At 41.4% G+C, this 124,955-nt stretch overlaps 1 protein-coding gene across 1 annotated transcript; it reads right to left on the reverse strand.

Annotated features, from left to right (window-relative positions):
• Nucleotides 1–13,233: 13,233 nt before the first annotated feature.
• On the reverse strand, nucleotides 13,234–118,332 carry CHN1 (chimerin 1). Its single transcript, XM_074144803.1, has 14 exons — nucleotides 118,298–118,332; nucleotides 117,953–118,077; nucleotides 95,391–95,429; nucleotides 91,261–91,316; nucleotides 84,321–84,352; nucleotides 83,335–83,448; nucleotides 65,982–66,270; nucleotides 45,069–45,146; nucleotides 31,901–31,985; nucleotides 20,094–20,267; nucleotides 19,306–19,383; nucleotides 18,090–18,227; nucleotides 16,952–17,057; nucleotides 13,234–14,157 (listed from the first exon to the last, which is right to left on the reverse strand). The coding sequence occupies exons 2-14, from the start codon at nucleotides 118,059–118,061 to the stop codon at nucleotides 13,986–13,988; spliced, it is 1,470 nt and encodes a 489-aa protein (XP_074000904.1). The 5' UTR covers nucleotides 118,062–118,077; nucleotides 118,298–118,332; the 3' UTR covers nucleotides 13,234–13,985.
• Nucleotides 118,333–124,955: the final 6,623 nt, after the last annotated feature.

The following is a 124,955-nucleotide window of genomic DNA, read 5'->3' on the forward strand; positions in this document are numbered from 1 at the left end:
GGCAGACCAGGTCTCAATCACCTCAACTGGAAAGAAACAGAACTCACCGCTAGCTGATTTTAGGGCATTGCTCCTTCCATTCATGTACCAGGAACAAATGCTGTGGGGGCTCCTGCCCACTCCGACCTGAAGGAAGTCAGCCATGAACAAATACTACGGCAGATAAAGTCTTTTTAGCAGGGTGATATCATACAGCCATGTTACAAGTGAGCAGAACACCTAATGCTTGCGACAGAGTGAGGAATACAAAATTTTCACCAAAATCTTTGTCACAGAACTGCAATGTGTAAATGCAATGCCCGACTAGAACGAGCAGACGCAGGAAACTCCAATGGCTGCAGGGCCTGGATGGGGGAAGCAGAAGTGAAATTAATAAAAAGAACAGAGAAAAGGTAGATATTACATCAGGGAAATTAAGGGCACAAAAGCTGAAAAATAATAGCAGTGTTCATTTGGTTTTTTTTTTTTTTTCGCTTCCAAATGCAGTACATGCCTTTTAAAATGCATTTTGGTATCAGAAAAATGGCATTGCTGGTGACAGTAGATTATGGCAGCACTGGGTAAGAGAAGGCAGATGGTTAGACAAGTAATTTGTGAATTTGCCATGTGTTTGTTACCAGATTGCCCCTAGTTATAGACAGTATGGCACACATTTCCCGCGGGAAGCCATCTCGCACGAGTCTGGCGGCTCAACACTATTGCCACCAGATGGCAACAGATGGCTAAAAAAGATGCAGCGGGCACACGACGGGCATTTCGGAGAGAACGATCGCAAACAATCCTTTGCAAGAGCAAAACAGAGGGAGTAAATATTTTCAAGAAGAAATGCATTCGAGGAATTAACGACAGTCTTGAGATGCTAATGGACCGGACTTCCCCTGCTTGTTCAAGTGCCCATAAGATGACGCCAAGCTAAGAACATTAACATACACATTAGTATGCATCAACAGATAGGATTTCATTCCACAAATCAAGAAATTCAAAGTTGCTGTTTTCAATACTGAGGCACACCTCAGCCATCCTGCAAATATATTTTACCCTCATGGATGTTTGTAGCAAATTTGTTTTCAGCATCTCTTTTCTTTGTTCACTGTTACACAGGCCAAAGGAATCAAAAACATCAAAACATCAAAAACTCACTCAAAAGTGGTGATCTTAACCTCTACAGTTACAGAGTTTACATATTATAGCATAGACACGGCACACATTTATCTAATTAGAAGGATGCTTCCGAAAAAAGGGCTTGAGTCTAGAAAGAAAGAGCAGGGGAAAGGTCTACAGTCAAATAGAGAAATCACAGTCACAAAATACGTAGTTAAATCAGTGGCACAAGTGTTAACCTATTGCAGGTGAGGAGAAATGCTGCTCCACTTTAAAGGGGGATCAATCCTCATAGTCAAGCTCCTCAGATAAAAGTGACATTGGCAACAGACACTCATTTACCCAGCTTGAGCAAGGCATGTGCAGCAGCAAGAACAGAGACCAGAAATACAATCAACCGAGATGACAGGCACAAGCTGACCAGCACAAAGTGTCAGAGGAATTGCTAAGAAGGCTGCAGCTTCACATTCCCTTTCTGTTACGGAAATTCCAGGCAACCAGCCCTGGAGCTGAATAAAGTTGCTGAATTAAGCAGTGGTAAATTCATTTCCAGCTATCATCCCTGACAAGACTGCTTCTAGGGCTTCTATCTGAGGACTATGGCTTATCGCTGGAACCTAGGCGAGTCATGCTGGAGAGCCAAACAAGACAGCGAAAGAGGACAAGTTCATTAGACATGATGTCTGCTCTGCTCTGCTCCGGTGGGCCACTCTGTCAGCACAGCAGCTTGCATGAGTCAAGCTGGAGCGGCAAGGACAGCAAAGGGACAGCTTAGCTGGTCCACCCCCTCATGAAGACTTTCCTGCACAGCAGGACTCCTCAGACACCCTGCTTCTGTGGCCAGGAAGATCTCACTTATACTTGGATGCAGTTAGATGACACCTGTATTAAAGTCATTGAAAACTCTGCCCTTTCCCAGCAGCACAAATCACAGACTGGAAAATGCACTCAGACTGGTACAGACCACTACTACTATCTGTTACTACAGAAAAAAAAAAAGAAAAAAAGCTATGTAAGAGATTTGTCCTAGAGATATTAAAAGAGGGGAAAAGAGCAATTTGATCTGAACTGTTATTCTCTAATTGAACCCCATCATTCCTGTGCCCAGCAGCGCTATTCCACCAATGCCCAGTCTAAGCAGTATATGACTGCACAGACTTGGTTGGTGAAGTAGAAAACACACCCAGGCTTCACTAGATTTAAATGTATTTGGACGACTGCCATAAATTGGTGCCAAGCCAAGCACAGGTTCAGCACCTGCAAAACCATTCTTGCAGTTTGCTCTGATTTTTATCTGCAGCCGCCAGGCAGAAATTTTCTCTCTGCAGATGCAGAAGAACTCTGTGAGGCACAAGTCTGATAGTAACTGATAGTAAAACTGGCCAGGGACAGTGACCTAGGCATCAAAGTGGGGACCCAGATGGACACTGCCAACTCTGGCACATACTGATAGTGGAGACATCCAAGGCAATGTTTAAGCAACTGTTGGGCTCACAAGGTCTCTCTTGGAAGCGTCTGCCTCTGTAGATGTCATTATATCATCATACTGTACTCCGTGTACATATTCTAGTGCTGATTTGCTTTTCTAAGTATATAGTTAAGTTACTACAAGTGCAGAAAGTAGACCCTAGCATTGCCTGACCTCTGGAAATGCATGTATATCGTATTACGCCCCTGCCCCATTTAATCCACTGGCTTTCATGAGTGGTGCCACAGACAGCATATAGCCTGAAGTATATCTCTGGATGCTCACATTTATATATTTAAATACACATATCTGTTTTTAAATGCAGATGGTTCTCCATTGGAGTAATTGCAGTGCAGACTGTTCCATTTCAGCTCTACATAAAAGCAAGTCGCTTGTTTAGCTCCTATGAGGTCTGACACATTTTGGCCAGTATTCTGTAATTCAAAGTTTTCCTGAAGACATTCTGGGGACAGCTCCATTACATGGTCAGTGGAAAGAAGAACTGGCAATGTGGGAAGTATGTTTTGATGCTTAAAAGCTGCTGCACTGGTTATCTGCTTCTCTTACCCAGCTCAAAAGGGGAAAAAAAAAAAAAGAAAAGAAAAGATAAAAATCACATAAATCACATCTTAGCTCTTCACAGACACAGGCTCTTCTCTGATTGCTGATTGCTGGCATAAGGATATAATTGACTACAACCCTTTTGTAATGTCATCACTCCCAAATACAAAAGCAATTAACTCCTGGAACACGAGCACCCCACGGCACATTCCCCACATATCCCCGGCTACAGGATGAGAGCACAAACGTCCATCTGGATGTCATCTGCTTCCCATGGAGTGCTCACACCATGGCGAGAGGCAGGCATGCTAAACCATCCCACATCACACCTGGTGTAAGTGCAACTAGAGTAAAGTTTTGTGACCCTGAGAACACCTCTGTAACACCATGAGAGCCCTGGGATAACTAGCTTTGAGGTACAGATTCTCTCATTGCTAGTATGAGCTGGATAAACATGTAGCAACAAGTTTATTTTATTTTTAATTCTGCAGCTAGGCCAAGCGGCAGAGCACTCTCTCCCTTTGCACACAGCACTTCCCCTCCCTAAGCCTTCACTGATCCCTGAAAACACTTAACAAGGATCTCTGCAAAGCATCCCTCTCACCTAGAGCTGCAGTGGTTGCCTTTAAAAAGTCAACATTTACCTCACTGTGCTAGCTGAGCCATCACAGCGTTTTAGAGCAGGAAACGCCGTCCTCTACCCATGCTGTCCATTAGCTCCCAGGGATGGATTTCTGCTCCTGCACATGACACGCTTGGATTTGTTGATGTGTGCTTTACCCGGGACTGACCTCATGCCAAAATACGCACTTTTATTGCTTATGTTGGGATCTTTGCCAGTACACGCACAGCATTTTGTTGGTAATTAATGGAAAATACTGACTTCTGTGGTTTCTGGTGTGTAGCTCTCACCTGTCACACAAAGTTTATTTTGCCTCCTTGGCAGGCTGCAAGATCTTTGCCACGTTTCTCTTGTGTTGGACAACAGGGAACTTACAAGCTCGTGTTTATAACTGACAAAACAGGAAAACAAAAACACACCCTCAACTCAAGAAACACCTTCAAAGTGCTAACTAAAGTATTAAAAAAACCCCACTTTCAGAGTATATTTTGCAGCACGTGGGGGCTCCGGATTCCCACAGGAGGGGTGGGGGCTTGCAGCGGCGAGGCACGTTTGGGTGGAACTGAAGACTGGGCAGAAGCCGGGAGGTGGTTCCCCCTCCTCTGACAGCCCACACTAACTTGGTACTGGGGATTGGAATTGGGAAGCCAAATTCCAGCTTCCCCTGCTCACCCATATTTGGGACTTGACGGGCGTTCAAAACACCCCACTCAAAACAGTTGGGGGAATATCTTGGTAACACACGACACAGCGTGGGGAGCAATGCAAGGATAACACAAGCAGGGCAGGAGCAAAAGCAGGACAAGTGACAGCCACAGAAGAGAAACTGGCCTTCAAACAGAGAGTGAGTTCCAGCTTAATGATTCTTAACAAAGTCTAGTTTTCAGATTAGCCTAATTGTGAAATTCATCCTCCTAGCAGACAAAGGCCACATCTACACCGACTTGTCACACAGCCCTTGAGTTTGCATTTTGTTTTCAAGCAAACAGTCTGCCTTCACCTATAAAAGCTTACAGGGCGTTGAAGTGCAGCACAGCTAGCGGCTTTCTGGTGTGAGCAGCCTTTTGTGTCCAGAGGATACGTGTCATTCTGTACAGCGTCCAGCCAGCCCATGCTGCCTTCACTAAGGAACAAGAGAATACTCCGCATGACCATTTTCCTTGGTCAGTTTTCCTGGCTACTTTGAAATAAATTCTGAAAACTTTATGATACCTTTCCTTTCTTCTCTTTCTACACTTGCAGGTCACTGGTGATGTACTGGGATGGATACTGGGAGGGGTGCTACACTGACCGCTGGCTTTCCATGACAGCAGCAAGAGCCTTATTTCTCTGACTGCTTCCATTGGATAATGAGGAGAAAAGAGAAAAAAAATAAAATCGACATGTCACTTTTTGCTACACAGACCATCAGTGCCATCCAAAAGAGATCATCTGTGAGAAGATAAAATTTGCACGCCTAGGTTCTTCCTAGTATCTCTAAGTAAATATAAGCAGACTAAAAAGAATCAAAGAAATGAAGAGGGAGATTTGAGCCATTTAAGCCTTTTTATGACATGGAGGATACAATTTCCATCTACACTGCAAAAATTCCCCAGCAGGATTAGCTACCTTCCATCCCATTACAAAATTAACACACCTACAAGAAGTGGATAGGTGTAGGGTGGGACTGGATGCCCCACTGACACTGTGCTGGCCTCTTTCACGTCACTAAGGGAGATAGCAATGAAAGGTGCCAGGATGCTCTCATTACTTCTGGTCCCTGCCCACCAGCAGTGACAATCACTTGGGAAGCTCTCAGCCGGTGCTGCGAGGTGAAGAAAAGGTTTGTTACCTTCACCTTCCAAAGCCTATTTGCCTCTTGGTTCGTGATACTGAAAGGAGTCTTTGACTGGATCCCGAGGCAGCTTTAGGAGGCAGGGTTAGCTAGGTGTTTATCTCGCTGTTCAAGTTACTCGTAACAGAAGGAGACTTGGGTGTAGGTGCACTGGCAGATTAGTTTTCTGTTCTTAATTAGCACTATTAGCAAACTGACACGATGGCTTAGGAGTGAGGCTAAACCCAGTATGAGAGCTGCAGATGGAAAAGGGAACATTAGTGGGGGTTTTCCTCCCACCAGCACAAGAGAAGGAGAATGTCAGATCCCTCCTAATGCTGGGAGAGATTTCCAACCCGAGGATGGACACAGAACAAGCCAGCCCACGCTTTCCATGGCAGTACCTCCAACTCCTCCTTCAGCCTCCTCCACTGCCAATACCCTCACCAGGCAATGCCCAGTCACCACTTTGCTGTAACTTCAGACCAACCCTTCTTGATTTACATTGCAGAGAGAGAACGTCAAAGTAAGCTGTGGGCGTGAAGGGGCATGAAGGAGCTGTAGAGACTCAGCATTGCACCATATTTGAAGTGATTAAGAAGGGTGAGCGTCTGGATTGCTGCACATGGACTATTGTGGGGGTTTTTTTTGTTTGTTTGTTTTTTTAACAAGATTGAAAACTAATTTATCCATTGTATTGTAACACATTTGGAAATGATACCTTGTCTCTGAAAGGCAAGATTATGTGTGGGTTGAGGAACTTCTTCCAGGAGTTCACAGTTTTCTGTGAGGAAGTGATTTGCAAGTGTCATTGCAACTCACCTAGGGAACAGCTTGCGACAGATGCTATGACTCCTCCACATGTATTTAATTATTGGCTTCTGCCTGCTTTCAATAAAGGTGCTCAGCTGGGCTGTGAACCTCTTTTTTGTGAGGTATCTTGTACTGCAACACGTCAGTGGTGCCTATCCCACCTTGCAGCAATCTCAGTGTACCTGAATTCCAGTAGTTTACTGGAAGATGTCATGTGAGAGTTATTGCATGGTACAAATAACATATGGTTGCATAGTACAGGCATCATGGTGCTGGAGAACATAAAAGGGGATAAAAGAACAACAAGCAGTTAAAGGAATCTCTCCGCTTTCCCTTTCCGAGAACAGAGTAGGTACTGGAGATGAGCAGTGAGCAACAACATTGTGCTGTGTTAAATCCTTCTGGGATTAGTGAGTGATCCTTCAAGTAAGCTTTACGACACACCACCTTATGAATATTAATCTACAAAAAGAGTATTTTAAATATTTCGGACAATCCTTTTTGCATTACTGACACAGTAATAAGTTATGGAAAAAAAAAATCAGGCAAACCAAAAATGCTTTGCTATCAAACCTCAAGTTTGAATGCAAGAAACAAAAATTACAGGCAACATAGTGCTTGAAAATGAATCCTGGTTGGCTGCCAAATGTATTTTTCAAAACAATGCCTAATTGCCTCAGGAAATACATTAATCAAAGGCTCCCAGAGGCCTAAGAACCATTTGTTCCAGTCCACTGAGGCAGAATAGTGATAAAGACCTGAGTAATACAAGGAGCTACGTATGTCCTTGAGACAAAATACTTACCCGAGAAATAGGAAAGGATACCTAACTAAAAGCTTTTAAACAAATTCCTTGAACAGCTTCTTGACATCACTCCTGGGAGAGATCAAATAAGAAAAGATGTATTCTGACCATGAAACCAGCAACAGACATTAGAGAAGTTCATGAATTGTGCTGTCCAAATTGAGATATAGAAGGTGGCATCAAGAAGATTATCTCTGTGGAGTGGCCCAGGTCATGTAGAGAGCAAATCAGGCCAGCATGAAGAAATGATCAGTCTAGGCAAGGACTCTGGGGAACAGTGTAACCTGAAATGCCTGTGACCAGAGGAAGAGTGTGCAGAAGCACTGAAGAAGAGTCGGATCCCTCAATGTAAGGCTTCCTCCTTTCAGCACATCAGCCCGGGGTCCTCGAGCTCCGTTGGAGACAGAGCCCACAGCACCAACCAGCCCGGTGCTGCAGAGAGGGGGCCCTGGGGAGGGTGGCTGGAGGTGCAATGACAAGCCCCGCACCCAGCTTCTCACACCCTGCTCTCAGACACATGTCCTCTGCTGGTGACTCACACTCCTGCCAGCACGTGACCGAAGCAGAAGGCACCTCTTCCCTTACATGGTGCTCAGCAATCGCTTTAATCCACACCGCGTTTCCTAACCCTCCTTCTCTCGCATTACATAAGCCTTCGAGGGCCGATGTGCAGTTGCTAAGCAGTAATTTTGCATGACTAAAAAAGAAATCCTTGATTGCTAGGTTCACTAAATGTTTTTTTTCCCTTATTGCAATATAATTATAGCTATAATAAAAACATTGCAGAACATTCATCAGCATGCAAAAATTAGGTCAGGAACAGAGCAAGGATATGATCTATGCCTTTTAGAAGCCTTTACTACTTCTTTTGCCATTGGAGGGGGAAGGGCAGGAAAAGTTTGGTATGGCATAAAATCATAAATAATAGGGTTTTCCACCTTGTCAGCTAATCTGGCATAAACAAAAGTTCACATTCTTGTGTCAGAAGGCAGCTTGCTCCCCTCATCACAGTCTGAACTGGGGACAGCGACGCATCCCTCCAGCAGGGAGTAGGGGGCCGACGTTGCCGCTGTCCAGGGAAGAAGCCTTGCCCCCAGGCCACAGATGGGGGTAGCACATGTGCTGCTTTCCCGGGTTGCACATGTCCCACACACCATGCACAGCGGGTCCATCCCATGCACCACGCACGCACCGGGCTGCTGTGCATAGCTGTGGGTCTGCTGGGACGGAGGCCTGGACCAAGGGGTGCCGTGCCCATCCTGCCTCCAGATGGGACAGCTTTCCCACTAAGTTGCAGAGTCCTGGCCTGCCTGGTAGGAGTCAAGTAACCCTGTGCTAAACCGCTGAGCTAATTCACTGCCGGGACATTTGCCTGAAATCAGTCATAGAGTCACAGAATTGTCTAGGTTGGAAGGGACCTTTAAGATCATTTAGTCCAACCATCAACCTAATGCTGATAAAAAACCATCACTAAACCATGTCAACCCGTCTTTTAAATACCTCCAGCGATGGTGCCTCAACCACTTCCCCGGGCAGCCCATTCCAATGCTTAATGACCCTTTCAGTGTAAAAATTTTTCCTAATATCCAATCTGAACCTCCCCTGGTGCAACTTGAGGCCATTTCTTCTTGTCCTATCACCTGTGACTTGGGAGAAGAGACCGACCCCCACCTCTCTACAACCTCCTTTCAGGTAGTTGTAGAGAGTGAGAAGGTCTTGCCACAAGATTTCTTTTTTTCCCCTTTTCCCTTTTCATCCTAAAGCTCCTAATTATGCCACCAAGCACTGTCCTAAATATCTTTTATCCCCCAATAGTTATGACATTTAACTTCCACTAGACATACATTTTAACAGTTATTCGCTACCTGCATAATTTTTAATAATTTTGCCTTCCTTTATCCACACTGAAGACTTGCTTTCCTTCATTCTCTGTGCAAATTCCTTGACTGCAACTTGTACTTCTTGCCGGTGCCCTTCATTTCAACCTTAGAAGTCTGAGGAAGAGTTTTCCTCCGTTTATTCTGTTCTTTCCAGTCTTTTTGACTGTGGCAAACTGTCTTTTGATAAGATGTTGCCAGTGAGGTGGCTCCAGTGTCTGCCCAGCCCCGTGCTGTGCTGTAGACGTGCAGCCTGCGGCACTGGACACAGTAAGGTCAACTCCTGAACTAGAGATAACATGCATTCATCATGGAAATCAGTTCGTTTAGAGAACAAATCAACTTAGATAACATAGGGCTCTAAAAACAAAAGGTTATTTATTGTATTGTCATTTAACTAACATAAATACTAAAAATATTAGTTTTCTGCATTTAACTAACAATTTGAATAAATATAACTTAATTTCTTAAATGTATAAGCAAAGTATCATCCTGGTTAGCAAAAAGAAGTATCAAATTTACTGCAAACACAACACTTATTTCTGTGCTACCTGCCTTAATGGTTAGCACTCAGGAAAGACCAGGGTTTTGTTAGCGTAGTAACAAAAACAAGATTAAAATGGAGGCTTTGCCTACACACTTAATGGAAATTCACAATTAAATTCAAGAGATTTAAAAAAATAGCCACTGCATACAGATTCCAGGAATTCAAAGTCAAGTAAGTCTTTCATTGACCATTGAGCTCCTCCATCCCACATTCCTGTCCCTAAGCAACACTCGACCTGGGAATTTGACTCGAAGAGATATGGATGTTAGGTGTGCAGCATCAGTATCACACACTGTCAGTCTTAATTACTTGAATATTGAGATTATTTGGCATTAAACATGCTCTGAAGTTTTATTATCACTTGGCACCCAGTTTTCTTCATATCTCATCAGAATTTGAGACTCGGGGACAATAAAGTGTGCTTATTAGGGCAGGGACTCGGCTGCCTGACCTTTAAGCTCCCGTGCCTGCCAGCTGCCATAACTCCTCATTAGGGAGCTCCCAGGGGAGGGGGTGTTCAGGCATTAAAGAAAAGCTATACTTCTTGAGCTGGGGGTTTTGAGGATTTTGGGGGGGTGGTGGGAAAAGGGGTATTGTTTGCTTTTTTTTTTTTTTCTTTTTTCCAGTTGGTCAGCAAACTGACTGCTCTTCTCTCAGTGGTGGGTCCCCATTTAGGCTTTCTCTTTTCCTGCAGGAACTTCCATGATCATAAGTCACTTGTTAAACTCTGCTGGAGAAAAGGCACCTCCAGCAGGAGACCAGAGCTTGGTAGTAGCTAACAAACCCTGTTTGTCCTCCGTGCATTGGAGAGGTTGACTATCCCCAGAGCGAATTTAGGCTTCCTCATTTCATTTTTTATTTTCTCTGACTCTGATCCAGCTTCGCACCTATCATCGTTGCTTCTAAAGGCAGTTGAAAGCATCTGTAAAGTGAGGGGAGCAGCCGTTACTGCCAGCAGCCCCCATCTGCGCTCCACTGAGACAGAGGAGCTGGATATTTCACACAAGGAGATAATTTAATTATCCTAATGACTCCTATTTACTACATGCTTCCTGCTATACACTTCAGAAGTGGGACTTAACTACCCGGTTCAGGTTTGCTTGTGCAGCAACGGGGAACAGCAGATGCCCTTTGCTCAGGTAAGCCGAGTGCTCCTCTGGCTCACCTGGGCTGCCAAAGGACAGCAGGTGCCACCACCACAGCCAGAGCTGCCCAGGCAGAGCCATGCCCTCCTCTGGCCATGCCTCCTATCAGCTACTGCCAGGTGCTTTGAGAAAAGGATGCTTTTGCCATGGCTGGCTGCGGTGGCATTAGGGGTCAAGGACAAGCATGTAGCAAGGAATGCAGACACCTTGCCAGTGTTATTTAGGAAAAAATCTGTATCTCCCGATGACAGACCTGATGATATTAGGAGTAGAAGAACCATGGGAGAGTGCCAGGCCAGGGCGCTGACTGCAGAGACAGGGCCAGCCAGAGCCACAGAGTGCCTGCGAGGTACCCTGGAAGGGAAGGCAGGAGCGATGGATGGTCTGAGGACTGGGATGCACAAGGCCATTAGGCAACACAGGAGCAAGGAAATGCATTGCATGCTGTTGAGGCAGTGTGGGGAAATGCAGTATGTTTAGGAGCTGGCTTGGAGGAAGGCAGTGGTGAACATATGTGGCTGCTGGAGAGTGCAAGGCAGATGTGACTGGGGAGCATATGGGGCATTGCTCTTGGGCTGGGCAGGGAAGGGGGCAGGGGCAAGACTGTGGTTGGAGACATACAGTTTTCCAACTGTATCAGTTCATTGGGATAAATAAAGTGATAACGTGTACTAATTAATACAGGTATTACAGAAGAAAGTAACTTTTAGTGCTACAGAAGATTTTAAAAACAGGGGAGGGGGAGAAGAGAAGGGTGATACTTTAGATTCTCTGAAATCCTTCCCCTACTCTGCCTCCCCAGCAGCCCCCCAGCCCAGAGCAGCACTCCCCATGCTTACCAGCATGCACCCTTTCCTTCCTGGGATCCTTCATTCCCCACTTCCAGGTGAGCTGTAGGAGAGAGCTGCCTTCTGCCTTCCTCTCCCCTTTCTTGGCTGGGCAGAAGGGAAGGGGTGGCACACAGGGAGGCACCACGTTGCTAACAGGAGGGGAGCACAGCTGGTTGCACTTGCCAGGGGATTATTCCTCCTCCTCCGATGGCGTTGGCTGCCTGAGGAGGGATAGGACCAAACCTCTCAGCTGCCCAAGCAGCCTCACCTGGCTGCTCTCCTTTGGCACTGGCATTAGGGAAGGTGCCCAGTGAAAGCATCTCCCTGATCCTAGCATCTCATTGTCTCTTTCTTCCCTGCAGGTCCCACACTCGCTCGCTCCTTTCTCCTGACTTTTATCACTAGCTCTTCAAGCTGAGCCTTTTGCCAGCCCTTGCCTCCCTGAGGGCAGCTATGCCACTTTTCTGGGACCTGCTGTTTCGTTCTCACACCTCTTTTCTATCCCCGTTTATCCCGGTTCCTCCACTCTGTCTTGTGCCAGGGCATTCTGCTTTCCTTGATAATTAGACTTTTCCACTCTTCATCAAAATAATTAGGCTCCAAAGCATTCCCCAAAATCCTTGAATTGAATCAGTGTGCCATTTGCTATTGATCTTCTCTGATGTTAATATTTTCCCATGCACAAGGCAATGAAGAACGAGAGCCAGGTGCGTGACACAGAGACAGTGTTTGGTCACAAGCAATGCCGCTGCCTCGTCTGCCGCTCCTGGCTGCAGCAGTGCTGCCAGGAACCCCACCAGGAGAGGGAGTGTTCAGAGTTAGGAGGGTTACAGCACAGAAAATTCTCATAATGCCAAACCAAACTCACTGGCAATACCTTGTTGTTTTTTTTTTTTTTTTTGGTCAGAACTTGTAGAAACAGAAATTAACACTTGAAAGGACTGCAAACCATCCCCGTGTGACGCTCCATGTGCGCCCACCCAGGGGTAGGCAGTCTGCTGGGATGGGTGTTTCTGCCACGCTAGGAAGCGCTCCTGGGGACAGAGCACCAATGGACGGAGTGTCTCCATTGGGGGGGCCACAGCGAGGCTGATGACAAGTGATTTTTTCCACATTACTTTATCAGAGTGAGCAGAGAAATTGTTTATGAGGTTTTTTTCACATGGTGTGATGGTTGAACACCATTAGGCAGCTAAGAAATGTTTGCAGGGCAGGCTGAAATGTTCTGTGATGTATGTGCATTCGAAATTCAGTGATGCATCCAGCTACTCTGGGCAGCTACAACTGTGCTACGGTAAACTGCAATTCCAGTGCGCATACAGGTAATTATAACTATATATATATAATACGAAATAGTAGCTGGCTTGACAATGCTTTTTTGGTTTGTTTAAGAGTTCTGAAGCATTCTTGAGAGGCATCTTGGACAATGAAGAAAGAAACTTTCAAACTAAAGAGGAATTTGTGGGAACCTCAGCAAAGTGTCAGGCTCCAAAGTATTTAGATCAGAATGGTCTTGTCGAAACCGGTAAAACTCTAACTCACTTCTTGGAAGTCAGAGGTTGTCCAGAGTTAAAGTGACAATGTAAAAAAAGAAAAAAACCCCAGTATTTCTGAAACATATTTGTTAAGTAAAAATAAATAGATTAATGTTAGAGTTCTAAAAGCAAAATTTAATAAATTAATATATGCATGCCAGATAAAAATACAAAATTACAATTGAAATAGCAATAATAATAAAGGAACACTGCTCAGCATTGCAGATTTCACTGCAACCACCATAAACATCATGGAGAATTACTTAAAGTAACATTTAAAGTACACATTTTGTTTCTGTTAAAAACAAATTACTATATGATGAAAAACCTGAAAGAAATCTAAGGAGAAATCAGCCCCCAAAGTGGCAGAGAATGATATGAAATGTCAATAAACTGCCAGAGGCTCCATTTCACATAAGTCGGCTTTCTTTTTAGTATCAGAAACCAATTACATAGAACATAAAAGCAAATTCACAACAGGTTTACACGGAGAAACATGCTGAATTACAATCACAAACTATCCAGAACAAAGATGCTGCACCAGTTCAGTTGTCTTCTTCATGGAATGAGTCTCACCAGAACAGGGAGAACAGGGAGCAAATCATGCAATAGCTTTAGCCTTTTTGTTTTTTATTTTAACATGATAAACACCCAGGATTACTAGTACTGGAAAGTATGTGTTAACCTTTTCAACATCAGCTGAATGGCACTACAGAAACGACAAAGAGTTCCTTCATTTTTATCCTGAATACATCGAAAGCTCTAGCAAATATGGAATTCAGCGACAAGAGCCATTAAATTACTTTAAAATATTCCTTCATCCATAGAACACTGTTGCTTCCTTTTTATTACAAAACCCCCAAAATATTCAAAATAAAATGTCTTCATTTTTTATAAGCATCTCCACCACAAGTCTCTGATAACGGATGTCATTCAATGCAGCCATTGCATCCAGTTCTGGCGCTCTCATAAGAGTTGGTCCAAAAACTATGCCCAGATTCTCTGCACTCATCAGATTTTCCTTTTCATGAAGCGTTACTCTGTAAAAAAAAAGGACAGTGTTTTTCACATTCCTGCAGTGCCAAACTATGCCTGCATATGCTTGAAAACAGGGGAAACTGAACAGGAAAATAAATGTTTGCCTCTCCCCAAAGCCTAAGAGAGGCGGCTGTTTCCAGCAGGATACGTTCGGAGGCATCAGGTGAACCCCTCAGAGGTCAGCGAGTGCAAATGCTGTGAGGGTTTGCGGTGAGTCAGATGTCTCTGTCCTCCCACCAGGCACAGGGACCATGTTTACTTGCAGGAGGGGTTGCTACTCCGCAGCGAGGGAAGGGGCTGAGGGGTGAATTCAAATAAGTCAGAACAATTTTGCTTTCGCTCCTTACAGCACCATTTGGAGGCCGCTCCTATGGGGAGCAGACCGTATTTGTTATTATGTTAGCAGTTTTATGGTCACTAGAGAGGTGCTATTGTGCCCACCCAGGTGGGATTCAGCCCAGGTTCCCCTGGTGGCATGGCTCCACACGGTCACACTGCTCCTCTCTCATGCATACGATGGCAATGGGGGGGAAGCACATCACGTGAATTCCCTGCCTTTAGGCACTACAGGCTAACCGTGCTGGGCTGGACCCCTGCTTCCTCTTCAAGACAAATTATGTCCTGTGGTGTGTATGAAAAAAAAAGTGAATCATCAGTTCGGGGCAGCTTTGAAACCACCAGGGTCTCACTGTAACCTCACTTGCACGGCAGTCTGAGCAGGTCATTAAACCTTCCACCCTTCCCTCTTCTGGGGACCTCAGCAGCTGCCGAGCAGCTGAGCCCCCAGCTCAGGGAAGCTTCCCGCCGCCTGGTTCCCATCTGCAGAGGAGGAGGAGGAGGTGGGGAGGCCACGTTTTGCTGCTCCACAGGAATCTGACCTGTTCAAAGCAGTTGGGCGGGTTTGCAGGCCACCTCCAGAAATGTAATTTGCCCAAGAATTACCCCTGCAGGAGAAGCATCCTCTGCAGAAACAAGTCTGCACAGCAAATGCCAGAAGGGTCACTGCTGCCCAACCATGATGGTCTCCAGGATCATGGGATGGGGTTTCTTAACTTGGGCTCAGAGGCAGCTTGTGGTGTCCTGCGCTGCTGTGCCTCAGCATGGAGAACATAGGGTACCTCATGGTGGGGACGGGAGGAGGACAGCCTGCCTGGGGGGTGGCCCATTGCTGCTGCCCACGGCCATGGATGAGACAGACACGAACCTCAAAGTGCCTCGAAGCCTGAGCTTCTGCCTTGGTTTATCCTGGTGAACTGCCTTGCTCAAGGAAACAGATTTAGATTATGCAGATTTAATACATACTATAGTTTAAAGAATCCATAAAGATTCTCAGAAACAACTAAGAATCCAGGGACAGCAACTGAAAGAATCTAGCTAAACTATTTCTCTTTTCACCACTGTGGCATCTTGCGTTGCATGAACAAATCCTTTGGTATATATAAAAAAATTTGAAGATTTTTCTGCCTTTTTTTTTTCCCTTTTGCATTAATTCTTATTTTGAAACAAGTCAGACTGATGTTTCCAAGCTGCTATGTCTTGTAATTATTTGTATTTGTAATTATTCCAGATAAGGGAGCTGTGTCTGATTACCTGATTTCAGCAGCAAGACAACAGCCTATCGAGCACCACAGCTCTTTTTAGCAAATGTATTAAAAGGAAGTTAAAAACGAGTAAATCTTATCACCCTTCTGCCTTATCATTCACCTATACAAGAATTCACCTATGTGCAAAAGCATCTTGCTAACTGGACCAGCAACAGCTACTCTTGAACAGGGTAAGAAAAAAATCAACTTCACACTTCACAGGCGCTAAGGCGAGGTTTTTTTTTGTTCCCAGGTCTCTCATCCCTGTCTCTGTTCTAAAACATCCATTAGAAAAGTCATTGAAATGAATGGACAAGTCAGGCAGAAACCCTGTAGCTGAATTTTGCCCGAGGCACTCAGCAGAGTCAACATATTCCTACTTGTAGAACTATAAGAGGAAAAAAGCAGAAGGAAGCTTAAAATAAAGTATTTTTCTAAGGAAAGGGAATGATTCTTATACATTGACAATAAGTTCATATTACTTGAGAAACTAAAATGGATACCCTAACACACCACATTGATTTTTTTCCCCGCTTTCCTGAAAGAAATAGAACCTGTGCTGTTGTACTGGATATTCATCCATCAGCCTCTCCCTAACAATTTTTCAGCCCAGTGACCAACTTCAATCATATCCCAGGGAGTAGGAGAAACTCCAGACAGAATTTATGCTCCTACAGTTTTGAGACGGTGGCAGGTGGAATGAGGGGCTCCACCCTGCTGAGGAATGGCAGACCTTACCGGATGCATGGGGGCCAATTAACACTGTGCCTAATTGGCATCAGCTGAAGCCTAGTGTGTGCTGTCTTTTCTAGGGTGTCAGGGATGACCAGGGTAGACAGGACTTAGCAGAAAAAGACACTGGTCTATAGCAGTATTAGTTCCTTGCCCAGGTGAGTGATCTATTACTCCCACGGGTACTAAAGGCTTTTTTACCATAAATATTCACTGTAACTTTAGATATAGTGCAAATTTGTTAGGCAGATGACTTTTGTGCTTCAAAACTGTGGATTTTTTAGTTATTTAAGTACTTAGTGAGTACTTTAAGTGGGATAAAAACCAGCATTTGGGTATTTGCTGTTGTGCAGACTATCGCTCCCTGCCACAGTCGGTTTCCAGGATTTGGTGGACCTTGCTCAGGCTTTTCTGGAGGTCCCAACACGGATTTTGCTAAAAATGAGTTTGGCTTAGAGTTTTCTCCAGCTAGTCCACCCACCTCTTCAGATGTGCCATGAGATACCGTAGTGTTTCACAGTGTGCAGGTGGCAGCAGTTTCAGCGCCTCATGGAGAATTTCCAGCTGTTCATCCGGATCGGTGGTTTCTGAAACACAGATGTTCAACTGTTACCACACATACAGACAGAATTCACACATGGGAAGACAACAATGGTGTCCTGCAGAGGAGATAGGGTCTCACAGCTCTGCTGGATTACTGATTTCCAGGACCTATCCAAGCCTCATAGCGGAAGATTTGCCTGTCGAGAGAGGTGCTCGGAGCACAGTCAGGATGTGATTGGTTTTGCACAAAGAAAACTCCCCAAAGCAAACTGCACTCCACCAAGAGATTCCCTGCAGCCTACTAAAAATAATTCCCCTGGCAATACTTGCTGACTGGGCTGGTTTTGCACAAATAATCTACAGGTGCAACCCTGGGACAGCAGAAGGTACTGGGAACTTTGCCATCAGCGTTTCTGGCTGTGTCCATACTACTTGGAAAAAGCCTTCTCCAGAGGAGTGGTAAGCCCAGCATCTGGCCTGTGTTTTCTACCCACGGCTACCTCACACCTTCCCAGGTGTGGCTGGTGTGACTGCTACATTGCAGAGATGCTTCAGGCAGCCAAGACGCTTGGGAGAAATGTTCCAGCTGGACTTACCGCTGTGCTTGCAGACTCACTGTCTGCAAGGTCAGCCTTGAAGGTGGCCTTAGGATGAGCGCTTATCAGCTTGTAAAAACACTCAAAATGGGCACCTCTAGAAACAAATGACTTCTTATCTTATTTCTAAACTTTTTCATAAATCACCTTCTTTCTGGCAACACAAACCCAACACACTTTAAATGTTACAATCAAGTACTAGGGATTCATGCAAGACATAAAAAGCAATGTAATCCATAATGTGTGGTGAAAAGGAAGCATTCCCGGTGACAGAGGCGAAGAAAAATGTAACCATGATCAAGAAGCACCACATGGTCATGTCGTAATGTGCAGTGCATATTTAGTCCTGCAATCCTTACTAAATAGGGCATGCAGGGTAAGAGCTGATGGCACAGCTATTGAAGCAATAGCCAAATACTGCACAAAAAGGAGAAGAAAAGGATGAGAATGAAAACTAGGAGGAACATGCGTTATACTTACTTGCAGACTCTATAAACTTTGGGTAGGCATCATACGTGATGAGTGGAATTGGCAAATCCCTGAAGTACAGTTTAAGTGCACCAGTGATAATATTGATATCTTCATACATATTCACAGAAATATCAGCTTTTTCCCCATCTGTGTGGAGAAGGCACTGACATTAAAGCCTTGGAAATGTAAACAGATGTGAAACAGTATTCAAAAGAAAAATAATAACTTGCTTAAGTTCATCGTTTCAGGGTGAAAACCTCAAGCATTTTATAAAGAAGCCTCTCCTTTCTTTGTTTCAAATGATTACAAAAAAATGCAGGGATTTTTTGGGGAAAAAGCTTGCCTGTCTGATCTAGCAGTATCTATCTTGTAGAAATGTGTGGAAGTTTAGCTATTTCTGAACACATTGCATCGCCAAACAACACATTTGTCAGCACTGAATGAGAAATCAGGGGAGTCTGGGAAAAAAAGTAAAAGAAAGAAAACCAACTTCATCCACAGCCTCCTCATTTCATAGGAAAAACATGTGTTCACCATTTAGCTACAGCATACTACCTACTCCTGACCGCAGCGGACACAGATCCAGAACTTGGCTTCTCCAGTCATCCCCGCCCTGCTAACGCTGCAGAGGCCGCAGATGTCTGAATAGGTCCAGTCCTCCAGAAAAACAGGAGCGACAGTTTCCAGCATGGATTTTGGCATTCATTTCTACTGGGATAGGGGGACTGCAGCTGGAAAGCCTTTAATTTTCCCACTGCCTTTTCTCGGAGAGAAGAGTTTGTTCTCACTGACCTTCTTTTAGACTGTAATAATTCAAACTTGGTTTGCACTATTGTATCCATCTTATTATTTTGGAGCTTTCATCCAGAAAGATGGATTTAAGTTGCACAGCTCTCTTAAGGCACTTCACCGCTTGCCCTCTATCCCTCCCCCACCCCTCTGAGCGTAGTTTTACTTGCAAACTAGGGCAGTAGTTCAGAAAGCTTTGTCCTTTCCTACGCACATCATTACTGAAGCACAGATACTGATGGAAGGAGAAAAGTAGATTTTGGTAATAAAGGCCAAAGTGAAGCTGATAACGCTTTTCTGATGGGGAGACTCCCCTTCTGCTGGCACAGCCGCCCGACTCCTTCAGCCCACTGCTGCAGTGGAGCATGAGACAGACAGGGGCTGCGCAGAAAAACTGTGTATATTTAATACATCCAGCATGCAGGAAAGGCTGTACCTCTGTCAAATGCCATTTTGACATCTTCAATAAGATCGCTAAATCCTGAGACTCTGTATAGTCCTTCAGAATTAAGACCTGCAATGAACAGTTTAACAAGATTAAAATTAGTCTAAATTTTACAGTTTCCTTCTACCCAGTTCTTCCTTTGTCAGGTTCTTCATCTAAGGCAGAAAACGCAGGCATGTTTTAAAAGCCTAATCAGGCTTTCCTTTGAGATTGAAATCTTATCCTGGCCTTTTAACCCTGACCCTTGGACTAGCTGCCTTGTTATATCAGCACTAAATTATGTTTATACAAATGATTTCAGAGCTGAAGAAACATATTAAACCAATTACAACCAATTTAAAAATAACTGAGATTAGCATACTTGATGTTCAGTCATTATTTCAGAATGAAAACAAATACTCTAATTCTAGAAAAGGATACTCAGTGTGGGCTAGGGAAACTAGCAAGAGGAAACTCATCAATACTAACTGCTTTTTTTTAGCACATTCACTTAGTTTTTTAAATGAAAATATTACTGGAAAGATAGGTGCCAATATATAACTATAAAGCAGTAATTGTCCATTGAGCAATTTCTAGCAGAATCTATAAAAATTATAAATGGGTATGAACCATGAAATAATGCAAAGTAGAATATTAGCTGTGCAGGGTAATTGGCAGTCGTAAAATGTCTTGTGCAAATCTGTTTTGAGCAATCACACATTCAGCAGAAACCCAGATGACCCAGATCAATCTAAACGGATTATCAGTAAAGCAACCAAAGTCCATTAACCATGCCTTACCTCTAGATTCAATTTCCCTAATGCACATGTCTACTACCATTGGTCTCTTAGTGAAGTGTGCTTTTACTAGCGTCGTAAGGTCACAGCTGTACACTTTTTTGACATGCTTCAGGTCTGGCTTGCAGTCATTTGGGACCATCTTGGAACACTGCTTATGCACATTTAAGCCACAATCTGAGAGAAAAATGAAAAGACAATTAGGCTGGTGTTTGGTGAAAACGCACATCCCAAGGTCAGTACTGCAGAATACGTGCGACTCATGCAGGATCTGACCTGATCTGGCAACTACTACTGCTGTTGAGACCTCTTAACCATCAAATGCACAAGGTGGGGACAGACCTGAAGTTAGGACAGATTTTCTACCCAAGATTCTATCCCTAGAAGATTTAACACAAAGTGACAAACTTTCCATATGGTTTTTAAAATCAGGATCTAAAGGTCAATAATGTTCCTCACCACTATTACATATTTTGCTATCGTGACCTAAAATTTCTTCCCAAGTTGCTGCAGATTTCCTAATACCTACAGTTCTAACGTAGTGCTGGACTGTGGCACTTAAGACACCTCCTAGGTGAGATGAAGGTGGATCTCAGAAGGCTATGACCCTTCTGCAGCGCACGTTGGCAAAGCAGCCCAGAGATCTGAACTTGAGGGACCCCTACGCTCTTGCCAGATGTGGCAGCCCATGCGTAGAGTCACTAGTGACAGGGCTCATTCCCCAGCTCTGAGGGGAGCTGAAAAGCAGACGCAGGGGTCACTGAGCTTCCTGGTGGCTTCTTGCTACTGCGCAGTTTACAAAGACTTTGCTAAGTCACAGCGGCTGCAATTCTGGTGTTTCAGGGTGTTTCTGAAACAAAGCATTGGCAGGCACCAAAACAATTCTGTTTACTTTAAAAATGACTTAAGAAAAATTTTTGGTTTTGTTTTTTTTTTTAAAAAAAAAAACATAAACAAACAACTCCACAGCTCTACTGTAAACATACTGAGAATAAGATTTAGTTTAAGTGAAACTAAATTGAAATCAGGTTATGGAAAAATGTTTGTTCTGCCCAAAACCATTCAAAACCATAATACTCAGGGTTTGGGGAAAAAAATATTGGAAAACACCACCAATTATGCAGTGAAGATGGGAAGAGCAATACAGCCCCCTTTAAGCAAAGCACATGCTGCAATTAACAACAGGCAGCCTCCCGCACTGCCTGGGGCTGGGGCAGTCCCCAGTGACTCCATTTTCACTGTCATTCCCCCTGTTTTGCAACGGAGACTCACAGGTGCTTGCAAAGAACCAGCAACCAGTAAGAAAGGTGGCACTTTGCAGTCAGGGCATTTGCCATGCTCTGACATGTGCTCGGTATACACCGAGGCTCCAGTTCTCCAGTGTTTCTCTACATCGCTGCATTACCATATGGAGCCCCCTGGATTTCTGCAGAATTAAGGGATGTAGGTGCTTGAAGGACCAGTGCCTTGATGAAAATCTGTACTTTCTTCTCCCACTGCAGTACTGAGTATCTGTATATCTGCCTTCGTATTTCATTCCTGCTGATTTTGCCAATACTTGTATTTTGATTTATGCTCCATAGATTATTTGACGTTTTCTTTCCAAAACAGTAAACCCCAGAATTCATTACTAAGTTTAATTTCCACTAAATCAGCTGCAGCCTGCTGCTAAAAGCACTTTGTTTACTTAACAAGCCTGTAGAGCAACCAGCTTTGTCACTTAGGATCCTCTATAAAAAGTCCAATCTCTGGTTGCAATTAAAGTTCGGCATGTCACCTTCAATCAGTCAAGAAAACATGCACAGATCCTGATCCAGATGAAATGGCTGATTAAAATTCTCTTTGCCTATTTCTGTGCAGGAGCAACTCCATTCCTCGTGAGGCGCGGTTAACGTGCAAGACAGGGAGCTGCAAATGCTGAATTTCCCACCTGGTTGTGACTTTGTGTGGCCAACCCCACCTTGGGCAAAGCCACCAGTGCAGCAGCTGCTCCCCTGCAAAGCAGCAACACTGCCGGGGGTACCACAGGCCCCCACCCTGCTCAGCCTTGGTCGCTTGCTTTAGCCCACAGCCCTCTCCTGGGCATGCTCCAGACATGGAGAAGTTCAGTTTGGCCACTTGGGTTCCTTCAGTGTTTGCTCAGTTGCCTCATTCGTGACAGAGAGGAAATAGTAACAGCCAAAGCATTTGCCTTTCCCTGACCATTTATTTAAACCCCACATTTAATCAAGTTCTCTAAGACTCCTAGTTGGGAGGTGCATGACCACACAGCCTCTTCAGGCACGGCACCTACCCTACCTATGGTTATGGGGTGTGGAATGAAGAAACTCGGAGCACGCCAGCCAGTGCTGGCAAGCTTCACCTATGCTTCAAATGTCTATCACCAGCACTACAGGTTGTCTGAACTTTGAGAAATCCGGTCCCTCCATGCTTTAAACAGGGAACTCAAATTCACTGGAAACACATGACCTGAATCCCTCAGTGTCTCAGTGCTTCAGCTGTAAGATGGGAAGGAGAAGCTGGTTTTGCTCCTCCGGGTCTTGTAGAAACAAAATCATTAAATGTTTGTGGAAATACAGAGGAGAAATTACCCACCTTTAGTGTAAGGTTTGAATACTGTGCCCTTAAGAAGACCAATGGCTACACTTTGAACAACAAGATGACAAAATACTGAACCGGTGCTATTAAGCAAGTACCATCCATTCTGCTTTCAGAATAAGGATGAAGTTGTGGAGTAAAAATAGTAAGTAGTCAAACAATTAGAGGCAACATCTTAATGCACTCACAGAAGGGAAGGAAATTAAGACCATATATGAAATCTTAATTCTTTATTTCAAAACACTAACTTTGCAATAATTTATGAATGCAAATATAATTACTATATATAGAATTATCATATTAGAATTGTTATATATAGAATTCCTACAATTGCTGTAAGAAGCACCTATTCCACCATGCATCAAATGTTCTAGTATGTCTGTCAAAAATGATGTCTGCAAGACTGGAATGGCAGCATCAAGCTCCTGAGGACTCGCTAGCGATTTTGTGAGTCCAAATTAGCTGCTTCACACAGACAGCAATATAGCTCAGAGTAATGTTTCTGGGAATCCAAGGATAATTAAGACTAAAATATACAAAAAGAGGAAAAACATGCTTCCAAGTATCTTATACTTGACTTAAAAAAATTATCACATTCACTGAGATCATCCTAATTGTACTTATATACAAGAAGTTTCATTTCATTAAAATAGCTAACTTAGAGAGATGTTTTCAATGTGAAAGCCTTGCTTCTGAAAATAACTGTTATTGCTAATCCCTTAGATTCAAACGGGCTTTGGATCTGACCTCATTAATACCAGAATAATAATTACAAATGCAAAAGTCAATTTTCCTCCTCTCTCGTTTGTTCTTCCTTTGCTTTTGATTAGACTTTATGCACCAGCCCACTGCTTAAGGGCTTACAAACACTCCTGAGAAACATTTAAAACATAGAAATATTTCAGATACTTAATGCTCAGAAAATGCATCAGCACTTCGTTCAATATTATTGGGCTGTGTGGTATCTCCCTAACAATCAAGGCTCTTTACCTCTTACGTAAACATAGGAGAGCACGTCACTTTAGCAATTCTGCATCAATATATATTTTTAGACGACTTCAGTGAATTTGCAGTAGAAAAATTGTATTTTTTCCAATAAAGAAACTGAAACTCACCAGCAGCGTGCTTCCTACCAGGTGGGGCCCTCTCCAGAGCTAACAATACTTCGTGAAAGGCTTATGTCAGTCACTAGTCTTTGGTTCAGTTGACAACCAGAGCCACGCATGGATGAAGGATAACCACCTATCTTGCTAACTCCAACAAGGTACAAGGCGCCCCGGCAGAGGACAGGCCTCCTCTCTGCTGAGCACTGGGAACGTGCCAACCTTCTATTCTATACTCAGCTTATTTGTTCATACTAAAAGACAGGAATTATGCTGCAAATTGCATATTATTAAATAAAAATGCCCTCTGTTCTCATTGCAGATGCTTCATGAAAGCTTCAAAACCCATTATTATGGAATAAACTAGGAAGGAACAAGAAAGTGGAGTCCTGAATCTCTCTGCGTGCTGCCACGTGGTGAAGCTTTAGGACTGCTTGCCTTGTTCACACACAAGCTTCATGATTTGGCTGGGTTCGTTAAGACCAAGAGGATTAATTTGATTTCAAATGTAGGGTCTATTTACTTTTGGTTATATCAAAATAAATCCAGAACAGCTAAGTTGGCGTTAGCAGCTTTACTCCGGATCTAAAGTAACCAGGAGCCTTATCCATTTCTTACAGAAGTTCATCAGAGCTTATCTGCTGGCTGGCTATACAAATTGGAAAGGAGCTAAAGAAAAATCCTCCTAAAGCATCATATCTGCTGATAAATCCTATAATAATACAGGACAGATTTAGAAGATGCAGTCATGAACCCTTGCAGGTCAATAAGAAAACTTCTGCTGACTACACTTAATCAGAATTTCACATTATACAGAGATGATTTGTCAGAACAGAATTGTAAGTCACGCATACTATTCCTTTTTACGTTGCTATCAAACTGTAGCCACCTTTCAAATATACCAAATGTGACCAAAAAAACCCATGCAGTCATAAATTCAAGAGTTTACAGGAAATGTGGAAATTTAGGGGGAAGAAAAAGAAAAAGAGTAATTTTAGATGGCAGGTTTAAAAATCTGTGATAAGCTGTCTTGACTTTAACAGCATATTGATCTAGGAGTTCAGGTGGGCTGTGACATCACTTCTATGAGAGGCATTAAATTTAAAACTAGCTTGACAATACCTTCCTATGATACCTAGAAAAAGGTTTGGTAATGTTTTAGAAACAGCTAATACTGACATTAGTCCATTGGGCTGAAAGAACAAATAACATGCTCATATTAATGCATGAGCAGGGCCAAAAGATATATGTACGTTAATACTGCCCCATGAGCATGCATTATAAATATTTGCGGAGACTAAAAAATACTTAGCTGTCACTTTTTGTTATACTGCTGATTTGATTTTAGTCAGTTTTAGATTTCTTTTGGTTTATGATTTACTGGCTAACATGGCTGCTGATCATGCTCCATTGGAATGATACCGTATGCTACATATATCACTCTAATTATATTCTTGAGTTATCCCCAAGAAAATTTATGCATTTTGTCATTCTGAGGAGCAGCTTTAAGAGCTAAAAGGTAGATTTACGTTATCTTCAAAAACTTCTGAAAGACTCTTCAGTAGTTTATGGTAAGGGTGGGAAGCGTGGAGCTGGGGCTCTGGCGTCGTGCGTTGCCTCGGGCAGGTCCACTGTGGTACCCGCCTGCCGGGATAACACCGCTGCCTTTGGAAAGCTGACACACAGAGACGATGGGTTCTAATCAAGCACAAAGTATTGGCATCATTACTTTTGCGAGGGTGAAAAGGTTATAAAGGAATTTGCTCTCATAAATCAATCATGAGCTAGTAGCTTTCCTTTAATAATTTAATGCTCTTTTCTGTAGCAGAGGGAGCACCACTTTCCGTTCCCTCGGATGCAGCATGTGTGAACAAGCACATGAACGTAGCAATCCCACTGGCCCCATGTGCTGCACTTTGTGCTTCCAAGCACAAGGCAGGGAGGGTGCTGTGAAGGTCTGCCCTCTTCCTCCTCCTCGGCAGAGCTGTTCCAGCCCAGGTGGCAACACTGGAGCTGCCACACTGCCTTACGCACATGCCATCTGCTAATGTGCAGTGCACATTTGGGAGCATCCTTGGTCCCACCAGAGACTTAAGCCCCTTTATTCAGCAGTGCCATGGCAAAAATTGCTTCCAAACATATGTGTATGCTCCCCCAAACCTGCTATCATCCATACTACTATATCATGCAATATGCGGTACATTATTCTTTAGGAAGGAATTTCTAGAGGGCAGGTAGTTACTTGGCAACAAAATTACCTAATACTACAGAAAAATCAGGGCTTATGAAATAAAAAGAAAAAAAGCCCATCCAACAAGCAAATTCCCCCTTATCCCAAATCAAAAGAACGCATATGTCAGTGCCTCCAAAAGCTGGTTGGAAAACACAGGTGAAATGTTCTTTCAGCAAAACAAGTTTGGTGGTGATGGTTTGATTTTATGGAAGTTTTGAAAGATCACAGACAGTTTGTTCAAAAACTCTCCAGGCTTCCTGCCACGACACCTACCTACCTCCTCGACAGCTCCCCTGATGGGCCTCTGGCTTGCTCAAGGCTTCCAGGTCTGTGTGGGCTTGGAGATAAAGCCGCTTTTAGGACTTACAGTTTCAAGAATATATAGCTCCAGAATAGCTTCCCCATGGGAACGGCTCTGAAGCAAGGCTCCACTGCCTGATTAGCATTTCAAAATTTTGGAGCTCATTCCTTGCAGGAACACCACCAGATCCTGAGCTGGTAGAAGAGCCTGTCAGGCAGCATGCATCTCCTCCAACAGCATGACCACCTGCCTGAGGTGGGCAGGGACTCTTCTCCAAACTCTCCTTCCTGCAGCCCTGACCTCTGTGGCTTTGCTCCTGTTCCGTTTCCGGGCTGACTGCCTGTGCCCTACACAGTCAGGAAAAGCAGCAGAACCTCAGCGCACACAGAAGAAGCCTGGATGTGTTTTTAAGGTGTGGGCAGAATGGGAGCTTATCATGACTGAGGCATGCAAAATACCTTGAGAGTGGGCAACATGATGAGCACATCTTGCCTTCCCCAAGAGCACCAGCCATTCTTCCAGGCACTAAAAGTGTGAGCACTGTGCCTGTACAACTAATGCCTGAGGATGGGCAGGCTCCTTTGCGGTCTCCTTCATCCTTACACACCAGCGCAGCAACCTAGGGCTGCCCAACACAAGGGATTCAATAGCAAGGCAAAACAAAACAGCAAAGGAAACGGGGCAGTTGTATGTTTTTTTCAATTGCTGGAGAAGGAAATGGATGAAAGGGAGAAATTAAACACTTAAGCAGTAATTCACAAAGCAAAACTTTTCTGAAAATGAACTCCTGGGGCTTACTGCGGTCAGGGCTGGCAGCAATATTGCTTGGGCTCAGCCAGTGGCAGCTGGTTGCCTCCACGCTGAGAGTTCAGCGGCAAGTTTATTTCTATCAGTTCTTCAGAAAGAAGTTACCTACTCCAAGGGAAACAAAAGATAGGCAACTGCTACATGGGTGGCAGGCTGAGAGAGCTCTGAGCCCATCTATCAAGGCAGCAAAAATGGTGCTTCAAGTACAGCCTCAGAGGGTGGTGCTGCCTGGTGTTGAAAGGAGCAGCCTGAAATAGTATCAAAAGCATCTAGTGAAATACAGTAAAAATGTTATCTTTCCTTAAGGTAAGCTAATTAATGCCTTAGATCAGCCTGTAAAAAAAAAAATAAAAAAAAAAATCTTCTGATTAAATCACTTATTCATTAAGAACAACAAGAAAAAGGGTACAGAGGAAGGAGCAGATTATACAGTAACTTAAACAGTTCTGATGAGCTGGGGAAGGGGACAGGACACACGCAGCAGCTTGACAAGTCTACTGGCCTGCTAGTCTACAAGTCTGCTGGGATAGTACACTAACAGCATCATTAATGCCATGCTCTAGTCTCTGAGAACACACACTATTCTCTGTTAATGCTACTGGGTGTTATGTGTTTGTATCATTCATAAAATGAACTCCCTGGTGCTTATCTGCAAATTTTCTTTGATATTATTATAGTTTCTCTCCTGAACACATTCTGGGCAATGGGATGAGCCCTGTGAGCACAGGGGAGCCTTACGTAGGAGGAATGTAATTAAGAATACATTTTTTTAAGTTCATGCCTTGGATTTTGAGCTGGGGTAAACTCTTATGTCTTCATTAGCTTCTGCTGAGCTGCAATGTTTACACAAACTGGTGGCATTATAATTTCAAACACTTCTTTAGTCATTTCTACTTATGGCAAAAGCCTGCAGGAAAGCGCGTTGGAGATGGAGCATGCCATCAGAAAAGGCAAATTCCTTGCATACAGATGAGCCTTCATTTCACAAAAATTTTAAAAGCCTGTGGCTAGGATGCAAAAATTGGAAGCACGTTCCTCCGAGGCAGTAGGGCAGATGTCTAACATAGGGATTCAATCTAAGGAAGCAGATTTGACTTTAAAGAAGTTGATGAAATAAAGATCAAATCTGAGAGAATAACATTTAAGGAAGAAATTATTCCTGTTCTGCTGGACATACCTCCAGCAGAAGCCAGACTAAGTCCTCCATTTCCTACAGGATCCAAATCCAGGACATCACCCTAAGTCTTAATTTTGGAAGACAATGAAGTCATCCCATGTTTGGTGGCTTGCATCAATCCCAAAACCTTTGTAGTCAAGATGACAGCCAACATCTTACTTCAACCAACAGCCACCCTTCAGGTGGCAAACACAGTGCATACATTCACCTCTTGTCTTTACGGAAGGAAAAGATGTACTCCTCCTCCTTTGTCTGCCATAAAACCTGAACAAGGATAAGCTAGGGAGAACCCATCTTCCAGGGGTTAATCATACAGGACTGTACCTGACAAGATACTGAACGCCCTCAAGGCTGTATTTTGGCAGAGGGACGCATTTAATCATGCCAGACTGCAACAAAGCATGAGTCAAAGCAGCTCAAGTTGCTAAGGCATCCTTGCTGGTTGCTATGGGATGTGTACTGTTATGAATGTTTGGTTCTGGTTTATTATTTTTCAAAGGATTGGCTTAGTTTGTGTAACAAAAACTAACCTATCAGCCATTAGAAATAAGCTGCATTTTTTCCTCCAGTTCCTCTTTTCTGAAATGGGTGACATTTATTTTGTTGTCCACTCTTGGACTGCCCCATACTTCTCCTCTTGCGTGTTTTTGTGCTTCTGCAGACTAGAGGATTTAAAATGGTTGAGAGTAGCCCAATACAAATCCATTTGTATTTTTTAAACCTAGCACTTCTGTACAGGAAAGAGAGTCCTCTTGAGATGTGCAACTGTTTGCTATAAAAAGCAAATGCTTTAAAAAGCATAAAATTACATATGATCAGTGCTGTTTTGCTCATAGGTATTTTCAATATAATGGTTATACAGGCCACCAAACAGATTTTGTGGATTTCACTGGAGTGGCATTGAACCCCATTTGAATGCAAGTGGGCTGCCTCCTGCTAAAAGCTGTAATTTTTTTGAAGCATGAGCCCACTCTGAAAAGCAATGGCCTCATGTGGCTCCTTGTTTACTGTGCCTCATTGTTTCCATATTAAAATGGTTCAGTTCAGAAGCAAAATGATTACTTTTTTTTTTTTTAAAAAAGACACCTTAAGACCCCTGTAAACTCAGCCAAACTCTTGGCACTCAAGCCTGAGCTCTTCCACACTAGTATGTTAACACTGGTTACACAGGTTCTCACTAGGTATCTGTGCACCTCTGACTTTCCTCTGATATGTCCAGATCTGTACACGTTCTCGCTCTGATGGCTTGTAGAGCCTCAGCTGATGGGAGCAGGTAGACACTGCTGAAGGTGAGGCACAGAACAGGGGAACTGCTGAGCCTTGTCCTGCCATCTCTACCTCCATGGGGCTCTGCCTGGAGCCCCTCTCCTCTATCCAGCGTCTCATTTCTATGAAATTTATGAGAATAAAATCATCTGGGAAGCCCCTAGTTGTCAGTCAGTGATGGCTGAGGTCGGCTCGTGACTAAAAGCTACCCTTGCGGTGAGGGGAGCACAAGCGAGATGGGTCGGCTGCAACCCATGCCCTCGGGAAAGCACAGCTCTCCTGCTCCTCAGCCCCAAGCAAGCCATGCAGACCACATGCAGCAACCAGACTTGCCAGGCTGAGGAAGCGCCACTTGGCAGCCTCGCCACCACACAGCTCCTCACCTGCTCCTCTGTAAACCTCGGCTGACGATGCTGCACACCAGCACCTCACCTGGTTGTGCCCAGTGACCTCGAGCATACCCCGAAAATCTTCAGCTTCACCCCATGCCTCACTGATGCTTCAGCAAGCAAGTGTGGTCGTACAACATGGGATTTTAAAATATAAGTAAGATCATCTAAATTACTGGAAGCTACCAACACCGATATGAAACCTTACACAAGATAGAAAGCCCTAATTATAGTTTCTGAACCTATGAAGTCATCTAATACACATATGTTCCTCTATACTGCAAGGAGGAAAAAAGGAGACATGCAGTACTTATTACCATCCTCATAAGAAGGAAAAAAACCCCAGACTTTAGAAGCTTTTGGAAACTTATCATTTAGAAAAATCTGCATAAAACCAGAAAATCAGCTCTACTTCAGTTAAATAAAAAAAAAAAAGGAAAGAAAAAAATAAGGCAGTATAAAATCATAAGCACTTAAGTTTTAATTCTAAAAGCAGTATTACTTGTTCATTCCACAGCACCATGCAGCACTGTGTGCCTTTACACTGTTCATTTTATTGATCTCCTGGATCAAAGTTACATAATATAAATCTGAAAAACACTTGATATTTCTCCTGAATTCCCAAACTCAGGAATCTACTTCAAGCAAGGAAGGAAGATGGCAGACTTACTGGCTCACGTGTCATCAAAAAATGACTACTTCAATCAGAAAACGATTCAAGAACAACATGAGGCTTCCACTTTCTCTTCTAGCACTGTACACCCTGTGCAAAACTGACAGCAGCAAAAAGTACTAACAGTCTTCACGCATAAGTGAAGGATGTGGCTGCAACCCTAAATACTTAGTAGGGGGAAAATACTGAGAAAGGAAATCCATTTTTACATAATCATCATCTAAAACAGAGCTGAGCTCTCTAACACATCCTGGACAGTGCATAGTCTATTGATAATGACAGAATTTTGCATTCAAATAATTATGGGCGAAGGACTTTAAAATATATTAATCACATCTGGATATAAATTATTTTAAGTTTTACATTATTTTGCAGTTCTGTGATAAAAAGCCCTCTTATTTGCTTGAGACAAGATTTCAGAAAGCTTTAGACAGAGCAGATTTTCTTAAATTAGCTTGAAAATTCAGTTTCCAGGGCAACATACGCCGGTCTTCATACATCAACATTTCTTTGCACCATTTTTTAAATGTGGTTGCTTGCTAAAATGTCATAAAATGCTTTTTAAATACAGTAAACTATTTTGATCACTTTGATCCTTTTGGTTTTGCCTTTGAAAAAAGCTGACTGTCCTTTCTTTTCAGAAGAATCATATCAATAAAACTGTCAAATTGTTTTACTTCAGAGAAGCTTTATCCCAGAAATGCTGGCAGTGACACCCATGCGTGTAATACATTTCTACCAGCACCTGAATGTTTATGTAACATTTCAGTAGGCATCCCTTATTCATCATCCCTTTCCTTACTTTCTTTTGAGTTTGCAAGTAGGAGACATGACTTAGGGTCTGTGGCACGCTGGGAATCTGCTGGCTTATAAAGAAAATTAACCTGAATGCCTGTTTCACAGTGGCGATGTGAAATTTGCCGATTGCCCACCTTGCACATTGAGACCCTCAGGGAGTTTCCCACACCTACCAATACATCCACCTACTGTCTCCTCCATTCTGAAAGGGGTGGGAGGAATGAATCCCTTAATGAGGATTATCATTTCCCCTCTGTGCTTGCTTGGGAGATGCTCGGCATCACTGCGGTGATGTTATGGAAACAGGTACCCGAAACCATCAGCAGTAGAGTGGACATCTTCCCTTCTTAGATTTTAACAGGGGTCAGATCAGACCCTTGCCACGCGGCGTGACGGTGGAGCAGTCAGTGCATTAAGAAGTTACATTAGGACTGTCTTAGGAAAAGAAAACTGAATGACTGTTACCTGCACATTTTACTCCCTGAGCAATGAGGCCCCACATAAAGTTGGCGCAGTATTCACACCAGTGTGGGCCCCTGAACGTGTGCACCTGCAAGACAGCAGCAGAAAGGAAAATTACAGAAAATGACCCAACTGTTTCACAGATATCAATATCAATATGTCTAAACAAGGCAGAATTCCTCTTCTTTGAAGGCACCACATGCAGTCGCTGGAAGTTTCCCTTTATCACTGCAGGAAAGAAACATAAGAAAGATTTAACTGCCAAGGCTCTTGCAGACCTATGGGAGACAGGAGCTCTCCATCCCGAGCTGTCCGGAGCAGCAGATCTAGGTCTGGGGGGGGATCTGCTCCCAGACCATGTGGGGCAGAGGAACAGTGGCAGGTCACGGCCCTCCTCCTGCTTCTCAGCATCCCTCTCTCTGAGGAGGATCTTAGCCACGAGGCGAGGCTTTTGCAGTGACCGTGCAAGAGTTTACCTCTTAATTCAAAATGCCTTCTGCTTTGCCCTCCCCTCCATAAGGTACTGTGTGGAACATGTAGGGGGCTGCAGGATTTTGCCTCGGGGGGAGGGAGTCCTGCCAGGCAAAAATACCAGTGCTACCCAGAAACACTGCAAACGCACTCAGGGGCTTTCCAGTTTAGAATAACTCTAAAAGGAAATTATTCTTTTCAGACTAATGCTACATATTGAAAATCCAAATGAATCTACTAAGTGGAAACAAGAATCCACTGAACCAGGAAAAAATTCAAAGCTAAGGAAGAAAAAAACGCAATGGTGCTTTCAATCCCAGCTCACATGCTTGTTACAAATCCTGCAGCCACCATTAGCTGCTTCTGATGTTATTCTGATAAAGTTCCTGCTGTAGGAAACCACAGGATTCTTTGCAGAGAAAATCATTACATCCTTAGCCAGCGTAAAAGCCTTCGAGCCTCTATTTAGAATCGACAGGCTGACAAAAAAAATCAGTAACCGCTGATCATAAAGAAATGAAATTTGCAGTGAAATGTAGTAAAAATGCTTCAGGCTTAAGTCACTCGGTTCTGCAGAGTTACAGAGCGGGTATGGGAGCAGGCGGTAACCCCACGCACGTGCACTGCCCGGTCGGATCCGTGTGGAGCAGAAGAGAGAAGGAGCTCGTTGAAACGCACGTGCCCGGCATCCACACGGGGCTCTGGTTATAAATAGCAAAATGTGAAGTGGCCTGACCAACGTGGTGAGCATCCCCTGCGCTGCTGATTTAACAAGTGGCTGGACCCCAGCTGACACTTACCTCAATCAAGTGACAACCCAGAGCAGCACCCAGCAATTCAGACCACGTTTCAGTTTTGGCTGGTGGAAGGTCTGCAGCCTCCTGGGCATTTGCTGCCCAGGAAGCAGCAGTAAGGTAGATCGCTGTGTTAGTTTGGAAAGTTACTCTTGAATTCACCAAGTAATTCACGTGCCTGTCTGTGCTAAGCTAGGCTTATAATTGCCTCTAGCCCTACGCTGCCGAGCATCTCTGGGGGAAGCGTAATGGTGTGAAGCGTCGTGTTCTGCCAGCGCTGGCAGAGGCTGCCTGCCTGCCCCCAGCCCCGCCAGCTGCCCTCCGCACCCGCTCACATGCACCGTTTGAAGGTGCGATGTGCCCCACGAGCCCCCTTCTCCCTGCAGCTCCAGCTGACTTCTACAACGCAAACGATGGCAAGACTGTCGGCAGCTGTAATCTCCATTTTCTTTTTTCCCCTCTCACCACAAAGAGATTTTTCACACCTTCCTCTCCGTTACCCACCTGCACTACCCACATCCTCTTGGCTTTCTTCCCCAGCCTTGTGGTTTTTTCCCAGGTCTTTGGCAGTGTTCCCTTCCCAGAATAAGCACATTCTAATATCCTCAAGCAAAACGCTGTGCTTTAATGCCTGCAGGACTAAAAACTTTTTCAGGGGGGAAAAGAAAGCTCCCTTTCAGTCACCATCTTTTTTTTTTTTTTGGTCAAAGGAACATTGCCCCAAAACACTTATTTAAAATATTTGTCAAAAATTCTGTTGAGGGAAATTGGGGGAAAAAAAAAAGACAGTGCAAAAGTTGGAGCAAAAAATAATCTTTTTTTCAGAAACCTTTTTGGTTTTATAAGAGAATATAGTATTTCTGATTGTAAAGGAGAGGGAATTTTGTCTTGTTCCTTGAAATGTTGACATTTTAACTTCTTTCTGTAGGCAGAACAAGAACAAATTCCAACACATTAATATTTCTTGCTCAATAAAAGGAATGACACTTTCCTGTGCCTCTCTGCTTGCTGATTTCAATTAATCAGATTCACTGAACGTGCCATTTGCTGAAGCATTTCTAATGCTTTCCCTGGGTGCTGGGGGACCTCTCCAGAGCCGTTTCCAGTGCCGATACTCACCAAACCTCAGATGCCCAATCTCTAACTGGCTGTTGTTTTAGTGGTGAACATCCCTCCTTCTTGGCATCTTGCTCCCCACTATGGTCTGCGCGTTTCTGCTTCTTCCTGACTCTCCCTAAGAACTCTTCTACAGGGTTTATCACATCCCAAATCTGCCACTCCAACCTTTTGCCTCCCTCCATTTTTTAAATTTATTTTATTATTATGAATTTTTTTTATCAGCTCAGTTTCTTTTATGTTTCTAATAACAATTATCCATCTAGATACAAAAAAATTTACCTTTCTACTACAGTAAGTTCCCCTGACATCATCCTGGCTCTCAGTTCACCCCTCAGAGAAGTTTACATGACTCATCAACTTAAAAATGACAAGGACAAAACAGACTTTCCTCTTCCCTACCACCACTCTATGCATTGGTCACGCTTTGCGAGACCAAGATTGACTTTCCCCTTCAGGATCATTGTCTCAGCATCATGAGCACCGTTCTCTTGTCCCATGCATCCAGGCTTCATCCAAATGCTCAAATGCCTTTCCATATCATCAGTTAAGAAATTAACTTCTCTGTTAGATTTATCCAGAGCCTGCTCGGCTTTACACCACCCCATCCAAATTACTCTTTCTTATCCATCATTCTGGTTGCAAACTCAAAACTAAAAGCTGAGAGTAGGTTTTTCTATGTTCCATAATGCTCTACCTTGCTTCATCCTTTATGTGACATGCAATAGGGAGGTTCTCTGGCAATACTAATTAGGAGGCCCAAAGGCCATAATGTCCTTCTGTCCCCTGTGTACACAGCCCCTCAGGATCCGATCTGAAGCTTATTTTGGGGTTTCTAAGCAGTGCTGTCCTTTCCCAGAGCTCAGTAGTGCCGGAGTGTTACTCTTCCCACCACCACGGAGCAGGACCGAACGTCTAACCCTACGCTGGTCTAATACACACACACCATCTCTGGAAATGAAATCAGACACAGTAAGCAATGCCAGAAAATAGAGAAAAATTGTTCTTCTGAGGTCAGAACAGCCTCTGATCCCATTTCATCCTGCAGAGTGGGACCTGGCAGCACGCTAAAAAGAAACACGTTTGCATCCCTTTGCTAGTTCCAAGAGCCAGCACCTGCAAACAATACTGCTTTATTACATGACACTGTTTAATATAGCATTCTGATTTTTATATTTAATTCCCCATTCTAAAAATCTGCCAAGCAACTTGCTTGTTTTCAAAACTAATACATACTTTCCAGAAAAATTTCTGAAAACAGAATCCCAGAGATCCTGACTTAAATTACAAGGGGTTTCTTTCCCCTTATAAAAAGAGCATCTGCCATATGCAGATTTTACTGTCTTATAAAATGTGAGAGAGCAGGATTGCCAACTGTGGCTTTATATCACCCAACCCCTCCATTCTCACTCCCGCCCCAAAATCTTTTTCTCTCTCTTTCCATAATGCTTCAACTGTGAGCGATTTTTTAAGAATGTGGAAAATGGGTGAGCGGGAGAGCAAGATAAATTGGTTCTAATCTTAATTTGTAAAATTGCAGGGGAAATATTCAATTTAAAAGAATAATCTAGACAATTTTAAAGCAAAATACCTGCTTCAAAAACTAGATAAAATCATACTACTGCAAGTCTGAGCGAAGAAGAGGGCCTCATGTTGAGCTTACACCTATGCATTTCTATTTTGAACTCTCAACACAACATCAGCAAGGTATAATAAGCATTTAACTACTGTGATTTTACATAGGAGGACAGTTTTCTGCTTAGGCTTGAAAGACTTTCGTATACACAGGGAAAAACAGCTTAACTCCTGTGATTAATAACTAAAAGTGTTACAGAATTTCATTTATTTTGTTTTGCATTTAATTAAAATATTTCTTAGAGAAAGAGACAAAGTTTTAGGAGAACCAAATAAAAACTGATCCAGTGGCTCTGACAACAGATTATACCACAAGCTGCGAACTCCTCAAGCAGATCTCCCACCATTATTTCTCAGGCTCTATAAAGGTCACTGTTTAAGTTAGTTACCCATGTATCTCGTAACTCCACTTATTTTTTACGCTTTTGGTTTTTACTAGGCAGTTGTTCAGCTAGCCTTGATTGCTATCTGAAAACCAAGAATGAGCCAGCAGATAATTAGTATTTGTAACTGGGAGACTTACATTATATCACTTGTCAAGGCAGGGAGGAAGAGAATGAGGAAATATCAGCAAAGTGCTGTGCAAACATGATGTGAAAGAACAGGATGCATCGGCAGAGCTTTAGCAAAGCCACTGCTGGGAAGAAAGCGAGGCTGGATCTGACAAACTACGAATATACGAAATCAACACCAAACACAGAAAACCAAAGTCTTTGTGACATACAAAAAAGCCTTCCCTGTTGAGCGGGTCCTGCCATGGTCTCCCTGAATGCCCACTCCACCAGGACCCCTGCTCCTACAGAGCAGAACAGTTTCCTCCATGACCCTCCACACTGAACTGCTGGTGACAATAACTCATTTTGGAAAACCCAGACATTACCATTTGTGTTGGGATGAAACACGTCAATGTGAAAAAGGATGGAAAAAAACATTGCTGATCTATCCTCGGGCTACCAGAATCTTACGCTCTGGGTAGAAGCTCTGTTGGTGCTCGGGGAGGAGACCAAGCTGACCGGGGACCGAAGAGATGGCACACATCCAGCATTTGCACTGCATGGTGCTCCAAAGGTACAGTTCTGCTGGCTATACCGTCTTTCAAACAAATTCCCATGGATGATAAGACACTGCTGATGAAGGCTGTCAGCTCAGTGGTCCTAGCTGATTTGCAATTCCATCAACTGAATTCCGTCTGTTGGGACTCTACCAAGCTTTTAATTGGATATGGGAGACACTGTAAGTCTCAATTAAAACGATGAACTCAGCCTGTATTATTAATGTCTGTCTTCCCTGTCACAGTTGATTTTATCAGGCACTGAGCGTACCCATGCTGGCACCCAACAGGCATGCCCTTTTCATCCATCCCTGGTCCAGGCAGAGATTGCCTGGATGGGAAGGGGACACAAGAGATATCAGTGAAAAAGTCAATCGACTCAACTATCAGTTTGGGCAACACTTCAATTTAATCATTGCATATATTACAATGATTAGATAGTGCCTCTAAAACAAGGGTCTCAAGCACTCCCAATATTCCAGTACACAATATTCCTCCTGTGAGGCAAATATTGCTACTGATGAGTAATCCGAGAAGTGAAAAGAATGCCATGACAACCCACACAGCAAAGCCATATCTGCATGATAATCGCTTCCATGCGAAGGCGACACAGAAATGTCAGGAAATGAGACCACTGGAACTTGCCTTCTCCAAAATGAGACCGGACCTTGCCTAGACCAGCTGGGGTCTTAACGTGGGCAAAGGGAGCCAGTCTAGGACCGCCCCAATGACTTTGTCCAGCAGCTCTTGAGAGCGGAGATGCTGGCTGAACGCTGCACGGTTCAGAGCGTGGAGTATAAATAGCATCATTATCGCCAGTGGGTACACTGACACGAATGCTGAGCAGGCAAACCTTCCTCCAGGTCCTCATCCACTTGGAGCCAGAAGCACTGTCATGTCTTGTTTACTTTCTGGCTTGTGCTGAACATGTCAGCAGAGAAGGGAACAACTGGAAATTACGGGTATGTCGTGCTCTACAAGAGCCAAAGCAAAAAACTGGAGAGTAGCAGGTTGTTGGCTTCTTTTACTTGTAAATTCAGCGAAAATTGCCACTTTTCATTCAGGATGGAATAGCAGATTTTCTTTAAATTGATATCTAGAAACTGGAACATTGCCCATTTTATTCCTGGCCCAAGTTACTTGAAACCTGTATCCATGCAAAAAATTTTGAGACTAGAGGTGAAAATTGAGTAAAATCCTTAGAATTAAAATTGTATATATATACATGCTATATACACTATATGTAATCATGTAAATATGATATACTTAATGATGCAAATAGACTATAAAATCCCATGAGATTGCTATAGAAATGCTTTTGCTATGATGTTAAGGCTAATTTGGAGCAAAAGCTGTTGATTATGAGAAAGCACAACATGCGCTACGTGCTCCTTGATGCAAACTCCCAGTCCTCCTCAGCAGAGTGCTTCCTAGCTTCACCCCAGACATGACCTGGTCCATTCTTGGGGCTGTGCACATGGAAGACTCACAGGATCCACATCTGGGGACTAATAAAACTACTGGTGTGGTAGGAAGGTAGGATTTTTTTAAATGGAGGTAAAGCTTGAATTCAGGGACCAGCACTAAGACACCAGAGGGGGTTAAATAACATTCTGCTGTTTGGAATCTGCTTTGGAAAAGCCCTGGCTTTTCCAAAAAAAGTAAAAAAGTCAAAGTAACATAAAATAAATACCTTAGGAGACTAAAATCCATCAATGGCTAAAAGCTTTTCTGGCTTGAACTATCTTATAATACGCTATGAGTTTCAGAAGCAACAACATAAAGCTGCTGAGACGTCAGAAGTTTTGTGGAAGTTTTTCCCCCAGTTTTGTTCTCCAGATATTTTCCCTGCCTTTGAACATCTTCTTCCCTCAAGTACTAGGAGACTAAAAGAAACATCAAGTTTCCCGAGGTTTTCTTATCTGTGAGAACGCGCAGAGACTCTCCCTGGGGACTGTGCTAGAGGCACCCAGCTCTCTTTCTGAATATTCGAGTGCCATGACTCAATTAAAGATGTTTTGAAAATACATTCAGTGCCAGGTCCATACCTAATAACAAGTCAGCATCCTCTTTTCAGCAGAGCTAGACCAATTTACCCCAAATCGGCATCTGCCCCAGTTTTCAGAAGATCAGAAATAGAAATGAGTTCATGTTACAAGTCGCAGAAAAATGGCTCTGCTTAATATAGTAAGTTTGTTACAGTTTCTGGTCTTTTTGCAGCATTTCTCCTGCACTTTCCATCTCCTTGTTCCCAGCATTTAGGCACGGCTTTGCTGAGCAGCTCGTCAGAAAAATAAGATTTGGCATGGAAGTGATTTGCTACGACTTTTCACACTAGCAAGACACCTAGCACAGATGCAATTACACCTGTAAAATCTGGGCAAGGGCCAGGTTAGCTTATTTGTTTCAGAGAAGCAGCACACATTTTACTGGCAGAGTAACTCCTGTTAAAATCAGCAGTCTCTCCATTAAAGTGATGCTTCAGCCTGTCTATATTGGCAAAGCATTTCCAGTAGAGCCTGGTCCTCACCCAACCCTTCACTTGTTGTGCACGTTTAAGGCTATACCCTACCCCCAGTTATTTCTGGAAAAGTACATTGTCTCTGCTCTGGAGCTCCCTGTTCAGCCTTTCAAACGGGTCCTCCTCAGAGAGAAAGGGAGGATGTTGCTTCAGTCGAGGAGGGAGACGAGGAATCTCAACAAACAAGACTCATCACCATCTCTGCTGACCTGGCTTAAGCAAGCGTGGAAAAACATCTTGCCCCTCTGGAAGAAGTGTTGGCTTGAAAGGGAATTATGTTCTGAATGTTCACCAATTCACCAAGCAGCCTTGCAACCGTTATTTATTACAATTAATTGACTGTGCCATCTCAGGCATTAGTAAGATAGTAACTTAGAAACAGCACGACAGTACCAAATACTGCACAGAAAGATAGTAAAAAATAGTCTTCTGAAGATGTATCTATTTTGTGAAGAGCAAGAGAGAAATGAGACAATATCCTAGGGAAAATGATGCATGGAAACACAGATTTCAGTCCAGCTCTGAGAGGCACGGCCACCTTCTTGCTTCAGTGAAGCGCCACAGCACTAATCCAGGCAGAAGGGTGGTTTTATGCCTTGGACTATTGGCAGTTACGAAACACCTGCAGAGTGCTCCGCTGGCTCAAGTCATCAGGAGCCAGAGGTGTCTGAAGGAATACTTATAACCAGCCAAGGGAGCTAAAAATTCCCCAGGGCCCATGAGTCACACAAGCTGGAGGGGAGTAAAGACCTTTAAGGTGTTTTGTCCAGGCTTATTTCAAATTTGCCAAGTGATGGCAAGGTTATTGCACTGACTAACAAGTTTCAATACCCAGGAGACTTCTTGCTGTTAATCTCAAATTTTCCCTTTCCTCTTAAGCCTTCCCCTAGCTCCCAGCTAATGCTCCTCTTCCATGACTGCCCTCCTTGCCATTTTTCAAGCACAGTTTTGCTGTTCTCTCCAATCCCACACAAACAGTGGGCAAAGAAGCCCAAGCCCAAAGCATGGTGGGGAGGAGGTGCAGATGTTGTTCGACATCAGGTAGGGATTGACTGAGGGCGGAAGGTAGCTCATTAGGCATATGTATTTTTTTTTTTAAAAGCAAAATACTATGGGATGTAAGGGGCAGATGGAGAGCTAAGGAGATGCATAGAGGGAAAGTCCAGGGCACTGAGCAAGGGGAATCCTGTGTGTTCAGTACCCTAATAAAAACTGCCTCACCAGAGACAGAAAATGGAGTAACCTTAAACTCAACTCAGATTCCCCTGCTGTTGAAGTCCTTTGGCCTAAAGCCCACCTCACACATCCCAAGCCAGAGCTCCCCCTAGTCCTCCTCTCAATAACCAACCCGGAACTTTTCAGTCCCCGTGGCACCTTGCCACAGGCCCCTTCTCCCCTCAAATTTGAGGTTCCTGCTGTTACTTGAAGCTCCTCCTTCACCTGCCTGCCCAGAAGGTGCCCAGCTGCTTACTCCCCTTAAAATTATTGAATAGATCATTACTTACCATGTAGGTAAGAAATTGTATTTTAATTTACAAGATATCACAGTTGCTACATTTTGGGGACAAGATAAGCAAATAGGAGATTTATAAAGGACAGAAAAAAGCATTGTTATTGGTAGGATCCAGCTGTGGAATAAATCTATGGGATCCATTAGGAATAAATCTACTCTCTCCACTTCTACAAAATGTTACAGAACTTCCTTCTATGATAAAGCTTCTTTTTGTAAGAAAGTAATGCCACTGGCTTCAGCTATGATCCTTGTCAGCACTTCAAAGAGTACCCCACAGATCTCTCAGAGCTTCCAAATAGAAGTTGCTATTGCTCATCTACTCTGGGGGGAAGAACAAACTTGATATCCATCACACACATGTGTATACATAGATATGTGTGTACCAGAGAGTGTGGGGAGATTTCTTCCCCATAATGGGTAAGAAACTGAACGAGATCAAAAGCCTTTCTGTGAAAGAAGGTGGGGCTGAAATTTTGAGGATGGGAAAGTGACTGTCCTGATTTGGTCTGATGATTCTTTTTACAAGAGATCTCATTCTATATGCTGTATTTCAGAAAAGCAGAGTATATGGAGGGAAAGTAAAAGAAATCAAATATGCAAATAGACAGACCCAAACAAGTTACATTCACAGTTCTAGCTTACCTTCAAATCCCATTATTTAATAAGAGCTAAATAAAATGCTGTGTCAAATAATATAGATCTCTTTCACCTGATATATTTGAATTAACAGAAAATGAATCTTTTATATTAAATTTATAGAGAACACAGAAATATTAATTGAAAACCTTTTATAAATTAGAAAAAGCCCAAATATGCTTAAAAAAATAAACTATTTTTAATATCTAGCTCTCACCCTGAGGAATGGACATTAAAAACTCAGCCAGATCTGACATTTATAAATCATCATCCTTTCTTTACTTATTAAGTAAAGTAAAGGAGATTAACTTAAGAGAATTCAGCCACTCCATATTTGCATTTAAGATGTGCTCATGAGAGACCAGACCTCCCCAGTCGGGAGAATATTACAGAGCTGGAGATCATCACCAGCCAGTTCTGCCCACAGAGCTCCCCACCACCCCAGCTGACCAGCCTGCTCACTTCAGGCAGGAGACGACTCACATTCTGGCAGATTTAAATAAGATTAAAACCTTTCAAAAACCCAGCCGTGTCAGCACTCCTAGCAGAGCTGTCTTCACATCCTTCTTTCAAACAAACCTCAGAGCAAAACCTAGCTTAACAGATTTATTCAGGAGACCTCTTAATGATTTAAGAGTTAAAAGCAGCTTTTGTGTTCACCCTTTCCCTAGGCATCTGCACTCCTGTGAGGACCATTGCTACACTGCTCCTCTGCCACCACACTCCTCCACTTGAGCTCTGCTGAAGGCAACAGAATCTGAAGGTCTAAACTCCACCTGCATCCCCACCTACCCACCCCACAGGGACAGGAGGTGCAGGGGCGGAGGGAGAACTGAGGTCTCCTACCCTGTGGCCAAGGCTCTCGGGCATTTGCTAACACCAGCCCGCCTCTGGAGCGGCTGCTGCTGTCTTCTTCCCTTCTCCAAGAAAACAGTGCTAGTTGTTGTGCATTAATGATTCTCCGCTTCTCCTTCCTCTGCTGAGATGTTACGGTATTTCCAGTATAAAGGGATTTCTGAGACCCCTTCATTTCTGTGAATAGCAATGTGCCCGATCAAAGAAGCAACCAGAAAAGGGTTATCGGTCCCTATCTGCTGCCTTGTGCCTGTATAAGGAAGAGAAGATTAGCTGCAGAGGTACAGAGCAGTGTGCATCCTCCTTTTTGCTGGTGGAGCCTCTGGGGACAGCAGTCATTGTTGATTAGCTGAACTATATACATTTATTTCATTTCTGGCCTTTTTTTCTTGTTTTGTTTCAAAAGTCTAGCTTGAAGACTCTGGGACTGACATTTCCTTCCTTCCCACATGGGTGGAACATTTGCTGCTTGGCAGGCAACCTAGGAGACTTCTGTAGACATTTTAAATGATGACGTCTGCACATGTGAGAAGAAAAATTTGACAGATGCAAGGGATGATAAAGGAGAGAAGTGCATGAGCCAAGGATGGCCATTCATTTCAGATCCATAATGCAATAATTATAAAGAGCTTATGGTTAATTTTTGGAAAATGGGACAGTGGCTGCATTTAGAGCTCATGAACACCAGCAGCATTCCTTCAACGGGTAGGTTGGTTGCCGTGCACCCTTCATGGGGTAAGGGTTTTTTTCTCTTCTACTTTTTCATAGCAACAGTTATCTGTGTAAGGTGACTCCATTTCACTGACTTCAGAAAAGAGTTACATCTCAAGGTACATTTTTCTAGCAACTCTATGTATAAAGGAACTACAGCGCAACTATTATAAAGAAAACAATCTGTGGGGGAAGTTTATGCTGTACCTATGACCTTGGATCAGACACACAGTTTGTTTTTGAAAAAAGACTGGAAAACTCACAGCTTTCAAACTTTCCAGAAACAGTTTCTGAAAGAAAAACAAATAAACAAACCCAAACGAATGAAAATCAGGTTACCAGATTATTTCAAAACAGATGTGTTTCAGGCTGTTAAAGGAAAGTAACAGAATAGGAAGCAACAGAAAAGGAATACAGATGTGCACAAAATTAAATACGTATTATCCTACATACACTGTAGTACATGCAAAATTGTTATCTGCAAGAATTGTCTTCAAACTCTAAGGAAAAAATAAAAGCTGCAAGACATTTCAGATCTGTAGGACACCTCAGGAGCCTGTGAAAAAATGCTCTGCATTTAAGTGACAGCCAGCAGGATTATTTTATACCATTATTTAATACCATTACACACTCTTTTATGTAACGTTTTGTATATGGTTTTCAAAATTGTGCCTTATTGAAGAACTCAAGTCAAACAAAACATACTGATCATACAAAGTTTCCAATTTTAGTGATTATCTGAACTCAAAAGCCAGAAGGCAGTTTAAATAAAATCTGATGGATGATAGGTAAATATACATATGTGCACGCATGTGTATGTTCACACACGCACATGCATGTGATGGAAATCAAAACTGAAAATAAGAGACAATTATCAGATGCTTATATTATTAGATGACAATCTTATATTACTGATTTCCCCTTCTCATAAAAGAAATAAAAGCAAAAGCTAAACGGGGGTAAAAACCCCTCACATTAAAGACAAAATCTGGACTTCAGGTACTATACATGAAGTTTGTACCATCATCTACAGGAATTCAGTATAACATCAATTCACTTAATCTTACAAATACAGACTGCCTACTATGCAATGCATTTGATCACCAAAAGGTTAATTTACTAAATCCTTACTGGACATCTATTACAGATACAGACACAAAACATGCATATGTTGTATTGACGTGTGTACCTCTTACCAAAAAGCACCATTTATTTAAAATAATTAAAACAATAATTAGAAGCTACATAAAAGACTAAGTAAATTTTATAAAAACACAAGGTAGTTGCTAATGCCAGCAGCTCAAATAGCCCCATGGTAAAAGCCATGCTGCTTTCAACACACTCACTTTATTAATACAGGAGAAAAGCCAGAAACTAAGGGAAATGCAGACCATCTGCTCAATCCAGATGCAGTAGAACATGCTTCTTACCTCCAAAGCTATTTACCAGCGACAAACTGAGATAAGATCAGTTTAATCCTCTAATCACAGATCTAGACGATTTTTCAGCATCATATTATTACAAGTAGAACTGAACAACATTCATTAGAATTGGAAGAAAACTTTGCCAGTTTTTCTCACCTCTTGGCATAAACCAATTCTAAATAAAAGAGTTAACCTCGATATGGCAAGTATTATTGAAGCAAATACATGCACACAAGCAGTAAACAACAAAATCCTTGTTCTTCTATTGATATGTTCTAAAGATGTCTAATTGATTTAACCAGCAATGAGATTTAATCGAAGCATTTAAGTTCCCAAAAAGTCATAGTCTGCATATATATTATTTCTTTGCAATAGCAGACCCATTTTAAAATAAAAACTATCACCCCTGCGCCTTAAAAAGAACTAAGTAGCATAATGTCTTACCTTGAAGTTATGAATCTTCTCGTATTTTGGAACGTGCTCATTTTCTTTCAGCGTTGCTCTTCTGACAAGCGATGTCAACTGTGAATAAGCAAAGAGTTTAAGAGGTTGCCAGATTGTCACAGATGACTTCTGAGAACCCAGTTTCATCCCCAAGGCTGCTATCAATAAATCTTGTTGACGGCTCTCCTGCTTCGAGTTGTGCACCGCAGACCTATTCGCTTTGTGCCCTGACCAGGACTCTTTGGATGGCATTTTGGAGCTGACGGGAAGGAGGAACAGCCGCCCCGCCGGACCGATCCGCGCCCTTGTGTGTATCAGACTCGGTTTGAAAAACCTAAAAGGACCATTTCGGGAACCTAAACTGCTCGGGAGGGCGGCGTGCCCATGGCAGGGCACTCGTTCACCGCGGGGCTAACTCAGCGAGGCGGGCTCCCCTTCCAGCCGGGCTGGGGGGCTCAGGCCTGCCGGCGGGCGACAACCGGGCCGGGCATGTGCGGCGAGCGGGGGAGCAGCCCGCAGCCTCTCCCTCCATCAGCGCCCGGCGGCGGGGCTGCGCGCCTCAGCGCCCTCCTCCCGCCCCGCTGCCCGGGGCGACGCCGCTCAGCGCCGAGCGGGAGCGGCACCGGCACCGCCCCCGGGGCGGGGGCCGGCCGGGGGCGGCTCCGCGGATCCCCCCCACCCCGGTGGCCGCAGCCAATGACGCCCCGTCGAGGCGGGCGGCGGCGCTCCCCCTCCCCGGCTGGCTCCCGGAGAGGTAGCAGCGGGAGGGCTGTCAGCCAGGGATGAGTCACGCACCGCTACAAAATGGCATCTCTTCGACCCTTCGGGGGGTGTCGGGGCATCCTCAGGTGCGCACAGCGAACAGCAGCCCCGGGGGACGCGACAGAAAGCGGCTGTTCCCGATCCCCCCTGTCTGACACGGGTTCGGTGCCGGGAGGTAAGGAGTTAACGCAACCGTTGATGCTCTTCCTTTAAAATTACATTTTTCAGTGCCTTTCATATAAAAAGAAGCTTGTCAAACTCGCATCATGTATCAGCCCCTTCTAGTAGTGATGTGAACGCAAGCGCTACCAAAAGTTCACCACGCCACCCCTTCCACCAAAGACCTAAACCCTGAATTGCTGTGGTGCCTCTCATTAGGGATTTATGAACATTAACAGAAGGTGAATGACACATAGTCTTAAATCAGACTGAAACCTCCTGCTTGGCCTGATGCGACTGACAACGAAACATGCTCAGGACAATGTTGTCCTCACTACCCCTCACACAAGCCAAAGGAAACAGTATTTCACACCAGCATCATTAACACGTTGCCACAGGATGCAGCAGAGACAAAGTGTGATGGGCTCCCAAAGGACCAGGGAAGACCATGCCTTATCCACCCAGAGCTGCTCACCTGGGCAGCCCAGCTCGGGGCGGCTCTCTTCAGCTGCATGCTAATGGCTGGGAGGGGACACCATGATGGCCACTCAACTCCTGCCCTTTTTCTCCTAGTGCTCTCCAAGCATTTGTGAACAGTCCTTGTCAGAGTCTGCAAAAATGGACCTTTATTCTGACTTACTATGGCAGTGATTTACACCGTGGGGCTGACCGCCATCCCGGCATTTAGGGCACAAGAGGACCTTTCCTTGTGCACGTCCTGCCTGCGCTGCCAGCCAGAGCACAGCCCTCCCTTCCCTCGCCACAGGCTGCAGAACCACAACCGCTCTCCCTTCTGCAGCAAAGGTATTTTTAACTCTCATGACTCAGTAACAACCAAAGACAAGCACAGTTTGTCGCAGTCTTCTGGGTGGAATTGGTGTGTGTTTTGCAGCTGGATCACAGCGTTACCACACAGCTCAATCCTGCCAACGCAGCCGAGAGTAATGCTCGCCCTGACCCCCTCCTGTGTTCCCTTGCATGGCCACCAGAACCCTCTCTACAGGTTTTAAAAATCAGCTGGGCTTCAGCATAGGGTCAGGTTGCAGAGATTAAGGATCAACATATGCACTTCACCAGCCACTAATCTGTAATGCAAGTTAATAGCTAATAATCGAAACACTGGCTATAGATTATACAGGATGAAGCTGTCAGGCATTAATGGCTCATACAGGGGCCTTAGGGGTATCTGGCTCAGTTCCCAGTTTCAATACAGACGGGAGGCTGGTGGATCCATCCTGTTGAGAAATACTTTTCCAACCTCCACCTCCATCTGCCTGTCTTGCTTTTAACTGCTCTTCTGCTGTAGGTGAATAAATGTCCTTCTCATGAAGTGTAACACTCCATGGCAATAGGAGACCAAGAAAAAGGAGGTGAGGAGTTAGAGCTGGCAAAACCTCATCTATGTGAAGTGAGCAAATAGCAGGGACTCAGGGGAGGAGGAAGCAGACAAGCTTTCAAGCTCATTCTTTTCTTCCTTTCTAGCTAAAGCCACTTTACGGTTTCATTCCCAAGGACTACATCAGATAAAAGTCCCCATGGAAAACAGTGGATCTAAACCCATCCCACAGGAGTCACCATCTCCAAACAGCTTCAAGTGACAACAGGCTCAAGAAACAAATTGTGGAATTTGGGAAACGTAGGTTTGTTACATGCTTCCCTGGAACCCAAAATTCCTCTTTCCAAGGGAGAAAACAAATCACCAAAACTTCATATTAGGAAATAAATTCTGAAAATTGAATTTGTTGGAAATAAATAACCCAGTGATTTTCAAGAGTACATTTACTATCTGAATCAACCCCTGTTATTTTGCATAATTCCACTTAAGAAGCAAGACAAAGCATCCTGAATTTTCCTTTCAATCATTGGTAGAACCCATATTTGGTTTTTGACATAGTTATTCCTTAATTGTCAGCTTCCTTTTTCCTAATTCTGAAGAACTGATTTATTTTCAATTGCACTTCAGAGTCACGTTAGTAGAAACCGATCTCTGGATTCTGGAAAATTAGATCTTAAGAATACCAATAAAAAGGTAAGCAAAACTACCCAACAGGGAAAGGTCCTATCTCATGGCTGTAATTATGAAAACCCATTATAATCTGGAAAGTAGTTAGAAGATTATGAATTTTAATTCTGACATTACTTGGTGTTACAGTAATCTAACTCAGACTGCTTATTGGTTTTACATAAATCAGCTTCCCATTGTTCAGTGCAAAGCATTTTCTGCTGTTTACAAATATAGGAATACTGTAGGTTCACCTACACTTACAGCCCGTCACATGTGCTATATGTGCACACCAGAAACCTTGACTGAAAGAAAGTTAAAGATATAAAGCTACCAACTGAAAAAATATGAACAATATATATTTGTTATCTATTTCTTACATTATTTCCCCAACATAAAGTAGTGTTGCAATTAAAACCCATACAACTGCTTTCAGATGACATAATACTGTAAGGCATAACACTCATTCATAGAATCACAGAATGGTTTGGGTTGGAAGTGACCTTAAAGATCATCTAGTTCCAACCCCCTGCCCTGGGCAGGAACACCTCCCACTAGACCAGGTTACTCAAAGCCCCATCCAACCTCGCCTTGAACACCTCCAGGTGTGAAGTCACAGACCTGGGGGTTCAACTTGAATCCTGCAGGAAGCTGTTCTCTCCCGACATGCTCTCCTGCTCCAGGCACTCTATGCTGCCTCTATTCCCAGCCTGCAGGTCCTGCTCTTTTTCTTATGCTCTTGGCCAGCTCTTGATTCAGTGTCTGCTCTCCACCCGTGGCTCCTGCACTTCCACCCACCAACAGTGTCTCCTCTCCATAGCCCTTTCATTTTCCAACAGTTATCTCTATCGCTTGCTCTGTCTGAAGTCATCCTTAGCAGGGACAATTATTAGATACTGTCTGCTACACACTAGATGAAAAAGAGGTAGAAATCCGATGAGGAAAATTTTCTCCCACCTTCTAAGTGGGATTTTACTTTTTATTAATTGTTTGTGACAGACATTTGCAATCATTGCATATGTAGGGAGCAATATTCTGTGCAGACTCCAGAAGGAAGTAAACTGCACGGCTGTCTTTTTAAAATTTAATTTAAGGACATGATTTCATAGGGTTGAGGTGAACAGAAAATGGTATGACTGGAAGTCATAGCTGAGCAACCTCTCAGCAAAGCACACAACCAGAGCAGCCTCTTGGCCCTGTACTATTTAGTGACTTAAATGAACAAAACCCAAACCCAGTAACGTGACAACCTTTAAACCAAGACATCTGTTTGGAGGTTGTACATTGTACTTATGGAGGAGAGGAAAGGAAAGGAAAGGAAAGGAAAGGAAAGGGAAGGGAAGGGAAGGGAAGGGAAGGGAAGGGAAGGGAAGGGAAGGGAAGGGAAGGGAAGGGAAGGGAAGGGAAGGGAAGGGAAGGGAAGGGAAGGGAAGGGAAGGGAAGGGAAGGGAAGGGAAGGGAAGGGAAGGGAAGGGAAGGGGAAAAGAAAAAGACTGTAATCTGCTATTTCAAGTGTTCTCATTTGTTCTAAAACCTCAACTATAAAAATGGTTCAGCCTAGGTCCTACTGGGATTCCTCTTTCCTTACTTCCCCCTGCAGCAGTCCTTCAAGGTGCAGGAGAAACAGCTGTTTTCTTGAGCACTGTTGCTCTTGGTGTTAGCTGGATAATGTATGCCTATTTTCTAGTACTAATCTCACAATCAGTAAGTCTTATTATAAGGACTCCACAGAATTGATTTTAAAGTCTTCCATGGCTTGCAGTAAATTCCAATTAGTCACTCTCTGAAAGATACATTATGTAAGTTTAATGCAGTCACACAATTCAGTCAACATCGGACAAATTATCTTTCTAAAAAGGCAAATCGATGCATTTCATGTTTGTCGAGTAATAAACCAAAATCACTTCAGAAAAAAACCCCAACAAGACAGAGAATTCAAGAGTTGGGTTAAACTCAACAAGTCCTAAAATGCCCAGATTAGACTTGATCAAACCTGCTGAAGCCCACGTGCATTTCCAAACGATGGAGTGTTTAGTTTCATGGCCACCTGGCTCCTCTTTCAAACACAGTATCATGTTTTCCTCAGTCTCAGGAATGCACTGCAGGCTTTTCATTCTCATATGGTATTTTCATGTTGTTATGACCAAATATGCCTTTATTGTTTCAGACTTATTATCCCTTCCCTCTAAGGAATGTATTTTAATAATAATAATAACCAGCAGTTATATTGCACGCATTTTTAAAAAAATCAGAGATGATGCCCTATTGTACATGTCTCAAGAAACAAGATATTTGGGTTGCTATGCGGTTAGCCACTGTATATTTTGTGGTGTTCTGTTTCACTGTATAGCTAACTTAGCCAAATGTATAGGCTCAGAAAAATCCTTCCTTGCCTGAACACTTTATGAGCGTATTTTATGGGCTCAGTACACGATTTTCAAAAGCTAATCAGTCAAATTGTGAAACTGAGCCCAGTTTCCTCAATGCAGTTCTTGGTGGAGGCTTGTTCCATGCTAAATATAATTTTCCCAGTCATATCTTTCACAGAATTGTTCCAAGGGGGGGGGAGGGGAGCCCAAAATTTTACTTTTTATATAAAATTGGTGATAAGCTGTTTTCATTTCATTTTCTTCACTTGTAGACGTGCTAATGCCAGGCAGAGACTCTGCCCACAGATAGACGATGTGAGCGGAGAGTAGGAATGCTGTTCAAAGAAAAGTTCAACCTGAAAGCTGACATTTCAGGAGCTGGATGAGAAGGACCATCACACAGTCTCAGCCACCAGGGTAAGACTCCTCTTGCTGCCATTCCAACACAGCCACATTTACCTGGCACATGGACAACATCGGGCTCACACAATGCTCAAAGTATACTGGGATGCTCAGGCAACACACAACTCCGCTTTGAGTCCGCAGTTACCCACAGGGGAGTTGGGGTTTAAGACATGGTTGAATGATGAAAACTTACTGCTGAGAAAAGTTCTATTTTTTATAACAAAATTTTCCAAATGCACTGGATTCTAATTAAATCAGACCTTTCAACCCCTCCCAGTGAAATACTTACTGCATTTATAGTTTTGAATTTTTATTTCTGATAAAAGTGTATGTGATTTCCACAACAGGCAGTGAATATTTTTGTATCTAGAATTTAAAAAGAAGGTTTTTTAAAATTTTTTTAGTTAAAACCTTAATTAAACAAATTCAGCCAAAGTGTTGGGTTAAGGTATGATTGTTAAATTAAAAAAAATACATAATCTAAACAAATGTTTAAATTATGGAAAAAATGTTGCCCAATATTGCTCCTACAAATTACTGCATAAAAAGTGAGTTCATTTGGTACTGTATTGTGCAATACAATTAGAGTGTACTATCATTATTTGGGAAGATTTTATGTTCGCACTGATGTACTTACCAGAAATACCCTGAAGTACCCTTGTTTTCATTAACAAGGGAGCATACACATAAAAAAGCAGAGAGATCTTCGGGAAGCCAACAGAAAAGTTGTTTTTCTGTAGCTTTACTTTTATAACCTACTGGTCACTGCAGCTGACTCGGATCTAGGTCAGCTGGCTTAGTTTGCTCCTAGTGGCATGACGGGTTGTAGATTTGCTCCTGGCAGTTACCAGTATGAGCCTTTGGAAATGACAAGTCGAAACTGCACACTGGCAAAAAGCATCCACTGTGACTATTCCTCTCTTTCAATAACTGACAAGACAAAAACAATTAACATTTGCAGTTCTGGATACAGGTACAAAAGCAAGGCACTTTTCAGTGGCAAACAACACATTTCTTTTCTGAGGGAGGGGGCTATTTTGGTATATAACCACAGACCTAGCCATAGCAAAATAAAACAAAAATTGTGCAGTACCTGCAGTAAGAAGCTCTGCCTTTTTTCTGGAGGACTTTGCTAACATCAAGTGACTTAGCTTTTAGCGAGGTCAGCAACTGGCCCGCTGTGTCCACTCAAGGAGGGAAGGTAATTCTGGGGACTTCCTTCACACTCCATAGGTACAGATACCACCACAGGGGTGTATCTGGGCACATAAGAACTCACACCAGCAGGGATGCAGATGTTGCAACCAGTAATGGTGCTAAGCTGGGTTTTACAAGTAATAGCTATGACTTCATTTATGCTGTATAAATAATAATACACCTCCTCACAGGGTCATGTTGTAGACAAGACAGCACAGTCCCGCCGCCCTCCCGGGGTTCCTGCCTTATCCTGGTTTGGTCCTGAGCCAGCCAAAGCCACAGGGCTCTTCCTTACAGACACCAACACAGGACATCCCTACGGCCCCAGGTAATAAAATAACCAACTGCTCCAGCCCTTCCCTTAAAGACAGGGACTACCAGCCTGCTCGCAAGGGCAAGCTATGACTGCTCAACAAAAGCAGAGCTGCTACCAAGCTGTGTGACACTGAGGCAGGATATGCCAATCAAATACCATGATAACGTCTATGCAGAAAGCTAAGAAACGACATCTTTTCACTCTTAACTCTGACTGCATTGAGGAAGGCAGTTCCCCATGACCATGAGTTCAGGCTGAGGTATCAGCCTCAGCAATTGTCTCCTTGCATTGCAGCAGCTTGTTACCACAACCCTGTTCTTTCCTTGGGAAAACATGCTGCATTAAAATGGGGCCAACCCAGCCAAAGTTAGTAAGTACAGAAGGGGACCAAGAGCTGGTAGAGCACAAAAGATACCACCTCCCTGCCTCAGGGGGCTGGCAGCATCACTGTTCCCCAGGCAAAAGGTGCAAGACAGTTCATGAGGAAGGAGAGCAGCATCACGGAACACCAGAATTTGTCTCCAGTAAATCCTCCAGACGAAGCCTGTCCTTTACAGCTTTGCTTTCAGTCCTTTCCATCCACCCTTCCATCCTTCATAGCTTTGGTTTTGATCCATCCTATCTTCCTCTCCTCCTGCCAGGAGCCTGGGCCACAGAGGTGGTAAGCTAAACAGTGAGTTAAAGCAGCCACCAGTGCCAGGTACTCCTCTTCCCGGGAAAGGCAGAAGCAGAGAGACTGGGAGGATTCCTCACATAGTTTGTTAACTATTACACCATTACGCGTTGCTAAACCAGGGCTAGAGAGGTCTGTCCTGCAGCTACGAAAAGTTGATGGAGCAAGGAGCTCTGCCTAAGGGAGCAACTCTCATGCTGGCCAGCAACATGCAGAGGCTGCTCCTCAGCAGCTTCTCCATCTCGCTCCCATTTAGTCAGCATTTTGTATCTCAGCTAACAGCATCGCCTTTTCTTCCCTTCCCTGGTCTGTGGCGTGTCTCCTCGCTGACGTTCTGACCTTCATTGCAGCGAGGAGCCATCCAGCAAAAGCCTCTTGACTTGTGACACATCAAGGCAGGCTGTATTCCAAAAAGACCTTAAAAATCATTTATAAATGTCACAAGACAATGTGCACTAAAGGAGTGATAACAGTCAAAATGTAATGCAAATTGGCAGCTGCACGAATGCTACTCTCTTGGCAAATGCTCTTTGTTACTAATATACTACATTTAAGTATCATATGAGAAAACAGGCTGTTAGACTAATCTTCTGAAACCACAAGAGACTGGTGATAGTCTATTTCTCATCTGACCCACAGTTATAAGAATTTTCCTCAAATAAAAGGAAAAATAAAAATAAAAAAAAGAGAGAAGGCACATCAAAAAGTTTACCTATACCCTTTGATGAGCAACCTTATCTGGATCCTAGCAAGGAAGTGGCCAAACTTTATGAAATAAATAAATTACACTTCTTTTATTCACTTAATCATATTGATAAAAGCAGTTTTTACAATGAGCCTCTCTATCTTTTTGTAGTTCAAAATGTATATGCTTAGGGATAGTGACAATCATGTAATCCACAAAGTCTTTCTATTATTATATTTATTAGGCTTTTTTGCATTTATTCCTCATGGAATAGGAGCTTTTGCTACTGCTAGAACATGGGCAAGCAGTGTGGAAATTTATTTTTATGTCTCATTAATATTTTCTTACCTGATGTATAATATTCATTTCACATTAGTCTTGTCTGGCAGTCAGATGCATCTAATATTAGCCTTTTTTGTTCTACACAGTAATTCAATTTAGAGTAATTCAATGTATGATATAATTGAAAACTGCAGCTCATTAATTTCTAAACACTCTTTGTATTTCAGACTACACCTGCTCCTTTGGCACATCCTCTATTTTGAATCCATCCACTTCTTCCTGAATAAGCTATGTTGCTATGATACATGTGCTGTCACAGTTTCTTTCTTCAACACACTTCCAGTCCATAATCATACTTATTTAGCGTAAATAAGACTAAGAGTGCAAAGTCTCCTAATTCTTCCTTAATTATCACTTAATTCAGCCCCATGAATCAAGGAGAAAACAATTTTTAACCTGAAGGAATACTAGAGTTGTGACATGGACATTCTTGCAAAATTTATAATGGTGAATACCTGCTTATGGAACACGTCTCTGCAGAAAAATTACAAAATGTGTGTAATCAGTCATCACGGTCCATCAGCACTCCTTGCAGACCCCGATTACCAGTCTTCTAGGTGCATGTGTGTCCATGGGCATAGGTGCACCGGCGCTGTGGGTCAAGGTCTATATTCATCTTATACAATGCAATTAGGTAGACTCAGAAAATGAAATAGGCTGATCATCCTTCAAATGAGTCTCTCATGTAGGCTCCCACTATCCTTGCATAAATCTCTATTTAAATCAGGACTGATTTGAAACCTACAATGAGTGAAAGCAGAGTGGCATTATACTCTGCTCCCAAAGTCAAATTATCAGTTATTATCAAATTATCAGTTTACTGCCACCCATAAAATCTTCTAATCCCCGATCACATTCTCAAAAAAGGCTCGTTTTACATTCTGTTGACCAGTGTTCCAATTTTCTCATTTCTCCTTTTCCATACATGGTTCATCTTCCCTATTTATTCCCTCTTAGTTTCCTAATTAACATTTTAAAATGCCTCTGCTATGAAAATTTTCATGTAAGGGTAGGAAGCAACCCATTTCCCTAGAGGAAGCTATAATTGTTAAAAATTCTTACTTGAGATGGGCACTCAAGAAACCACTGTCTCAAATGGTCAAACCCAGCATCTTTGAAACAAATTTAAATAACATCTTCATTTGAAAGCAGAATCATTTTGAATGATTCAAAATGGGGATGGCAGTGCAACTCCTCATCATAAATTTGGGCTACACAGATTTTTTTACCTTTTTGGGGAGAGGCAGGCATTGGCATGTGGACAGGTTATACAACTTCTGGTACACAGGAGGGAATTTGAGTTGTTTTTTCTTTTGTTTTGTTTTTGTTTTTCCCAGCAATTCTGTGGTTTCTTGCAATATAACATATAGTCGATGTCTATTTTCAGTTGAAATACACTAGTTCTGGGTCCCAATCAGTAACTGAAAGATCTGACATTCGGGATTTCAGAGGCGTATGATCTTTGGACAGAAGCTTTTATTTTGAATTTAGGGCACATTGAAGCTGAAAGACTAAGTCTGGGGTATGGTTCCATTTCTTAAAGTCATTGGCGATGAACAAATTGTTAATCCAGCACAACTGCTTTTTTCTTAGTCACGTTTTTCATCTCATCTTACAGAGCAATTCTGTACCATCATGAGCACCACCAACTAGCACTTTAAGTGACACTGCTCAAGATTTCTAACACTGAAGTTGTTTGGATTTTCAACAATAAAAATAGCCCAAGAGAATTAACCCATAAGGCCAATAAAAAAAACCAATATATTATCCTGTAAGCTCTCAGCATTATCAATTTGCTGAGCAGCGAGTCTGCCTTGCGAACTCCAGTGTGTGACAAAGGTGATTGGCAGCTTCCAGGCACCAGGCTGCAGCGCTGCGACAAATGCTAGCAAGGATTTGGAGACTGGAGTGAATGAGAAGCTGTCACTTAAGAGACTGAGCACTTCAAATTCTGTGAGAGGTAACAACACGCAATACTTTCTGCAATTTTTGTGCATTCGTATTAAACACATCGTTACTCTAATCATCAGCCAATTCACAGAAATGCCTGAATGCAAATTCACTATCATTAACTTTGGTAAATGCTTCAAGACATTTCCAGCAATGTAAAATCATCAGAAATCTTCAACCAATAAACTATTTGATACATGATATAAAGCATAGAGCTTTTAAAATATTTCACCATTACATGCAAAAATGGAAATTGTGAATACAGCCTTTCCTATTTTCACAGTATTCCTCCACTCTTCTTAGGAAGGGGGAAAGCTGGTTGCCTCTAAGTGCTACTAATCTAATACACAAATTGGAAATCATAAAAAAAAATTTACTAAATCAAATACATATATGAATAAGATTTAATAGAGGACATTATACTTTGTGATACTAGCTCTAATGTTCCTTAGGCAAACTGTTTCAAACTGCTTAAGCTCTAACCAAATGCAGTAATAATCCCCACTAAAAAGCAATACAGTCTAAGAGCATTATACTATGAACTTCACCATTAGAAACACATCATCCTGTAGTTACCTTAGAAGTTGTGTGGATGTGAGGAATATCAATACTAAGATGATGAGGATTAGAGCAACAACTGTTCATCAACTGAGAATCAGATTTTTCAACTTGATGATTCTTACCTTGCTTAAACATTAGGACTGTAAGAACAGTAAATGCCAGAAGCGACACTGTTTCTAACTGCTGATGCCATGCAGAAAAAAAGGTTAAATATGGAAAAGTTTAATGTTCTAAAAGTTAATGATCAAAGGAAGACTTTGCAAAACTGTCAAGAGTTGCTGTCTTTGCTGATGATGAATGTGACAGGTTTGAAGTAATAAGAGCAAGCAGTTTATTGAGCTTAGTAACAAAACTGCTCTCCTTACTTCGTTCAAATTCAGAAACAAAAAACATTCGGCTGGAGACTAAAACTAAACATGAGAAGTTTTATCTGAAAATATCTTTTTTCTTGTGAAAAAACAAGGGCTGGAACACATCCGCTTCTGCAGCAATAACCCCACGATAAATGGTTGTTCTTTTTTGCTTTCACAGTCTAATACTTCATTTAGGCACCTCTAACTACTTCTCTTTCTGCTACCACTTCTAAAACAAGCATTTCGCTCTTCATGGGTCTTAAGGGTTTGGTAACCACTTATGAATGGGCAATTATTAGTGGAGCAGATGTGCCTGCCTATCAAGGGATTCTCTAACTGAACAGGGGGCAACACACCAGATCGCAACAGCTCCATGTCCTTTTCATCTCTGTACAGAAGCCAAATGACATGTATTTGTACTTGTGAGCACGTAAACAGTGACCAATGGAAAATGCTCTTCTCCCCCCATCTAAATCTGCCCCCTCCCCGCAAACAGTAAGTAGAAGGAGGAGCTTGTCTGAATAATGATAGAGTAAGTGGAGAAAATTCCTGGTAGTCAGACTCTCTTAGCACAGATTTACACAGGCTACACAGAGCTGCAAAGGGTAAAGAACAAAAGACATCGGATATTAGTTCACAGCCAAAGGTGCTACCAGCTCTGCTTCCTGCAGCCCTGGTTTTTCCTTGGGCCTCTCATGTTCAACTACTGACCAGACCTGACCCTGCCTAGTTTATGAGATTAGACACAATCGTAGCCCAAGGTGATTATCACCAGCTATATAGTGTCACATTATAAAGTCTAAGTGAGGTAAGAAACTTGTAAATAACAAAATTATCCTTTTACAGGGCTCTTAATTCAACAGTCCAGCCTGTTTCCTGTAGAAGTGATTAGTAATAGAAAATAATTAGGAGATGCCAGATGGGAGGAGGAGTTAAAAAAAAAAAAAAAGAAAAAAGACCCAAAACTCACACAGCTAAGGAAAGAGAACAACAAGCGAGGGAGCTGCCAGCTAGCAACCCACCGCAGTCCCTCACCGTCCAGGAAGCTCTTTGCATAAGCAATAAATGACAATCACATACCTGCTTTAGAGGCTGCTCTGAAAAAGACCTACCTTTTCCTTTCTGTGGCCACTGCATGGATTATTCAGTTGTGAGAAGGCATAAAAAGTCAAGGGAAACCACAGTTTAAAAAAAAAAAAAATCAAAAGAAAAAAGTTTATTTTGTCCTTATATATGGCTATGATGCTTCCCCACTATACATCTAGGCAGCCTTTTTGGAAACCCCAAGTATAAAGCCCATAGGGAAGGTAAGGAGCAGACTCCTACAGCGTGTTAGGACTGAAGCCATGACAGCTCTCCATTGCTCATCAGGAGTTGAGCTGGACCTCTGTATTTCTGTCCCACCAACTAAGGTCCACCAGGATGGGAAAAAAATCTCTCTCCCTCTGAAGAGTGCCCAAAGAAAGCTATCCTCTTTGGGTCTTTGAGAGCTAAGGGAGATTCCTTCCTCCCTCCCTGCGATCCTTGCGCTAGCCTATCCCAGTCAAAAAGGAAGGAAACCTCTGCCAGCACACATAAGAGAAGATAACATTACATGGTATACTTTTTGAAGGGCGTTAAAAATATAACCAGATCCAAACCTCCAAGCATTAGAAACTCTGGAAAGAACTGCTGGTGAGGGCGTCACACTGACTTACCTCACAATACTAAGAAACACAGGGAAAGAATAATAGCTTATTCATTGCTAATGGTTTCATTTTATCAGTAACAACACAACCAGTATTCTTCAGATTTAATTGCACAGCAACTGTACTGCTTTACAGCCTTTTTAATAGTTATGTACACTATTGATTTCACAAAGGCTCGATCAGGCACAGGGCATACACTCAGGGTAATTACTCCCCACGCTTTTGCTGGTCTGTGAGTCCAATAGACCAGACTCCCCTGATTTCACACAGCAGCTGCCTGTCTCGGTATAATTAAACACCGGCCTTTCTGAAGACTCTATCTTTGGGTATACATCTCACATGCCAGATCATAGAAGAGCCACACTTACAGGAAAAAGCAGAAAGTAACGTGAAAAGTCATCTCAGCAAGCAGTCAGTGACTTGTATCAGTGTCAACAGGCTGAAGCAGGACGCTGATCCTCAACTGTGCTTACCTACAAAACGGGGGAAACCTGTCTACAGAAATAGCATCGTGATGGGAGGCACACCGTGCATCTGAAATGCAACCTGACCTAAGCCACCCCCCACCGTCTGAAGTTTGTGGAGACTTACTTGTTTTGAACCTTGTAATACCAGCAATATACAATCAGGCTACCAACACAAGCATGTGACTTTCATTTCACAGTAATCCCACACATTATTGTGTGAGCATTAAATTAATGTGCTTTGGAGGCGCGCGCGCACACACACACACGGAGGCAGGCAGATAAGGTCCTACTGGGCTAGCTGGGATGCCATTTGTAACCTGGAGGAACTAATATAGCACAGCTGAGAACCGACCAGAGCTGGCAAGGAAAGAAGAACAAATAATTTGGCCTGGGAAAAACAGGAGAGTTATGGGACCGTGTTTAGCACTGGAGCTGAGCTACATGTCCAGTGAGAAACCCTTAAATCTGGCTTGCTAGTGTATCCTTTATAAACACAAGATACCAACAAGAGAAAAAACTAGATATCCTGTGACCTGGGGATTAAATTAGCAAAGTTTATGCTTCATTTGGAAGCTCTGAATCTTAAAGCAAGATCAGTTTATATAATCTTTTTTGTGTATCAATTTTACTGCCACACTGAACATAAATAAGGGCTTAGGTTACTCTCAGTGATTATGAGCAGAAATAGCACCGCGCAGTTTGGAGAAAAGAATTTTCTTTGTGCTGAAGCCTGCACACTGGACAGCACGTGCTATTAGTTCACCTTTCTCAGGTCTTAATAAACATATAGTTAAAAACGTATGTGCTTATAAAAAGGCATCAGAACCATTTGCAGTCTTAGTTTGAACTGGATGTGCCATATATAATGACATATATGGCACTAGATCCCTACCACCATAAATGCTAATGGACAGAAAGGGAAGATGAAGAAGACTGAGGCTGGGACAACCTCTGCAGAGTATGATGTTGCTGATGCACCGGAGCAGCTACCTTGAAAGAAAAAGTACTTTACCTACAGAAAGCTTGTCTTTCATCCTGCTAGGAACTTTCTTGGTATTGACAAAATTGGTTGTGCTTTGAAGTCTGCTGAAAGATGGGCTAAACCCAGAAGAAATAAATAGAAGTTTTTGCCTTCCACAGAGTTATGTTTTATTTATAAATTACATTAAACATACAGAGTGATTGTCATGGACACCCGCGCAGGGACTGGAAAGGAACATTTGTGAGAAAAGAGTTGACAATCTCCTCAAGTTAACCCATAGGATTCTTCAGTGCTCACTCTCCCATGTCTTTAAATGTACTTTAAGGTAAACATCTTTTAGTTATACTTTTAAAAATATTATTGCTTTATTGCTGCCCTTGTTATAGGTACAGCTTGTTTAGAGTTTTATACATTAAACACCCATCTTTTCTAATAAAATTGAGTAAATGGAAATATACAACTTCCAGCATCAAGACTGCTTCACTCTCAAAGCACACTTTCCTTCCAATTATTAAGACCACGTCTTCATTTTCGTTCCTATCGGTCTCAGAATTGGCATTACAAGGCTCCAAACAGTGGTGTTCAAAGCTGTCTTCCTCCATCACAGACCTTGCTAAGGGGGCTTATGCTTCTTCAACAGCCTACTGTAACTCCCTCGGCTGCATTTTCTGATGTCCTTTCACTGAAGATAAAATAAGATTTGGTGAAAAAAGGTTTAAAGCAGATCTTACTAACAGATCTGACTGAGAGCAAAAGTAGAAAATCAGTAGTGTCATTAATGAAAATATCAGCGTCAACTCAAGGTTGGAAAGTGAGACTGGTCCCTCTGCAAACACCCGTAAGTATGACCCTTGGTTTTGTATGTGGAGGCTGTTATGAATACATTAGAAATGTACACAGAGATTGCAATTAACTTTGTGATCTGGATTATCTTCAGAGACAGGCTTAAAAGCCTGTTTCCTACTAAAATGACACAGATTTACATTTACAGATCTCCTTGCACAGGGTTGCAAGAAATCAGCCTTCATTACTATGGAGGAAAAAAAAGGTATCACCACTAAGGTCATTAAAAATAGAACAAAAGAGTGCTTTTGTTGGGTGACTGCTGCCACAAGCCTTCTCTCAATTCTTTCTGTCTGTAGGAATTGAACTGAATATAGTACAGTCTAGAAGGGGTCTTTAATTGATATGCAGCCACTGAAGTTTCTTGAAGAAATAGCACTTATCACCAAAGTAAACATTAATAAATGTGATTCAGTTGCTATCCTAACATTAACCTCAGCATTTCATTCTGAAAGATAGGATAACTCATAACCGATTATTTAATTTTCTCATAACAAATATTAAATCTTGACTAAATCAGTCATACAACTTCTTACATTCATATCTCAAAAGCACGTCAAAATGAAAATAAATTCATGCTTTGCAGGGCTTTCAAGAAAGACTGATATATGTATCTAGGTATTTATTAATTTCTGAGAGCTACCATTTTTATAAGGTATTTAACTCAATCAAGTCATCTGCTCCAAGGCCATAATTATCTTTAAGAGTGGAGAATATACAGAGATCCATCAGTATTCAAGGCACAGGAGGAATAGTAAATCTTGTGATACTGGGTATTATTTCCACTTCCACACTAGGCCATACAGACTGAATCCACATGGGAAGCCCTCTTTCAAATGAATCTTAGCCCTCTTTTTAACACACAGACCACGATGGCTGCAAAATTGAGTTCTGAACAATCTGCAGACTGTTTTGGGAACCAGCATTACCTTTTTAGCACAACAGCTAAAATATCTATTCAGGGCATTCGAGCATGACAAGCACTCTCCTGTTTTCAACTTGCACTCCTCCAGTTATCTCTGACTATTTGTTAATTCTTTCATAGGTTATGAAAATAATAAATCATTAACCAGGAATTTTAATTTTAATTTTTAATATATACTTGTATATGGTGAGCAGTCATATTCCTTCTCATAATCAGTGAAGCACATGCTGCGCAGTGGATTATATTCTCATGCTTTTCCTATTAAAAACTGCATCTTAAATCACACCACAATATGGTCTCTTGCAGGGCTCAGGAGTATTGTGATTTGTGTCCTACAATCCTCATCTAACGAATGCATAATTTTTATCTTTTCATCTTTTACAGTCTTTAAATCCTTCCCCTTTACTAAGGCTCATTTTTAAATGTATTGCATATGACAAGTCACCCAACACATGCTGAATTCTTCTACTATAAATTAATTGCTGGAAAGAGTGGGGAACAAATAAAGTATTACTAGTGCATGCTGGGAGGCATCTAACAAATCTGTTGCATTCTCTTCTACTGCCCCACACCAAATTCAAGGCTAGATGAATTAGTATTTCATTCTCAACTTTGAGGTGCGTTCTCTGGCTGCCCAATTTCCTCCACTTGACTTTATGGAAGAAAGGGAAACTACATTTCCACCAGCTGTTCCCAAGCCTGAGTCTGTGTGTCTCTCCTTTCCTTCTTCTGAAAGATTTATCTTTCATTCACCACCCACTCAGGATTCAGCAACAGTCGTAGGCACAAAGTTTAGATTCGGATCTGAACAGCATCAGAGCCTGCAAATCTGGGAATATGTTTTGGCTCGGGATGATCCATGTTCAAGATCCAGACTTCTTCCTCTCTTTATGGAACAGGAAGCATACAGTGTAGGGAGAAGCTGTGTGGCTACAGTATAAAACTGATAAAGATGTATTAATTGCCAAATACGGTACCCTGCAGAAATTTTCATCCTCACCATGGGGTTAACGGGCTAATGTTGTAGCACACAGATTTTGCTGTTTGGATCATAAGACAATGTTTTTTTTTCTTCTGGATTTTGGGCAATTTTCTTTGCGCTCTGTGTTAGAATTGCCATATCAATTCAGTGATATTCTCTCTGTATTGGACAACAGGAATCACTCTGCCATTCCTCCCACCAAAGAGAAAGAAAAACTACTTGATCTATTTATAACTGTCCAATAAGAAATCTTCCTTGTATCATGGTTAAATGGTTCATAATAAGGTAAATACTATGTTATCATTAATTGAAGTTTTCAAGTAAATTTCAATAAGAAGCAGGAGCCTACACAAAAAGGGTAAAATGACCTTCTGAGCAATTTGGTAGAGGATATGTATATTTTCCTTATTGTACTATTATTATTTTACCAAAGAAAGCTTATAACCTAGCAACAAGATTGGGTCTTCTGTTTAAGTGTTTGAGTGGAGATTTAACCGCTCCTCTGTTCCTTGTGCTAGCATGTTATCTTTTTATATTGGGTAGGTTTTTAAAAAAGCCAGAGAAATATTTCCTGTCGTCCAGTACTCATGCTTTAAATGCAAATTATTTGTCAAACAAGTATATATATATATATATATATATATATATATATATAATGATTTCAATGTGGTTTTTATATTAAATTAACACCAGATGTGATTCAGTCACCCGCCTGCAGAGTCCTCCAGCCAGTTGGTTACGTCCACCCCACTGAACCTGAAACAGTTCTCCCAGGCTGTCAAGGTGACAGCTTTAGTGAGTGTGCAAGTAGTCAAGTCCCACAGATGGTGGTGGGAGATGCTTGGGAAAGCCCTCTGAGGTCTCCTCTCCCCACCGCTCCTGCATTGCACATAGCCACCCCTCGCCACGAGACATTCAGCGAGGCCACCATGACATCTCTCCTCCTTCCCATGCTCCCCACATCCTGTGACTTACAGAGGAGGAAGAAAGGATTTGGCAAGCCCTTAGCTGGTCACTGGGGCTTGTTCCAAATGCTGAGGTTGCTACTGTGATCAGGTGTTGGTCATGGGGCTGAATGCTTTATTCCCCTTGGAGATTTGCTGGGTGAAGCGACACTCAGGACACCCTGTGTCATCTTGCAGCAAAGGCCCTAAGAGGTATAAAAGCAGCGAAGATGTCACCTCTGCACCACTCCACAGTAAAAAGGATCACACCGTGCCTTCCCAGCGCAGCCACTGGTAGTAATCCCAACTGGATAATGACTTGAAAATTAAATTGAAATCTCCACATTTACCTGTACTCTAATGTCTGTGTACCTCACTGTGTCCATGTCAACATGGTTCCAACACAAATAAAGAGAAAAGGCTCAAAAGCTGGGCTTCAGGCCAGTAAATGGCCTCAGTTCAACAAATGGTTCAACAGTTCACTGCTGTTGAACTACGTTGCAGATGAAGCCACTTTGGTTGCTTGTAAGTTATGGACAAACTGGACGGGATGTTGCAATTACATGACTAACCTCTCTAAAGGTTTTTTACCTAAAATTTCAACGTGTGAGAAATATTTAATAGTTCTTGAGCTATTTCATGAAAAACGTTTCAATAGGCATACCCTCTTGATGAGTCTGACATAATCTATGGAAAAAACATCATTCTTCAATAATAATCATTAAAATCCCTTTACTGTGAAAACTTTTTCATCAGTCTGAAAAATGTTGTGACACAACAGAGTTCTGCTGTCATTTGAAAGATGCTAAATGCAGGAAGAGTTAATTTTACCAAAGAAATCCAAAGCGGTGACTTCCGGAACTCTTACAGAAGATTTTTAACCAGGCTTTGCATTATAATGAACTCTCTGGGATAACATGCAAAAAAATCCTTTTGAAAAGTCAGTGGCTGTCAGGAACTGTAACTGATAACTCACCCCTCTACTACTGGTACCTAACAGGCAAAAAACTGGATATTTAACATGGTCAGCTAGCATCAATATCCCCAGCAATATTTCTTTTGTCAAAATGATGTGATAACAGTGAAGATTCATACTTTAAGCTAAGTTGGGTGCTTCATCTCTCAGCAAAATCAGTGCAGGATGACAGACTGCTGGAGAAGGATTTGAAGGACCAAAGCTACGAGCTTCCTCTCTCTGCGGACTCTGTATGGAGCTTAGTTTCACTATAATAGTCATGTATGTTGGAAATTGTCAGTGTGACCTTTCCTCCACCTCAAGAAAAACTGAAGTCACAGACATAATTCTGATTAGAAAGACAACAGATGATCCCAACTAAGGTTAGCATTTCTTCTAAGCACTATAAGCATATTAGATACTCCTAACATCATTCTGAAGTTTGTGAAATGGGGAGCATATCGATTATTATACATGCATTAACACCTACACATATGTAAAAATACAATTTAAAAAGTCTTTCATATGTCGGCTTTTCAATAAACAAAGTATATAGTTCAACATGATGGAATTTACATTATGCTGTCTTTTTAAGTTTAGTCTCTGTCACACAAATGAAGTTTCAGCTGCTTTGTCTGCCTGATACATTCCCAACCTCTTAATATTTCTATTTTCACCAGTTCTAAGATTTCTTTGTTGTTCGCTTTCCTTTTATAATCCAGGACGCAGTTAGTTCTCAGCTGATACTGCAACTCTCTGAAGAGAGCAATCCTTCTTCCTAAGTCTGGCTGTGGCCAAAAATAGCTCTGTCAGCTCCTGACAGGCTGAACTTAGCCAAGTGAAATGTTTTAACATTTTATCATCTTAATGAACAGGCTTATTTATGATGTGGACAACTTTACTGTCATTGTATGCAGACTGATGAATAGATTATGGAATGCATTTGTTTGGGGAATGCTCAATATATTAAGAAATATAATTTTTGACCAAAGGGCAGTTGTTTTAGACACCGTAAACAATTTTAAGATAAAATATTCATAGCCCGTTTGAAAAAAAAAAAAAAAAAAAAAGAGTAGCTTAATGGTAACATCTATAACTGTGAAAATACCTGAACAAAGGAACCTCACAATGATAAATAACTAACGTCCAAATCATAGAATTTTGCAATATGCAAAAATTACCATTAAAAAACCCTATAACCAGTTTAAATATTACTATTAATGCAATACTGAGAATAAATATGTAGACTAAATATCTACAGATATCTTTAGCACTTTATAGTAGAGGGGGAGGGTTAAAAGTACAAAATAAAAAGTCTAACAGAAAAAAGAGTGTGGGTTAACAATTGCTTACCCTCTTTTCTGCTACCTCATCCTCTCCTGTAGACTCTTTGCCATCATGTTCATCTCTCAGGGTTGGCATATGTTTTTTGTGTGCTGGCTCTCTGTTTAAAGTTGTATATCCTATGTGTTCATAAATTGGATTTATTGTCATCTTGGCAATGTATTCAGCTGCCTTCGTTTCAATATAAAGAGTAATCAATCCATCTGTCACCAGGTCATGGATGGACTCAAAACGTTTCTCCCCAACAAAGTGCTTTCCATCGTAGTAGAGTCTGAAGTTTCTGGTTTGACTTCCAAATCTGCCTCAATGAAATGGGAAAGTTTTTTTTTTAAAGAACAGTAAGCAGAATAAAGAAGAGTAAGCAAGCCTTTGCAAACAATAAAAAACACTTTATCACTTAAAGCTGAGACTAAGCTCTGTGTCTGGTCCAGACGAGAACGAAAAACTCAACTACTATTTAGCACAGATAGGAAGGAGAGATCAACAACTACTGCAGATAGATAGCCAAAACAGTGACTGTTCCAGAAGGAGCTGTTTGTTCTCTTAGTCTTTTAGCCCCTCCATTATCCCATGGAAAAACTGAAAATTACTTCACACTCTTTATGGCTTTTTTTAGTACTTTACTACTGCCTCGTCGTAGTCAATTTGCTTGGCTCTGATATGAAGAGTTCTCATAATAGAGTCCTCTATTACAGTTGATCAATATGGAGTTTTGATGCCGTCTCGGACCTCTGTGCCCCTGCTTGCTTGCAGGAAGAGGCCATTCAGGGTTCAGCTGAGCTTCAGTGCCAACAATTACACTGAAGCAGAACTGCTGCCAGAACTGGAGCAGCACAGGACAAAATGGCACAAGGGCAAGCATTCTTTATTCCTGGCCAAAGGCCAAGGACTAACTCTTCCAGCTTTGTACAAAAGTCCTTCTGTGTTATGCTTGTTAAGTCCTGAGCTTCAAGCAAATCTTTGTAATATACAGGATATATAATGCATAAACTATCTGATGCTAGCAATTATGCAGCCGGGGTGGAATAGGATCGATACAGCCTCTTAGCAACCGCAAGCATGCCAATTTTACCTGAATATTAGCATATTTTAAAAAACTCTGCTTTGAATCTGCAACAATTTTCTGCCTGAAAGCAATCTAAACATGTGAAAACACACAAGTATTTGCACTTGGCAGCAGCCAAGTTGTTCTCCTGTGGAGAAGATGGAGGCAAGAAGCTGCTTTCACAGCTCACTCCAGTGTTATTCCTCGGTGAGACAGGAGCAAGGGTGGCTGCTCAGGGTATTGGGCCCCCTTGTGAGGTCAGATCTGCCAAATAAATATTAAAAGCTAAATTTGAAAGGATGGATTGCTTTCATTTTACAATCAAATGCTTCAAGGAGATGTTAAGGAACAAAGTAAACCCTGGTGCTTTGCTGAAGTGGTCCTTTTCAATAGGGCCTTGCCAAACAGGGGAAAGCATAATTTTAGACCTTGTCTCAGGTGAAATATTGCACTCTTCTTGCAAATATGGGCAAAATCACTTGTTCTTTAATGTATTTTTTGTTCTTGTGTTCTGCATCAAAATGCCAAACTTTCCCATCCCCCTTATCAATAATCTGACAGTGACTGTAACTTCAGGAGCTGCTATTTTTACACAAGGCTCAAATGCGAGGAGGCCTTCAGGAGTCTGTGTCCTGCTCAGTAAGAAAAGAGGACACAAGGTGTAAAAACTACCTCGGCATTTGACTGGAAAGGAATTGGTACTTCTATGCACATTTTTAAGCCACACAAAGTTCACTGAATCAAACTGAAAAAGTAAGAAATTACAAAATGACAGAAAGATACATTTTTACCCAATGCTAGTTTCATCACAAGAAGCAATTCCGAGCGAACAAGTCTTTCAGAAAGTAGAAAGATGATGACCTAAGTTACAGCAGAATGGGCAGGAACATGCTCAGTCTCATTCTTCAAAGCATCTTTCTACTCAGCATAGGATGTGGCGAACAAGCTTTGACCATGCGACGTGCTCCTTGCGTACCCCCCTCCACCCTCAGAGGAGTCAACATGAACCAAGAGTGCTCAGCACTTTGCAGTGCCAAAGTGAGCAACCTTCACTGTCTCCTGCCCAAGGCAGTGGGATAACGCACATGGAGCACATACAAGCACTATGATGTTCAAATCTGACAGGAGAAGAGAATAAGTTTGAAGGTGAAGACAATGACAATATGCATGGAATTGTTTTTATTAAGTTATATAGCTGGTGAACTGCTGCTCTAATCAGTAACATATGCTCTGACAGCACTTATAGCAGTTTCCAACAAGCTGGAGGTCACTTATTGCTCTTAGCTTTCTAGAAGAGAAAGTATTACACTAATCTTATCAAGAGAAGATAAGGCACAGAAAAGCTCCTCAGGGCCTATTACTAAGTACACATGATGTCTCGATTTTAGTAACATCCTTCAGAGTCTACAACAAAGTTCTGAAGAACAAGATGGCCAAATGCAGAAAACTAATAAAAGTTCTTAAAGGATTAACCCCCTTCCCAATATGGTCAGTAGGTGCATGGTTCTACCCCAGCTATGTTTTACTAAGCGGCCCCTCCGCTGTACATCTGTTCAGACTGCTGCACATGAAGTCTGTCTTTGAGAGATACTACTAGGAATAGGATTCCCAAAAGTACATAATCTTTATCCCATGGCTCCTGACCCACATTTCAGCACACGAGTATCTCATAGACAATGTTCCATGGTTTTAATTCTTTAACAGCACCCCACACCTAAACTCATCTCTCTCATAAACCTCACAAACAGACTGAAACTTCCTCTTGAATGGATCTGAGGAACTGCACATCAATTTCTTTTGGCATGTGTGGCCATCCAAAGGTACACTCAACTTTCTCGGTTTAGAATATACTGGATAATTTAACAATTAACCACTTAAAGACAAACAAATTACTCTGCATCAGTGTCACAATGATTTGGAATAGGTGCTGCACAACAGCTGCATGAGGTGAACGTTAAATGGTTTGCCTTTGTTTGATTTGCCATTTGTTCCAAATCAAACTTTTTTCTCTATATTAATTTGTTATTGGATACATTGTGGGGAAATGTACTGGTTTTCAAATAGAATCCTATTAGCAACAGAGGAAAAAACCCCACCCCAAATCCCCACAAATCAATGAAATGCCAATCTCGTACAAAGACTGCACCACCAATAACGTGTCTCAGAATCCTATTTTATTTCTTTCAAATTCATTTAAATTTCTTTGACCCCACAATGATACCATTACAATATAAATGCATACATACATGTCCAATCGCAAGTGACAAATTAAAATGTAATCTTCAGTCCTTTCAGTCTTACATAAAACTATGGTTTAAATTTTTCCATTAGCAAGAATATTTCCTAATGTTTACTTTCTATATCATTACTGCAGCCTGGTTAATTATACATCACCGTGGCAACTAAGTAGAGCCAAGATTTGATATTTCAACTTCCTGATGGGCTCTTCCTAAAGGCAAGTACTAGTACCAGCTGTTTTTTGTTTAAGAAATAGAAAGCAGGACACAGATAATGTATGTTCTCTTTTGGTTTAAATAGTGGAACATTGGATATTTTTCCAAGAAAAAGAAATAGACCTCTGACATGTCAAACAGTCTCATTGTGTCCATTGTGCATTTGTTTGCAAGCAGCAGGACTACAGATAAAAGACTTTTTTTATTCCAAGTTGTCTGAAAAGCAATCAGTCTGTCTAGTCCCTTTAGTTGCCAGTAGGGCAGAGCGGATAACAACGTGGGAAAACGGATTAAATGGTAGAGCAAATGTGGCTAGTAATAAAGGACTGGGGAGTTGAATTAGGTATCATAGCATGAGAGAGACAGGCTTCAGACTCAGCCACCTACTCTGTATGCAGCATTCACTGATGAAACAAAAGGAAGAAGTGAACGACTGAGAGCCCATCCACACTTTTTTACCATCTAAGAAAATGCATTTAACAGCCCACATACAGAATTGTACAGTAGCTATTCACCTCTTTCACAGGCTATTTTATGATGAGAAGAGTATCTAGACAAAGGCATTATTTAAAATGTGTAGCTGCAACCAGACCACAAAGTTAACGCCCCTCCTTATTTGTTTTAAGGATCTTCATACACTGAGCTGGGAGAACTTAACTTCGGTACATGTGCCCGAAGGTCACCTGGACTTAATCTTCCCTTGGAGAAAAAGTGTCTGAATGCGCTTTGCAGCCAGAAGGTAGAAGTCTCACTTGAAATTAGGTGCCAGAATTTCAGCTCTAACTTCTGAAAACTCTCAACCAACAGTTCAGTCTAGAGCCTTGACACTCCTTAAAAACCCACAGAAACATAAGCAATGTTTCAATCAGGAGTGTCTCCTAATCATGCTGCATTCATGTGAAAGAAAACACATTATTCCATCAATCCTCTTTTGGCCCATTTCCTTGTCAAAGAAACACAAGTCTTGCACGCAGCCAAAACCTCTTGTACAGTTATGCCTGAAGGTCTCCAACTCCTGAGAGCAGCTACTTTTGGGTTGGTGGTTTCTTTCATTATTTATTGGCAACAACATTTCTGAGGATGGCCAAGGAATTATGGAGCTTACCATCTTCCCAGAGTACCTGCCTGACAAATAGCATCATCTCCAAAACCTTAGCAGGAGTTTACAAGAATACAATACCCATGAATTAAATCAAATGTATTAGGGATTGAAAGTAAAAATGCATTTTATACAAGTGGAGACAAAAAATCTTCATTGCCTGACATGTCTGAGGATGGTGGCAGAGTACAGTCACTACAGAGAGTTTTCCTGTGCCATTTGGAAGGGCAGTGTTTTGGCTGACTTTTGCTTAATGAACATTAATTAGGTATAAAGTTATCCCTAAAACCTGATCAGATCCATGCATTGGCTGAATGTGTGATAGTTCAGTTTAGCATGGAAAAAGTGTGGCATCTTTCAGAACAGAAAACTAATCCCAGAGCTGAAACTAGAATGTGTTCACCCCACGCCAATGAAGACAAAATCTTCAACTCACTGTCTAGTTGAGATCAAGCAAAAAAAAACAGAGCTGGTGCTGTATCATTGAGAACAGCCTCCAGCAGTTTGCCTCAGTTGGGACTGAAGACTGTTTACCTGTACCACTGTCCAGACTTCCTTGTCCAAGAGGGAAACTGTATTGTGTGAATAGCACGCTATGAACAGCAAGCAGTGAGGAGCAGAGCAGTGGCACTTTCCTGGGGACCATGGGGACTGTCAGGGACAACACAAGTGAGAGAGAGACAACTGCTCGGGCATTGGCGGTAGGTAACAGCTGCCAAAACAATGAAGACTGAAAGTGTTATCAGCCCTTAGTAACTGTAATGCTGTGTTTCACAAATAAATCTAACAAAATAATAGGAAAAGTCTTATTTTGTCTCAATGTCTTATTTTACTTTTAACAGCTTTTAACAGCTGATTTTCACCATCTCAAACTCTGAACAAATGTCAGCTGATCAAAGACCATGTACGCTACTAATATGCAGTAGGATCACTTAACGCTTAAGATGACTCTTAATGTTCTTGATCAGTGATAGACCATTTGAAAATAATCTGTTGCCCTTTTCCATTTAAACTTGATATAAATATATATACACATATTAAAAAAATACAATTGATTTGATGATTGAATCAGAATCAATACCAATGTTTTGGTCAAAGTTTTACTGCTTTTTCTACCCGATGAAAACTCTGTGCCTCCTGGGAAAAGACTCACCATGGTTAGTCATTAAGACACATTTGAAGTCTATATACACATGGGAAAGTACTAAAAGCCTGATATCTTTTCTTTAAATAAAAGCAATATTTGGAAACCTATGTCAACATGCCTTCTGGAAATGTTATTAGCAGGAATGTTAGCAACTTTCCCATTTTCATATTAAGCAAATAGTTATGTTTCTTTACCAAAAATTTTGAAGAAATGTTCTCCAAGAGTTAATTTTACAGTGCGACTTCATGCTACTGAGAGATTTCATATTACTTTAAAGCAGAACTCTGGTTTAATTCTTATAAACTAAGGTATGAACCCTCACCAGGGTTTGCTCAGCACGCTTCAAAATATGCGTGTGCATTTTACTCTGCCTATGTATAACATTTCATTTTAGGTCACATATATCGTTTTTCTGGTAAATTTAGAAGTAGAACAACATCAGATCTGTAATGCAAATTCCACTGCAATCATGCATACTATGGAGAGAGAACTGCCATAGCATAATGCTCAAACTTGTTCATTTTTGTTTCACTTACAGCAGCTTTTCCTACAAGGGTTTAAGTTACTCATGACTGTCACTTTTCTTTTTTGCTTCTACAGGTTTTCTCACACTAAAGGCAACTTGCTCTTAATTTATCCTAGACAATATGATGCTAAGACAATATGCATCTTTCAATTCAAGTATGTCAAGGAAACCCGAGTGGAAGACATCAAGTGAAAACCCAAAGAAATGCCCTTATCATAAAATAGCTTTGCAAATGCAAAAAGAGGTTTTGGAGAGCAGAGTGAAGAAACACTGTTTATGGTGTTGTTCCTGTTTTGGTTTTGTTTTTTAATGTACACTCTACAGGTTGTTGTTCAAGGTCTCATAGCTTCTATTAAAAGAAAAAAAAAAAGAAATATTTTTTAAATTTCCCTTAGATTAAAAATAACTAAAGCAAGATTTCTGTTCCAGAGAGATTTTGTCAAATCTGATTTGCCTTAAACCACTGTTAATCCTACCCTTACAATGCAGGTTTACTTAACTTACTTAAAGCTATTACACAATTTGCTACTTAAGTTGTTTTCTCAATGTATTCTACCTCTGATCTTCTAGTAATCACTCACCACTTTTTCACAGTGAGATTCACCAACATACTCACCCTGCTCTCTAAAATGGTTTTTCCTCAAAGCTGCATTCCTCAAGAATAAACAAGCATAAAAATGCAAAATGAAACATGCACTATGTAGTGTTAGAATTTTTGGGGCTACTAACAACTGATCAATAAAGATTGATAGCTTTTCTATTATTACATTCTGCTTTTCTAGAATACAATTTCTTCCTTTGTGCAAGTGCAGCAGTAGGTGGGGCAAATGTCAATTTATTACTGAAACTGTTAGAGTTCATTTACTCATCTCAAGTTATAAAAGAAAAAAAAAAAAAAATATTAGCTTCATTCGCATCCTAGCACCTATCAAATCAGGAGGAACTCTACTTAGAGGGAGAAGGAAGAGGAAAACTGGGCCAGATAACATCTATTGCTGTCAGTTGTTTTAGTGTTTGAATAATTCATAAATGTTTTGATGAAAACAATTATGAGATTAAACAACAGTACGAGGCTATTGTGTGTTATTTTGAAAACATATTTATAAAGCATCCACAGTATCTACAGCTGAAGGACCTTTTTCTTAATGATGAAGTACAGGGAAAAAGTTGTTTCTCCAAACACAAAATCTTATAAATATGTATTTCAAAAAGCATACAAAAGAAGAGGCCAACCAACAGGACTAACTTTAAGATATATTTCTAACTAGAATTTTCTGAAGCAATAGAGAAAAAAGGCATTCCAGTACAACCTGCAAAAGACAGAAAAGATATGTATCCATTTGACAGGGGAGAAGAGGAGAGCGCAATGTATGCTGGGTACCTGTATACACAATTTAATTATCAACTGATTGCATTATAATTTGACTTTTTACTACTTCAACTCCAACAATACCTAAAAGCTTCAAGCCAGGCAGACATTATACACCACAAAAATAGCACAGTACAACAAAGATGCCTGCTCAGAGGCTGTGAATGGGTCAGTCTGAGAAACAGGGTACAACTTTTAGTTTACCTGGGTCATTTTTAAGAGATCCTAGACTTTTGTACTGCACAGGCATGTGAGACTATATGGGAAAGATAATATCCTCTTTAATGGAGAAATGAAGCATGGAAATTTTAAAAGTCTCAAGCCAAGTCATATGTGAAGCCAAGAAGTGAGCCCAGCTCTGAGCTCCACCGCAGTGCCTCACCACAAGCCCAATGCCTCTACTGTGCACCAGATTACAGTAGATCTTTGTAGCGCAGCAGGAGCTACAGTCAGAGGTGAAGGACACGGCATAAAATGAACATGAGCTATATGCACTGAGCACAGACAGCTCTTGGACAAGTTACCAAAAAGTTCACACCACCACCAAAGCAGAGAATATTCCTCTGAGAAGTGTTGAACTTATATGAGCAGGAGAAAGACTGCAGCAAACTGAATTGCCAAAGATAAATTAGACACTCTAGCCAAAAGAAAACAGAGCTGACAACAACAACAGATGGGAAGAGGAGGGAAGGAGAACAAGAACACAGTGAGAAGACGTGAACCATAAGGAAAAAAGCATTCTAGTCTGTGGGAGGACCTAGGTAGCCAGTTAATTACTCATTAAGGTTAGCAGCTATTTATTATTATTCCAAATACTCCAGTGAAGCCATCTCAGTAATGCTCAGGTGCACTTACATAAGGCAGATGACACGCAGGACACCTATGCTGTTTACTGGTAGCTGAACCTTCCACATTATTGACAAAGTAACAGAGTATATTATTTAGCATGAAATTTTATATAGGAAAAGAAACTTCTTTTACATGGAAGATCATTTAAATAGAGGTTCAATTGCTTTACTTTAGAGCTGAAAAGCGAGCTCCAAAATTTATCAGCATACTTTCCCCCGGGGCTAGCACTAGTGCGTATGATGTACCCAGCCAACAGAATGACAGCTTTAGTTTCAGCAGAATTTAAGCCTTCATAAAAGAAGCATTAGGCTCTTCACAAGGGAAGAAAAAAAAAAAAAAAAAAAAAAAAGAGGCCCAGCATATCAGCTGGCATACCTGTTGTGTTAGCCTATTAAAATAGCTTTAAGCATGAACTGTTTCTTTCATCTAAAATAAGCCACAGATACCTGAGTGGCCAATTTTTGAAACTCGCCTGAATTCTGCGCCTATGGAAGTGTGACAAGCTAAGCCTGTGGGAGAAGGAAGAGTCCCTCCCTGAGAGCTTCAGCCAGCCACAGAGGAAGGAGAACTCTTTTGCTATTTCATGCAGAATAAAGAAAACTGATCAAAATGGGTCAGGCTGAAACATATTTATCCCACAGGTATGTATTATCACATTTTGGAGCAATTCTATTTAACCCAGCTAAGCTTTAAAGGTGGTGTGTGCGCGTGTGTCTGTATATATAATTTCCCAGGTTTCTCAGCTGGTGACCAAGGAATATTGTGTAAATATTTTAGAAAGGAACTGAACTCAGACCTTGCTACTGTCGATCAGTGCCTGGCATAGAGCTGCAAATCAGGTAAAAACCACACAGGTAGAAAGATACACAACGTTTAGTCTTTAAAATGGTCTTTATAATTTTTGCCTACCACCTAACATGATGTCATGATACCATTTCCAAGGTAAAGTGAAGAAATGCAGTCAGCTCCTGTTTTGCTGGGCTCCCTCTCACTACTTACAGATCAGCTGTGGATTCAGGATGAAGCATAACCAAATTTTGCTACAGTCATAATTAAAAAAACATAATTCAGCTATTATGACATAGAAAGTTGTTTCAAACAATTCTTCTTTCACCTGTTCTTCTCCCATGTCCCAGCCTATACAGCTAGGCTTTCCAGCAGAACGCACAGTTTTAACCTCTGAATTCAAGAAGCCTTTTGCAGATGTTGAATTTTACATGCATAAGTAATCCCAGGGTAATAGATGTATGTTCTGGAGGAGCACTACACATGCGTCCCAAAAGAGCCCACTGAAAATGAACAGCATTCGGCTACCAATGCAATTGTCCTCTGAAATTAAAAAGGTTCATTTGCAGCATTATGCTCTAATAGCCTGCCAATTATGTCTCCTCTTAAAATATCAGTGGCTAGTTTCTTAACGCAATTTCATAATTTAGGGAGAGGGAACATATGTATAAATTTCTTGCACAATACATACGGTTGGTCAAAAAATGAAGGATTACTAATTTTTGACATTTATTTTGCCTCAAGAATTCTCTCCTGATGACACATTATCTTGAATGTGCCCTAACCCCCAAACAGAAAGAAAACATGACTCATAATCCCGGCTAACGTTATTACCTTTTTTTTTTTTAATCATGCTGCAGAACCTTATTTCGATTCATTCTCAGTATCACAACAATAGAATTTGCAGGAAGGGAAACCATGGTAACCAACTAAACATGCTACAGCAGATATCTGCTCAAAAGAACATGCAGTACCATCACACTTCAACGCCTACCACTAGTACAATCTCTACCCATTTCCTCTTTATCCTCATCCTAATTATTAAACAAGCTCTCAACCACAAAAGGCTACATTGCGAACCATGTCTTATTGTTACTGTCATTTGCTATGGGTCCTAGCATTAAGCACTGTACTAATCTTTTGCCAAATTTAAAAGCAGATCTAATACCTCCAGGAGTTAATTAGGAATTTTCAGTTCTTCTCATCCATTTGGAACATCTAATTAACATTGCAATGTATTTTATGTATTTTTATTGTCACAAAGACTTGCTGATATGTATGGACATACATATATATACCTACAATAATTTTCTCTTGTATTTTTTTTTAATCCTTGGGGTTGCAAAAATATTTCAGTGTCATCCTCTGATTAGTTAATTAGTAAACATTGGTGAATTAATTCTGCTGTTCTCTTCTTTTTTTCTTTTTTTTTTTTTTTTTTTTTTAAATAAGCTTTGAGAAACCACATCCATGATTAAGTACAGGCATTAAATATAGTAGGGTGCTGATTTGCTGCTCTCATTTGTGTTCATGCTTCTTCCTCTTTTATCCGGTGTCTGAACTGATACAATTTCACAGGCCTTCTTAGGCTCTGACCGTCAATTTTATTTGAAGGACAGCTCTGAATATTTAGTTAAACTCACACACTTAAAAAAAACATTTAAATTACCATTTTCTTTTTCCCTACAAACATACTTCTACCTGTAACAATTCCTGAAAAATTTGTTTTCTGAAAACAAAACTGCTTTTGTTTCAAATTTAGATTTAAAAGGTAGTCAGTCTTAAAAAGAAAGTCATGAAGCAAATTAATTGCACAATAATGGATGAAAGTAGACAGAAATAGCTCATCAGAATATGATAAAAATGCAGCTTCTTATATAAGATTTTACTGTAACTCACTGGCAACCTTAATAACTGAAAAGTTTTTTTGGGTAAGAATCACTTTTTCTACCTTACTAAAGAAGGTGAAATAGTCAAAATCTTCACTTTGAACTGTTAACTATTTCACAGCACTGCACTAAGAATATTTGACTGCCTCGGTTAAGCCTGCGAAAGCTATTATTTGTCCTGTCCTATATTTGGTCATTTAATAGGCGCTAGGCTACATCTGTAGCTATTGCAGCTCAGGAACAGGATCTTGTAGACCTACTAAAGCTAGTTCTATAAAAGCATCAGAGCCTAATGCTCCATAGTGGTAAAAAATTCATTTAAAAAGGTTTAAAGGATGAAGAAAGAAAACTCTATGGCCCACTTCGTCTTGAACAGGATGTGCAGTCCTGGTCCCCTCATCTCCAAGAGACCATCACAGAGTAAAAGAAAGGCACAGAGAAAGATGACAGAGATGATGAAGGGCATGGAACAGCTTCACTACAAAACCTGAATGTATAGCCTAGGACTCATCAACATGTAAAGAGAAGAATAAGGGGGACATGAGTGGCGTGGAAAAGGTAAATAGAGATCAATTGTTCACCATTTCTCATAATAAAAAAACTAGGGAGCACGCAATAAAATTGCAAGATGGAATCTTCAAAAAAGGGACGCTGCTTCCCATAAAACCTAGTTAAGGCATGGAACTCATGCTACAGTTGCAGTCAGCAAAGTCTATGAGGGTTCAAAAATATGCTCAGAAAGCCACTAGACAAAAATAAAAAAATCTCTCCATCAAAAGCCTGAAAAAGTAGCAAAGATAACAATTCTGCTGAGAAGTCCCTGAACAGCAAATTTTCAGAGGCTGGGAGAGCACACTAGAGAATGACTACTACTCATTCATCTTATTCTTACACTTTTCTTTCAATGTCTGCTATTCATAGTTACCGAAGAGTGGATACTGGACTGGACTACGAACTGGTCCTTTTATCTGACCCTGTGTGTAGTTAAAGAACTTGCTAAGACATTAACAGAGATATATAACCAGGGACAAACTCTTTGCAAACAGTTACCCAGATCTGCCCATTTTATGATGACTTTAGGCATCCTTTATAGTAACTTAAAAAGAAGTGAGATGCAGAAGAACTGTGTTAGGAGTAGAACGGTCCATAAAAGAACGTTCATGCACCAACTGCATTTGCATTCTGTGCATTTTGGCTGTAGCTGGAGGCTGTATCTTAGTGTGATTGTCCAATCTGTTCCAGATTTCACAAAAACATGTTTTTATAACTCTGAATTCTGTCTGCCTACAAAGGAGTTATGATTTGTGGTGTTAACAGTTCATTCTTTATCTTCTAGAAAGATTAAGTTGTTTAACAAGTGGGAGTCTTCAGTGCAGAGCAAAGACAATCTGAGCATCTCTGGAAGATGCCCAGTATAAGTACATTCTAGGTTGGAATGAGCAATGAGGACGCAGACAGAATAAGAGAGAATGTCGTCGTTTTTTCCCCCTATAATATAGCCCTCTATGAGGTAATCTTTAATAATTTCAGAAGAAGATAAATACTTGCTTTTGCAAAGTTGAGCTAGGATTCATTAATCTCAGTAAGATTTACAGCATAGAGGATGATGTATTCACAAATACAATGTTTGGGCGGTTATAGTAAGTTTCCTGAGCTCTGCCTTTATCTCTCACCTAGCTTGCTTTGTAGCCAAAGGGTTTTTTTAGCTTTTTTCTAACTTCCAATTTAACTATGTTAGAAACTTTACCAACACAGCAGATAACTGATGTTGAAGTCAATTAAATAAACTGTAATATAAAATAAATAAATCAAACAACAAATGGTAGGATATCTTCCTTTTTGAATTTCAGGGATGCAGAGCGTTTACTTAATTTAGTAACACCAAAGCAAATTATTAGACCAAAAAGAACTACAATTGGAACTAAATTCAAAACAACTTCACTAATGGGTTGTATGAACACACCATCGAGATTTTAGACATCAGCTGCAATAGCTGGTGGCATCAAATGTAGCATTCAGATTGTTCCATGATGAATTGAGAAGTTGGCTGGTTTGGGTCCTCAGGACAAAGCAGGAAAAGCTTGTTTTTTCCATTGCAGAAAGAAAGACTGGAAATATTTTGTTACAGAGACATCATATCTTGCCACTGAAAGGGTTACGATCCTGTTTCACTAAACTGCTCTTCACGACTGGGTGCACGGGGTTTTTCAGGATTCCCAGGCACAGTGACACAAACGCAGGAAGAAGACATCTGCCAGAGCTAGGTGTGCTGAGCTGTCTGTATTACTGCATTGCCTGCCCCCCAGCAAGAAGAACCAGTAACTACAAGCCAGGAAACAGCAGCTGATCCTATCCAATGTTCCCACAAGACACTTAGGTCTTGATGAACTGGGATTTTATGACGCAATCACACTTCATAGGTAGTTTCCAAGTTCACAGAATCACAGAATTGTCAGAGTTGGAAGGGACCTCTAGAGATCACCTAGTCCAACTCCCCCGCTAAAGCAGGATTGCCTAGAGCACATTACTCAGGACTGCATCCAGGCGGGTCTTGAAAATCTCCAGAGCAGGGGACTCCACGACCTCCCTGGGCAGCCTGTTCCAGTGCTCTGTCACCCTCACCGTAAAGAAGTTTCTCCTCATATTTGAATGGAACGTCCTATGTTCCAGCCTGTGCCCGTTGCCCCTCGTCCTATCACTGGGAACCACTGAAAAGAGTCCAGCTCCATCATCCTTCAACCCGCCCTTTAGGTGCTTGTAAACATAGATAAGGTCTCCCCTCAGCCTTCCCTTCTCCAGGCTAAAGAGCCCCAGCTCTTTGAGCCTTTCCTCTTAAGGGAGGTGCTCTAATCCTTTAATCATCTTAGTTGCCCTACGTTGGACCTCTCCAGTAGTTCCCTGTCTCTCTTGAACTGGGGAGCCCAGAACTGGACGCAGTATGGCAGTCGTGGCCTCACCAGTGCAGAGTAGAGGGGGAGAATGACATCCCTTGACCTACTGGCCACACTCGTCCCTATGCAGCCCAGGATTCCATTGGCCCTCTTGGCAACAAGGGTGCATTGCTGGCTCATGGAAAGTTTGCTATCCACCAGGACTCCCAGATCCTTCTCCTCAGTAGTGCTTTCCAGAAGATCCACCCCTAACCTATATTGGTGCCTGGGGTTCTTCCTCCCCAGGTGCAGGACCCTACACTTGCCCTTGTTGAACCTCATTAGGTTCTTCTCTGCCCAGCTCTCCAGCCTGTCCAGGTCACGCCAGATGGCGGCGCAGCCCTGTGGAGTGTTTTGGTATCATCAGCAAACTTGCTGAGGATACACTCTGTCCCCTCATCCAGGTCATTGATGAATATGTTGAACAGGACTGGGCCGAGTATTGACCCCTGGGGGACACCGCTGGTTACAGGCCTCCAACTTGACCCTGCTCCATTAATTACAACACCCTGAGTTCTGTCACACAGCCAGCTCTCAATCCACCTCACTGCCCTCTCATATAGCCCACACTTCCTTAATTTTCTAATGAGGACGTTACGGGAGACAGTGTCAAAAACCTTGCTGAAGTCAAGGTAGATGACATCTGCTGCTCTCCCCTCATCTAGCCTAATTTGTCCTAATCACAACTGACAGACTGTCAAAGACAAGTCAGGCAACAAACATAGACAGTGAGAGATAGATTAAGTAGATACACAGAAATACAGAGGGAACCAAGTATTTACGTCAAGAATCAACAGGTACCCTCAAGCATTTGAATTTTACTCAAAATTCTCCATTAATTTTCCAAAGCATCCCTGAAAAACAAAACATCCATGAAAACATGAATATTCCATTTTATGTATTGTCACTATGCTACTTATTGCAGAATTAGAGCACATCTTCAACACTGCTGGGTTAACTTTGTAAAATGCTGTGAAACCTGTTCTGTGTCTGTTTCTTTATATAAAGAACCTTGTATAAAGTTTCTTTATATAAAACTAATAGTTTTCTTACCTCCCACACCTTCTAAGGGGTAAAGCAAAGGTAAAGAAGGAAATGCAAAAATCATACAGAAGTGATCTTAAAATTAACATGACTGCTTGAATGACTGAGTGGCATTTAAACCTAGTATGAAAAGATCACATTGATTCATACAGCTTGAAAAGAAAGGGTGAAACTGGAGACCCTGAAGTCAATCAAAAGTCTTCCATCGAACTTGGAAAGGTTTTGCCCATATATACCACCCTACTGACAAACTCTGTTTCTGGCCGTGGAGATGACATTCTGAAACTCCTGCTGGGATTAACTAAGCTGCAGACAGAGCTGCCTTTGCCGTCTGGCAGTGTAGTGACACAAACACAAATGATAGTCTAAAAAATGCTATAAATTACGGCAACATTACATAAACTCATCATGGCAATCACGGCAAATTTCTCACAGTCAGGATGAACAGACAGCAGAAATTACATAGTCTTTAAGAGACGCTACAATGTCAGCACCGCACTCTGTGAGAATATTAGCTAATGGGTATATTCTGCATATATAATTCCAGGGAGAGAAAAAATGGAAGCTGACTAAAACTCTGCCTCCAGCTAATGGAAACACAGGCTCCTGTTACACTTCTAGTAGAGAGAAAAAGACATCCTAGTGGTAAAATTCCCATGTGTTGAAGACACAGTGCTCAGTTCACAGAGAACTTTCACCTAAGGTATGAGAGCAAAGACCCTAATTTGTATACTTTAAAGGCCAACAGCAAGAAAACACAGCATTGCCCTGGGGTAGAAAGCAGCCACCTACATCGCTGCCCATAATATAGTCATCCAGCTAGCACTTAAACACAATGAAATGGCTGCAACATGCTGCAGCTTCAGATTCTGAGGTGTTTTGCTAAATGCTTAATTTCCTCAAAATAAATCTATGATAACAGCTTTGCTATCATTTGAAACCATTTCCCAAACTGATCACCAACAGCTATCCATTCTCTTTTCTATCAGGTATAAAAATGTATTTTATTGCTTTCAAAGAAGCTTTCCAGTTTGAAAGAGAAACCATCAAACCTAGAAAAGACACATCTTTTGACTTGCTGGACTGGAGGAGCATTTGTAAAACTAGCTACATGGATACATTCTGCAAGATGCTCAGCAGCTTCATTGTTCACAGCCCTGTGCCTTCTGCACCATCAAAAGCAAGGGGCAGGAGAGTTCTGTCTTCAAGCCAGGTGTTAGGACAACTGTTTTCTTTTTAAGCTTTAAATGAATATTGCAAGAGCAGAAGTAGATAAAATGGAATATTAGACCCTAATAAGCAACACCAATTCCTTTACACTCTTAATGCAAACCAGTGTAAATGTCAATAATGTTTCTATTTGGACTCTTATTACTAGAGAAATAAGTGTCTCAGTAAAATATACCTTTCTTTTTGTCCCCGAAAAATAAAACTATTCATCACAACCTATTATTTCAAGATATTCTTATTTTAATTGTAATCTTATTTTACCCATATAAAACTTTCAGTAACAGCATCTTCTCCTTCAATGTTTTCTGTCCCACTTAGATTTAGGACATTGTTAATAATCACCATCTCCCATCTGAATATCTGGGTGTAACCTCCATTACCTTAAAAGCAATTAAACTATTTAAAACTTACAACTACTTAAGTTTGGGGGTATTTTTCCAGTTTTTTATTTATATCTGATCCACTTGCTAAAAATTTTGCAGAGGGAGGAAACAGATCTGCAAACGTTGTTAGCTAACAGGTGCTCAGATAAAAGACCCTCCTGATTTATTGGCCATCCCACAGAGGGAATAGAGAGAATTAATTGCTCTTCAGAAACAGCTAGCCACCTAGTAACCAACCCTCGCAGGAGACTAGTCATGTGAACTAATAAGATGCCTTTTATTTCTTGACTGCCTGCTCTCCCAGTGTCTACATGGGGTCACATCTGTAACATAGTGGGAGAAGAGCAAAACGAAGCACCACCAGCAAAACCACAATTGCTATCATCCTGGTGGTGCAAACAATACGGAATGTTAGCACTTCAGAAGAGGTTAGAGAAGGTTAAAGATACCACATCTGTAACTAGGGTAAAAAAGTACCAGTTCATTAAATGCTGACCATGATTTTTGAAAAAAATTAAAAGAATCACAAGAAAGTTTAAGCACTAAGGTCAACAACACAGTACAATCTTTTGAATATTTTATAAATTTTAAAATGAAATATTAATTACCAACCTTAATGCCAAAGTGTAGGTTCCAGGTTGCCGTTGGCTTTCACGAATGAGATAGCTTCCCTCTGCAACACTTAATAATTGGTCAGCTTCCTCCCTTGAGATCATCCCATGGAATCTAAGGAACAAAGACTTCTTGAAATACATGCCTTTTCACTTTTAAATCACCTTTTCCTCTTTTAAAAACGACCAACCACAGTAATTAAAAAAGAAACAAACATAAAAATGACTGATTTTCAGGAATCTACAGCTTAAATTAATCTCCCTTTCATTTGAAGTCATTTTAAATGGTTTAGAAAGGCTTCTGTGAAACAACATCTATGAACCAAGTATATTGCTTTTTAAATCTGCATCTATCAATTTAATATGTAGCAATAAATCCATTTTCTCCTGCTGGCTTCACGTGTTTTATGCCAGTGACACGCAATACAACATTTTGCAGCATTCAGGGATATTGTGACTATTTACTAAAATCTTGGGCATTCCATATAATCTCAGTACTTCCTAGTGCAATAAGCTAGCAATACTACATATCTTTTACCAAAATAAACACAAATAAGATCTGCTTTGTTTCCCCACAGTAAATCTAACCATCTTTGCCTTAGCGGTCTGAAATAGAAGGCATATATATTGTACACTTATACTGCACCTGTGATCCAAATCTTTTTTTTTCCTGCACACAAACATGTTTTGCAAAAGCCAACTGGAGGTGCGGGTAGAAAGAGACAACCCTTTGGAAGTACAGAAATATATGTTCTTCTCACTTAAGTTAGCACTCAATGATATCCATATCCATCAGAAAACACAGCTGTAAATTTAGGCAAACGAAAGCAATGCTACTGCAGTAACAATCTGATGGCAAGTAAGAAACACTGCTGTAAAACACACAAAAGAAACAAAGGGCACAGAGCAAATGCTTGCAACCTTTTCTGTTACTATTATCAACCAATGTGTCCAGATAAACCACTTTCAGAGATGTATGTTACTTACTCTCTTCCATAATATTTGGGTCTGTTCTCTACCTAGAAGAAACAACAGAAATTGTAATGTTTCATAATAAGTGAACCCATACCGTAAGCATACTGTCCATAATGTAGTATTGAAAATAAAGGGATATAATGTGAAAGTACAGACAAAAATAATCTACTATCCCAGGATTTTCCCTGTGGATGGAATATAGGGAAACCAAAGGCAGACCTTCAGGAAACCTTGCACTTCTGAATGGCTTAAAATGGAGTGAGAAAGAATGAGCTGCTTGGATCACATCATCTTCAGGGCTCTGCAAGCACAAACTGCTTGTATTAAGTATTGCTTGTACAAACTGCCAAAAAGGGGAAACAAAAGATTAATTTCATGGGTGTAAGCATACTACATTTTTATGTACGCTAATACAGTGAAACATCTATAAAACTCTTGAATTTACAAGTTATCTTCCACCATAATCTTCCACCATAGAGCTGCTGGTGCCATTGCTGTAAGAAATTAAGCCACTACTGTATCTCCTCAGAGTGAGGGCAAGTGGTAGATTAAATGATCAAGCGCCTAAGTCTTGCACTTCTTGACTAAACTGTGTGATCTGTAGGATCACCTGAAAGACCTCAACACCAGATACGCTGTGTAATACCAGCCTGCCCGTGCTCTAGAGACCGTAAAGTGTAAATGCACACAACATGCAAGGGTGTGAGAACACAATTTGCTTGCTAAGTGTCTCAGATGAAGTAACTCATCTGCAATTGTCCAGGAAGTTTATAGACAAGTGAGGAACTGCAGACCTCCCAGATATCAGTTCAATAACCTAAACCACCAGACTATTCCTCCTTGCTAAATTTGAAGGAGGAAACTCTTTGGGGAGTAAAAGTCAACAATTACACAACCTGAACTACAAGAATATAAAACAATCCAGCTATAATAAAACACAAAATACTCACAGTGAACGGCAACTTCAGTTTCTTTTTTCTATCTTTTCAGAAAAAAGCCTATTAAAATTAGCACCTCTCTCCAGTTATCTCAGTGGAGTATAAAGATTTCAAATGTCCAAACCAGCAAAAAATACATCCTAGTGTAATAACAACTCTTCCACATTCCCAGCAAATAAAAAGCTATTGTGACGGTTCATCACTTCTGAAAAATTGTTCCATCACTGGAAAGATTTATAATGTTCTAAAATATTTCCTTTTCCTACATAACAGCAAACAAGAGTTGACCGGTGTGCTAACTGTTTTCAAAAGGCCTGAAGTGACAGGATGATTTCAAAAAAGAAAAAAAAGGCCTACATATTTTAAATGTAGGCTACTTCTTCAATAGGAAGATAGCAACATAAATAGAGAAAAAGTGAAAACATTTTATTGCTGTTGTTATTGAAACTTGCAACAATCCCTAACTAAAACCCTCAAGACAAGACAGTAGTCTCAGGCAGTTGTTAGAAAAAGGATCCTGTTGTGAATAAGATTTTTGTTGCTTGTCTATTGAGATGTTATATTTATCCCTGTGAATACAGTGAATTTATACGACAGAACTGGAAATTTCTATAGGCAAAAGCATTCCATTTCAGAAATGGATTAGTAATGTGACAGGGCATCTTCAGAGTACTTGGAAATCCTAAGACAAATTATAATATTACACTTTGTGCGCAAATATTTGAAAATGGCAGATGGGTGGAGCGAAGCATTAGAGTCCCGTGGACTTCCAGGCGATTGCAGCTGGGTTTGCAGTTCCTCTTGGTGGATGATGAGTTAAAAACAGCCACTTCTGTTAGCATTGAGTCTTTACTGATCAGTTTTACCACCCTGCAAAAACTTCAGTGGAAATGTTGATGTGTAACACTTTGCTTGTATAAAATTTATTACAACTGGAACCCTAATTCACTGAGTTCTATTGCCCGTTTTTTGGTGTTGTGGGTTTTTTTCATAACTTTTTACATTTATAATAATGTTAGGGTTTTTTGACATCTAGATTGAATATGTACATTTAGACTCTAAGGCAGCTGCATCAGAACTCAGCTGGGGCCTTCTAATTCACTCAGAATTAGCTGGGCTACATACACACACAGGCACTCACGTATCCTCCAGTTGCACGTGAGCACTGAAAGCAAAACCAGTTCAGTTCAGAAGCTTCATTAGCCAAACTTTCACACTCAGTCAGCCTTAAGAAGACAAAACTAAAACACCCATCTGGACTGGAACTAAAACCCACCTAAGAAAGGAAATACATTTTTAAATAAAATCAAAGCAGTAGCAAGAAAGCAGTCATTTTAACTAAAGCTGTTAGCTGAAAACACAGTGTAATTATCCTCTGCAGAGTTTCTTTCTGATTTGGTAGTATTTTTGAACCAAAGTATCATTAAGCATGATTAAAGGCAGCCTTAGCTACTCCATTTTCTCTGTATCCAGTGAAGATCAGCTGAATGCTAAGTCTTTTGACTTCTCAGGACTTTTTATTTAGGGGAAAAAATCCCTATTGCTGTTTGTTTAGCCTGTGTTTGGCACAGTTTTAAAAATTGCTTCTAACTTAGGAAAAAAGAGAAAAAAAAATAATTGCGAGATATTTGTTTTCATGTGTGCTTATTTGTATAGCACTGATGCAGAGGCCACAAGAAAGATTCAGGTCTCACTATGACACCCGCAAGACATACAAAGGTCAGTGAGATATCCACCAGTGCTCTGTTTCTGATTTTTTCAAACTGAGGTGTGAAGCCAATGAAACCAAGCTTACAAACAGATAAATGGGGCAGACTTGACAAGTGCCTTACAGTAGCCATTCCTTTGGAAAAGAGCTTAGTTAACATGAAAGTTGGGAAGTCATTCTAGGTAAATATCATACAGATAAAATCATCTTTGAGAACAGCTCTAACAAGTATGTATATTTTATATGTCCAGTCTTTACTATGTTTTGTGACTACTCATAGAGGCCGTTTTCACAGGACTACATAGAGATGCTGTATAATAGGCTTCTTAACTACTAGCACTGAATTAGGGTGAAGCCTTGTAACAGGACGGAAAAAGGCCAGTGATTTCAATTATCTCCATCATTTGTCCGTTTAATTTTTTTTGTACATTGTTATTTAAAATTTATCATGGAGTGCCTTCATATAGCAGTCAAGGATGTCCTAAATATGCCTGCATGCACACATGCACATGTGTGTATATAAAAGATTATATACACAACAAATACAAATTCCAGGGAGGTAATACAATATTAATTGCACAAACAACACTACAATTTGGATGTAAGCCTTATACAGAAGTCAAACATCCTTAAAACGTAATGGAATCATCAACTTTACAAATGAACCTCATACAGTGTTGAAAGCTTTGGCTCTGCTGCACCTACACAATAAAACAATCCCAAATGAATGCAATGCTTTTTTTACTTGTGTAACTCCACTGATCTGTGTGTTGCTTGAATATGAAACTGATGTAACAGAGCAGAAACTCAAATTCTCTGTATTTGAGAAGCATTTCATGTTAAGTAGGTCATTGTTGAATACACCTCTCAGTATCAGCACTTGTACAACACGTGCCTTTGCACCTTAAATAAAAGGTGAGGGTTTTTTTATGGTGTGATTTCCAATTATTCTTTAACAAGTGCTTTTTCCCCTAATCATCGCTCTTGCTTATGTCAACAAGGGGAATACAGTAAGGCAAGAGAAGCAATTTACGTGCTAATACCTTACCACATTACATGCTGTTCTCTCCCACTGACCTCTTTGATGTTCTCTGGACCAAAATTCTCTTCCTAATATTTATGAATTTGTTTATACAGCTGAATAATTCAACCACTTAGGAAAAGATTCTGCTCCCCACTGACTCACGCATGGCTGCTAATAGAAACCCAGCTGAGAAAGAGCAGATCACAAAGCTCAACACTAGCTCAACACAGGAGAGGCTGAGAGCAGAGAGAAAGGTTAAACAAGTTACTGCTCGCTGAATGTATTTTCACTTCAAATCTGGCTCAGCTGCATAAATTGTTCAATACTTATAATGAAAAACACTTATCTGCATTATAACGAATTAATGCAGAAGTAGGAAAACGCACACTGATAACGTATTCTTTCAATTTTACCTTTATTAGGTAAAAATAAGCTTCAAAGAGCTTTTTCTTGGTAAATGGATTCTTTGATGAGAAAATGTGTATTTAATATGTTCTGTTCTGCAGTTAAATACCTGCAAACTGACTGATTCTATTTTATTTTGTACAATTCTCACTAGTTTCTAAAACCTGCAGATTTTATTTCTCAGTTTCTGCAACACTCTTCATGGTACAGACACAGGTTTACTCTGCAGTTCAAGGGCTGGGATGAAGGCATTTTAAAACACAGAACGTCTCTCTTCTTTTTTTTGTTCCCTCTGGCACAGGGAAAGTTTTACATTTACTGAAAGCTTGTCATATGTTATAATCTTGTTTTGGAATAAATTCATAGGAATATGATATTATAGACACTAATGTGTTGCATTTCTTTCTTCAGCAATGACAGGACTTAGAAGAGTGTTTTGATTGCTTGTGGTACCAAGCAATGGTACCAATGGGCCAATCCCCCACTGGCTCTAACAGACCACCTGGTTACAGAATTGGAACAGGAGGGCCTCTATGCATGGATGCAGTGAGCTCAGACACCCTCCAAACAGCTTGGATGATTAGTTCATGCAGGACACCACCCACCCACAGCAAATTTTCCTCCCTAAAACAGTCCAACTTTCCAATTTGCCGCCTCTATATTAGCTAATAAAATTTTATAATTAACAGTATTAAAATTCAGTGATAACGAGGATGAGAAAATTATAGTAGTCAGTGTAATTTGTATGTAAAGAAGCTTTACACAGATGCTTTTATATTTGGCTGGCAAGGGTAGGTCTCTTGTTTGACTCTAAAAAGAAGGCAATCTGCATCTGATCAACAGCTGAAGGATTTCCAGCACTCCAGAGGAAAGAGACCTTTTTAATTCTCAGATACTGAATACACGTTTATATCTCTGCTTACGTGACTGGATAGGCTACCAGCATTGTAAGAAATACCATGAAGGAGAACTTAGTATTAAATTAGTATAAACTGAAGAAACTGAAGAATTGTCGCTCATCACCACAAGAGCCACGCAACTTTATGAGCGTACACTAAGTCTGTCACTATGTGAGTAAACAATAGCAGGGCTCCAAAATAAGACTCAGCAAATAAAAGACTACAGTGATAGTACAGGCATAATGTCAGGACCTCAATGAACAGTGTCAGAAAGCTACACAAAAATCCCTCATGCATTTTACAATATGCATATATACATATATGTACACACATACTAGCACTTCTTCCACCAGTGAAATACGGTTGAGGAGGGGAAGAAAAAAGCAACTATTCAACAGCACTAAACAACAATAAGCACAATCCATTGGAGACAGGGAGTAAAATACTTCATCCTATCCAGGTGAGCACTCTGTACAGTCACAAATCTGTATTATAAGACTAAGTTCCTACAAAACTTCAGCTATTTTGTATATTAATGTAATGAAAAATCATAGAGAACACACAAAATAGAGAAGAACCTTCATAATACTGTAGCAATGGGAATAAAAACCTGGAAAACCTGCCATTTTTTCCACAACTCAGATCTTATCTTCTATAGATTTCTCCCTTCAAATCTCCATCCCACCTTACCTGCTATACATATCTGCACAACATTATCAAGAACACCCCTGCTTAGACCCTCATTAACCGTAGAAACACTGTTTAAAATAAAAGTTTTTGCTACAATGCTTCTTGTAAAATTCATGTATTGTTCTTGTCTATAGCTATGTCTTGCTTCAGTGCAATTAGCCATAACCTTTTATAAAAATACAAATATATCAAATTCACAAAGGAAAGTAAGAGTGCTTCCACTGAACATAGTATTTCACTTCTGTTAAGTCTTTACTTTTTATCTTAAAAACTGACAGACTTCTTCACAGAATCACAATTGGGCATTCAAAAAAGAAGACAGAGAAACGCCTGCTTAATTTTGTAAAGTAACCCTCCTTGTGATCTAGGCTGTAAGCTATTAATGTTCCTGACAGCGCTATGTCCCTCTGTATTTAATACTACGTCAGTGACTAACATATTTCAAAGATTAATTTCCTTCTCCTGGCACACGATAAAAATGCTTAAGTTTTATTGCAGCAATGTAATAACTTTCACTGGTTATTCAGTAAAAGCTGTGTTTTGAAAGGCTCCTTAACAAGTCAAGCCTAAAATTTCAGCATTTTTGAAACTGAAATTAATGTTTCCCAGGTTCCTAACTGAAGCTGCAAGAGAGATGCAGTTATAAGTAAAATCTTGCTGGGATGGATATTTGGCATCAGTTAAACCCTCAAGCACCACAGCTCTGGAGAGGTGCTGCTCTGCTGGACGGCAGCTCAGGACACGCTGGCGATCTGGGATCTGCCTCCACAACTGACCCCATGAGCAAGTGTTTCTGTATCACTGTATATCAACAGGATCCCGTTGTTACTGTTTGAAAGCTGGGGCTCTGCATAGTTCAGCTTCTAGTATTCATGAGTCTTAAGTACTGCAACTCAAGCAACAGCATGAGGGGAGGTTTCAGTCTTCCCTCTGTTGATTTACTGCATGCATCTAGCAGCTATGTGTGTGCAGGGGTGCAGTTTCCCTGTATAGCTCTGCTCTTGCTTCTGTGGATTTCTGACCCAAAAAGGAGGAGAAAAATTAGTATTTCCATTTATCTAAGAATCAAAAACCAGTAAATCATTTTCAGGTCTACACATCATACTCAAAATGCTTTTTAATTTGGTTTTTAGATCAAATGGATTTCCAGGTACCACTGCCCCCAAGGTGTGGGGTTATACGTACTCTAATCACTGCGCCAAGTCTCCCAAGGAACCACTGTTTGGGCTGGACAACATTAAGTATAGACTTGGAATTACTGAACTCTATAAAACTTTGTAATACCCACCTCACGGGTGCAGGTTATCCTTCTAGGATGGGGAGCTTCCTGTTGCAACTGATACACTGAGAGAAGGCAGAAGTAAATTCTGATTAATACAGAATCATTGTACAAATTAGGCATTGTAACATTAAAATTTGCTGTATAAAAAAAAATACTTTCTATAAGATTAAATGCAAGGATACATATATCAAGGTCTCAAAAATTACTTAAAAGTGTCAGAAAGAATGTTGCTAGACAAACTGGGATTATTGATCATCTTTACAATTAATTGATTGCATACTAGGGATTCACTGAGTTAAGACCAGTGAAGTTTCCATCAAGCAGATCAAAAAAGGAATAATGATAAATGCAAATTAAATTTTATTATATGTCAAATCAGGCTGCTGTCAGACTTTCTTCAGTAAGCAGATGGAGTCCCATCCTACCATGTTGGGCATACACTCAGCCATCTGAAATATGTCAAGACTTTACAAGAACCTTTCAGAACTTTGCAGAATCAAACCTTCTGCTTTTGCCACTGTTCAGTGATGACCTTTCAGAACAAAGAAAAACGTGGCCTTTGCATATGCAGATATAAAGACAGCAGGAATTGAGTAGCAGGATAAAACAGTTAAGGCCCAAATTATGACATACACTTACTAATACCTCTCCCCCCTCTTTTTTTTTTTTTTAAATACAAGCCTCATCAAGCCAGAATAAATTTTAGAAGCCAGTCGTAAATTTAATGGTACTAGTGTGTGGATTTTCTGACATAATACCAAAACCAAAGGAATGACCTTCAACTTCTATCCTAAAAAGAGTTTGGTTCACAAGTCACCTTTGAAATGAAGCTGTTGACTCTAAGTTAGTACCTGAATAGTACTCTAGAAACCATAAAACGGACATTTGGAATTGTAATCTTTTAAAATTAAATTATCTTTCAATCATTAGTACTAACAGCAAAGTCGAGGCATGTGCTGTCACCTTCTTCAAGTAATAAGACCATACATTGATCTACCCAATGAGATTTGACTCATTTGATCACAAGTCCTTTCCACTGACAAATGCTGTATTTATGTGCTAAGCTGAAGAATGGAGAAAATGGCAAGATGCCCAATGATACGGCAATCATAAGACAAACTGGAAAAAATCACTCCCTTTGTTCAAACACAAAACCTAATGTTTTTCCTGATGTTACTAAAATCAATTCCTACCATTCCATATTGGTATCACAAAAATGACTTTTGCCAGCGATGAAAAACAGCACACGAGTATATAAAACAGCAATTTTCATTTCAAGTACCACACAACCATTTATTTGCCCAGCACACAAATTCCCTTGCTTTTATTGTAAAAGTTGTATTTGATGGCTCTGGGCCTTGTCTATATCTAATTCTGTGAACTGTAGTCAAGTTCAAAGGAAAAAAACAATAAATCACAGAGCAAATACAGATTTCTCTGAATTTCACAGAAGAGCAGCAGAGACTCACAATCGGCACGCTCCACAGAAACTGGCTAAAAACTGAGAACTGTTTCCCACCTTACTTCAAGCCAGGAGGAAAAGATTTCCTGGAAGAAGAGAAGAGGAATTTCTTTCCAGTCAGAAGCACAGCAAGTAAACTAGTCAAGTTAAAAAACAGGATGCCTTTTCCTCCTCTTGTAATCGTTGTATGCAATTCAAACTGCTCAACAGCAGTTTCCTTGCTGTAAGTATTGTCAAACAAGACATTCCTCTTCATCCGTCATGAGGCAGAAAGATAACCAAACCCCATGACCATGTGCTTGGTTCTGAACCATGGGAAGGGCTCACCATGGCTTAGTTCTGAGCCATGGCAGTAGTGTAGGAGAGTGGGCGCACACACGTTTGAACGTGCCCAAGCCTTCAGCTCCTGGCAAGCTGCCAATGAAGCTTCGGTATTGCAGGGTTTGGGCCCTCCTGTTGTAGATTATGGCATGGAATAAATCGAACAAAGAGGCAGTGTTCCCTGAGTTCACAGAAGGCATAGAGCTGTGATTCACTGCTAATGCTTACAACTGGGAGTAAAATACACAGATCTCAGCACGAAGTATTGCAATCATGACTAATGACGTTTAATACCAAGGAGCAAAGTGTCTCTGTTTTATCCTGTAGCCTTCCGCTGCAAGAAATAAGTTTGCTCAAATCATTCTGTGTACAAATTCTTTAATATTAAGAGGCTGACGGCATATGACAAGTTACTGGTATAATAAATGATGATTCAAAAGGCACAGACAGGCTTTGCCATCAGATTCACAAGCAGACCAAGGTCCCAGTCATCTCAATTACATGACAGCAATTGCATATGTTGGCAATTTTTAAAAATCTTTCAAAGTCATCCATCTAAAGAAAACACTCAAGATGGACAAATTAAAAGTCTTCAGCCTTTTTTTAGACTTGTCGCCTTTCTATTTTCTTCAGTTAACATCACCGTATTTTAAAAGACCCTGACATTCCTAGACTGTTAAGGCATTTGCAGTTTTGCCATAATTTTTACTACAAATTTCATAATATCTGACTACTTACTTACAGCCTAAGCTCTTTGAAATTTCTTGAGACATGTTCTCATTTACAGAAGTCATCTAATGCTTATATTGCATAGAAGAGCTTGACTACATAACTCATCGTCACCTTAACAACTCAAAAATTGGAAACCAAACTCAAACAAGAAGGCTGATTTATGAGTTTTAAGACCTAACTGTGATTTTTGAATGTGTCAGGTTGCCAATGGCAGGGACACTGACCTCTGTGAGCCATTAACAGAATGCCACTCTAGGTGACAGAAAAGCTGTTTTTCTAGTGCTCATTTAATTCTACTATATATACTTTAGCTGACAAAAATACTTTAATCTGCTCTCTTACACTTACTCTCTTTCTAACCCTGGTTTTCACCAAGCCTTTAAGACCAACCCGAAATCTCCAATTGTAAAGAATCTCCCGCTGCAGGACGGAAGCCTTTTTGAAACAACTCCATTTTCTCAGGTGCTAAATCTCCCCAGCCTTTAGAGAGCAACATTTTCTTCATGTGAAAGGCTGCTTGAGCAAATCCCTTTAGGCAGCCGAAAGACGCCAAGCCTTGGGTATATATACAAAAGAAAATGCAAATGTCGGTTTGACATCCCTAAACTGTTAAGTTTAGCTTTGTGTTAAACACACAAACATTCTGCTTTCAAAATCTGCTTTTAACAGAAGAGTCTTCTTTCCTGCTGTGTTTCCTCAAGTCTCAAAATGTCTCGCACCTTAGCTTTTCTGTCTACAAAGAACTAGAATTTAGAGGTGAGATACTCTAGGAAGCTACGATGCTTTGCTACACTGCCACTTGTCTCGTGTTCTCTTCAGTCTCCATCAGCGCTGCCAAACAACAGGTCATTCCTTTACATGAATTTTTTTGTATTTAAAAATGTAAGGAATTTAAGGGGTGTTTTATTTTTGGGGGAGTTCTGTTTGTTTGTTTTAATTAGGAGTGAAAACCAGCAAGTTCTGAAATTCCCAAGGGAGTGGCACTATGACCTCAGGGCAATGCGGCCAGACTATGGCCCGGCACACCTGAGTAAGGCAGCCTGCAAGGCCAGCTTCCTCTGAGCCAGGGCACGCAACCCAAAGAGCTGCAGAGCCCAGGCAGGCAGACTGGTAGGAAACCAGGCCCTTCTAGTCAGGGCTTCAAAAAATCTGCTTGTGATTTGTCACACCAGGCTAAACAAATGCTCTCGTTTTACTACCTCAGCAAATTCTGGAGGAAAACTATTTATTTTGAGTTTTTCTAACCAGCTTAAGTCTCAAGTCTAGTGATGTAAGGTACAAGAGTACAGGAGCCCTAAAAGTTTACAAGTGATAGCAACTTTAAGGCACAAATGGAGTTTATGTAAGCCCAGGTCTAGGCAGCCAAAGCAATATAAGCCAGACCCACACAGGAGTGGGACCAGTTATGTTAGTAAAGTGCAGAGAATCTACTCTTCCAAATAATCTGCATTCACTTGTCCTTGAGGATAAACACCTGCACCTATCTCTAAACAGTAATGAACCCCACGATGCTTCTTAAACTCACATTCTAATGAAAAGAAAAATGAGTCTTTTAAAACACCCAACTGAAACATTTTCAGCTCTGACTTGGAAAAAGATAATAATCTGTTGAGATACTTACAGTAAGATTTCCAAACAGGTGGTCTGTATTCATCAGTATCTGAAAGAAAAATGACAAATCTTAATGCTGTATTGGAAACATTTTAACACAGAAATAACCCTGCAGAAACACTTGCAGATTTATTAAGATAAATATTGCACCTAGGTTCTAAAATAATTTTTTACTGTCAGAGCATAGAACAAGCTGTTAAAAGTTCCCCCTCGTTACTTACGGTGAAAATATGAAAAGGTATTTTCTTTAGCCAGCCAGAATAAAAACTATAGAAATACATTTGCAAAATGGCAAATGTGCAGATCAGAAGCCAAAATATTTGGGGGGGGGGGAAGGGGAATGCATATTATTTTACTTTATATATATATCCATAAGTTCCCTTTTAAATTACACCAGAACTATTTGTTAATCTCAATTTATACATCGATAAATCAGTTTTCATCCAACTTATTCCCACCATTAGCTTTTTCCTCTTCTGGATCGCAATTAACAACTAAAATAAAATCAGAGTATGTAAGTACTATGAAATATTTGGAAAAAAAAGGAGGGCTTTTTTCATACTGAGTACAAGCTGTACTTGGAAGCAGTCAGTATGTATTAAAAGTGCGATCACATTTCTAATCTCAAATTTTAATTCTCAAATAAAATAAAATAAATCCCAGTGTTTTCTAAGTTCTGCCACCCTTATGACTTGCTGACAACTGATCTGACATTTTGAGCTCAGGGCTCTTGCAAATTTCATCTCTAATCCACTGTTTTACCACCCTGCCCAGCTTCAGTTCTGATGCTACAAGGTACGGAGGCTTTCTGCAAGATGCTGTGCTTATCTGCCTTGGAGTTGGTGGGAGTTACTCAGTACTCGTTACACCACAGGGTCACAAGTTGAGACAACAACGCAGCCAGCCTTGCTGATTGCAGCCTCTTCTCATCCCAGCACTCATTTCTGAGGTCTGTTTGCAATTGCTCACTGGGGCTACCTGCTGCATCCAACAAAACTCTAATTTCTAGGTTTTATTATGAGGTTATGTAAAGAACAAGCAATCTGGGAACCTGTTGCTTGAATTTTGGCCTGAGTGACATCTCCGCTTGAGAGTCCTTAAAGCCTCCAAAACTGAGCCTGAAGCTGGGAAAGGATTTTTTTTGGCCTCCCCTTAGAATAAGCAATCTGTATTCTTCAGATACTTGCTTTAGTCCATCTCTCCCACCTAGAGTCATGTCAAAATATCTCTAAATTAGAGCTTAGTGGAATGAGGTATTTTCCAGTTTAATTGGCACAGACTTGCCCAGACCCTCCCCAGACCCACCCAGCATGGTCTCTGCCCTGCCTGAGCTATCATTTTGCTCAATTTTTCACCCTGTATTTTAGTGCTACGCACGAAGAGGGTGCAGTCCTTACAAACTACCTTGGTGGTTGTGGGTTTTATGATAAAAAGTGGGTTCTATAAATACAATTCACTATGACTTTATTATTAAGGCAGCACTTAGTCAAACTGTCATCCCCCAGAATATGATGAGTTTTGATCTTTGGAAGGTCTTGCAGATACACTACCATGTCCTGGGGATTGGCCAGGACGCCTTGAATCTGCACAGAGACCTTGAGCAGCCTGTGCTATACCACGGCAGTGAAAGAAAATCAGTACCAACAGATGTAGCTGTGGTTATTCATTCCTACTTTGATATCTTTAATTAAGGCAGTGCAAGTCGATTCACTCCAGAAGCATTGTAATGTGATCCTTAGCACTACAACGTCACATGGAAAAAGGGTAAAACTTGTAAGTAAAAATAACGGGTTTAGTCCCAGAAGACAACTTTCACCCCACTAGATGAAATTTATTTTGCTATAGTCTGTATTTTGGCAACACACACCCCAGTTGAATTTACAAATAAATAATTTAAGGACAACACACACTACATTTCTAAAATATGAGCTGACTGTTATGAAAATACAAATATCTTGGCAGTCTAACCTATACTTGCTTGCACTCAAGCCTTATAATTGTTACAACTAAGGGCAGCATGATTATAAAACTGAAAAGCAACAATATTTGTGCCAAACAAAAAACCCCAAGCCTTGTTAAAGTCAGGCAAGAACAGCAGTAACTTTCATACAACAAACATTTAACATTCAGAAACTTGAAGGAGTGATTTATGTTATGCAGCTGTGCACAAGGACTTTGTTAGAAAATCTGCCGGTGAGCTTTACTGCCTCTACAGTGTGAGAATACCCTCCGGCCATCCCACATGAGCAAAACAAAAGGTCATTTCTATTGTGATTTAAAAAAAAAAAAGTTATCTGATATAAAATACTGTAGCAGCAAGTACAGCACAGTAACAACAGTGAAGCAGACTGTAGTGCTTGTTTCTGTGCAAGAATGTTTCTATTGCTAAAACCACTCCACTACACAAAGATAAAACAGAATGAGTGTAAGCATCAGACCAGTCTGTTAGTTATCCGTTTTTAAAGATTAATTGATGTGGTCCCATTTAACACATCATCAGTATTTTGAAACGCGTTATTAGGAAAAAGGCTTGATTTTTACATAGCGCAGGCTCCCACATACAGCATCTCCAATTAGGCATCCAAAGTACCCAAAAAGCACTTTAAGGCATGATAAAAAACCCACAGAAAATGCTGAACCCAAAATACATTTTCTCACTAACGCTGCACCACATTCTAATTAACACAATAAACTCTACGCTGTCGGTTCTCAGATTTTCTATAGCTCCCATCAGCGCAGTATCTCAGCTCTGCTAAATGCTTCCATGATAAAATAAAATCATTTTCTACAAGCTGTGCATCATGTTTTATCTCAACTGTATTTTCTGCCTTAAGTGAGATGCAATTCAGCTTAAAGCTGCTCTTCTCCAAAGGTCTGAAACACTACGGAAAACATAAATGCACAAACTGATCCTACAACGCTGGCGAGCCTTTTGCCTGAATCCATACTGATATCTAATAATTTTCCAGCCTGAAACAGATTAGAAAAGAAACAGCTGAATGCCCAAACCTCTACTTTTAAGCTCCTAAATAGACCTATCATAGTATAAATATGTATGTATGTGTAAAGAGAAGAGTAAGAATAACTTAAATTGATACATCGCTTGAAATCCCACTGAGACCCAAAGTTATATGCAAGGTAAAGGGGTGGGGGGAAACAATGCTCCAGGACACATGAAAATACATTTACAGTTCTTTACCCTGTAGAATCAGTTTTTGCTCTTGAACCAATAGGAAAATCAAACTCATCTTCAAAGCAAGCATCTTACCATAGACCCGTAAGAGCCGGTGCCTCTAGTTTGGCACGGACCTACATGGACCTACATTTCTCGAGTACCCTATGTGACAGGTTATCTGTCTCTCAGTTTCTCTAAGGGCAAAGGTTTGCCAGGTTTGCCAGCTCATCTCTCTCTCTCTAATGGTTAAGGACAGAAGCGATCCCTATTTCTTCAACAGTTCTCAGCACCTTCTTGTGGTCATCTTCTTTCCTCCCAAACACACTCTCCTCCTCTCTTTTCCAGGACTGGGCCTTCCCCCAGCCTTAGCAATCTTCATCTGCACACAAGTCCTGTCCCCTCATCCCTGAGCAACGCTTTGGTTTGCTCCCCACTGCTGTCCCGCTGGTACTCACCTACCCAGCCCACTCTATCTCCTCAGCATCTCATTCTCAAGCCATCTCATCTCTGCTCAAGGCTTCCTTGAAATTGCTTAAATGCAGAGAAAACAGAGGCAGAAAAGCCCAGAACAGCACAATAGGCAGCTGCTGGCAGCAGCCCCTTTACAGGCAGAAATGTCACAGTGGGGCAGGAGCATTGCTTCCTGGGCCCAGCGTGCCCTCCTTTAAGCACACAAACTAAAGAAAAGGGAAACTATGCATCTTGGGTGTGAACAATCTGCAATTAAGAAGTGAAAAGCACAGAGGAATTGTCAGAAATACACACTTGCACAGAAAAGTGCTTCTGCCGATAGAAAATCATACAACCATTTAGAAGTTCACATACAGACACAAACACTATGAGAACATCTCAGATTTTTCCATAAACACAAATATGACTAATTGTGACATTACAACGTATCATTTCCTTTCATTATTTTCCTTCTTTCTTACCCATTTCCATTTTACCCCTTATATAAATCCGGACAACTCTAGTACTTTCAGAGTGTACATTTTAACTGCAGATATGAAAACTGTTACTATTGCCTCAAACTGTTTAGACTGCTTGGCTCTGTGTATTCCTTTTATAGAAAAAATAAAAATGTTTACCTCTGCTTGAAATGTTTCTTTCTCTCTCCCAACTGAAGATCAGCCAGCTCTAGCGTAGAACAGCAGCAGCTTAATGACGCATGGTAACCCCATAAAGCAATTTAAGACTTATTGTGAAGTTTCCTGTAGAGAATTCAGTTTTGTTTTTCTTTTACAGTATGTCCCTCCTTGCAGCACAGTGCTCTGTCACATCATGCTGGAGATTAGTTTAACACTGTCTGGGAGGAAATAATCAACTATCTGCTGACACAGCAGCTCTTGCCCCAAACTTAGGGATATTGCCAAATAAAACCAATTGAACACAGGTGAGACCTCAGGTGGTGAACCTTGTGCAAGAGGCCAGTTCTTAGTCATGCAGACCAAATGTTGACATGATTAGAAGAAATTTAATTTCATGTTTTCTGAACTGATCCAGGACCAAAGAATGGTCTAAGTTATAACGATGAAAAGATGCAAGAAAGTATAAAGCATTCTTCTGTAAGCTATGGCCTAGGCACTAACCAGTTAAGTGTTAACATGTGTTTTAAGATGCTAATCTTGCTTTGTTTGGCAGCAGCATGTATCAAAATTTAACTCCTGGAGAGATGCAGGACTAGCGGATGTGGCCGCTTGCTGACCCATACAACAGACTCCTTTTTGTGCCCAAAAAACAACTTCTAGAAAATTCCTCCTCAGTCTCAAAAATCTTCCTTATTAGCACCTTCTCTATGCCCAAAGGATGCATGTAAAAATCACTCAACTTACAGAAATAAAGCCATAGTTTATTTGCTGGTGAGATTCTCAAGCCACGAAAACAGCGCAGCTGAAGAGAAAATTTCATCTCTGTTTTTCAGAGTGTAAGTGCCAACAGCATTTCAGAAACTAAGTTCAAGCCATCATGAAACATTTTAAGCAGCAGCCAAGCAGACCCTAGCAGTTAGGGCTTTTACGCACTCCAACCAAAATAAAACTCAAACAGCATTAAGGTAATTAAAGGATGAATACAGCCACTGCCCTAGGCAGCGGTAGTAAAACAGATGGGCTACAATACTATGGTTTCAGGGTAAATACGAGAAGCTGATGGCTGACTGTGGCAGCACCCAGCAGCGCTGGAAGCATTTTGCACAAGTCCCTGTGTTCCTGGCGGCAGGAGGAGGGGAAGGTGATGGCGACGGCAGGTGGCTCCCAGAGAGGGGGCATCAGGGCGGAGGGTGCAGAGAACAGCCAAAATATCCTTATTGCTTGTGTACCGGAAGAAGGAAGGGCACACAGCAAAGGTCCTTCATCACCCCTAGATGAAACCTTGGGATCCACATTTTTTTCCACAAGGCCTCTCTCCACCCCTCTGCTATGCTGCTTCTATCGGCAGCTGGTAAGTTAAATGACAATCTGTAATAGGGTGGTGGGCACAGGCAGAGTCTTGATGCCAAGAGCCAGAAGCACCATACGTGGCTACTTGCCTCTCACGCAAGGTCCTGCAGAAACCAACCCACCCTGCCCTGGCAAGCAGGGCACCACGGACACTGCTGCCAGAGGCTGCTGAGAAGTTCACTTCAGCCAGTGCTTGATAAACAAGAGAGAAAGCCATGATCAACCTTTCTTGCCTTGCATGAAATGTTTTCTTAGGAACAAACACTTCTTCAGCATTTTGGTCCTCCACATGAATATTAAAAGGGAAATGATCCTCTGGCTCAATCTTGTCCTGTCTTTGTCTTTACATAGCACAGGGGTAACAAATTATTTCTGACTCAAGTACCTCACATGGGCTTACACCATGCTTTTTTAAAGATCACAGGCAACTTTCTGGTATATTCCCTTTCTCTTAAATAAAAACTATTATATTATTGTGTTACAAAAAACATTGGGGTTTAAAAGTGACTGAATAAATAATGTTAATCCAAAAGTAATGTTGCTCTTATTAGTCCCTAAAAACAAGGGCATTAATGACAAGAACCTGACACCACACATGGCCTGGGCTCATGTGGAAAACGTGGGGTTTCGCGACGAGGGCACCACAGAATTTCCTTTGTTTATGGGAAGATCCCTGCAGAGCTGAGAACAGTCAGTGAGCACCACGTTTTCTCCCAATTCCCGAATATACTGTATGACACTCAGCAAAGATGACTGATACTTCTAGACCGTTATTGAGTCTTTGATGCTACTTTAATGTTATTCTTGGCACACAATTTCCTTTGAATTGAGGAAAAAAAAAAAAAGCTTTGAAAACTTTTAGACATATCAAGGCTCTTCCTCAGGCAGGCAGACACCACTGCATGCTGTAAGGCCCTTCAGCGCAAAAGCTTCCAAATAAACCACCATCTTCTCCAGGTAGAGAAGAGACATCAGACAGGCATCTGCTTTAACATGGAGGCAGATGTAAGAGCCCAGCACGAATCCTGGCTGCCTGTTGACAGCTAACCCTCCAGCAGAGGATTCCCTGCTCTGAGCCACCAGCAAATCCACTCCAGTGGGAAGCTGGAGTGGGGCAGCTGTTTGGCGTTAAACTAAAGCCCAGTCTGATCACAGAGGCAAATGGCCTCTAGGTGGAAGGTGGAGCTATCGCCAGCTTACACAGTTTGCCTCCTGCCAGGGGACAGCAAGTCACAGGCAGAGGTTACAAAAATAGGCAATATGATCAGTGGATCATTGCTTGCGGCCTTGTCCCACTAGGTTTAAAGTTGGGCACAGTTGGGCCAGCTCTTGAGGGTGGGCCACCTGACTTAGGACAACCATCACACAGACTGTGACATTAATGGCTCGGTGATGGGGAGATAAGGGGGTGGCCCCTCATCAAAAGCCATAGTCGCCATCAGCACTTATCCTGGTGAATGGAAAAGATTCTCCAGCCATCAGGCACCACAGAAGAAGATCCAGGATGAACATCCTGTGGGACACACAGATATAATTGCTGGAGGGGCCAGAACACCCATGAACGGGAACTTGATCACTGCCAATGTTCTAGTGACTGGAAAGATCCTCCTGTCAATGAGCGCTTATGGAGAAGATCTGGGATAACTACCCTACAGGAACCAGGATGAGGACTGTTGGAGGGGCCGGAATATCTAAAAGCAGTAATTCTATGTACCTGTACTAAGAATTGCATGTGGGTAATTATTTGGATTTTTAATAAATTGATGTTGTGGGGGTAAAAGGTGGGATGAATTGGGATCTCTAGTGATTACAAAAACATGATGCATCACTGGGTGATACCAACTACTGGCTATGACCAGGTGGACAGGCCACCTTCACTGAACCCAGAAAAGGAACATATATTCTATATATGTGTTCAATAAATAGCCAGCTCAACCACATCCAAGTGTTTCCAGACCAGCTCTGGAGAAGCTGGCACACAAGAAAGTCACTCCACCGCTAAAGCCATCCATCTACAGGGATGTGCCCAAGCCTGTGGGCAGAGGGCACAGTCACCTGTGACAACTCTCCTTACCCAAAGTTTTACTCTGTTGCCTTGACCTTTGGCACAAGGTAGCTACATTCCTTAATGCCCATAAAACCCCATGCACCTAGGCAGCTTTAGATTTTTAAAATTAAGCTGTATTTGACTTACTTAAGCAAGAAAACAAAAACAGCTGAATGTATTTTCTTCACATTTTCCAAAGGCATTCCCAATTGGGAGGAGAACAAGAGTACAATACAACCTAAGGGAAAGATACAAACCAGTGAAAACGGGCACCAATAATGAAAGCATCCCTTTGGCTGCAGGATGGCACTACATCACACATGCTGTGCCCCAGGAATTTTTTAAGGGGACAAAACTTACTTTTCTCTGCTCTTTCATCCTCACATGGTTTTGCTTATACCACTCCAAACAAGTACAATTAGGTTTCCAATTATTAATGGAGTAAAAATAATTAAGAGAAAGCAAGTGTGAACAATGCCCCAGAAAACTCCTAGGGCTGCTGCCATTTCTCTGATGTGACCAAGCAGGAGACAAGGAAGCACTCTCAGCAAAAGCAGAGGGGCTTAAAGAAGGGCATGCCCTGAATAACTGCTTGAGGGGGAGAGAAAAAATAGATCACACTACCGTCCTGATTTCCACAAACATCTGATCTGGCAACAATAGATTTTGTGGGAATGCTTCTAATGGGGTTGAATGAGAGACCCACTGAAAAAAGCTACAGTTCAATGCCTTTTATTAGCAGTTCTACTATTACTGCCTCGTTATGAATGATGGGAAAATTTTAATGAGTAATATTTTGCCTATCACAGGCACTGCTGCTGTTAAATGAACTCGTCTCCTAAGTGATTAGACCAGGTTGCAAATGATCTGTTTCTAGATTTTCATTTAACCAAAGCAAGGGAAGCAAGTACTCATTTTTTCTCATCTTTGCCAGATAAATAGTGGCATCTGACTACTTGAGTGATGACATATAAAAATTTTTAAAATCCTTCATAACAAAAAAAATTTAAACGATTTTGTAATTTTAAGCTGGAATTTTCACATGTGCCATGATAACAAGTAAAACACAGTTATTGCCCTCTGTCTTTTAACTTAAAGTTTAATGGAAGGGTGGGAAATACCCATGAAAACACAGTTAGCTTACTGTTTAAAAAAAGTTTTGAAACCTCTAAAATTATTTCTTAGTGTTGCTGCAAGTATAAAAATTTAGACCTCAGAGAGGTAAAAAGATGGCAAGTGCCACCTTGTGGGCATTTAACAAAGACAGAATTTAATGTTGCTTTCTGTTCCAGTAGGGTATCATCACAGCATCCAGACAACAGTCTGCAGCCAATTTTCAGCATTTCTGGGAACACTGTCTTCACTTCCCGAGAAAAGACAGACACGATGGGAACCACCACCTGACATGGCTCTGCAGGTTAGCTGTACGTACAGCAACAGTCAGGCCCCCAGCTGTCTGTAACCCTCCAACTTATCTAGCTATAGGAGCTCTACAAACTCACAGGTATCCTCACACATATTTCCTCCAGGAAACGTCTGGTTTACACAGCAAGCACCTTCCAACTGAAAATGTTATCAAAATCAAATATGCCTCTTTAATTTGTCTATTTCAAAGAAAAACAGCTTGCCAACTTTTTTTCTAAACTCATTGTGGCAAAACTGACTGCAGCTGGCTGCAGCCCGAAGTGCTAGATCAATGAGTTAGCATTTTCCCATCCTCCCTAAGGGTTATTTGAATGGTCTTTTTGCAAACTAATTTTGCAAGTTCAAAATTGACAGAAATATGCTTTATTGGATGAATTGCATCTTTTAGATTTGACAGATAATTTGTCCAAGTATCTTCTATATCGGTACAGTAAAGCCTTGAAGCAATTCAGAGTAACATCAGGTAACACAAGCTTGAACGCTGTAATCAAACTTCCTTGGTTTAAATCCAGACTGGTTTTCATTGGAGACACTGTTTCGATCATGGTCAGTGAAGTTTGCGTGGAAGTCTGGAGAAATACCTGTCGAGGCTCTTGCTCTTACACTGCTCTCTTTCCAACCATAGCAAAGAATAATGTAGGAGAAAACGTTTACCCTTTGACATTTCCTTTCATATTTTTTGTTGCCACAAATCCTTTTTTGTGTCCCATTTTAAAAGTCTGCCTGCACAGAAACTGAGCTAATTTCCCATCACTTGTTTTACTTCTTCCAAACATTGATAATACCAACAAGGGCACATCAGATTTACCATAACTTCAAGCCAGTGACGACCATTACAGCCACAGCCACAAGGCATTCACAGAAATATGGTTTTGTCTTCATTTCTTTAACAGGGAATATTGACTGGAGCTTGATTACACAAATATTCTGAGCAGTCACCCTGATAATGAAAAAGAACAATATGATATGGTATAAAAGTGTCTTCTAGCTGTAAATTAATCCCCTTCCCTGAATAAGAAGTCTGTCCGCTCAAGGTTGAGCAGAAGAGACCCTAAATAAAGGATGAGCTTTCAGGCACTTTTGAAATACAACCCCTCCATCCATTGCATAATGCCCTAAATTGCTGAAGGGGGAGGCATCTTTTATCACCATTCACTTAGCTGCTTTGAATTATTTTTTTTTCCACACACAACACTGACATAATGAACATACATTCACTTTCCTGCTCTAAAATGCACTTTTAAATAGAGTGTTGGGGTTTTACCAAAAGCTGAACCACAACAAAAGACCACAACGCTGACCCTGCTCCCCTACCCATTGGTAAAAATCTGCTGAGAACTTGTCCTCCCTCGCATTTTAGACCAAGATAGCTGCTGTACGTTCATGAGCCTCCTGGGGGAAAAACCAAACCAAACCACCCATTAGCAGCCCAGGCAAAAATCAGTCACCTGGAGAAAATTAAGAGCAGATATGATTTCTGACTGGTGTTGTAACTGGCCTGAAGTCAGACTCACATGTTCCAAAGCGCATCTCTCTAACTGTGTCAGATGGTCTAATAGATGCTGTTGCTTCTCCTTCCCCAAACTTGACCCATTTAAATTCTTAGACCATCAGAGTTATAACAAACCTATTATGATTCTTATTACAAACAGATTTTTCATTTTCTAAAACAGTCATCAATAACACACGCCATTGCTCATGCAAAAATATGGCCTGTATTTACGTCCTTATTTCCAGAACAGATGCAATACATCAACACTCATGGTTGGAAGGAGGAGGACAGACTACCAAGTCCCTGCCTGGAATCATGATCGTTTTTTATAGTGTCGTGAAGGAAACTCCTAAAAAACATTATTGGCAGGGTCAGAGAAAGGGAAATGGACACAATGTGGTGGGATGTCTTTTCTTGAATTGGAATTAAGTTTTTACTCCAAAAGTCATTCTCGAGTTGCCGTGAGCTTTTCCCCAATCTGAAAGCTGCATCATTCCTTACCTCTTCCTGTTCTCAGATAAAACAACCAAGAGGCCTCCAATAGCACAAAGCAGGAAGCTCCAGGAAGAAAAGCTAAAAACTTCACATTCCTTTTTGGCAATTCCGTGGCTCACTATTGTAACTGCAGTCAAAGAACTACAGCAAAAGATATTTACCCACCAGTCTCTCCCTGTTCATAGCATTAAAACCATCTTTTTGATAACTCTTTCTCCTCTGCAAGTTCATCTGCTGCGCTAGGCAGGAACCAGTGAAATGAGAGAGCACAGGTCTGAGGTCCAGTCCGTGGAGAAGCTGTGCTCCAGGTCCACTCCTGTGCCACCCAGCACATTGTGGGGCTGGAGCAACAGCCAAACAATCATCTTGAAGGTCATTTAGTGGCTCTGCAAACACTGAGAGGTCTTCTGAATGGGCCCACCATTTTTCCTCAGGTCCCTCTATTTTGGGAGGATGAAAGCAGAGCTCTGCAGGTGCGGGAGCTGGGAACAGGCTGCTGGAAAGAGAGCTAAACACACAGGTTTGTCACCGCCCAGCGGGAACAGGAGAGCTGGCCGGAAAGCTCGATGTGATCGATGCTTGGACATAACCTCCAAGTCCTTTTCTGGGTAACTCTATACTTTCCCACCACCCTTTCAGAAAATTAATTCAGATGGTTTTGTTGCATCTGTTTTGAATTTCTTTCTCCTTTTTTCCACTAAGTAGAAGAAAGACAAACTGGTCCACAAAAAAAAAGAAACATTATCATGGCACTGTGTTAAACAGGAGGTTCTCAACAATTATTAGCTGCATTTCTGGGATACTGATGCATCCTTACTGGAACTGAGACCCTGTGGGAATGTCCACAAGTGAAAAGCAGACTTTGTCCCACAGAACATCACGTTTAAACAGAAAGTAGGAACAGCTGCTGGCAAGAGCAGCAGAGACCCACGTCAATGAAGTCATCTGACAGATCAGAGATCAGTATCTCTGTTCTCAAGTCTTGCCAACCCAATAGTCTCCCAGCCAGCATTGCCTCTCTGGGTAACAGCTTTTTTGGTGGCTTTAGCTGAACTTTGACTTTAAAAAAAATAACCCCATCATGGGGCAACTGGCAGCATGAGAAAACACATACAAACACAGGGAGAGCTGCAGGATGTGACAGATCAAAAATCCAGTTTATAGTTTGAAAACGGTCCTGGTCTACCTAAGTGGCTTGAAGGGGCTGCTGAGAGGCAGAGTGCTGCAAGCAATTGTCAGAGATTGTGATACACAGGATTTTTGTACAGAAATAAGGGCGGATGCTAAAACAGTTCTGAGATACGGCAAGTCCTGCCTGTGTCTTCCACGGCTGTTCTTACACAGCAATGGGAGAAGCAAGATGCCTTCCAAAAAAGGCAGTTTTTACACTTGTAAGTCATGACTAACAGCAGGGCTACCCCATCAACAAAGCAGTTAAGAAGCAGAAAAAAGCTCTTCCAGCTTCTCACAGACCTTTCTACTAAGTGGAAAAAAATGCCAACAAGCTTAGCAGCTGAGTTAGCCTCTGTGAGCTCTCCCCCAGTCTGCAACTCCATCACCTCAGAGGCTCCTTGGAAGGAGGTAACTCCCCCTGAGTTACGTCCCAGGAGTGCAGCACACCCTGTCCTGCCCTGGGGCTCGCCATGCTTCAGGGTAGCTGTGACACAGGCTACATTTCACCTCTTGCAAATTCTGAACTTGCAGAGGAGCAAGTTAGGAGAAAACAACCATCTTGCTTTGGTCTGATGCAGTCAGAGGTGCACCGGGGTGGAGAGTATCTTCTTACACAGTGCAGTTTCAACAAAAGCTAAGGAGTAAGAGATGTTCCATCAAGTTACTGATGAGCTTGCTGCTCTGCCACAGAGGAGGGGCAGGCAAGGGTGCTGGGAGAGGGGGCTGTGACCACAGCTTGCTTTGACAGTACGTGGAAATGAGCAGACGTGCAGTGCAGCCAGGAGCTCCCCGAGAACCACAATAAAGCAACAACACAGCTATACACACATGAGCTCACTGTTGGAAACACAGTAATAAGTTTCCTCTCCTTCTCTTGCTTTGGTTTTTGGTTTTTTTTTGTTTTTTTTTTTTTTGTTTGTTTGTTTTGTTGTTGTTGGTGGTGGTGGTAATTTTCCTTTACATACTTGAAAATATTTACCTTGTCATACTACAAATGTTATTTCTCAATAAAAAGTACCTGACATAATTCCTTTACCATGTAAATTTTGGAACTGAAATAATATGTAACAAAAGTTTCTGAATGTTTTCTCACCAGGAAGAATAATCACTATTTTATTTTGAAATACGTCTCTGCTTCTATTAAACCAGTGAAGACTTTTTCAACACTTTCAAGTCCCATTTATAAATATACACTTTGAAAAATCTGAAAAGGAAATCAGTAAAATTAATCGGTGTGTCAAAACCATGCTTCCTTTATTGGAAGGATATACCCGTGTGTGCATGTTCAGTAAGGCAGAGGTAAGGAAGAGCTACATCCTGTTTGGTTTTTTTTTTTTTGTGAGTTGTTTTTTTTGTTTTTTGTTTTTTTTCTTTTCTTTAATGAAAAATGATCCAAGATTGCACTGAAGCATCGTGTCCACAATTCATATGGAAACCATAAAGCACAGATGCAAAAGTATGGAAGACTAGCCCTACCAAATAATTATCAGCAACTTTTATAGTCTGCTCTGGATTGTACAAGTATCAGATCCTAATTCAGCATTGAGGAGACTGACTTGCACCCTGCCAATGCGAGAGCAAGGAACGGCTAGATACTGCTCTAAAGCACTCGGTTTGTTTTTCAGAACTGTATTATTACTCTGTTTTTCACATGCCTGCATTTACTCTGCACAAGGAATAATTCTCCACTGCTGCAGCGGTACTCAAAGACTTTGCTACATGATGCTGTACTGTACTTGCTGTATAATTTAAGTGGTTGCAGTTATGGCTCTGCTGGCCACTGTAGCACAGCACCATGCAGCGAGCAACAAAAAATTCCAGTATTTAGAAAACAGTGTTTCACCTTTACTTCTGGAGTAGAAATTTCCCACAAGCAAGCTGTCCCACGACATTCAGTTTCTGATCAAGGTCAGAAGTGAAGTCTTTATTTCAGCTTCTTTAATGGCAAGTCTACCTATAAGCAGCAGCTCTTGCAACAAAGAAAGGAGATGGAGATGGGGAGGAGGAGTGCAGTGGAGAGGGTACCACCGTCTCCCATCAGCACCAGGAACACACAGCCCCAACCACAGAGCCAGATCCTGCCACCTGCACCAAAGATGGATGTGACTGTGGGCTTCCTCACAGAGATGACGGAGACCAAAAGCACTGTGAGCAGCAAAGTCTAGGTTGCAACTTCGACAGTGCTGCAGTACCAGAGGATGCAGTTTTCCTAATGCATTCTCCCAGGGGACTAAGATTTGGTCATATGAAGAACCAGATCACGTTAGCACGTCCTATTAGCATTAAACAAAATTTTAACCAAAAGTTAGCCAGCACTGACAGTGTCTCCACAATGCTTAGAACTGCTAACAAAGTCACAAAAAAAAAATTTTGGGATGAATGTATCAAAGTATATCATGGAAATCAGACTTACACACGAATAAAGAGGGTTTTATGAGCACATTTTTCAGTAACTATGAAGAGGATGAACAAATATTTTGAGTGCTGGAAATGTCAGATGTCAATCAGCTCTTTCATATTCACAGAGGCTGCTGCACACACAGCAAATACTCCCAGCTTCCCAGCTGTGTGTGATCAACCCTCCTCCCCCCGACTAGAACCAGGACATCGACCCACCTCTCCACCGTACAGCTGAACCCTCAGGAACAGCATGGAGAACTGCAGGAACCCTTCCCCAGCACCATCTCGCGTCTCACCAGCCGAGGATGCCCAGACACCTTGCAATTACAAAGTCCTAGCAGTATTGTTAAATGCTTTAGAAGACCAAATATTTCACTGACTTTAAACGACACTTTTCCTTGTTTCAAGACAGACTCAAAAAGGCATGATCTAGAATGTTTTTAATTTTCTGCTGTTGTTTATGAAGACATACAAAGCAGATACAATCCACTCCACTGAAATCACAACCAAGCCAGTTTATGATTTTACAAGGGAGCAGGAAGAACCTCATATTCTGTTAGTAACTACAAAACTCCCTTGGGCCAGGTCTTGGGTCTGTTGTGTTTCATTTCACCTGAAGACACGTTTCTGTAAAACTGTACGATCTCTGTCCACAAGGTGGAGCAGCTAAATAGCCCGAGATGCAGCTGCTAAGCCTCAAGTTCAAAAGAAGGAAAAAACCATCTAAGAACGCAGCTGTCTGTTGGGCTGCACAGAGCAGTTACCTATGCCTGCACCCTTGGAGGATGCGGATTGATGTGCTTCTATTTGGCAAAAACAACAGAGTCTTCCAAAAGGCTTGTATTAAGTTTATGCTTTGAGTTTACTGATCAAAGTACTGTTTAAGTCATAGCTATGATACTGTCGTTGTATGTAAACACATTCTTTTCTTGACAATGAGACGTGCTTTCTATCACACAAATTTTTTAGTACATCTGAAAAAAATAATTAAGAACTCTTGGAGAGAGTTAGTAAGAGAATAAAGTCCCCAAACCCAACAAGGCAGAAAGGATCAGCTGAGTCTAAAACAAACAGAAGAAACCCCAGATTTACACCTAAAACATCAGTCCTTAGCTGACGTGAAGTGTGCATCAGCAAAGCTTGGGAACTCTTCCTGAATCCTTGGATCCAGAGCGTATTTCACTTTAACACTGTTGGATGAGATTCTGTGTTACACAGACTGTCTCTGCTTCCTAGCAGGTCACTTGATGCCAAGGAAGAAAGGGATGTCATTGTTCAGCGGTGTGCCCGAGCTGATGATATCACAAGAGAATCTCTTTGGAGAAAATTCCAAAACCTCATCTTAATGCATTACTTGTGCACACAATTGGACCTGCCCTCTCCAGCTTCAACAACAATCCTCAAGCCTCTAATTTCTTATGATTCTTATACAATATTCACAATTAATAGGAAACACAATTTTATACCAGCCACTGCACGAAGCACACTTCCAAGTGCTAAGCTGAGAAGCCATGATTGACATTTTTTAATCCTTGTTTATAAGTGTTAGTGTCACTTCTCTGATATTTTGATCAATTGATACCAATTTAGTAGTTAATAGATCCATCTTCTTTTCCCAGTTCCTATGCAGGTTTTCCTTTCGATTTTTTCTTGAGATTGCATTACCCGCAAAACCTTTTCAAGGTTGCTCTCCTTATTTGCTTCATTAAGTTCTATAAATTAGGTAAGGTTAGCACAGTACCTAGGAGAAAATAATCTTAAGATTTTCAGCACTTGGATACCTTCCCTCCCTGAATGGGAGTCGGACGACTGAATTTCTAACATGGTTTCCATTTTTAACAAATTACCTTCATTTTTAAATCTTATAAAAAAATCCCAAACATTGTACTGATGTCCCTAAATTGTTTTGTCTAATCAGACTATTTGAAGTTCCTATTGTAACTAGATGTTAAATTGCTTAAATCTCCTTTAAAAATAGCCCGTGTCAGTCAGTACTGAATGAAGCCCAATTATTTTAAGAAAGGGCTAAACACTTCAAGAGCATCTACTGTAACCCAGTTTAAAAGATCACTTTGAGTTCACTGCTCTACCAGTGAAAAAAATCTAGCATAGGCAGTGCAACGTGGGGCATGTATTCACTTTGAAAACCGCTTCAAGAGCATAACATGAGCAATGAAGTTCTTTATGCATTTTTTTTTGGCCTAAAAGCAAATGGGTACCATTTCTATATCACTCCACTTTTATGTTCCCTGCAAGGACAAAATTCCTGCACTAATTCCATGAACAAACTTTGATTACCTACGTCAGTTAAGGAACATATTGAAAATCACTTTTTTGGCACAAACTGACCCTTTAGTTAAGGGGCTCCATCAGCAAACTTTTACCATCACAGCTAGCCAAAAGTTTTAAGCGTAGTTCAGGGCCCTGTATGAAAATATAGAGAAGAACAACTTGAATTGTGGATGATCTGTTTATCTCCTGTTCTTAGAAAGCTCTGCACATAAGACAAGAAATAAGCACATTAATTTTGAGTATCCTGCAGAGAATCCACAGGCATTACCTGGTTGTGAGCCATTTTTAAGAGGAACATTTACTTTCTATGTACCTGCGACTAAGCTAACCAAGCACTCTAAAACTTAAAAGCCTTCCCTAAACAAGCAAAACACTTATTTAGAGAACAATGAATTTATTTCATTTCTCTCTTTAAGACTGTCACATTAGAAAATATGTGCTTGTACCAATATAACAATACCCAACCTCTTGAAGCAGCCATGAGACAGTAAGTACAGTTTGCATGAAGAACAGTAATCACAGATGCATAGAATTTAAAACAGTAATTTGTTAATCAGCATTTCAAGTATGGAAAAACTTATTTCAAAAGGTTTGCTTCATTCCTGTAGTAGTAAATAGATTCATAGAAAATTACTTTTGTGCAGTATGACACCAGAGCTCACAGGTATAGAAAGGAATTCTGTTAAGTAGGCAAATTAATATTTGCGTGCTCTTTCAACAATATACGGACACCTGAAATGGAGGTATAATTGGTTTCTTTGTTCATACCCCTGCTGCCTGTAGCAGTGTATTGCTCGTTTCTTTTCATCTGGTATTTTCCCTACAAATTTATCTAAAAACTGCCCTTGCTCATGATCTCCTTAAATAACCATATCTGTCATGCTGACTACAGCTCTGTCTCTAATTCCATTCATCTGTAGCCACTCATCAGAATGCAAGCACTTCAAAGATTAAAAGAGAATTGCTTCACTTCTCATTTCGTAACTACCAATATTCAGGAGGGTGAGCTTTCATCCATTCGCAGGCTCTGAGCAAGAAGGCAAGAGCATGAATAACTAATGACAAATATGTCCATGAAGATCTCTCCTGGCCGTTTTGAAATGTCTTCTTTTGTTCACACAAGAGACTTGATGAGCAAACAAATGAACAGAAAGGAAATTCATAAAACATCAGGACAGCTCATAAGCACTAAAACATAACATAAAGCTATCTTTCTTTCAAAGTATAATGCTGACTTCCTTTAAACACTTCCCGGGACATTCAAAGACACGAGTAAACAGTGGTAGCAATGGGATAACTTAACACTTTGCCTGCTTTTTCCTCTGTGTTGTTTGTTATCTTTCCTGTACTTGAGTCATCCAAGTGGAATGACAGCACACACCTCAGCCGTGTCACTGCGAGATCTCACGGCTTAGGGTATTAACAGCTAGGAAGTCTACCCATAGAAACATCACTGATTGCTCTTCCCGGCCCTACGAAGCTGCTACCCCTCGCAGGGATTCAGCAGAGCAGAACCGGTGGGTATCCTTAGCTGCTTCCCCGTTAAACCAGGCAAGTGGCTTCAGCCCAGCTCCATGAAGGCTGGGCATGAAGCCACTGGGCTTTGTGCTGAAACAGCAGAGAAGGACATTGGCTTATATGCCATTCCAGCTGCTGCAGCAGGCAGAAAGAAATAGTTAGAGAGGAAAAAAGCAGCTACACCTGCAATCACCACAACCTTTTGTAACAGAACGTGAATCTGATGTAGGATGAAAATCAGTACCGGACATCTACTCAAGTTCCAGACCTTTGTACACTCCAGGTGTGAAAATCTGTTCTGAGGACAAAAACATTTTTAAAATCCCTGCCAACTCTTAGTAGGCAGTTCATTAATACGGATATCAAGTTCATCACGTCTATTATTTGCAACAAACAACAGGATCAGGCAGGATTTTTTTTTCGCTTCTCAAATATATTGATTGTCTTCCAGTCTTCTGCTTATGTGGTCCTAGTACAAGCTCTGCTTTCCTCCGTTAGATCAAACCTGGACTCTAAGTGCTTGGCCACTAGAACACAAACTCAATATACTGTTGAAACCCTATTTCTACTGGTACCACAAAAAGCCATGTCATATACAGGTGACCACCTACGGTCACAACAGGCCGTTTCTGACACTAACTTTTTCTAAATATGAATCCTGTTGGGATGACTCTTCTGGCTGAAGTAGCCAACATGGTTGATAGGTAACAGAGCTATGCTTTCAGTCAACAACTTCCATGCTTCCATGCTCTCCCATCTCCTATTGCTTCCAACAGGCGCTGCTCTTCCTCTCCATTTCCATGGAGCAGTTGAGCTCCTCTCCCTCATAACCTATACCACACATGTATTCATCAGCTGGTGTACCACTGCGCTCTGGGAACAGAGGCAGGTCCCTACCACCTTCCATACAGACAACAGTCAGCGCAGGAGACCTTGAAAGGTCATGACTGGGAGAATATGACAAGATCAAGAAAAGAACTTTAAAATAAGTAAGACCGAGAAAGTGAAGAGTCTTAACATTTTCCTTCTTTGTGCTTTAATGTTGCATCATAATCTGGACAATAAGATGTAACTGAAAAGGAGTAAGAAGTCAGGAGACAAATATAGCCCAAGGGTAACAGCCACCTTCTGTAGTAGAAAAATGCTACTGACACACCAGAAGCTCTTTTCTCCAACAAACTTTCCGAAGAGTCTCCAGGTGCCACCTCAAAGGTGCAAACTGCAGTTAACGCTCCAGTGCTACATGGTGCTGCTCTGAGGACAGCAGCAAAGGACGGCCTCCAACAGGAACAGGAAAATCCCAACCATGCTGGCAAGTAGAAAAAAATAAGACATACCTGACCTTTCAACTGCCCGATAACCGCATGTCTGTTTTAGTACGGAATTCACAACAATGTCACCCGGATCTTTAGTCCTGTCCCCTTTGAGTACAGTCTTTGGACTATGCACCAAAATAGCCATAAAACAGTATCAAGAGCATGGAGAAAGCATGTTACGACATTTCCCATTTCTCTCCTCTTTCTTGCTGTGCTCACACACATACACACACGTTAATTGGAAGGGACTCAGCAAACTTCGTGGATTTTCCTCCCCAAGCCGACATGGCAATTTATCTCAAGTTTTGCACGCTTTGTAGCACATCCTATTCGAAGCAGTCCTGGAATGTGTGAAACTTGGTTCAGTGTGATATACCATTATGGGTTAGAAAAAAAAATATGCAATATTGAGCCTAGAATTTATGTGAATGAGCAGAACAAAAGCAAACATCTCCCTCAGCGCCTGTTTACTCAGGACAATTTTACTAGTATAAAATAGGTGTGAATTTAAAATAGTACAATTATAGCTGCTTAATCCCTCAAAACAGATACATTAATTCAGGCACATTTATTCTGCCTTTCCCCCCAGATTTGCTGAAGTTGCGCTTTGGCAGGGGCTTACATTGAATTAAATTAAAAAATACTCTTTTGTGAGTTATATTTTCAATGAGTTACTACGGGTCAGCTGCAGTAGAATAACTGAAAACGTGACTATCCACCAGCAGCCAAAAAACAAGATAATGGCTGAATGCTATTCTTGAAGTTCAAAGCAAACACGTTGTGGTCTGTCTTTGTTATATGCTAAGAGACAAAGCGTGGCAAGCTACCTCAGAGGTAGCTCAGAGGACACACAGCAACACGCTAAGGTGTGCTAACTCAACCGTAAGTTAATCACAACCTCATCTGCAAACATATTGCACATTTTCTGCATTTCCCCAACTCCCACTCACACTCTCGCGTTCATAGTTTAAGATGTAAAGATTTACATTTATGAAAGGCACCACATTCATTTGTTGACACACATTAGACTTATTTGTTGCATTGTTTTATCATCACTTTGTGGTTTCTTAAAAGGGTGAAATCTTGAGGCTTTACCATTGGCAAGATATTATTTAAAACCTACACACAGCAGGGTAGCCCACTCTATCTTCTCTTTGCTCATTATCTTCTACATGTATGAATGTCATTTACTCTAACAACAGACGTGACAGCACACAAAAACACCTAATTCAATTTACTTTGTAATGCAAATTTATATTAATAGAAAAATGATATTAAGTTGATAGAATACATGCGAATTAAAAAAGAATCATGTAGACTTAGGAATACCACTTTATTTAAAAGCTGAAATTAAAACATTCTTAATATTTGCAGCGAAAGATTGTAACAACACATTAACTACCCACCATGGAAAAAGTGTGTGTTTTCAAGAGCCTAAAAATTTCCCTAGTGTAGGACTACAGTGTTTACCTTGAGTGTCTGTGTAACAACCTACACTTTTTTTTTTTTTTTTTACAAAGTCAAGTTACAATGATACAACTGGCTATTTTACAAAGCCAATCTACCATTGCGCGCTCTCTAAATTCACTTGTGCTTCTAAATTCAAGAGCTTAACACCCACCCTGCAACTGGTAACAGACAGGGCCCCTGTACCTGCACAGACTCCTCCAGAAATCCAGGGACTCACATGAACCACATAACAAGATCAGGCCTATAACAGAGACGGTTTGCTCCACTTGAACTATGATTTACAACCTCTTGCATCCTGAAAAACTCAGGCAGGAAATATAAATTTAAGTGACAGCGCTGTAGCTAAATCCAATACTACACAGATTTTATCTACAGAGAACTGTTTTGCAACATGTGCTAAACTTGTTTTTAGACAGGGCTTAATATGCCACAATAATATAACAAGTGTCAAATTTTATGAAAACCCATAAGACAGTTTTCAGTCTTTTAGGAAATTGTACCAGCCCAGGAACCACAAGATGAATGAAAGCAAATTATTTGTTTACACAGGAAGTAAAATCCACAGTCTAAACACAACAAATAGTCTTCACATCATCACTTAAACTTATTCACTAGAAATCACTCTGGGTGCACAAGCTTCTTACGAGAAAGAGTATCCTGATTATCCTGTTAATTCTGTACTGATGTTAACACGCTAATTTCTGTTTTCCTTTGCATTGTTGCATTTACCTAATGATGCTTGAAGCAGTTTATAGCGCTTTTTTTTTTTTTTATCCCCACTGTAAAATTAAGCATATTAAAGTATAAGCAAGCTTAATAACCTTACTTAAGGGAAACCACATGCTCAACAGTTAAAACTACAGTTTTCACATGCTGGTTCCCACTACGCTGTCTCCGGCTGCGAAACCAACACTCAGTCTCCCGAAACCCTCCTTTCAGGGATCGGTACTACCAAATACGATCACAGAAGCGCATCTGACCGCTACGGGCAATTAAAGCCCCCTACCCCGACGCTCCCGGCAGAGCGGGGGTCCCTCACCAGCCAGCCCATGGCTTGGCCGCGCTGCTCCTCAGGCGACCGGGAAGGCGGGGGGGGGGGGGGTGTCTTGCCGAGGCACCGTAACTTTTATTCGCCGATCGCTCCCCGCAGCCCGACCCCACGCCGCGGCCGGCACCGAGGGCTGCCCACGGGGCGCGTTATTCTCCCCACGCCGGGCCCCGGCCCTGCGGCAGCCCCTCCGGGCCCGGCGCCCACGCCCAGGCGCTGCCGTGCGGCAGACAATGGGGGCCGGCAGCCCCGCGCCCGCCGGGCTGAGGCGGCGGTTACTCACCGAACAAGGTCAGAGCCATCGCGGCAGCGGCGGCGGGGCGGGCCCGAGGGGCGGCGGGGGGGGCTGGCCGGGCGGCGCGGGGCTGGCATTGGCGCGGCGGCTCTGGCATCAGCGGCGGGGCGCGCCTGCGAACACAAGTTGGGCGCCGGGCTGTCAGGAGCGCCCGGCGGCCGCTTGCTGCCGCGGGGCGGGGCGGCGGAGGGGAGGGGAGGACAGGGCAGGGCCTGGGGCGAGGAGAGGAGAGAAGAGGAGAGGAGAGGGAACGAGGACAACTGGGGATGCGCGGCAGCGGCAGGGAGCTCCCCGCTCCCGCCTCCCCCCCTTCCCCTCCCCGCCCGCGCTCACACTGCGGCCCGCCGCCTCGGGGAGCCATCTTGCGCCGCCACACGACCCGCCTTCCTCCCGCCGCAGCCGGCGGGACGGTTCCCATGGCAACGCGGCCGGCCCGCCGAGGGCACAAAGGGAAGCGGCGTCCCCTCATGCGGGGCGGCCGGGCGTGCTCCCCCGGCCGCGGGAGGGGACGGCGGCACTGGCCACCCCCTCCCCATCCCCTCGCACGTACGGGGCACCGGCAGCGCCCGGCCCGGCCCGGCCCAGCGCTCGGGCACCCGCCGGGGCCGGGGTTCCGGACGACCCCTCTCCGCTGAGGAGGTTCTCTGTGAGGGAGCGGCCCAAGCAGGGCCGGCCTGTGCCTCTTCAGCCTTGGCAGGGCTGCGCCTGCCTGGTACGGGAGGAGAACCGGCGGTCTTGGGAGAAACACGACTTTTTATAAAGCGAGAAGAAAATTTCCGCTTAAACGCCAGCAACCACGAAGAGAGCAAAAGTGTTGAATCCCCCTCAAAATGTGGTGCGAGAAATTTCAGCCAGCCCAGCTGCTCTCATTTTTTGCCGCCCAGCGAAGTTGTAAATTTCAGAGCTAAAAGCCTTTAGTTGAAAAGACAGCGTCATGCCCGCTGTAACCCGTTTACACAGTTTGCGCTTTTAACCCAAAAACAGGTATTTAAAACAGAGGTTGGTTAGTACTTGGCGGATCTCCCCCAGCATAGGCAGGATGATCAGACTCACCTTGTTTAGCGATACGGTAGTTTCTCACTCGCAAGTATTCACTTCTCAGCTGCAAGCTGTGTGTGCCGAGGACTCAAATCCAGCCTGGGCACAACTGACACAAATTGTTTACTCAAGTTTAATCCATTACAGCTGTGCAAATGCACAGTCGTCGGCAGGGGCTTCAGAGACATGGGCCTGGGCAAGGGGATGGTGCAGGTGTTGTTAGAAGCATCACACAGCCTGTCCCGCCTTCGCTTGGGACACTGGTGGCTGCCACAGGAGGTGTGCATTCAAGACAAGGGTTTTGCCGTAGGACACAGAAGGAGGAAGAGCGTGTATGTAGGCTGCATCTACAGCCCCTGCAATTAATGGTTCAGCTCGGAGTCAGCGCATACATAAACTGCATTTTCTTTCGCCAATGGAGCTAAAACAGAAAGGTCTGTCTGAAAAATTGGTGTTAGTTGCACATGGGTTTTCATAATCTGAATTCTACCTCGTCTTTTTGTAGAGAACAAAAGGGAAAGATTGTGTGGGAAAATTTTCAATAGCTTTAAATCTTGTTTAATACAACAAGAAAAACATGGGGTTTTGTTATGTCTGTCAAATATTTCAAAGCATAGCTTTCTTAAGGTTGATATATGTTGCTTAGTGTGCGAACTTAAAAAAAAACAACCAACCACAACATTTTATCCCAGTGTAATCTTTTCCTCCATTTTATTCCTTCCCAAACGAATTCTAGCACAACGGACCTGATTTCACAAAACGTTTTCATTTTGCACATATAAAGTGCAGGAGTTTATTGAGCAGCTGGACTACTGAGAAATAATATTTAAATTGCAAAGCTAAAAGAAGGTTAAAAATAGATGAAAAATGGTTTGGAAAAAAGCAGCACAAAAAAATCTTTGCCATTGTGCCTACGTGATTTGACCTTTGTGTGCACGGAGTGTTTTGCTTTGCTTTTTGGAAATAAGTTGGATCTTCATACAGATTTTTTTTCCTTACATTTCCTGGAATTAAATCCCAAGCTTTCACTCCAACTTCCTTCAATTAAATAGCCAGTTTTTACTCCTCCACTACTCCAAAGTCTTCGTTGCTATCTACTGAACTGCATGTTTACATTAGAAATGTTTTCCTGACCAGAGAAAATAATGCTATTTTTCATAATAGGCATTATCAAGACTAGAGTTGTTAAGATCAGTCTGAGTAATCTGGTTGGTTATTTCAATTGTCTAATAATGCCTTTGATATTAATGCAGTTATGGCTAAAACCTAGGGAAGTGTTTTGGCCATTTCACAGTTAGGTACTAGAGTGGTATTTCACCATGCCAGGAAGAGTTCTGCAACGGATCTGAGTTTTCAAAACAAATTGAGCTCAGTCATTATTTCTAATTAGATTATGTGCTTGGTCTGGGAGGATGTTTTAGCCCATGCTCTAGTCCCTGCAGAGAACAGCAGCAGCTTTTGGAAGGACTTCACTGGCAGGCTCGTACCTAGAGCTCTTGACGTGCCCCCACAGGTGTTGGCACAAGAAACCTGCTGGGGGTGGCAAGGAGAGTGGCCGTACGTGGTATGTACCATCTTACCCGATGGCAACACTGGCTTTTACAGAGGCTGGTAGCCTCCACACAGCAGGAAGAAATCAGAAGTGCAAATTAGGAAAAAAATTAGCCCGAAGTTCACTAGGCGAAGGTCCCTTCCCCCACACCCTGCTTTTTGAATGGACCTAAAATCCTCACAGCAATTTCTGTTTAACAACATCATTATCTTAAAATTACATAATGCCTTATCAGGCCAGCACATCTTAGTGCACCAGCAATAACAATGATTTAACTATGACTCTGGGAATTTTGTTAGAAGAGAGCTGGAGCTTTCCGAGCACTAACCCTCTGTCGTCTTGCGCAGGGGCGAGGGGAGGAAACACGGATGCTCCAGAGCAACCAGCACAAAGCCCTGTTGGGCCAGGGGGGCTGTTCCTTTGGAGAGACCCCAGCTCTTGTGTTTGCTTTTTTGCAGGGGAGAGCGCAAGAGGATCCTGTTTTGCACAACCAAGGTAGTCTGCCATTGATTTAAATGGCAGGAAGGGAGAGCTTGGTGTCTTGTTCCCCTGGTTCTTTAGCCCTTGAAAAGCCTTCCTTTAAAAAATTGGTTTGTTAGCATCACATTCTATAGAAAAAGCATTATAGCACCTGGTAGGTGTACTTTAAGACTAAAGTCTCCAGAAGAGAGATAGGTATGTGTATATATATACACACACACACACGTAACATGCAGATTTTTGGCCTGCTGATTGTCCTTCAGTTAGTTTCTTGCCTCATCTCCCAAGCCTCAAGGCTCTATACATTCTGCAGCCAGTTACTGCTGCTTCATTCTTTATGTAAAATGTCAATACTAGGATTTGGGGTTGGTTTCCAGTATTTAGGGTTGTTTTTTTGGCCTCTCTCCTTTTGCCCCCTTGCTCTGGGTGCTGAGCACTGTGGGAGCAGTGGCCCATTTTCCACACTGGCCTTTCTTTGATCCATCACCTTGTCTGAGGATCTGGTACAAAATTGCTTCTAATTACCTGACATTTATTCTTGAAACCTTAACTAATTCACTAATCATATAGTGATAAATGAGACTTTAAAATTAATCACTGACATTTTAAAAGATTTATACACAACTGTAAAAAAAGGTTCCCAGCTAGTAAATATAATGTTGTGTGAAGAAGAGAAAAAAAAACCACCCATAAATTAAAGCTGTCCTGTATTAATGAGAAACTGTAAAAGCAAAGACATGGTGAGATGTTACCTGATAAATAGGGGTAGCATCTTATCACAGTTAGTGTCTTCCTGCAACAGACCTCCTTGACAGTAGGAAAACAGCACCAATAAGAAGCCTTATCACGTGCAGAATTTAATTTAGCTTCTAATGTGTAATTGCTGGGAGTTTGTGGGGTGGGCAGGGGGGTGGCCAAGGGCTGCCTTACTGAACTGAACTCTTTGCAATGGAACATTTACTCTTTGGAAAATGGAAAGGCAGATTTCTACCACTTGTTCAGCAAGATAAATTAAATTGTTTTATCTAATTTAAAAGTCATCAATAAAAAGTTTAAAGACTGACTACCAAGCTTGCTAGTTAAAATTAATATTTACATAGATGACAGCTATTTGAACATAACATCAAGCCTCTCACCAAACCCAGAATTGTCATTGCACAATTACCAGCATTTTGGATACTCTTTCTCCCTTTGATGAGAGAACTGGCATTTAAGGTTATTGTTTGGATGCTGTTGTTCATTATTAATGGCAAAGTCATTCAAACGAATATTACCCAACACTGTACAGGCATAGACGGAGACAGAATCCCTTCATCAAGTACAGCAACTATGAGCAACCTTTGTAAACCAGACATAATCAGTGTTTTACTGGGATGTCTGCTAGTCTGTAGATTGTGGTGATAATTTTTTTTTCTTTTATCTACAGGGTACAGATGAGCAAAGTAACAGTACTAGGAGGAACTTGCATGTTGAATTTGATGATCACTGCCAAAGAATGTGAGATACATATCCACCATACCTTCTGTTTTAAATCACAACTACTGCATTATAAATTCACATTTGGCATCCTATCCTGATCACAGGAATTGCACTATATCCCATAACAACTTAGAGCAGTTTAATGCACAGTAGGTGATGTACATCAGCGGAATGAAAATGGGCTTAACATCTGGTTTTGGCTCTCTGGGTCATGAAAAAAAAGTTTAACAGACAGGTGACAATGACAACCTTTAGAGCTAGATTTTTTTTCTGTTTACACTAGAAGTGAATGACACAAGATCTAAAGGGAAGCAGCACAGGAGCACAGTCTTAATTTTTAAACCAAACTAAAACTGTTTGCTTAGCATCTAAACAATTTGCTGTGTTTAGACTGATGTTATGAGACATTATACCATTTTTGAATGAAATTGCATCAAAGGAAAAAAGCTCCCTCTTGATCTACATTTCCTGAACAAAGTCCTTTCTAACTAATTCTTAAGGACTTTTACATTACGGCTTCCACTTCATTTGGTTTCCAAGATGTGCATAAATGTGATGAGAATTATATAATGAACAGGTACTGTGGATAGGATATAGTAGGTGCTATCTGTATGTCGTGGCAAAATCATATGGTCTTAATCTTTGAAGTAATTTCCATTAAAAAGAAAACCTGCACCTAAACGACTCTTCCTAGCCAGTTTTTCCTGTGCAACAGATAAAACCAGCAGCACTTCCCAAGAACATCCGCCTTTGCACCCCCTCAGTAACACGTCTGCTCTAACACTGCCGGCGTAAGTAGGCTGGAGAATGGCAAATGCTGGGCTCGGTGCGTCTGAAGTACACTTTCTTTTGCTCTGAATTAGATGACTGCTTTCAAGTTCTCCAACAAGCATCCTGCCCTGTCCTTCATGTCAAGAACTCCTCGGTTCCAATTTTCTTCCAAGCTTTCACCTTTATCTTATTTATTTAAATAATAAGACACAAACTCCTCTAATTCTTTCAAACAAATTTATAGGTACTTCCAGCAATACAATTGTGTCGAGGAAGGACTGGTCTTCCTGCCTCCCACACGTCTAAGGACAGAGGCTGGAAAAGGATTAGAAAATTGTGTGCTATATAGAAAGGGAAAATCCAGAGCTACCCAAATCTCTTTTATAATCACCATCCCACAGATTTTTAGATTTGACCAAAACTAAGTGAGTATCTGCTGTTAGGGTGTGAGCTCCAGAAGGTGCGAGCATACAAGCAAGGTGCTGGTGACCCTAATGCTCACCATGGTTCATGGCCGCTCAGCGTGTTGGGGTTTATGCTCGCACTCAGAGCTTTCCTCTCACAATGGGTTCCAGGCGATGTTTAGAGCAAGCAATATCAAAACAGGCGAGTGACCAAACTATTTATGACTGCAAAAGGGCATTTTTATTTGCAGCTGGTCTGAATCTACTCTACACCAAACTTTTTATGAGCTTTCTTATTGCTCGTGTGCAGACTTACTAACATATCCCATCAGCACAGACTTCTAATGCAAGATCAATTATTAATAAAATTATTAAAATATTAGGAAATTTCAAAATTGCTTACACTTTTGCTCTGATGTAATAGCTACATACTTTAAGTTACTTTTTTTTTTTTTTTTTGAGAGTCCTGCATATAAAACACAATATGTTTTTGATTGCTTGTTTTATTAAGTGAAATGAACAGGCTAATTAAAGAAATTCCAGGAAGTTTCTGCTTTCTGTCTCCTAGGGACAAGCCTCAAGTGTCAAAGGAGATAATACTGATGGCTATAAAACACCCAAGTGTGTTTATACTGGCTGTAAAATGCAGCTTATAGTTTCCATTTAACTTTCATAATATTTTCTTTTTACACCATGCTTAGAAATACGTATTAAGGCATTAGTTGAAGTAGTGCTTGTATATATTTGAAAAAAAAAAATTGTAATTGCAAGTTAAAAAACAGAAGGCAAGCCATTGGCAAAATAGTCTTAGGAATAAAATGTTATGAGTATAATTTCATCTATAAACACTAAAAACTAAGAACAAGCTAGCCATCAAAAAAAAAAAAAAATCTGCATGATAATTCTAGTCCTGACTTTCAAAACCTCTTTAACCCTGAGCAGATGATCTCTTACTCTAAGCCATAAGCTATGCCACAGAATTGGTGGTGGTTCTTCATGCTATCAAGTCTTCTAGATCCATCTCTAGATTCACTGGATCCACCTTTAGATCCACTTGGATGGCTTTGAAGAATTGCTAGAGAAATTAAACCTTCTCATATGCAACCCAAACCTGCAATTCTGAAATGTTATATAGAACTTCCACAAAAGTCTTTTTTTTTTTCTTTTATTATTCCCAATAATAGCCGAAAAGTTGTTTACTCTCTAATTGCTTTAAGAGAACATTCTTAAGCTGCACATTCTTAGCGCAATTACTGAATTTTCTAAT

Source organism: Numenius arquata, chromosome 3 (assembly GCF_964106895.1).
Source record: "Numenius arquata chromosome 3, bNumArq3.hap1.1, whole genome shotgun sequence".
In the NCBI taxonomy this organism is placed as follows: domain Eukaryota; kingdom Metazoa; phylum Chordata; class Aves; order Charadriiformes; family Scolopacidae; genus Numenius; species Numenius arquata.

Bases quoted from the DNA above. Each gene is read 5' to 3' on its own strand.
- CHN1 (XM_074144803.1), bottom strand. From the start codon at position 118,061: ATGCCAGAGCCGCCGCGCCAATGCCAGCCCCGCGCCGCCCGGCCAGCC. The intron at 91,317-95,390 runs GTAAGTATCTCA...GCCTTCTCTCAG, and splicing joins ACCTGTTTGGAAATCTTACT to TGTATCAGTTGCAACAGGAA. The intron at 19,384-20,093 runs GTAAGGCATGGT...TGTTCATTGCAG, and splicing joins TAGGGAAATTGAATCTAGAG to GTCTTAATTCTGAAGGACTA.